Here is a 144,179-nt window from a genome sequence, read left to right as displayed (position 1 = left end):
CCAGGAGAGTTGTGAGGCTTAACTCAGTGTCTCCTGTTCACATGGCCTTGTGATACCAGAGGGGCACCCTCAGTCCACAGAGACAGACCCAGGAGCCGACCCAGAAGCTCAGCTTGCAGGAACAGTGATATCAGAATCCTGATGAGTCATGGTGGGCAGGGCAGGGTGGAGCTGGCACTGCTCTCGGGTGACGCTCTTTTCACATCATTCCCCTATTTTCCCCCCCTTTCCCGACCTCTTTGACTTATTTGCCTCCCCAGGTTTAATCCTTCCTTATTCTCTGCCTTGGCATGTTTTTATTTTTCCCATTATCGGACTAGTCCCACACTGCCATTTAGCCTATTAACTAACTAACTTGTATGTCTAATTCTACCTGGTTCTCCTTAATTGTTTTTTAATGTGACTACTTAGGAGATTTACAATGATCTGAGTGGTTTACAAGCATGGCGTGTTCTATTCCTATTGACAGCCCATCTCTGGGCTTTTGCTGCACAGCTCTGATTACTAGGAGGAGCCAAGAGAGTTCCTTTATGTTCTTGGGAGACTGTGATGTGGAAGCTGAAACCTGGTGTGATCCCACCTCAGTCAGCTTTCTGACCCTGGCCATGACTTTGTGCCTCAGTTTCCTTATTTAGAAAAGTGAAAGGTGGGGGCCTCCCTGGTGGCGCATAGGGTTAAGATGCAACCTATGAAGCTATCTGCAACCACTGCAGCATGAGTTCGAGCCCCGGCCAGAGAACTGCCCACATGGCGCAGCAGACCTCTCCTGTCTCGCCCGCTGCTCCCCTCAGCAGTGCATTTCAGTCAGGCTGCCTGCTCTGCTCCCCACTTTGTCTCTGGTGGATCTTCTCACCCCCTGCACCTCTGGCCTATACTCCAGTTCTTGTATGCATAAATAAATAAATCTTTAAAAAAAAGAAGAAGAAGAGGGAAAAAAGTGAAAGGTGTGGCTAGGGGAGGTGATGGTAAACTCTCTCCCAACTCTAAATTTTGGGGACATTTTTGTGATGCTTCTCACCCCACCTAAAATGCATCTAGTTCCGCTAGGGTTTCATGGCTTAGATACAGAACCATCTTACAGAGAAGACTATCTTCTCAGGATATGGAGGAAATTATAACATGCTTGTCGTTCCTTTAAAGCCAGAAAGACAGAGTTCCGTGCTGTGCGTATATTTGGAGGACACTTGTGGCCAAAGGAATCTCAGCCACTTTAAAAATATTGTTCCTCTTACACTCTTTATTTCTTTCTGTGGTTTATTTCATCAACAGAGGACCTCGATGTAATCACTTCCCTGTAATTTATAGATAACATCGCTCACTAAAGACAGAATGCCACCTCTGTCAACGCATTTTTTACAGACAAGCCCTATCATGTGTGCAAATTAAGCAAGAAATTGGGATAATGAATGACATAACAGTGTGCAGATATGCAGTTGAATTTAAAATGTTGAAATGGGGACCTCCCTGGTGGCGCAAGGGTTAAGCACCGCACTATGAAGCAATCCACAACCTCTGCAGCATGAGTTCAATCCCCAGCTGGCCAGGGAGAAACCCACATGGCGCAGCAGAACCGCTCCTGTCTCCCCAGTTACTCCCCTCAGCAGTGTATTTCAGTTAATCTGCCTTTTCTGCTCCCCACTCTGTCTCTGGTGAATCCTCTCACCCCCTGCATCTCTGACCTGTACTCCAGCTCTTGTATGCATAAATAAATAAATCTAAAAAAAATAAAATAAAATATTGAAACGAAGAGACATAGAAAACCAAAGTCTACCCATCTCTACACTTTCCATTTGATTCTAGATATAACTTCTGAAGCAGGCACTGGTTCTTTGCATGTTATTTTGGCCAGCACAGTAGAATGATGGTGCCTAGCACAAGCAAAGTGACACCCTCCCTGTTCTGTGGGCCTCAGTTAATATCTGGAGAATCAAGCTTGATGCTTGATGCTGCAGGAACGGGGTACGGCAGAGCACACAGAAGCTGGTTCCTGCAGGCCATGCACGATGCCCGCTCCAAGGTGGTGGGGCTTCTCTTGGGGCAAAAGACAAGGGTCTGAGACGATCGTTACTCTAGACAGTTATGTCCCTCCATGGACATCTTCCCTTCTGGTGTCTTCCATGGCATTAAAGGGATTTTTCTCCAGCCTGGGTGGCATACCTGAGAAAGAGAATTAATAGATGACATATTTCAGTAGATGCCAAGGGGTTCGAGGACTATGGTAGAATAACAAGGGGCAGAGGTGGAGGGAGCACCCCATTCCGCAGAGAGGGAAGGACCCACCCTGCATTCCCAAACCTTGCAGGCGTCTCCCTCTACGGGGCGTGCCCACCGCTACCTGTGGTCAGCGGTGCTGCCTACCATTCTGCCAAGGCAGGGCCATGCTGCTGCCTTCCATGAAAGCACCTCAACTGTGAACCCACTCATCTGCAGGGTGCCAAGGTGCTGCTATTTGCTGTCACTTTGCCAAGGCCAACAGTTGCCCACAGGCAAAAGAAATCTGAAAATGACTCAGGGGTCAGAGCCCCTCTCAGACCCACAGATACCTGCCCTGGCCTCTGCATCCCCTTTCCTGCCTTGTTGGGGCAGGTGGCTGGGAGCAGAGGGAGCCAGAGATCCTCCCAGCAGGGAGTAGCCCGTGGGCCTTGGGGACGGTGCTGTGGGCTTCCCCTGGTCCTCCCCCAGGCAGAGTGGGGTGTGCTACCTCCTCCACCACAGTCAAATGAGGGGTGTTCCAAGATGCACGGGCAGGGCTGCTGCAGGAGGGAGAGGGGCCTGACTCATGTCTTTGCTGCTGAGATGTGGCCAGGTCCAGCGTAGCCTCTGTGGAAACCACGGAAGCAGCCAGGCTCGGCTGAAGAGGCCCTTCTAAGAGTAGAGCCTGGGGCCCAGGCTGCAGGTCCTGGTGCTCCAGGGCTCTCCCCTTATCCCTGCAAACCAAGGGTTTGAGACACTCCTCCAGGTTGCAGTGAGAAGCAGTTTCCTGTACCTCCTGCCAGCCAGCAATTGCCAGGCGAGGGCTACCCCGGAGAAGCAAGACTCCCGGGGTTCCATTCCATCTCTGCTCTCCTTCCTCTTCTCCCCAGCACCCACCCCCCCCCATCCTTGGCAAGGCAGCAAAACAAGAAGTGGGAGTAAATGAGCCAACCAAACTCCACCCAGCTTGCTGGGTGCACTGGTGAGTGTTGCACAGCAGCCGGGAGGAGGCAGCGGGGAAGCCCTGAGTTGTAAGCTTAGGATTCTTGTGGTGTAAATACTCCCACCAAGGCCAGTTTCAAGCTGCCGACATGATACCAGCACAGCAGAGCTGGGGAAATGTGCCCAGAGGAGCCCGTGGTTACGCAGCATCTCAGCCAAACAGATTCAGGGCAGAGAGACAGAAGCAGAGATGACAGAGAAGTGCTGTCAAATAATCAGGAAGCGGTGCCTGTTTTGAGAACGTGTTGCTGTGTGGGAACTTGGCTTTGGAAAGCCAGTTGGGACACAGTTGGGCCCCCAGGATGGAAGGCGTGTCCGCCATGCCCAGCATGTGATAAGAGGCGCCCCACGGGGCAGCCTCCCGAGCCCCAACTTGGAGTGCAATCCCTGGACGTGTCTCATGGAGACAAAGCACCAGGCCTCTGACTCACAGGAAACCCCATTCGCAGTCATTTCTCCCTCCTCCTGCGGTGCCTGATGGCAGACACCAGGAGACATGCAAGGACGCACCTGAGGAAGCAGATCTGGGAGTTTCCTGATTGCTGTTCAGGCTCGTTGGCTGCAAAAGCTTCCACCTTCGGCTTCCACTTGTGGCTCTAAATGTCCAGCTCTGCCCAGGCCACCGCCTCTCAGCTCTGGCTCCAGCTCTGGCTCCGGCCTTGGCTCCTCTCTTGGGTCCTGCTTGGGCCCTGTCCCTCTCCCAGGCAGGTGGCACCTCCCTCAGGCCAGCTGCCCACACAGCCTCCCAGCCTTTCATCTCTGGGCTTCCTGCCCAGGTACAGATGCCCCGCCATGATGGTGACTCACACAGCCCGAGAGCCAGCTGAGTCCAGTAACCCCCAAAGCCCCCTCTGAGGAGGAGGCCTGACCAACAGACACCTGGAGGAGGCCCAGAGCAGGGTAAGCAGCAGGAGGGGAAATCAAGAGCTCCCTGAACTGGGGATACAAGTCAAGCAGCAAGGAGGGGCCGGCTCCCGCCCAGCCAGGGCTTACTGCAGCAGGCCCCTGGCAGCCCCAGAAGCCACAGGGACCCAGGGGAGCCCCCAGAGCTTGGTTGTCAGATGAGTTAAGGATTGTTTTTCCCCTGACCGAGGTTTTGTTGCTGTGGCCTTCTAATTGCAAAGCAGTTATTCATCATTCTGGACTAGTGGGGACTTTTGCTGGGCTTACCAGGAGCCAGTAGCTGGGGTGTTTGCTCAGATGCCAGTAGCACATGGGCTGGGCTCCTGTGTCCAGAAGGTAAGAAAATGGCCCCTTCCAAATGCACTCGCACTAGTCCGGACTGTTGGCAAAGAGGGGTCAATGTGTGGGGACAGCAGCTGGTATGTGGTGGGGCATGCAGGGTCTTAACCACGCCCCTCTCTCCAACCTGAGTCAGTGGAAGAAGGCCAGACATTCCTCAGAGCTGGGTATGCAAATATGGGGGAAGGAGCCCTTTGCCTTTGAGGTTTCCTCCCCAAACCTTGCCCAGGATGTCCCTCCATTTCAAGTCCACCCTCTCTTTCCCTTCGGCCAACATGTCCCAGACAGAAACTTCTGTCCAGAATGCTGAGATCTACTCAATTTTCATTCACATTTGTTGCTGCCACGAGTCTCTGCTCTCCACTGCTGCTGTGCCAAATGGCTGCATTTTCCTCCTGCACTTCCAAGGGGACTTTTCCTCCTGCACTTTGAGCAGGTTCCTCACATTCACTCCACAGAGCAGTGCCACCTGGGCTGCCTCACGAAGGGATCTGGAATTAGGGAATGGAAGGGCATGAGGACGCGGGTTCCTCACCCTTGGGGTTTCAGGCCTGGTTTGAGGACAGCAACAGGTGTGAAGAGAGTGACCAGCAAGTTAGCGGCCCTGCCCAAGTCCTCCCCTGATGCCCAAGTCCTCCCCTGATGCCCAAAGTCCTCTCCCTCTGCCCAAGTCCGCCCCTTCTGCTCAAGTCCCCCCTCTCTGGCCAAGTCCTCCCCTGCTACTTACACCCTCCCCTGCTGCCCAGTGCCCTCCTCTCCTTCTGCCTAAGTGCCCCCTCTCTGCCCAAGTCCTCCTGTTATCCAGCAACAGTGTATCTAGCAGGTGAGCAGAGAACAGATCATGACATCCAGTATTTAAAGAGGGAAATCAACTTTACTTTCCAATCGATTAGCAAGGAGGTAGGGGATAAGCTCAAATCTGTCTCTCTGAAGTAAGACAGGAAATGAGGTGATGTGGGTTTGGGGAACCAGGCTGGAAAACAAAGCAGTTAAATTTTTTTCACTGAAAAGTGAATTAGGGGCAAAGGAATGTGGGCATGGCTGAAGCTCCGGGGGCAGTTCAGACCTGGAGGGTAAGGGGCTGAGTTTGGAGTTCTTGGGGGTGCTCCCTGGCTTCTGGGGAGCCCCTCATCTGTGTTCTGTCTGCAGCGACCTTGGAGCTCAGCTCCATGTGGTCTGCTTCTCCTTGCTCGGGTTGCCACAGATCAACTGTGTCTGTAAATATGAGCCCAGGGGAGAAAGTTGGATATGTTTTTATTTCCTCTCTTGCATCTTCGGGTCTGAGATCAATTTAAACATTTAGCCAAATCCCAGCCCCGCTCCTCTAGTGCCTCAAGTAGGAAAGCGCTCTCCTCAGAAATGTTCTGCCCGGTTAGTCTGCTTTGGTCCAGGGGTGCGGGCAGTGGACAGCTGGAGTTGTCCTCCAGAAAGGCAGACCCCAGAGGAGACTGAGAAGAGAGGACTGAGGGCCTCCCAGCCTGGAGGCCCAGCGGAGGCCAAGTCCACGCAGATCAAGGACGCTCACTCGGCTTCCTCTCCAACTCCCTTCTTCCAAAATAGATAAAGAAAAATTCACCTAACCCCAAACTTTTCTTTCACTTTAATGTTAACTATGATGACTGGACTCTTAAGTGTCAGGAAACTGAATTTGGGCCTCACTGCTGTTCCTGAATAGCGTGGAAGGCAGAACACTCAGCAGCATTACCAGAACCAGAAAGCCCTGGGCTGGAGTGAAGTGATAACAAAATCATACTGTGGTGAGCAGACCCAGGGGTGACAGGAATGACTAAAACGTGTGCATGCCTCTTAATTCAATGTCTCAGCTTTGGTGTTTGCATTTCTTGGTCTTTTTGCCAGGAAAAGGCTCTAGCGTGTAATCATTTATAGAGAAAACTAACAGTGTCTTAGTAACATGAAAACAACATACGACAGTGGTCTAGAGGCTGGCAGAGGGCTGTTCTCGTATGTTCCTTGTTGGGAAGGAAGACTGGTTTGAAGCCCTGGTTGCCCCAGGTCTGCTCCCCTCTCAGAAAGGCAGGAAGGAACCAGTTGCTGGGGGTCCAAGAGGGAATTGCTTAATTGCTTGAGATTTATAACTGGTTGGAAAAGTGTTTCCCAAGAAGAAAACCTCTGCTTCTGGTTGATATAAACTGACTTCTCAGTGACCGCCTGACAAGGGAGGTGGGGGGAATGAACAGTGGCTATTCCGGGGGTCACAGGGTACTTGGTCATCAGGGAGGGGAGGTTCTCTTTAGGAACTGCATGGCTTATTTTTGCAAATTTAATCTTAAATCCTTCTTAAAAGATTTCATCTTAAAAAAAATCAACTTCTTAAATGGATGGCATTTTTATTATATTATTGCTGATAAAGCTACAGGTAAACCATGGAAAATGTCTCCATGGAGTCAATCATATACCGAGAAAGTGTTTCTTTAGTCACTTTTGCATTCATTTGCCAGATGCCATGCTCAATCCCTAGGGGGACAGAGGGACAGAGGAACTGGGTGTTTCCCCAAGGAGTTGTGTGCTTTATAAAGGGGGCAAGTGATGGGCTTTGTATTTTAGTCATTGCTAATTTAAATGGATTTTGGAAACTAGATCCAAAGCAGGCACATCAGCTTTGGGTCTTTTGCCAGTGTTTTTGTTTACAAAGAGACAAATGTAGACATTTAAATTTGAAAATTGAGTCCACCTGAAGATTTTAAGAAAATACCAACTTTAAACCTATTTTAGGAAGTCACACTTAAGTAAATAATAACATATTGGATAAATAATATTTGTAATCACAACCAAACACAGAATTTTGAAGGTCGAATGTATGTCATTTAAATTTAGGGAATACTGAAACGAGGTGTTTCCCTACCCTCAAAGGAGGTCATACTAAATACCCAGCTTATGATAATAATGGTCAACATTTCTGTAGCATTTGGCACTTTCCCAGCAATCCTGGCACCAACCTGTGAGGTAGGGTCCAGTTTCACAGAAAGAGCTTAAACCCCAGAGCTTTATAGCAGGAAGGCGGAGCATCTGGAGTAGGAGGAGCTGGGGGTGGGACCTCACCCTGGCACCTGCTAGCAGGGCAACCTATCACAAGGCGCTAACCTTCCCAACCCCATTTCTCCATTTTTAACATGGGAAGTATAATGCCTGTCCCCTGGGAGGACTTCAAGGATCCCCTAAACTGATGCATGTCAGAACAGTTCACACTCAACAAATCTTAACTTAAAGGGAATCTCAGTGAGGGGTGCAATCCCAAATCCTCAGTCCTTCTATCTTTCTGGAAGAGTTGCTGCTCTCTCTGCTTCTCCTTCCCCATCTGACTGGGTGAGCTCCCGTCTGTGGGGTGCCTCTTGGTGAAGAGATCCAACAACTTAGGAAGTGTGGGCTCAGTGCTGGTGGGGCTGGGGGTTTCTCAGCCTGTGGGTTAGGCATGCTGGTTACCTCAGAATAAGAGGTGATGCTCTGATTTAGTGCAACCTAAAAAGCACTAGGTTGGAATCCTGGCTCCCTCCTGACTCATGTTTCAACATCAGGTGAGTAAATTCAGGTTTCTGAGCCTTGGTTTCTTCATCTTAAAAGGGGATGAAAATAACTACTCCCTGAGGCCCTCAGGGGTGTCCCTCCTGACAGGTGGAGCCCCTGCTTAGCCAGCATGGCCTGCCGCACAGCTGCAGTCCTCTTAGGCTGAGACCTTGTCCTGTTGAAGTCGTCCATCCCTGGCAACCAGCAGAAGGCCAGGAACATGGTTGGTAGCTGTTCAGATGTTTATTGAATGAATATATTTTAAAACGTGTTCTCCAGAAAACAAATATGGTGGAGAAGGTGGGGGAAGGGGAACTCAGCTCATTATCAGGGGGAGTGTAAAATGTGCAGTTGCTGTTGTAAACAGCAGGGAGGGGGCCTCAGAGATTTACCGATTTACCATGTGCTTTAGCAAATCCATATACTGCCAAAATAATTGCAAGCAGGCTCTCAGAAAGACATTATACTCGCAAGTTCACAAGAGCCCCAAGGTGGAAGCAGCCTGTATGCCCAGCCATGGCCATGGCGGGCTCCACCTTGCAAAAGAAGGAGATTCTGACACGGAGGGGTGACCCTGGAGGAGGGTGGAGGCTCCTGCGCTAAGCCAGGCACAAGAGGGCAAAGACTTCGCAACTGCTCTTAAATCAGGTCCCTGGAGCAATCAGCTTCACAGGGACAGAGAGCAGAAGGGAGGTTTCCAGGGCCGAGGGAGGAGGTGGGTCAGTCTTCAATGGGGACAGAGTTTCAGTTTTGCAGGATGAAGGGTTCTGAAGAAGATGTGCCTGTGGCTGCGGGCATTAGGTCAGGTGCTGAGACACCACCGAACTGTGCACCTAAAAGCGACGCGTTTGACCTTTTGTGAATTTTGCCACAATTAAAAAGTTGATCATGATTTCTTCTTCAGATTCATTGATTGTGTATAGGAAGGCTACTGATTTTTGTGTGTTGATTTTGTATCCTGCTACTTTATTAAATTGGTTGATTATTCTGAGTAGTTTTTCTGTAGAGTTGTTAGGGTTCTCTATGTATATTATCATATCGTCTTAAAATTCCTTGTGTGTTTTTCTCTTGTCTTATTGTTATGGCTAGGACATCCAGTATTATATTGAAGAGCAGTCGTGAGAGAGGACATCCTTGTCTTGTTTCTGATCAGCTTTTCACCATTGAGAATAATATGGCTTTTATCATGTTAAGGTATGTTCCTTCTATCCTGAGAATTTCAAGGGCCTTCATCATAAATGGATGTTGGACTTTGTTGCATGCTTTCTCAGCATCTATTGATGTTATCATGTGTTTTTTCTTTTTCTTTTTGTTGATGTGTTGGATTACACTGATCGATTTCCATATGTTGAACCATCCTTGTGCCCCTAGGATGAATCCCGCTTGATGATGGTGTATTAATCTTTGATGCATTGTTGGATTCTGTTGGCAAGGATTTTGTTGAGGATTTTTGCATCAGTGTTCATTAGGGAGATTGGCCTGTAATTGTCTTTTTGTGTGTTGTCTTTGTTTGGTTTTGGTGTTAGTGTAATGTTGGCTTCGTAGAACGGATTTGGTAGTATTCCTTCTTTTTCAATTTTTTGAAAGAGTTTGTGTAGGATAGACACTAATTCACTGCTAAATATTTGTTAGAATTCATTTGTGAAGCCGTCTGGGCCTTGGCTTTTGTTTTTGGGGAGTGTTTTGATTACTGCTTCAATTTCGCTGCTTGAAATTGGTCTGTTTAGATGTTCTATTTCTTCTTTATCTAGCTTTGTATGATTATATCATTCTAGGAATTTGTCCATCTCTTCTAGATTGTTGAATAGTTTGCATATAAGTGCCCATAGTAATCTCTGATTATTCTTTGGATTTCTTCAAAAGAACACCTGTACCCCCTGTGATTATTGCAGCACTATTTACAAGAGGTAAAACCTGGAAACGACCCAAAAGCCCAAAAATAGGTGACTGGATCAAGAAGATGTGGTATATATGCACAATGGAATGTTACTCAGCAATCAAAAAAGATAAATTCATGCCATTTGTAGCAATGTGGATGGAGCTAGAAGGAATTATGCTCAGTGAAATAAGCCAGAAGAAAAAAGAAAAATATCGGATGGTTTCACTTATAGCAGGAATATAGGGGAACCAAGAAAGAAATCAGTGTAAAAAAACTAATAACAATATAAAACATAACAAAACAAAAACAGACAATTATAAATCAGAGATATTCTGCAGGGGAGGAGGAGGGTGAGGGATCAGAGGGAGGGAGGGGGGACCACAGGGGACTGGCGATGGTGCACAGGTACATTGGTGAAGGAAATTGGGGACTACAGCTGAGGTGTAGCAAATTTTGTTTAAAAATGAACAATGATGTAAAAAAGAAATAAAAAGTTGATCAGTGTTCCTCTCCTCCCTGCTTTCAAGCACCCACAAGTGCTGCCATTCACAGGAAGGTGACCAAGGTGGTCAAAGGCAAAATGTGAGCCTGGGGGAGCAAGGAGGTTAAGGGAGGACCAGGATGGGGGGATGGAAGGCTGCCCTGGAAGGGGATATAGGGGTGGGGAAGTGCCCAGGAGGGGACCACACTCCAGAGGGCTCATGTACAATCTAACAGCTCAGCAAACAGAGCCTTCCTCTGGGAGTAAACGTGGCTGGGAGCAGAAGGGTGTCCACGGGCAGGGAAAGACTGGGCCCCCCGTGTGGTGAAGGGGGCAGGAAGGGAGTTTCCCTCAGCCAAGACCCAAGGTGCTCTGTGAGCTGTGTCCCCTGCGAACCAACCAGGTTGGCGGGTCTGCTGGGGACTGCACAGCAACCCAAGAAAGGAAACCACACACACACACACACACACACACACACACACACACACACACATGCACAGGCACACACACGTGTGCACCCTCTTAAAGGGACACACCCATGTAGATGGCTTACATTTTGTGCTTTTTAATCCCCCCTTCCGGGAACAAAATATGTGGTCATGGGAGAAATTTGGGAAAATACAGAAAAGCACATGAGAAAATTAAAAATCCTCTTCATCCTACCATCAGAAACTTTTCATACTTTTCACAATGCTCTTTTTTTTTTTAAAGTTAGGCTTGAATACCCTAAGATTTTTTTTTTTAAGAGCAAAAGATCAAATTTGATAACATAAATATGAAGAATTTGCATGGTTGCAAATTTTATAAAGTAAATGAGACAAATTGGGCTTGAACATCCCGTGCTACGGAGCCTGGGGCATCAAAGAGAGAGAAGAATGCTTTACACGACAAGTGTAAACCTTATTTTCTATCCAGTTTCCCAGTGACACAATTACCAGAGAAGGTAGCCATCATTAGTACATGTTAGATGTTTGAACCAGTCATGTAAAATAAAATAATTGAAATGTATGACATAGGATTTTGCATTCTTATTTAATACTTGCATAAAGATGCACTAAAACTAGGTAAGATATGAAAGTTCTTTTCCTTGAAGGTTCTTTCTCTTCTAGAGGGAGATGCATTTACACCTGTATATTTTTCTCTGAGCTTCCTTGTCTCAGTCTTAATTCTTTTTTTTTAAAATAAATTTTATTTTTATATTCCCCGTACAATTGCAACCCCCTTATTTTGACCCCAACCCCTCCCCTCTCCACCCCCCACCCCCCATAGAGTGTCTCTGGTTCATAGTTGTTTGTTGATTTTGATTTTCACTTTCTTATAGTTAGTCATTTTCCTGGTCCCTTATTTAAGTTTTCTAGATTCCTGCTATGAGTGAGACCATCTGGTATTTTTCTTTTTCTTTCTGGCTTATTTCGCTGAGCATGATCCCTCCCAGCACCATCCATGTTGATTGCCATAAGATTTAAGACATGGCATCACCTTGACTTGAAACCTGCTTTCTTTTCAGTTAAGCAGGTAACATGCAATTCTCCATGTCCTAAGACACTTCCGTGCCACCCACTCTCCTACATGGCTCCACAGCATTTCAATCTAACCCTGGGCAGTTGGTCAGCTCCAGCCCCAATGGATGCTGGAAGACAAACTAGACAGACCCCCCTGAGTTCACACATTTGGTGCCTGTTGGGGCTCAAGCATTAATTTAGGCCCCCGCCTCCTTCCTCAAGGACTTTACATTGCAGGAGAGAAACCAACAGGCAACTAGGCCTGTTCTAGAATGACAAAGGCCACTCTTACACCACAGAAATAGCAGGTGCACCTCTACGTCTACAGTAAAGTTTTCAAGAAATACAAGTCACATTTTCTTTCCCACCCTAATTTTCATTTTATTCTTTTTTTTTAAAAAAAAGATTTATTTATTTATGCATAGAAGAACTGGGGTACAGACCAGAGGTACGGGGTGGGGGGGTGGTGAGAGGATTCACCAGGGACAGAGTGGGGAACAGAACAGGCAGACTGACTGAAATCCACTGCTGAGGGGAGCAGTGGGTGAGACAGGAGAGGTCTGCTGTGCCATGTGGGTAGCGCCCTGGCTGGGGATCAAACTCATGCTGCAGTGGCTGCGGATGGCTTCATAGGTTGTGTCTTAACCCCTTGCACCACCAGGGAGGCCCTCATTTTATTCTTATTTCACTAGGGTAACAGAAACTCAATTTCATTTCTCTTTGGATTGTTCCCTTTTCCTAGAGTTGACACTTAATCTGGCACTGTTTCTAAAACGCCCAGGCGTGTGGTGGGGAGAGAGCAGGGAAAGGGCCTGGTTCTCAGTGGTCTCTACTCAGACACAGATGGGGATGCCCACCACCCAGTCACCCCGGAATCTCCCTTCAGACCCGCCCACCTACCTGCCCCTCTGTGGTCTTGCAAAACCTGTACTCGTATGTACTATCCCCCCCAACCCAAGGCTCTCTCCATGAGGCAGAAGATATTTCTCCTTTATGGGGACTGGCTGAGGTCTATACACTCATTTCTTCTCAATCTCTTTCTTTTTTCTCAACTTCAAGCATCTTTCCCTAGCCTAGGGTGGAAGGCTAGAAAGGGTGATGATCTTTCTTAAATTCTTAGTTTCTTTGAAACTTGTATTATTTCCCCAAGAGCCAGTGTCTTTGGGAGACATAAGCCAGGAGCAGGGAGTTGGGATCTTTACATCCCTGAGCTACGAGGCCCAGATTTCTGGGAGTCAGCCCTGGAGAAAGTGTGCATACTGCAGGGCAACGATTTTTCAGTCATTCAAAACCACTATCCCTCACTGATCCAAACAGAGGGTACAGATAAGAAAGCCTCAGACCTGGCCATGGAGGTGAAGAAAGGCTTCCAGAAAGACAAGATATCATAGCTAAGACCCAGCAGAGAGAGGAGCTTAGCCAGATGAGCAGGTGACATCAGGAGAAATCTTCCAGGAATGAGAAGAAAGGGAGCTGGGCACAGCAAGTCTTGTGCGGGACTAGAGAGTGAACTCAGACAAGAAATAAAAGTAGTGGTATTAGACTCATTGCTGGTTCTCCTCCAGATAGATTGCCATGGGGACCTGGGCAGGAGAGGAAGCAAGGGGCAAAGGATGTTACATTTGCTGGATGATGCTCCTTAAAGCTCCAGCCATGCCCAAGGCTATGGGAAAGGAGGCATCACGAAAAATTGCAACTGACCCAAAGAAGCCGCAGCTTTCGATAAATAAAATGACCACAGATCCCAAAGCTTGGCTCATTCGTTCAAGGAATGGGACAAAAGGAACTTTATGATAGATTATCCCAGAGTATCAGGGCCAAAGCGGCACCCTGCTGGCCCCAGCAAACAAGGTCCTTGCCTTCCAAGAGGTCACTTAGGTTAGATACCTGCCAACATGTGGCCAGCCTGCGGGAGCAGGAATGAGTGAAGGGAGTACCTGACTTCCGGGTCCCTACAATGTGCTGTAATTTCTCTCTTCACTCACTGGGAAGACATCTGTCTACCTGTGTCAGTTAAGAAATAGCTTGTCAGAGGGAAAAAAATAAGATAAGTGTTCTACATCCAGAGAGTTGATGTAAACTCGGTGGTATTATGTTTGGCACCCATAAGCATTGCCAGTGCACTGGATAGAAAAGAATTTATATGTCAAGGCAATACCTGCTTTTAGAAAATGGAATCTAATACAGTCAAACTTGTGCCGCTTATAAAAATAATTTTAAGAAAGGTCAGAGGAGAGGGAGGAGGGGGTGGGACAGGGAAGCAAAGGGGTGTGGGCTCCGGTGGTTTGGCGGAGGGTCAGTGGAACAAAAAAATACTAACCAAGAAAGCTGTAAAATCACTTAAGAATTAATCTGAAAGGCTCAACATTCCCTTGCAACTCCCAGAAATAAATAGTTGGTATGTTACTTGACAAGAACTTGCTCATGTGCACCAACTCAAGTCCACCCAGACTCGCTGGGCCGACAAGTTCCCAAAAGCAGTATAATAATTTGATTTCTCATTCATTTCTATTTGGTTACCATTTAGCAATTTCAAAATTAGTTTCACCTAATGTCTCAGGGTTCCTTGTGCAAACTGCTGACATTTCCTACAGTCACACAATCTTCAGCTGCAAGAACACTACCTCCACCAGACACCCGTGTTCCTGTGACACTAGTAAGTACAGCAAGGTCTCATTTAACATTGTCTAGAGGCTCTTGGAAACTTCGACTTGAAGCAAAACACATCTGAGAAACCGACTCCTTGACTAAAGCTGTTTTGTTCAGCATCGGCTGGGATTGTATTTTTTCATCAATGTTACTATGAGATGGCACTGAAGAAAATGAGGTTATTCAAAGAGCCGCTGTCATTGATAGAATAAAAATAATGGAGTCACAGGACAAGGGAGGAAGGAGGAGCCCTCATCGGGCAGCAGAAAGGTGGGTCGACAGCAGATGGGAGATCCCAAAGGCTGCAGAGAACCCCGTCTGTCCTGTGCTCCTTCCAGAGTGTTCACGAAATTTCTCATTTGGGATGCTGGTTAATCTCCCCTCTAACTGACATGGCAAAAATCAGAGGGGCTGTTATGTGAGAGAAAACATTAAAAGCAATTTCCATGTTTCCACTAGAGCTTATAAAACTAGAGCTTGTAAAACAAGGGTGAGGAGGGATGGTGTCTTGGTCTTATTTCCGTGTTCTAGAGGAAATTGCCCCACATTGGGGCAAATTTTGCAGTTTTGTTTTGTTGTTTTTTTTTTTTTTTTTTAACAAGCTAAACACTCTGAGATCTGATTTCAGGGACACATATGACAACCAGGAAGGAAGCAGGCTGCTTAAGCAGGCTTGCTAAAAGAACCGACAGGAGGAGGAAGTATTGAAAAAGTCAAGTAGACGAGTGTTGAATGACACACGGCTTAGAACAGAGCACTTAAAAAAAAAAAGTTTTTATTTATCCACTAAAAATAACATGATCACAACCATCATTGTGTCCAGGAAAGGCACGTACAAAAAAATTCACAATTACAATTACGTAGAGAATTCACGCAAGTTCAAACTGGGTTTTGAGATACCCTTGCTTGGGAGGCTAGACCACAAGGAGGGACCAGCACAGCACAATTGAAGCGGAACCCCAGAACAATAAAGTCCATTCTTCTTAGAGTCTAAGGAAAAATGTGCTTTGATCTTGGAGGAGGATTGGCCTGTTGGCCTCTTGTCCCTTCCTTGTCCTCTTTTCTCCTCCATTTCAGCTACTTAATGAACAAGTTCCCCTCAAAGCAGTAACTATGTAAGGAGGCAGCCGTGGAAGCAGATCCATAGTGAAAAAGTAGGTTGTAGGATCATCCACAGAACAGCCCTATGGCAACATTCATGAAGATATGAGTCAGTTACAAAATATATCACAAAAATATAAACCTTAAAAAATCATGTCACAATTATCAGAGAAACACTCATGGCGGGGAGGGGGAGAAATGTGATTAAAAAGGAATGAAAGGGGTTTAGAGCTTTGGAACTATTTTTGGATTTTTCCTATGTAATAAAAGGTTCCCTCCCCCCTCCCACCCCCCTCCCAAAAAAAGTAAAAGTTGACCTTATCTAAATATTCCTGATCCCTGATGACCCAACCCATTGTCTGGCACCTGAACACCTGTTAACAATGCTGGGACCTGCGGGCAGGGACACAGGAAGCAAACCTAGCTCTCATCTTTGCTCAAAGAACACCTTTTTTGAAGCAGAACCCGATGCATATGTGTGCTGAAATAATTCTCTTTCTGCTGCAGTATTTAAGATGTCCCCTGTCTCTTGGAACTTTTTACAAAAACACAATCCTCTTGCTGGGTTCTGTAGAGGGTCACTGACTAGTCCCACTTTGCACGAGGATGAAGTATTTCCAAACTTGTGTGCCCTAAAGTGTTCCAGAAAGCATACATTTCTGACGAAGTTTTACTAAATCCCACGAAAAAGAAATCAGCCAAGAACACACATCAGTCAGACTTGTGCCTTCTCATCCCACCCCACCCACCTGCTATGCAAGACTTATTAGCAAAACAAGTACCTAAAGTGTTCTACAGTGTCTTCCATGGAGAACATACTAAACTTGGTTTGCTCCTCTTCTTTCATTAAGTCAAGGAATGAGGTGGCTACTCCTTCTCAAAATCCTAAGCCAAAATCTGGGATCCTTCACCCAGATCACTCCAGAGCGAGTTCATTCACTAACGCACACTCTGGCTCCCTCAAAACTAAAAATCAATAGACATGACTGTAAAGAAGAGAAAGTGGGAGACAGTCTCAAGCCAAAAGCTTTTCCAGAAAATATAACTCCAGTGTTAAATCCACTATATATTTAAAAAAGAAAAAAAAAATTCTTGAGTCATAGAACTCAAGAATCGAGAATTGAGAAGACACAAATTCCCTGGGACAGACACCACAGAGACCCTCCCTACAGGCCTGGGTGGGATTAGGTACCAACAGCAAAGGGGGCCATACTGCATGGCCCCATCAGAGCAGCTCCTAATTTCATTAACAGTCGACTCTTAGGATAATATACCCCAAAAATACTTTGCATCTATAAGATGTATAATTGATTGCAGCTCACAAAATATAATGTGCTGCTCATTCTGGCGGCTCACAAGGGACTACTGACTACAAGAACACCTCTACAAAGAATGAGGTAAATCTGTATTGTCAGGTTAAAATAAACACTTCATAAAAACAGGTGCAGATGATTCCATGAGTTTTTTTTTTTTTCAGTTTCTATAATATTTATAGTGATGGAAGAATAAGTCAAATTCTTAGGATGGAGGATTTGGGCTGGGAAAAAAAGGCGAATAGTCCTTTTATCCCTCTATGCTGTTTAGATTTTCTGTAATTTATATGCATTATTTTATCCCTACAAACTCCTTTTAAAAGTAATTAAAAAAGAAACGATATCTGCCATGTTTCATTGCTTGCTACACTAGAGGAAGACCTTAACTTAACATGCAATCCCATTTATTGAATGAATTTTAAAATACAGATTTGAGAACTATCAAGTTTTTGCTGAGTCTAAAACTAACAGCAATTTTGGAAGGTGACAAAAACATCAGCACTGGCACCACTGCCTAAATATCTGCACTTTTCCAACACCACTTAAGCAAGTAGAGGCCTGCGTGATTCTATAAAAAAGATGTCTTAATTAACATTGTTAATTAAGACAGCCATCCTGCCAAAGCAATGTAGCGATTCAATGGAATGCCTATCAAGTTCCAATGGCATTCTTCAAGAAAATAGAACAACTGATAATAAAGTTCATATGGAACCACAAAAACCCTGAATAATCAAAATGATCCTGATGAAGAGTACAGTTTCATGCTTCCCTATTTCAAACTATTATAACACTATTATATAGACCAAAATCAGATACACAGACAAATAGGTTAATCTAGGACAAGGGACCAAGAATATAAACTGGAAAAAGGGTAGTCTCTTCAACAATTGGTGTTGGGAAAAATGGAACACCATATGCAAAAAAACTAGAGTGCCATCTTCCATGTTACATAAAAAGTAACTCAAACTAGAAAAAGACATGGCTAATTAAAAAAAAAAAAAAAACTTCAAGCTATAAAATACATTGAAAAAAAATTAGCCAAACACTCCATGACATTAGCTTTATCGATGTCTTTAGAGATGGGGATTTGTCTTAATAGCAAAAGAAGCAAAACCAAACATGATTATATAAAACTAAAAGGTTTCCCTGATCCCTTATTTTGTCCCCCTATAATCCTCCTGTAAGTGAAACCATCTGATATTTTTCTTTTTCCTTTTGACTTATTTAACTGAGCATAAACCCCCTCTAGCTCCATCCTTGTTGCTGTGAATGGCATTAAATTATCTTTTTTTTTTTTTTTTTTCTGAATAGTATTCCACTGTGTATATGTACCACATCTTTTTGATCCAGTCATCTATTTTGGGCATTTGGGTTTTTTCCCAAGTTTTACATATTATAACTTGTGCGGCAATAAACATAAAACATGACAAAGCTAAACAAAAAAATAATCAGGCAACTATAAATCAGAGACACTGGGCAGGGGAGGGGGAGGGAGAGGGTGAGAGCGCACAAGGACTATGGTAATGGTGCATGGGTGAATTGATGGTGGAAATTTTATGGGAACTATACCTGATGTAAAATATATACAAATACAGAAATTAAAATTAATTATATAAAAATCTAAAAGGTTTCTGCAGCAAAAGAAAATACCACTAAAAAAAAAAAAAAGACAACCTAATGAATGGGAGAAAATACTTGCACATCTGACAAAGGGCTGATGTCCAAAATATATAATGAATTCATTCAACTCAACAAAAGAAATAGTGAGCCCAATCAAAAGAGTGGGCAGAGAGCTAAATAGACCCCTGTCCTAAGAAGAAGTACTTATCATAATTTATCACCATGGAAATGGAAATGAAAACCACAATGAGATACCATATCACACCGGAGAATGGTCCATATCAAAAAGACCAGAAACAAGTATTGCTGAAGATGTGGAGAAAAAGGAACACTTGTGTTGAGTACATGTGTGCATATACATACACAAACACAATGAACTACTGTCAGATATAAATAGATGAATTCTTGTCATTTGTGACAACGTGGATGGAACTAGAGGTGATAATTTGAGTAAAGTAAGTCAAAAGGAGAAAAACAAATACTTCATGGTTTCACTTATATGGGGAATATAGAGAAATAAAACAAAGGGTCAGATAAAACCAAACCAATAACAAACCTTTGACATCTGAAGCCAAATAGACAAGAAGGGGAGAGTAGGAGGGTGGGATCAAGAGAGGGAGGGGCCCCAATAGAGCATCTTGTTGGATAATGGGGATTTGCTGGTGGGCATGGTGTGTTGAAAATATGCATTTATAGAGATTTGAATCTATAACCCCTAAAGCCAACACAATGATATATAAGAACTTCACCTCAGTAAAAAAAATTTGGAGAGAAAAGCAAAAAAAAAAAAAAAAAAAAAGATGTCTTTGGAAAAAGCTCAGTAATTTTAAGGCTCTGTCCACCCATTATTGGCATGAGGAAGCAAGTAATATACAAAATAAGCAAAAACAGTCCACTGAGTCTGCAGTTACGCAATTTGTGAAATCCTGTCATCATCTCTGCTAACAGGGTTCACTAGTTTGAAAAACACTGGCCCCTCCTCGTTAGTGTTGTCATGGGTAACTAATCCATAGCCAAGGAAAACACACAGGATAAGAGGGGAAATGTCACCACCGCTTCAAAATCTATCTTTCTAGCTGGGATTGCTGATCTTTTTTCCTTCTTCAAGACCAAAGTATCAGCCATAATGTTTGATAGGAGAGACAAAGAAGACAAAAGCTATCTTAACCAATCACGACTAGTTTAGAAACAGATGAAAATGCTATAAGGGTGGCCCTAATGCTTTTGGCTCAAGAAAATAGCAATGGGCTATATGAAAGGGCTTCAAAGAGGTCCCCAAGGAGACAGAGAGAAGGGGAGGCAGTGTGAGGCAGGAAAGGGGAGCCCGCCCCGGGTGAGAGCTTGGCCACAGAAGGAAAGGAGCCACCAAAGCAGCTGGAGACACCAAGACCCAACCTCAGTCAAAGATTCTCTTTCTTTTTTATCAGCAAGCAATTTCCTACCAAAGCAGTAACTACTACATGTATTAAAACATTTCTTCCGAGTGCAGATTAACTTAGCTTTTCATCATGTCCCTGAGAGAGAGTACAGCTCTGGCATGCTCTCATTGGATCTGTAAAGGGTTAATACTGAAACACAGGTTTTCTCAGTGTTCATACCAGCAAGAATCCATGTCAAGTTAAAGAAAGCATTTGAATAAATGTAAACGCACCCGTTGGTCAATTTTCACAGTTAACATCAAGGACAGCAGGCCACAGCCGACCCTGAAGATCATCCTGCTTGGGGGATCAGCACAACTGTTCATGTCCTAGCTATTGCCCAGAGATATTCTTGATGAGATTCTGCTCAACAGTTGAACCAAAGCCCTAATTTCCAAGTTCCTCAAAAGAAAAAAAGGGGTTCAGTTGGTTGTTCTCCTCAGTCAGATATTTACAAGGAAGCAAAAGTACTTGTCTTTTTACGTTCATGGCTGGAAGGCTGCTGAGTGTGTGGCTATGCCACCACAGTGAAATTTTCATTCTTGAATAGAGGAGTGGCGAATAGATCTGTGATAATCCTCAGGACTGCTAATGTGTTCAGGTAAATCATAGCCCCTTGAGAAATGTCCGCTGTTTTGTTGAGCAAAATAATACAGCTGTCTGGCCAGAAGAGGTTCAACCTTTAAGAACAGATTGAAGAAAGACATTACTAAGACAGTCTTGATAACATCCTGCGACTGTTTCCTTCGATCAGCAAGCAATTCATTGACTCTTCATAGACTAATTATTCTCTGTAAGTCAGGATGCCGTAAAGTGACATCCAATGACAGGTCTCTTAACACACAAAAGCATTTCCTGTTTGCCATCCTCTACAGCACTTTCTGTTATTCCATAACATCCCCAATCTATAGACAGAATCCATTTGACTTGCGGTTTCAATTGCAGTTAAAGAGGATACATTTAAATTAATGGCCCCTTGAATTTTGTGTTTTACTAAGTCTGAAACAGAGCAGGTAAAATCAAGAAAGCTTGAGGCAATATTCAAGGAAATATTGGCCAGTGGATTTATTTTCCACCAGGGCAGCTTGACAGGGATGAGGTAAGTCATTCCCAATGAGTGATGACCCCTAAAATTACCCAGATGTTGTATAGATTCTAAACCAAAAACAGGCGAAGAAAACCATACCAAATAATAACAAAACTGCCATCGTGGGAAAAAAGATGTTAACTGACCCCAAATTCATCTAGTTTGATGGATCACATTCACCCTAAAAACTTCACTTTAAGCTTTTCCTGAATTTATAGTATATGAGAAAACTGAATGCTTTCATGAATGGTGCGATTAAATTGACCATTTATATTATTTGCATATAACTTGTAGGAAGGATCTAATTAATTAAGTGTATGATAAAAGGGAGTAGGAACTCTCGGAGGGACACACTATATAAACAGGTTTCCTGGATGGACTTAAGAGAATCTTCCAGAAGGAAATTTATTATCAACTGTTGATATGTTATTTATCCATGCTAGGTTTATTATGACATCTCACAATACTAGTTGTTAATACACCATCAATTATCATATCGATAGTTGTATCAATCTTGGGAGAGAATTCATGAGAAAGACTATAAAGTCTCTGAGATTCTATTTTGGTTGGTTGGTTGGTTTTTGGTTTTCTAATCAAGAGAGGTAGGTTGCATGGTTTGAGATGAGATAGTGTTTTATTTCACTTTTCAATAAGAAACCTTCTCTCAGCTAAAAACTGATCTGGCTTTTAGTACTGTTCCTACTCTTTATCTGGGCCCTTGAATGAAGGAAAGGAGCAATGCAAAATTTTCAAATTCAAAAACAGCTTAGGTATTCAAAACTCTTGTTTTCTGGGGCAAATTAATGCTATATGTCATTTATGTAAGACTTTTAGTTTTTTTCCTCCAGAAAAAGATGTTTGCCTCCCTGGTAGAACCTATCTTAAACTCTACTAGAGGACATGACAATAGTCTGATTTATTTGAATTCCTTGTAAGATTTCCCTACCTCCAAATAACACCTGGCCATTAATCTTCAATAATTAAATCATTTCTATAATTCCAGAAGCCAAAGAGAGGCTGGGAAATGTTTGCAGGGAACCTACAACATACAAGTCGACACATCCGCTTCCCATTTAGGAAAAGCTTCCCTATCAAGTATCAATTTTCTGCATTTTTAAAGCAATATTAAACATAGAGAACATAAATGGCAACTTTTAGCATGAATCCTTTTGAATCCCTATGAAATGGAAACATGGCTATTTCTTGGAACAATTAAAATGATGGAACCCACGAGTCCCGCGGCTGGGGATCACCTCCCACAGTGTGCAAGTTCATCTCTGGGGTGGGGACTCTGTTCACTGAGCCATGCTTCCTCCCTCATGATTTAACCAGGTCACCTGACATGTGCTTTTCATCTGCAACTTGTCTACATGGGCTCTTGCCCTTGATGAAGAACGGGGAAATTTGATCACTGGGATGCAACTGAATACTCACATGAGCAGTGATGAGCTTCCTCTGCCTCTGAGGGTCTGGAAACTCCTCCCCGAAGCACAGAGTGATCTGGAATCTTGGCAGGGACCGGCCATGGTGAGCAAATGCTTGCAGCTCTGGAAGAAGCCCACAAGAAGAGACAATATGCTCAAAACCCCTCATCCTTGAACACAACATGGTAAAGCAAAAAGCAAGAGCTCACTGTGGATTTCAACAACTGAAATAGGGATGGGTCCTGCTTTTACTTTTCTCCATCTGAGGTTCTTGACTTTCCAGCTGCAGGGCAGAGGTTGTGCCTCCACATCCTACCGTGTGCCTTTCCCAGGGGGCTCTAGGCTTCGCTCAATTAAAGGGAATAAATTCTGTAGAATAAGAATCTTGCTTTGCAGTATTGGCCCCACTGGATGCAAAAGGTAGCAGAAAGGAGTAAATGAGGAAAAGAAACAGCCATAATGAGGCCAAAGCACAAATTCTACCAAGAAGAAATTAAAAAAAAAATCAGAATTTTGAGACTTGTCCCAGGACAACTGACAAACCTCATCTCAAAACCGCTTAGTCTTCAAAATCCAAACTCTGTGCGGCCCAGCCCCCTACATAACTCAGGCTCCCCAGAATACTCTTTCAGTTATGCTAGAGACTGAGCAACAGTTCCAGGCTCCACGACCCTCAAGCCCAAATTGTGTGACTCTAAGCTGACTGTTCTCAGTCTTCTGGGACAGCAGATGATTCAATAAGGGTAGGGGACAGCACGAGGCCCCTGCTTTGTGGATATGTCCATACCACACCACCACTCCCAATGCAAGGATGCAAGACAGCTGGGAGCACAGCTGGAAGACTGTTCAAGCCCTGACCTGGCCCAGGCTCCTCCCTCGTCCACATTCAGGATGACTCCTCCGCCTCTAGCTGCTCCTGTTCCGCCAGAGTGAAACATCAAGTCCTCCAAAGCAACAGGGCTTCACCTTAGCTGCTACAACTTCTGCAGAAAAGCCTGCAGATGCAGATACATCTTTATCAGATAGCACCTTGGCTGTGCCTTTGGGACTGTCCCTAAGAGTTTGCAAATCCTGAATGAGTAGATATCAAAGATTTCCACCGTTCTCGTCAACGGAAGAGATGTTTCTAGCTAACTCACTGGACGATTTGACTTCCTGCTCTTTCTTTTTTTTTTCTTCTACAATTCAAATCAAACCTAACCCCTAACCGACTTAGTCAGACTGTGTAAAAGGCTTCCAGACCACCGAGGTTTGAGACTACACCTACACAAGTTGATCAGAGTGGCGAGTTGGCACAATTTTCTGAAAAAGTCAAGCCTCAGAGGCTTGATAACAGCACCAGGTTCTGTGGGAATCCTAGTTAAGCAGAAGCAGGGGGGAACACAGCTGCTGTTTGTATTCACTTGCACCTCAGGGTACACTTCGAGATAAGAGGTACAAAGCAAAGCCCTTGGTCACAGATGAAGAAAAAAAAAAAAAAAACAACTTCTGCTCACAGATAAATAGTCACTTTCAGGGGAGTACATCCCCTGCCTGAGTAGCGTGCCTGCTGGCTGCTGCCTGGACCTCCTGGGTGCTCCGTGACCCAAGCGCAGCTTATGGTCCCTTCCAAAGGGAGGGATCTATCTTCCTGAAACATGCATGGCCAGAGAAAGCCACAGGGGCAAGAGCCACCTCCCCGGGGCACCTTCATTCAAGCCCTGGGGTGTCTTCCGAAGCCAAAAAGACCGAAATGCACAATCTCCTAGGAAATCGGACCCAGGGGACTGTTACAGACTCCACTACAGACATGGGGGTGCAGACGGGGTGCCCTCCCTTGCCCCCCTCTTGTGATGACCCTGTTGGACCCCAGGAGGGACAGAACAGTCCCTCTGAGGCTTAGAGGGGCTTATGAAGTTCAGGTGGAGGAAGGAGGGGTACAGACTCACCTGCCTTTCTCACCAGGGTGAGGTATGGGGGGAGAAGAAGAAACTCAATGCCCCCTCTTGTCACACCTCTCTGTCCTACCTAGGGACTTGTTTGAGGCACCAAAAGGGAATCTGGATGAGCTGAAGCAATACTGGGAAACTGAAACACGAAAGGCTGAGCTTATGTCAATGGTGTGAGAATGCTGGATGGTTCTATTTTCGTTTGAAATGAATCAAGAATCACCTGCAGGGAAAGGTGCTTCCGAAGAGAACATTTATCAAAAGTAAGGCACAAGATAAGTTAGTTAGAGGTCAGTTAGCTGGCAGGGAGTTTTCTCCCCCCAAAAGAGGCACTGCAAAAGAGATTCTCTGGTGAAACCAGCACTGGAGGAAACTTCGAGAAAACATGGCCAACAGATTCACACCTCTGGACTAACCTAACTGTCATGAAATCAAAACTAGGAAAACAAACTTTGACTGGTTCTGAAAATTCTTTAGAAATCTGCACATCACAGAGATCACTCAAAACCTTCTCATCACTTGCTAAATCAGCTGGGCACACACTACCCTTGGTCCTACCAGCCAGAGGGCATGTGTCTAGAAAACATAGTTCGCCACTGAGAAGGCCATTAGGTGTCTAATCTTTAGGACTGTCCTAGGAACCTTGAAAGAGCTGAAACATCAACAGATATTTCTGCTAAACCTATACCGCTGATGAAACAACCTTATGAATAGGTGACTGCCTGTCGAAATTTGGAATTTTGAAGCATCAGCCAGAATTGCAGCCCCTGAGCAATCTCTGTTCTCTTGCCCCATTGACAATGGGCAGGAGCAGGCGGTAGAAGCAGAGGTGACCCCGCCAGGACACCCACTCTGGGATCAGGCCCAGGGGGTGCAGGGATGAAGGAAGGAAGCCCACTACCCAGGAGAGACCTGCTGTTTTGACCCTGTGGGGCACACCCCATCACCCGCTCATCCTCTCCATGACTCGTAGGCACAGGGCCTTCCATTCCAGCAGGCTTTTAGGTGTGTTACCTGATAGGAACTGCTGCGTGTCAAAGAGCTTGCAGGTCTGGTCTCTCTCCAGTTTGTTGGGTCTGTCGCTGCACAGGGCCAGGGGCCCGTCCCAGTAGATACGGCTCTGGCATAGTCTTTTGGCGTAAAGTCCGTCGGGGGCCATCCAGAGGACCACACCCCTCTCCAGGTGGCTCAGCAGTTTCTCAATGTTTTTCCTCTGGCCATTGTCCTCTGGGTAGGGGAAGAGGACCTGGTCCAGGTTACTGACGTCATAGGTGTGGCCGTGGGAGATCCGACAGCCTTCCGGGCTGGCCGTGGTCACCTCCTTCACCAGGACCTCCCGGTAGTACAAGCAGATGTGGAGTCGGCAGTCTGCAAACACAGAGCTCTCAGGTCAGGGCTAGGGGACCAAGGACAGCTGGCTGCCCACCAGGCCAAGCCACTCAACCAGAACAAAGTGTTCTGATGGGACAATGGTGTCCCAAGGTGGACAAAGTAGAAAGTTCCAGGTCTCAAGGAAGTTAGGCAATGTTGCATGCTTTTATCTCTTTCCTAGAGAGTCACAGACAGAGAGTTATTAGAGAACCCCCACCAAAAAAGAAACCTATTTAATGTCTGACTCAACATTTTCCAACTTTAGATGACTATGGAACTTTGGGGTGGGGCTGGGGTGAGCATAAGATTCATGGGTTTCTGCAAAATCTGTGTTAGAAAGCACCCCAGTTAAGACCGTCCTATGCCATTTTTTTTTTCTTTTTGGTGATGATGATAACACTGATGACAACATTTACATAAAAAATATTGCTATGGGCCACTGAATGAAAATTCATCTTTAAGTACAGCCATCAATTTTGACTGTGGAGGAAGTAAACCCTAAGTTTAACCAACAAAGAGAATATAATGGCGTTTCATAAAGATATGCCCACACATCTGAAACAGGCCTAAAATATCACCATGAAGTCATCTAGATAAAAAAATAACTATGCATAAGCATGTACCCATTGAGAAGAGAAAAGCACTGACACTCTATCCATGGTAGTCTCTGGGGGTTGGGTACATGATGTTTTCATTTTCTATCTTTGCTTTTCTTATTTTTAAATTGATTTTCTATAGTGCAGATGTATCGCACATTACACGCTTGTGTGAGGAAACTAGTTTGTGTGGAAAGAAAGGAATCACTGAGGAAAAAGTGTTTTAAGAGTTGAGAGAAATCTCACTAGACTCTGTGGTGAGTTTGACAGTAACGATGTACAACCACGTCTTCTAAGACATGAAATGAGGTGAATTCATGTATGAAATGCTGCTGACTTCAGAATCCTTTTTAAAATAGGACCACAGACTGAATGGACCAAGTTAGGTTTGTAATGGACCCCTTTCCAGAAGTGCAAAGGACTTCGTCGATAGGCCTTGCTATGGGCAACGGCCTGGGGTTTAATGGGAAGTGGAGTTAGCTGGGAAATGCAGTCATGGTGGAAAATCAATCTATACCATATATATATAAGAAACCCACAAAACCCTCAATTCGTCCATGCCAGGCGCTGAGGTTCTAACAACCCACATCGCTGTCCTAATTCTCCAGCTCAATTTCAGCCACGTGGAGACACTTTTCAGATGGTGAACCCTGAAGAGAGTGGGTGTTGGCTATTTGAGGTGACTGGCAAGGCAGGTTTCATTTCACTCAATGTCATCAGAAATCACAAGATCACCGTGATATAAATAGCTGTTTATTTCCTACGCATCAGGCACCCACACAAACCTTAGGTGCTCAAGAAAAGGAGTTGAAGTTTCTAAAAACAAACCCCAGCCTTTCTGCTCGGAAACGCCTTGTCCTCAACTTCAGTCTAAGAAGCACTGAGAAGAGAGGCAACCGGGTCCACTGAGAACCTCGACATGCAAAGAAGTCAAGGGAAAAACCAGCTCCCCTGGGACTGAGTGAGCTGCCTGTCACGTGTATCTCCCCAAAAACTTAAGAGTTTATGTTCTATCACTGATTTTCAGAGAAGCCGGGGGCAATCTGAGAATTCTGAAGCTATTCTTTTTTAATATGACTTTTTAACAGAAATATTCTGAAGCAATTCATTTTAAAACAATCCAAAACATGATATAAAGAAACAAATGTGTGGACACTTTGTATGCTCAAAAAAGGCTTTCTTAAAATGGGCACCGTCTTTGAGGTATGGGGATTGTAGGGATTATTCTAGAAATGCACCTATAAAGTCATATCTGGATTAGTTATTTGCTTGTAAGACTTATCAAAACTCAGAGGAAGATCACAAGTGCGTGTTGCCTTTTAGCCATTAGAAAGTCCCAAAGAGAAAGGAGCTGGAATTCACGTCCTGGAGAAGACTTATTTTGGCTAAACCTAGAAGGTCACTCAGCTTTTCAAAATGAGAGGCCCTTGCCTTTTTTTTTTTTTTTTTTTTTTTTTTTTAAGAAATTATACTACAGCATGAGAATGTTGACTGAAGAGGGGCCTGGGTAAAGGGGACTGGGGTGTCAGCCTGTTCCTGGACATTCAGAGAGATGCCAACAGAGAACTTATAATAACTCAAGTCAGAGCATTAGCACAGCTGCCTTCTAATGCATCTCTGACACAGCTTAGGAGTCTTGTGCTCATGCCCACTCCAGGCCCTGGAGGGAAGAGAGTGGCCGTGGGCTGTGCTCACTGCCCCCCAGCTTATCTACCCCAAGGCGGGCGTTCTGGGGGGGCCGCGCCTCACTCACCTGAGAGAGCCAAGGCTTCAGCAGACCTTATGCTTGGCTCTATTGGGATCCCGGGAGCCTGGGACTCAGGCGGGGCACAAGCATAAAAGGTTCCTGTCACCTGGCAACCTGCATTTGCAAATAAAAAGCAGATGATGTCTAAACAGAGTCTGTCCATCCCATGGGGAGGCCACCTCTCCCTGAGGTGCTTGGGGGTGTACCGCCCGGGAGGGAAGGGTCCAGGATCCTTTAGAGTGGACAGCTGGCCTTCTCCAGAGGCAAGGTTAAAGCTTGTCATAGCTTTTGAAGGGAGTTGGGAGTTCTTTCTCTGCAACTTCCTTCCTTCCTTTCTCCCTCCCTTCCTTCCTTCCTTGTCCCATTTCTTTCCCTTCCTTTCAAGGTTTGCTAACACCACTATCATTTCACATAATTACCATTGTGTGTCTGTGTCGTGAGAACATCGGAGCTCTACTCTCTTAGCAGCTTTTGACTAAATTTTGTTAAAACTCATCATGTTATAATGACCGTGCTGGCCCTCAGATTCCCAGAACTTACTAATCTTATCATTAAAAGCTTCTACCCTTTGACGCCTCCATAATTCAGAAGCAGGAAAGCTGAACAAGGGGAAGCAGTTCACCCCTAATCACACCGCAAGTTCCCAGTGGGTCTATGTGAGTTCTAACGCCAAAGAACCTGCATTGATTAAAAACCCACATTGCTGAGCCCATTCTACTTAGATAGTTACATCTGGGTTTGGGAGAAGAATGTCTCTTAGCAGCAGAGAAGCTGTGACTGGCGATAAACACACATAAAGACCACATGACAGAATGGGCACTCCATCACGCGCAAAACATGTTGAGCTGTTCCATCCATTCACACAGTTCTAGACATTATTAGCTTCATAGAGCCTGGAGCACTGGACACAGGTGTGATTCTCAGACCCCCCTTCAATGCTAGCTAATTCCTCCACTTCCCTATGGAAAACCAGCTTTTGCTGCCAACCACACTTGCAAAGTGAACAAAGCTAGATTCCGAGCTTTTGAGGAGCAGTGCCACTCAATGCAGAATTAAATAACATCACATTTCACCAACACCACAAGCCAGGAGTGACCTGAGCTTCACTAGGAAAGTAGGGGACAGGCCAAACTGTGAATGAACAAATCTTCCTAGAACTTACCAAAGGACCTGAGCATTTGACCCATCTCAGTATTTCTAATTAAATAATGAAGTCAAAGCTCGTGTTTTGTTCTGCTGAACGCAATGTGCAAATTTTTCTCTGCATTTAGCTACTTAGCACTTCTGCTGGGATTTCATCTTGACACCTGGGGACTCCTGCCAGCCTGGGGCCATGTCATCTAGAATGAGCAAAGCTCTCTGAGGCCCAATCTCTTCTTACCATCATGTCTAACCCCAAGAATAACTGCAGTGGGCTCACCACTGTTAATGGAAATCTGCTGGCTCAGTGATCTCCTGTCTCCAGAAGGAGAGTTTGGGTACAGCTGGGTACCCATTTCACACAGGTGTAGACAGAAATAGCCCAGAGAGATTGGGTGACCCCGGGTTCAACATTTCAGGACAACCCAAGAGAGAAGACAACCAAAACCTATTACTTTTTGCCCAAGATAAAAAATAAAGCTTAAGCTTAAGATCACTGTTAATCTATTAAACAAATGATCAAAAAGAGCGAGCCAAGTCAATAGATAAGTCAAGATTTTAAAATGAAAGAGACAAGCGACTTGACAGCTGGCATCCCTGTCTTACGCAGAAGGCTGGGCTTTAGATCTGAGAAGATGGACAACTGGACCCCCACATCCTCACTGTCCCTGCGTGACTTGGGAACTGTGAGCTGACCTCTCCAAAAAGCAGTGTAGTTTCTAGCAGCCTAGAAAGAGAGGTTTAAACTAGATCCCACATAGGGAAGGGCTGGGATGGGTTCTGGCCCTTAGCAGGCTGTGGTGTCCTTCGGACACCTGACCATCCCAAAGAGTAGAGAAAATGGTCTCTCCTTGGCTGCAGGGAGAAGAGGAAGAAGCAGTGGGATTGGCCAGAAGGACAGAGCAAGACATTACTAGGTCATCAGACACCCCTGGACCAGCCTCTCAGCACCCTTCTTACCATTTTCACATGCTGGGCCTTGCCAGTGATGGCTTCGGGGTCCAAATGTCACAGGACATTGATAGGAGATTTCAGGGTGCGACTGATCAGGGACATATTCCCTCCAGCTTCGATCATGGGGAGGCATCATGTAGTTATGAACCTGCTAAAGGAGCATGAGGGTGGCGGTCAGGTGACCCACAAGGTCAGGCTCAGCGAAGCAAACTGGCTGGGCCTTGGAGAAAAGGGGGTGACTCAGCCTCTGACACTTCTTGGGGAATCTCTTCTTTGGCTGGCAGCCAAATCAATCATCTCATCATCCAAAAAGACTTTTGGGAGCTGACCGTCCATCACACTAGGTGGAGACTGGCTGTAAAGACTAACACAGCACAATGGGGACAGTGTTGTAAAACTTCTATAAAGTTTCATCATATGGTTAAACCTGGCACCAAAACTACTGCAGGGAAGTTTGCGCTTTTTTACCCACCAAAGGGAATCAGACAGAGCCGTCATTCATAGTAGGAAAGCCTGAAGAGGTCAGCTGCCCTGTGGTTTCACATGATAAAGCCCTACTTCCAAAAACCTTCCACTTCCACAAAAGGTCTGTTTCCCAGAAGATTCCAGACTCAATAGTGACAGGCGTGCCACTAAAACCCATGCAGACAGGGCCACCAGGTAGAAAGTCATTCATTCAAGGACCAGCCATTTGGCTTGGTGGTTTGACAACAACAAAAAAAATTAAAGTTCTGCTCTTTGGGATGGTGTAGCTTTTCGTGCTGAGTGCAACGACCTGGCCCCCCTCAGCCCCAGCCTCTTCTGGCCCCTCCACGGTACCTGCGCTGGGAGGGAGGTGTAAGGAGTGGTCATAGTGTAGGGGTGGCTCATGGTCATCTGCGGGTCTTCCAGGTTCATCTGCTTTGCTCCTGTGTGATTGGGCAAAAGGGAAATAGCACAACGTGAAAAAAGGAACTGATAGAAGTAAATGTCAAAACTTAGAAAAATACCTGAGGGTTTAATTCCTAGAATGCATAACACAGTGTGGACAAATAAGGCATTTCTCAGCCTTGTTATTCCCTGGGGTGAGTACTTGTTCAGGCCATTAAACTGATGTCTACAAGGTCTCAGTACTCAGGACAGATAGAGAAATGAGCAAGATGCTGTGTGCACAGCACCTGTGACCTCAGGCCCCCAGCAAACAGAGGTCCACAAGGGGGTGGCCTGGAGGCTCTATTTAAAATTCAGATTCCTGGTCCTACTCTGACACACTGGTCAGAATTTTTGAAAGAGGGAATCTGCATTTAAGAAGCATCCCGGCCAATGTAGAACACTCTAAAATCTCACGTTTATATGACTTTACATAGTAACAATACATGGGTGGATGACCCCTGTGGGTCTCCCAATGGTCAATCACGAGCAGGGGTTTGATAAGCGAAAGCCTCTCGCAAGTTTTCCCCTTTTTGGTGGAAATTTGGCCTGCATGTTAATAAAATAGCTGGAAAACACTCAAGCACGTCCATGCACACATGCGCAAACAGGGGAGACTTGGACTCTAAGCAACGACCCTTCATTAATTCACATAAACTTCAACTTCAGGGCACCTGGGCAATGAGCCTTCTGAGACAGAAGGCAGGCAGGCTATAAAAATCAAATTTGGAAAAAAGGGGCCCAGAAAGAGAATGAAAGGTATTCCAAGCTGCCATAGATTGGCACCGAGTCAGGAGGCCCCACCTTTTTTGGCCCCCTCAGGAACAATCCTGTAGACTTTGTAGGGGTCGGAGATGTCCAGCTGGCTCCTCTCCACCAGCTCCTCGAAGTCATTGCTCTTGTTCAAGGCACATCGCAGACGTGTCTTCCAGGTAGGAGGGTCAGGTTTATCTATGCCTTCTCGAAACTTGCCTTTGAATAGTGCCCACGCCTGTGAGTGAAGAGGAAAAAAATGTTAAAATACAGGTCTTCAAAGAAATCTGAGGATTGTGTTTCTGAAGGACATAGCCGGGCTTAGGTGCTTCAGATGCTCACCAGGTGAAACACCTTTCACCTTGGACTTTGTCCTGGCTGAGCTGGAAATGAGTGGCTTGAACACTTTCCAGGTCGTTATTAAAAGTGGTGTGGAAAGGTGGTGCGGAGTGACGGACTCCTGGACAGGACGCCCCCACTCAGTGTCTGAGGCAGTGTGAGTGGAACTGGGGGCAGAGCTGATACCCACAGAGCACAGCTGGATGGTCAGACACCAGGAGGTATTCTGAGAGCAAATTCCCTGAGGAAGTCCCCTGATGTAGCTCTGCCCCCATGCACAGTTGACCGGGTAAAGTGCTCTGGGGAAACCAGTGGTGGGAGAACACGCGCCCGCATGTGCACGCACACACACACACACACACACACACACAGGGCAAGAGAGAACAGATCCAGAGAGAGGCCCAAGAGGAGATCCTGAGAGGGAAGGGAGGAGGGGAGAGAAAAGGGGAGAGGAGGAGAGAGGGCACTTCCAGAGAGGGACCTGTAAAAAGTGAAATCGAGAAACAGACATGGAAGGACCCAGAAAGAACCAGAACGAAAGATCCAAACAGACTGAACCAAAGAAAAAGTATCCAGAGAGACAGAGACCCCAGAGAAGAACAGAAATAAAGGCAGAAAGACATAGTGAAAGAAGGGAGCACCCATAGGTGCTCACAGACAGGCAAACAGAGCCACCAGTTGAGTAAGGGAGGCAGGGAGGGATTCAGAAGACAGAAAAAGGTTCCGATGGAAACAGGAACCCACAGAAATGCGACCAAAAACACGCAGACAAGCATCCTCGCTCCAGAGCCCTCTCCCAGCTGAGGTCCCAGGGATTTCCCGGGGCGGAGCCCTCAACTTCTGGGTATTGCTCCTGCACAAAACTCAGGACTGGACCCGATCCCTCCCCCTTCCCACTTTGTGAAACCGCTGGAGGAGTTGAAAACGCGGTACTTCTCCCTGGTTCCCCATTAGCCACCTGCTGCTCCCAGGCCTTGCTGGCTCACCCCACGTCCTCTGTCCTGGGTGGTCCTGCTTCTCTCAAAGAACCGCCCCAGGCGCCCACTCGGCTGGGCGCAGAGCCGCAGCGAGGGGTCCCCTCCCCAACCCGACCGCGGGGCGCCCGCGGACTTGTGACCTTGAAGAGCGCTGCGTCCTCCTCGCGGTTGTAGTCCTGCTTGCCGGCGTGCTTCCAGGGGATGCGGAAGATGCTCTTCTCGTCGTTCTCCCACACCAGGCCCGGGTACTTGCCGCTGTCGATCTGGTCGATCAGCCACTGGCGGAGTTTCCCGTTCCCGCAGCTCACCGAGCTCATGCCGAACTCTCCGCCTCGGCCTCCGCCTTCCAGGTTCATGCCCAGCGCGCCCACGGTGGTCGCCCTCACGCGCCCGGGATCTGCTTCGTGCGCTGGGTGGCTCTGCGCTGCAGGGGAGAGGGGCTCGCGCTTCAGACCCGCACCCACCCCAGCACGGCGCCAAGACGGTCTGTCCCACCACACGTCTGTGGCCACAACCACGAGGCACCCAGAGCCTGCGAGGCAGCCAGGCGCGCGCGGCAGAGTGGCCCCTTGAGGGCCCCTTCTCAGCCAGTGCCCGGACTTACCCTGGGCACGCACAGTCCTGCCGCCTCGCCAGCGCGCTCTCCGCGGGGTCCATGCTCCTACCCAACTTTTGGAACTTTCCATTCCAGTACGCGCTGCGCAGCCCAAGGGCTGCGCTCCCGGGACACGCAAGCCGCCGGGGCGCACACTCCCAAACCCCGAATTTGGGGAATAAGCGGCTGTTCCCTGCGGGAAAGCCTGCCGCCCAGGGTGGGCCCCTTCGACACCCGTCCCGGGCCTTTCCTGGGGCTGACTGTAGTTAACCCTTGCGATGCGGCGCGTGGTCCCCCTCACCCCGACCCGCGCGCTGCCTTAGCATACTCACTAGCAGCTCCCGCTCCTCCGCCCATTCCCAGGCCGCTGCCAGTCCGCCTCCCGGTTCACTGTCAGTTTCCACTCTTGCACACTCCCCGATACTCACTCCCTTCGTGGTCCCCAACCCCCGAGGATCCCCACGCGCGCTCGCCTGTGGTCGGGGGTTGCAGGTGTGCGGCAGCCTGCAACTCTCCCCCGGCCCGCCCCTCCCGCACGCGCACACGTCGCCCCCAGAATATCCCCTTAAACCTCTCCAGAGAGCGGGGATTAGTGGGCCCTGGGGGCAACAAGCGGCAGAGACTCAGCCCTAGGCGAGGAGCCGGGGATTCCCGCCGAGCTTCAACTGAACCCTGGGGGCAGGTGAGGCCCAGCGGAGGTGGTGAGGAGCCGGCAAGGCGAGGAGCGCAGAGGGTAGGACAGCAGAGCGCAGGACCGGAGTGGCCCAAATTTGGAGCTCCTCCTCCGGCACCGCCAGTCGAGGAGCAGCGCGCCACAGGCCGCGGTGAGTTTGAACCCCTTAAGAACTAGGAGCGAGAGGAGTCTCAGATCCGAATTTGGGGAGCAAGCGGCTGTTCCCCGCGGGAAAGCCTGCCGCCCAGGGTGGGCCCCTTCGACACCCGTCCCGGGCCTTTCCTGGGGCTGACTGTAGTTAACCCTTGCGATCCAGCGCGTGGTCCCCCTCACCAACCAGGGCTGGGCCCACCCAGTGCGGCGGGGCCGCGGAGCGGGGAGATCCGGCAGGGATGCTCCTCCGGCATCCCCCGGGCGGTCCTCCACCGCGCCCTCACGGAGGCCCCCGGCACCGAGCAGACGGGGTAGGAGTCGGGGCTCCCTGGAGGGGCGTGCTCCTTCCCGGACCCGAGGCTGGGGTCTCCTGCGTGCGCTCGAGGTGGCACCCGGGACCTCCCATCTCGCGCTCCCCTGACTCTGTCCAGCCAGCCGCAGACCCTGGCTCCGGTCCGACCCCAGATCTTACCTCGCCCCGGATTAGGAGCTGGGGGCAGCGGTGAGTCCCAAGTTCGAGTGGTGAAACTAAGACTCCGAGGTGCGCGAAAGAGGAACTTTATAGAGCTTAAAAGCCGCGCTGGGGGGCGGAGCCTGGGCGGGGCGGGGCCCGCGGCGCCTTTGGGGTGGGGCGGGCGGGAGAGCGCGAGCGCCCCGGGCTAGTCCCCGGCTGGCGCACTCGGGGTGGCGCGCGCGCGGCCCCCGGGGGGACCCTCACTCAGCGGTTTCCTGAGAAGGGCAAGGCGCGAAACCCGGACCTCGCCTCCGCGCCTAGACCCGCGGGAGGCCGGTCGATAACTAATAACAGCTAACCTGCAGCGGTGTGGTTAGGGCGGGAAGTGGGGGGGCGAGTAGAAGCGGGAATCTGGTGCGAAGGGACTTCACTTGCAGATTAATAGAAGGAGGAGGAATCGTCCTTAACGAAAAACTGGGGACTGGGGGCAGGGAGGGGGCACTCTTGGCACTCCCAGTGTCACCTACAGCGCTGCCCCTCTGCGGTTTTTAGAGAACGTCTTACTCGCTGAAAAGAAAAAAAGGAAACGGCCCATCTCCCTTGAACTATAAACGTGGCTCAGTTACAGGCTACACGTTTGAAATGCTTACTCTCAGCGCTTGTGCGTCTGTTAAACTAGTGAGCTGAGGTAACTCAATGCATAGACCCCAAAGTTTCAATACAGCTACATGAAAGGGAGGGGGGCGGGCGGCGGAGAGGTCCCCAAGTACCTAGTGCTTAATTGCTTCTGGATTTCAGTTCACCTTAAAATGCCATAGTTTTAGCCTCCCTCTGGCATACACATAACCAGGTCGAAATGAATATTTTCGCACACCTGCAATTTTGGCTTAATCTCTCCTGGATATCAGAATGAACTGCCTGCTACCTGCCCACGAAACTTTCACCAGAGCATCTTGGATGCTCAGACTATGTTTATTAGCAATTTCAGGTAAAACCATCAGGTCACAGTTTCTATATGATTTAAGATCACCACCTCCGAGGTCAACATGCAAGTTTTGAAAAGCTTTTGATTTCACTTATTTCTCAGTTTTTCTTTGAATCTTATCTATTGGGTCAGTGTCTCCCCAATGAAAAAAATTAAGTTTAGGCTAGAGGAAAAACAGGCAGTGAGGCACCGATAACTAACAGACTTTTCCTAAAACTAACAGAATTTCTCAGAAATTAACAGGATGCCATGCCTTTATTTCTACCCAAGTGAAGTTTTCCATGATGAGGGGCTGGGGAATAAACAGCAGGGTTTTGCTCAAAGAAAATTCTGCATCACCTGTTTTTCTTCCTTTCTTAGATTCCTTCATTCAGATATTTTTGAGCACCTACTACTTATCAGGAACTATTCTGAGAGCGCTTTGTTGCTTTGAAGCAAAACAAAGATTGCCACCTTCAAGTTGCAGTGCATGTCTATCGGTGAATTCCTCTCGCCTAAGTGCTCACAAACAGCACGCAAGGGGGTTGCTGTTGCTAAGAACCAAAATGGCAAAACTAGAGCTTCTCACACTTTCGTACACGTGTCCTCTGCAGCGGGCTTAGCTGGTTTCAACATTTTCCTCACCCTGCTACTTTTAGAAGTTCAAAACAACAGTCATTGTATGAAAGCGGCTGAGACTTTACAACTATGTTGTGGAGGGTTTGAAGAGGGATTGCTAATCTTCAACGCCATCTTCTGGTTCACTCATTTGTCCCGTTCACCTACTAGAAGTGATTTTTAAAATAATGAGGTGAATATAAAGAATTTCCTAGCTTAACATATTTGAACCAAGAAAACTCTTGATGCCCTCCTCCCCCTGGGAAGGGGAAGAGGGCATGAACAGGGGACAGGTAGGCAGGTGCTGTCAGTTCTTTACCTGAGACTTTTATACCTCTTAGTCATAGTTGAAACAGAAAAACGACAAAAGTTTGGTCCTCCCCACACACACTTGAGAAAATCAAAGAATTTCCCAGCGAAAGACTAGGCATCTGTCCTCAAAGGTCACAACTTGTTCAAAAAGTAAAAACAAATAGGAAGTCAGTTAATTAAATATCTATTCAAGTCAAACGCTGACCATCCTATTCTGGGAGAGTATATATTTCAGTGAATTATCCAGATGTTGAATTGTTGAGTGACACCTGGTCTGAACAGAGTACATCAATTTTTTAATTCGCATGTGTTGTAAAGAGATTGTAAGAAAAGTGGAATTTACCTAAATTTGATATGCTAAAAATCAACCTCATAACATTATACAACCACATGCAGGAAAATATTTTTGAAAATCCCATATTAGACACAAGTGTCTAACTTAACAAAACCTCTTTTTGGGTGAAGCTAATTTCTCACTAAGTCATTCTTTAAAGGGGTGGGCACCATAATTTGTTTAAAATGCTGCAACTGTGTTCTTGGGAACATTTAAAGGGTAATCATTTTCAGTTACTTGTAAAAAATAGGAAAATACTAAACTTGTTTTGTTGTTATGATGTAGCACATATAAATATCTCCACTGATGCTCTTTGCCTAATATGCATGCAATGTTAATTATTTCTCGGGACCATGAAATCTTAAATGACAGTATTATTATACTTTTATTGCATTATTATATAATTATATAAACAGAAATATATACTATGATGTATATACTATGTAGTACTATAATGTACTACAATATTGTATAGCAATATATACTACAGTATTGTAGTATAGGATTATTTTTGTATGCTATCATTGATCAAGCACTCAAGTGTGAGGGTCAGCTGAATCTGGTTCAAATCTGTGAGGTCTTGGTGAACTACGTAACCAAAGTCTTTACCTTCGCATGTACAAAAACACTGGCTTTCTTGCCTCTTAGCATGGATGATGATAAAATGAGCTGAGCAGATACCTGGCTCATTCCAAGTATTCCACATATTGGGACTATACTCCTTTATGCTATACTTCTTCAACTCTGGGGAATGATTCATAGACTTTCTCTCATTTATCTTCCAGCCAATCCTGCCTGGAGGACAGAGCAGGCAATATTCACCCAAAGAGGTCCAGATGTCTCCTCCAAGGACACTCAAATCAATGCTCTTTCCCCTGAAGTACAGGGGAGTGCCTGCTCCTTGTGCCATCACTTCAGAGTCAGCCTCCCAGGGCCTCCGAGGGCCTGTCAGTCTGGTGGTGTCTGCGAACCCCAGTGTGTCATTCACTGGCTAAGTCAACCTGGGTAAGGCATTGGAGTGTCATCTGTCTGCCCTTCTGCTGAAATGGAGACTGGCAGCAAACCACACTGAACACTGAACATTCTCCCAATGCTAAAAAAATGTTTTCTTTTTTTTTCTTCTGACTTAGAACCATTCATGGCAGCCTCTGACCACTTGAGTGACAGTAAATTAGAGTAAGAAAAATGACTTTTTTTTAAAGCCGCGGACCTAACCATTAGGCTTCACTTCATTCTTCTTCACGGTGTTATAAGCATTTTGAGGAAATCAAAGGAAACAGGGCTGCTTCGTGGCCACCACTCTTGAATATTTAATTCTCTGAAAATATTGCAACTTTATAAGCTGCTAATACAGGAGAGGAATTGGGATAGAATATTCTAGAAGTAAACTTACGTGGCTCGCACATTCACTGCCACCTTGCCTAAAGAAATGGACTTTATTTGTAAAGTGATATATTCTTTGATAATACCAATGCAGCACAAAAACCTGGGCTGTTTTTGCGCCGACCTGTGTACACTTTCTAATTTAATTTGCAAAGGGCTCTGAGTTTCTTCAAGGAAAGAACTTTGCAAGCTGCAGCGGCAAACATTCCCAGAACCCAAGCTGTTTATGAGGCCACAGAGCTAATATGTGTGGCTTTTTCCTGGGCACAGAATGTAACCCACTTTCTGGGTTACACAGAATGTAACCCATTTGAAAGAAATGGACTTGTCATCGTGATCAATTATGTAATAAAACGTCCCTATGTGGAAGTATTTACGACACGGTTGACTCCAACCCCCTTGTTTACAAACATTGCTCCCTTTTTGTCTCCTCCTCTTGCCAGCATTCTAAGAAGTCTCCTTGTAACCTTTTCTTTCTGTCTGGCTTGTTATTCTCTCAGCACAAGTAGTGACGTGACTTTTAACAAGGGGCCACTCGATCCTGCCAACTGCTTTCACTAAGCCAACAGAGATGCACGTGGTTTGCAATACTTTAGGCAATTTTCTGAAATTTGAAGCAAGAGGTGAAAAGCCAATAGCTTTGTCTGATTCCACCCACTTCATGCTGGGTCATTCTAAAGTTTCTTGCCAGCCTTTCAGCTGCCCACTGTGAGACCATGGACCAGGCCTGGCCACCCATGAAATGTCACTCCTGAGACCCCAGGAATGGAGTGTATTCTTCAGTCGAAGTCAGATTGTGCTCTGGTGAGTAGCCTTCCAAATCTCAGGGTCTTGCAACCACCAGGGGCTTCATGCTCACATGAGTTATTTATGGTTCTGGTCATCACCTCTCTCAGAGTCCAGGCCAACAAAGCAGCATCTATCTAGAACATTCTCAGTCACATGGTATAGAGGAGGGTGTAGGGGGATGGAGTGGAAGAGCCACAAGCTGATTCTTCAGTCTCCCATCTTCACGACATAAGGTAAGAATCTCACTGAAGAAACATTTGCCTGGTGGTGGCACTTGGGGAAAGTAAGAGAGAGAAGAAAGGCCAAGAATCAGAGGAGGTCTCTTGCGAGAGGCAAGGAGTCCACAGATAGGGTGGTAGCAGGGTCACTGGAGGAAGATGGGAGTAGGTACAAGGGCTGGGTGGATGTGGGTGACGAGGTAGGAGTTGAAGATTACTGGAGGGATTCCATGCTCAGGGTGGGAGGAAGCTGGGTATGACCAAGAACCTAAATAAAGACATCTGAGGAAGAATAGATTTATGGGGGACTGGGAAGGGGCAGATGGAGAGGACATCTCACCCTCCATGTGATGCCATGTGTGGTGCTGTGGTTCCTTCTGGACATTGTTACTTGGGTCCCTAAGTTTTTGGAATACAGAATTGCCTCCTGGTCTTATATGTTTTGCTTTTCTGTACACAGATTTCTTTTTTTTTTAATCAAAGTAGACTTTATTTTTTTTTTCCTCACCACCAAATATCTCTGTTGTCCCTTTCTCCCCGTCCCCCAGCCTCAGAACTCGCTTTACTATGTACAGTTCCCTCAAACTCCATCCATTTTTGCTGTATATGGCTGCATTTCATCTTTCTTCGTAGCTGTGTAGTATTCCACAGTGTGGCTAGACTACATCTTCTGGATCAAACCTTCTATTAACGGGCATTTTGATTACTGCTACTTGCAATAGGCTGCTATTTTATTTATTTATGTATTTATTTGTTTGTTTATTTATTTAAAGATTTATTTATTTATGCATACAAGAGCTGGGGTACAGGCCAGAGTTGTGGGGGGTGAGAGGATTCACCAGAGACAGAGTGGGGAACAGAACAGGCAGACTGACTGAAATACACTGCTGAGGGGAGCAGCGAGCAAGACAGGAGAGGTCTGCTGTGACATGTGGGTATCTCCCTTGCTGGCCAGGGATCAAATTTGTGATGCAGTGGCTGCAGATAGCTTAACCCCTTGCTCCAGTGCTATGCTTAACCCCTTGCTCCATCAGGGAGGCCCGGCTACCATTTTAAACAGTGATGCAATATACGTGGTCTCTTAATCATCTTTTAACTAGGGGATTTTTCTGAAAATGCTCAGTGACTCCTGGTAGAGAGCTCCAGAAATGGTTTAGCCTCTCAGACCATGCTTTTGGTGACAAGAGTAAATGTAATTCTAGTCCTCCCTCAGTCTCTAACTCAGGGGCAGCAGCCGACCTTGAGATAAAATTAGTTTGGGGATCATTTATTAGGGAGTATTTGTGCTGAATCCCTGTAGAAGTTTGGGGATGGAAGCAGGGTCCAGCAGGAAGGGAAAATGAGCTGCAGTGCCCCACTCACAAGGTCCCAGTAAAGACTTCAGGGAACTCTGGAGCCACCTCCAAGTCAGGGAGGAAGGGAAGGGCCCTGACACCTGGACTAATCAGCCAAGGGTCCACTTCCCCTAAGGAAGCATGAATTGGGCAATGCAGTTTTGTTCCCTTGCAGCACCCTCCCAGGAGGGCTGTCTGCTGACTCCATCTCTGGGAGCAGCCCAGTAGCCCGGGAGTGACAAATCTCTCACTGGAGACCAGGGATCTGGGCTGTGCATGAAGGCATGGGCCAGTCCACACCCCACTCTCCTTAGATCCACTTCCTCTTTCAGGTCCTGGGAGCAGCTGTTTCAGGTTCCGGCTGTTTCTCTTCCTGGAGTAGACTTACTAGGTTTAGCAAACAAAAACATAAACCTCTTGATGTCATGGTCCCTAACGCTACAGCTGAGTTAATGGCCACATTATTCCCCTCCACCCCCACCTCCTTGTGTGAGTCAGGTTCTGGTCTCTGGGCACCTCCTTTCCAGTCTTTCTATTCTTGTCCTCCATCAAGCCCAGAGAAACTGGCATTTTAGGTAAACCTTGAGGGGTGTGTGTGTGTGTGTGTGTGTGTGTGTGTGTGTGTGTGTGTGGTGTTTGTTTAGGGTATTGTTCCAAGAGGTGTTTGAGACGCTACTGGAAAAACTATTCATTGTGTTTTTGAAATTCAAATTTCACCAGTCATCCTATGCTTTGTCTGGCAGCCCTGGCCTGGAGGGAACTTCAAGGGTAAGGTGATTGGAGCAGTAGCCAGCCCCACCCCTGAGCTGGTCAGGAAGTGTTGGACCTGCCTCCTGCTCCACCCTGCCCAGCCCCCCACCCTCAGTTGGCAACTCTGCTGGGCCAGTGATTGACTGACTTGGTAGCAGAATCTAAACTTTCGTCTGTGAGGGTTTTGAAACTCTGGTCCATTTGCCATTAAAACTGACCCACGGAGCAGAAAAGGACCCAGATGGGTGGCTTGGGCTCACTCTATTATATTTGAGGGTCAAAACGCTCTTACCTGCTAATCCTAGCCTGAAGAGCCCCTATACAAAAGGTTGCAGAGGCTTAGGGCTCAGTGGTATTCTCCCTGTATCTCCTGCAGTGGAAACAGAACTACTAACCTTGTAGAGATGAGACACCCCGTCCCCAAGTGCTCAGTGGGAGTGTAACAGGGTGGTCCCCAGGAAAGGCGGAGGTTCCAGGTTTCCTGCCCCACCCAAGGGAGGGTGGAGCTGAGCAGGGAGAAAAGAAGCTGCAGAGGAGACTGAGGAAGGAAGGAAGCAGGATGGAGCCAGAAGGAGACCTGGAGGAGGCACATGGAGCCGAGAGACACGTGAAGAAACTGCGCTTGCCTTTTGGCCGTGGACTGGGTGACACAGATGTGGGTGAGACCCGTGGGGAGGTGACAATGGTGGTTTTTGTCTTAATTTTGATTTTGCTCTTTTCCTTCCAGACTTGTCATTTTCTCTCTCTCTCTCTTTCTTTCTTGATTTATTTATACAAGCACTGGGTATAGTCAGATGTGCGGGAGGGTGAGAGAATTCACCAGAGCGGGGAACAGAACAGGTAGACTGACGAAATACACTGCTGAGGGGAGCAGCAGGCGGCAGGAGAGGTCTGTCGCGCCATGTGGGACTCTCGCCAGCGGCCAGGGATCGAACCACGCTGCAGAGTCTGTGGGCAGCTTCTTAGCCCAGCGCTCAACTGCTGCACCACCAGGGGAGGCCCATGGGGTTGTTTCTGATCCTTTTCTGTGGATCTCCACTGGAAGATGCTTTAGACTTGTGACAGGCTTTGGGGCCTTGTTCTGGGCCAATCCTGCTTGGATGGACTTTTACCCTTGAAGGGATGGGTAACTTTGGGTACTTGATTTAGAAACTATATTCTTTGCCTTTCATGTATTGTTTCCAAATTGTATTAAAGTTCCTTCCCATTAAAGTCTCACATGTTTTGTGTTAATACGGTGAATGGCAGAACCTATTTAGAGCAGGCAGGTTTGGAGTGTCTGGGGTGCCCCTCTCCCTGCCCTGTAACAGATTGACAATAGTGGGGAGCTCCCTTAGCTGCCTGGCTCTTCTGTCCACTGAAGACAAGCTTGGATGAATGGCTCTGATCAGGGTGGACCCAACATCCATCGCTTCCTCCCTCTCCACCACCACCAGTTCAGGTCTCTGCCTGACTTGATTTGGGTCATGCTTTTTCATGCTTCCAGGCCCCATCCTACCTGTAAGTTTCCAGTAGCCCTGGGACCCTTGCAGGATGATGGAGTCCATCTGTCTTACCTGGAAAGAACCCCCACCCTGTGGCCCAGAGCCTTCAGAACCCAGTCTCACCAGTGCCTCCCTGGATCCTCCTGGGACCTAGAGATAGGTGCTGTGGTTCTTCTGAGAGCACATTCTGCACTTGCCCAGGGTCTAGTGACTTGACCTTGGTAATTGGCCTTGTGGCCTTGTGGCCAGCCAGGAGGGTCCATATACCAGACTCTGAGGCTGGGTTGGGGGGTAGGGAGGAGGCACATGCATCTTGCAGAAGAGAAGCCTCTGCATTGTTTCTGAATAAGGGGAGCACTAGTCTTTGGTAGGGAAGAGCCACTTCTGCTGAGTCAGACCATCCAAGGAATCCTGGGGACTCAGTTCCAGCAGCCCCAGGAATAAAGCCTCTCCTTAATGTGACGTGGGTGGTACCTCCCTGCCTCCCTGGGACTCAGTGCCTGTAAGTCTCTTCCAGGTGCAAGCAGGAGATGGCTTGTTCTGGTCTGTGCAATTCACTGACTTGCTCTTTGCAACCACGATGCTGTAGGCAAGTTCCCTCCAGTCTGATGGAGGGGACAGCCACCCTAGTGGTCACCTTTTGATGAGATAAGGGCAGCAGAGACCACACGCATTGCTCATAGGACCAAGCTCTATGCAGTGAGGTTGCTGGGAATTTGTAAGAAGACTTCTCAGGAGAAGTGATATTAGAACAGAACGTTGATGTGAGAGCTGGGCTTTTCCAAGCAGGGCAGAGCGGAGGAGTATTCCAGGTAGGGGAAACATGGACAGGGACACCAAGCCTGCCTGGGCAGAGGGGGAGCTGGCTGCTTGGGAGGGTTCAGTCAGTATTTTAGAGTGGAAATTTTTGGTTCCTCCTTTACTCTGTGCTTTAGCTATCAGAACAACCTCTGGCACACAGTGGTTCAAGTGTTTTATAGGGATTAACTGATTTTAGCAACAAAGTGGCTAAACTTATTTTAACTTTAATATGAAGCAACCAAAAGAAAAAAAAAATTCTCTTTCAACTCCCCTCCACAGATGTGTAGCTTGAAAAACCTGAACATGTTTTCTTCATAATGTTGGAAGACTATCATTTATGAATGCAGCTGGATTTTCTGATCTGAGAATTCTGACAGGGCTGCCTAGACCCAGGAAGGAGGCAATTTAGTTTGCACAGGGCCTTAGGTGTGTCTGTTCTCCACCTGTCCTGCAAAGTCACCAGCAGTCATGGAAATGACACCTTTGCAGGTTAGACATGGGATTTCGGCTTTGGCTCCCAGAACTAGAATGAAAGGCTGGCTCTCCACCAGTGTTCTGTTTCTGTCTAGGGGTCCCCAAAGGCAATGTGGCCTGGCACTGCCTACATCTACCCAGCTGTCCAGGTCTAGTTTTTCCTCTTGGGCCATAGAGGGCAACACACAGCGGGAGGCCTAGCCTGTTCTCCAAACATGTTCTCACTGCAGATAAGAATTTCTGCCCTTTCTGAACTGGCGCCATGTCAGCCCCCTCAGCTCTGATCCGCATGCTGTGCTCTGATGGCCACACTGGGCGTGGGGTCTGATCCTTCAGAAGAGCTCCATGCCCCACTGGTTGATCATCCCCCCATCACTTTTCGTTATAACCTGGTGGACTATAAGCAGGCATTAGGACTCCATTTTGGAGGTGAGCACATTGGGATGGAGCACTCTATTAGAGGGGCCCAATGTTGTGAGGACAGCCCTCCAGTCCTCCTCCCTGAAGGCTCCTGTGACCTGTGTGGGTCATCAGTTTAACCAAAGTTTCTGCTTTGAAACTTTCTTCAGAAGTTCCCTATCTCTTCCAAACATTGTGCTTTTTCTTCCAACTCTTTGTCGAGAGTTCATCATTCCAAGTTAGGAGGCAGAGCCTCTTGAAAAGACCCGGGCACTTTGTCTGTTTCTGTTGCCACTGGATATCATGTGATAGGTATGCATAGGAACCAACTTACATGTGAGATCAGGTCTCAGAGGTTCTGCGCTATGAATTCTAGATTCTGATAGTTTTCCTCCACTATATCTTGAAATACATTTTCTCTTCTCTTTATTTCTACTCCCTCTGGTATTGTGAACATTTTAGTTGAGCTTCAATGGCAAATGCATTTACTTTTATTTTCAACAATCCATGTTCAAGACAACATGAGTGGCAACATCATCATGGTTTGTACATAAGAGAATTCCTATGGGTTGCACTTAGCTTTGGGGAGGCCTAAAGTATTGCATTTTGCTAATTTGTGATTTATATGAACTTCTTATTTTGTAAATAAACATACTGTCACTATTTTCACTACTCTTGGCTTCTTTTCTAGCAACTAGCAAAATCCCCCCTATTAATTCTGCCTTGCCTCAATTTTTTAAAATTAGAAACCAACATTCCTTCTTATTCCCTCCAGAACCTTCCCAATTCCTGCAATAGTTCTCCTTTTCAGAAATCAAGCTGAAGGCCCCAAAAAAATCAAGCCGAGGGAGCAAAGCCAAGTTGGTTTTCATGTTAAAACTCCCAACGAGTGGCTGTATATTGAGTGGGTGTTGATTTTTAGCCTATTAACTTCACCTGTTAAATTTGCCTACTGAATCATTGTCAGAGGAAAAAAAAAAATGTGTATTCTTGAAATACTGAATAATGATTCTCACATCTCAGCAACATTGACTTTCTGTTCAGCATGAGATTTGTGGACACAGGCTCCCATTTCTGTGATGAGGCCCTATGCCCCCTGGGAGTCCCCTCCCCACCCCAAGGAGAAGGTGTGTCAGCCTGCAAATCTGACCTGAGAGGCCTTCTCCAGCGTCATGGATTCCATGACCTTTTGGAGAGATTCAGGCAGGTGCCTGGATGCGAGCACCCCCACACCCTCCCCGCCCTCTTCAGTGGTGGTGTGGGCCCTTCTCCCCAGGCAGCAGCAAGCACCCCTCCCCACCCTGTGGGAAGAGCCAGATGGGCTGTGGGGGCTCAGTGAGTGGGGTTCCTAGGAGTTCTGCTGCTACCCACTTCCTTTGAGGGGCGGGGCTTGCTGAAACAGGGCCTGAAATGAACCCATAAGGCCAGCACATTACTTTCTCGTGGCTTCCAGCAGGAATAACATCTGCGGTCTGGACGAAATCTCGCCTGTCTTTGCAGATCCTGCCATTCATTTCAAGTCAATGACTTTATTCCCTTTTTAATTTGCTTTTTTAATTTATTGAGGTATCATTGGATTGCAGCCCTGAGTGTGATCCAGGGAAAGGGGTTCCCATCTCCTCTCATGTGTAACCCCAACCTCCCCCGCCACCAGAGCACCCACATTCCTCTACCCTAGATCACGGGCCCTCACCCTCACACCCTGGCACTTCAGTAAGGCCCCAGATACCAGGGAGACCAAGATGGAGCACAGGCCACGTGGTGCCTGAAACGGGGAGCCTCCGTGGTTATGGACCTGGGGGAATGTTCTTTGCCAGGGAGGAACGGCAAAGCGGAAGGAAATCTAATGATGGCGAGGTGGACAGAGAGAGGGCAACTGAGGTGCAAGAGAGAGCATCCTGGAAACAGAAACTGAAGCCCCAGGTTCCAACACCTGAGACCAGCCCGCCAAAGCCCTGAGGTCTGGGTGGCAGCGAGGGGCCATGGGGGACCCTCTCGCTCAGTGGGGAAGATCATGGTGGGCCTGGAACAATTCAGGGACTCCTCCTTTACTGGGGGACATCAGTTCTTGAACATCCCTGGCGTCAGGATCCCCCGGGGCCGACCCCAACCCTGAGATTCAAACTCAGTCTGTGGGCCCTGGAATTTGCACCCATCTGGTGGGGTAGGGGCATTTGATTGAGAGGCCTGAGGACCTTGGAACACAGCTGGGAAGCGGGGGAGGTAGGAAGTGGCTCTGCTGTGGCTCTGAAGTGGAGGGAGGACAGAGAGCACGGTGAAGGGTCAGGCGTTGCCAGACCTGGGACCTCAGAGGGCCAGAGAGAGAGGCAGGGGACACAGGGGCACTGAGCACCAGGAGAGGAAGTGAAGACAGAGTGACGCTCCCCGGAGAACTTGGCTTTCGGTGAGCTGCATGTTAAAAGCAGCAGGGAATTCACTTGGGAAGCAGGTTGGGTGGAGGGCCGGCTGGGCGCACGCACTCAGGTCGCACGGCAGACCCGGCACTGGCCGGGAATCGCTACTGTCTTACGGGTGGACGGTGCGGTTAGCAGCAGGCTTCTCTATTTGCCGGCCCCAAACTGGTGAGCCTGGGGGCAGAGGGAGGTCAGGAGGAACTAGGTTTCTTCTGACCACGGATGCTGGTCACTTCCCCCCCGGGGAGGTTTCACTCCGCGCAGCTTTGGAGTGGCCCCGGTGGGAACGACCGGAGGTGGCTTCTTTGACGTCGCTGCAAATTCCAGTGTCTGCCTGCCCTGCACACTCGCTGGGGAGGGCCAGCATCGGAGCAGTCTCCCCAGGGCCAGGTGTGAGCAGGTGTAGGTGGGAACACACCTGGGAGCTTCCTGTGAAGGCAGCCTTGCTTTGGAGGATCCTTCTCTCCAACTAGTTTTGAAACATGAAACTGGTTTGACCTCAAATTGGAAGGAGGGAGCCTGGGGGCCAGGCACCAGCAGGGGTGGGAAATGGTTCCCAGGGCCCACGTGGGCTGTGGGGGAGTCAGAGGTCTCCCTAAAAGCACCGCTGTGGACCAGCCTTGAGTGGCAAGCTGCAGAGGGGCCTGTATTCCCTGATGTCCCGGTCATTTTTCTATAACCTGATAGGGAGGTGAAGTGGACATTATGATTCCATTTTGGAGATGAGCTCGCTGAGATTCAGGGGTAGGAGAGGGCTGATGGCAGCAAGGTGAGCCAGGTGGAGCAGATATGTCACTGAGCAGATGTGTCCTTCCAGCCAGGGAGCCAAATACCATCAACATTGGAAATGATTACTCTGCCTCCTTAATAGCCCTTTGAATGGAGGACTCCTCACAGACACCCCTGTCTGTACCCCACCGCCTCTCGGCCTTAACTCAAAGACCACATGGAGGGGAACTTCCACAGCCCCAGCAATGGCACATCTGTCCTTCTGCACACTTGAAATGTGCACACTCACAACTCACAGCTGCACACGTACACACTCACCTCTTGCACACTCACCCATACACTCACATTCACACTGGCCTTTGTCCTTCCACATGGCTCTTAGCTCCTCACCATTGTGTCTGTTTGTTTGCACGTTGATGTCCCACCTCTGCTCACTATCGTGTGAACCCCCAAGGGCAGGGGTTTCGATGCTCTTGCTCACCACATTACTGGTGCCCAGAACAGTGTCCACAGATATTAGGTCCTCATTAAATTCTTTTTGAATAAATGAGTGACTGGCCGTTCACAAAAGAAAGCAAACCCACACCAATCTAAACAAGCCCAGAGGAGGCAATAGCTGTGCCCTGAACACACGCTTTCTAGAAAATAACTGGACATTTTCCAAAAATGTGTAATGTCCACATTTGTTGCTGTGAAACTTGGAATTCATTGACATATCTTCTCAGTGAGGAGGGTAAATACATGCTGTGTGTTCAGAGTTGGGAATTGTATTTATGAAAATATTTGTTAATTTGGGGTAAATGCTCGTGGGTGAAATTAAGGGAAAAGAGCAGAATGCAAAGTGGCATATGCAATCTTTACTGAGAAAAATGTGTAAAAGGAGGGAAAACCCCAACATGTGTGTGGTGAGGTCACACATTATTTATATAAATTGTCCTTACCGCCACTTGTTTCTGAATTTTTATACTTTGGGGGGAATGAAAATACATTGTAATTGGGGATCACCTAAATTAAAAAGAAAAAAAGAATATCTTATAATCAAAACCATAGAGACATTTTCTTAAAAACAGAAAGTAAACACACATTAAAATTTACTAATTATGTTGATATATGTCAAGTACTTTTTATTTTTTTAACATAGAAGATCTAGGGTGTAGACTAGAGGTGTGTGTATGGCGGTGGGAGGGGGGGCTAAGAGGATTCACTAGAGACAGAGTGGGGAGTAGAATAAGCATGTCTACTGAAATACACTGCTGAGGGGAGCAGCAGGCGAGACAGGAGAGGTCTGCTGCTCCATATGTGGGTCAGTTCCCTGGCCTGGGATCGATCTCAGGCCGGAGTGGTAATAGTGCTGAGACTTAACCCCGTAGCCACCAGGGAGGCCCTAAGACTATCTCTTGACCTTCACATTTACACAATCTCCCATCCATGCCAGCTGCCATTCTCCTCACTGTGTAATTCCTTGTCTTTGAGACAAGTTACCCCTCTTTTCGCATATGTGCCTTTTTCTGGTTTGAAGTCTGGCGTGGGTTGAACCTGGGAAGGAAACAGAACTCCATTGTCAAAATTTGAAGATGGTATCCTGGGCTCAGTATTTTGGGGAAATACAAAGCTATATTGGAGCGTGTTTCCTGTCCTTCATAAATTTTCAGTTGAGTAGCTCTAGTTCTCTGGTCTTTACCTTGGAGGAACTACATTTATTAAAACCACCAAGGACATTCTTCTGGCAAAACCCCAACGGCCTCATCCCTTTTCTGAGCCTCTGGGCCTCTCAGCTCCCCTGCTGCGGCTCACCCACCCCCTTCTCCATGACACCCCATCCTGGCCTGGCCTTTGGGGAGCCCTCTGCTACCTTCCTCACACTGCTCTTAGTCCCTTGGGTGTCGAACTGAATAACTTCCTCCATCTCAGAAGTTCTAGTACCCATGGCGTTCTCTAATCAACTCTAGTAATCTTAATTTCACTACACCGATTACCCTCATCATCTTGGAGCCCATGGTCTGTGCACTGCCCTTGTCAAGCAAATAAATAAATACATAAATAAGTCTCACTGCTGCTTCTCCCTGCTACTATGCCCCCAGCTCTTGAGAAGAAAAGGCAGCTCTCTCTCCATCCCAGAATACTCTCTCAGCAACCCTAATTCAACCACAGCTTTCAACTTCCCCTTCCTGGATGGATCACGTATGTCTCCTGCATCTTTGATGGGCTGTCAGACTCTCCTTCATATAAGGTGAATATGTGTGATACTCAGAGTATGTGTGATATCTATGGGGATGGCTTCTTAATTACTTAGCCCTCTATTTTTAAAGCACTAGATTGAGGTGTGATGGGCACTTAATGGCTACAACTTGGATTTGGGGATAAGCATATATTTGTGAAACCATCACCACCATTAAGGCTGTAAGCATATCCATCACTTCACAGTCTCCTGTCATCCCTTGTGTTGTTGTTGTTATTATTATTATTATTTTGTGGTTAAGACCCAGTGTAAGATCTACCATCTTAGCAAAGTCTTAAGTGTGCCATATAAGGTTATTAGCAATATGTGTGCACACTGCTGTATAGTGGGTCCCCAGAATTTATTCTTTCTGTGAAACTGGAATTTTGCAGGCTTTGTTCATTACCTCCCTCTTTCCCCACCCTACCCCCCGCCCCCGGCAATCACAGTTCTACTCTCTGCTTCTATGAATTTCACTATTTTAGATCCTACATATAAGTGAGATCATCACACAGCGTTTGTCCTTCTTTGTTTGGCTTATCTCATTGAGTGTAATGTCTTCTGCGTTCATCCATCTTGTTGAAACTGGCAGGATTTCCTTCTTTTTTAAGGCGAGTAATATTCCACTGCCTGTCTGGACCACATTTTATTTATCCATTCATTAAAGGCATGCCTCTAATCTTTGACTTGTGTATTTCTCTTGTAACACAAATCTCTCGCGTGCTTTTCTTGTAATTTGTGTATTTCTACTGTGGTATCTATTCCCTCCTAATACATTCTAAGGACCCCTTTTTCCATTTTTTTGTTATTTTTTACAGGATGTAAAAGTCATGTTCTGTATCAAGTAAGCTACCTGATAGGCAAAGTTAAATAGAAAATTCAGGCAATATTTCAAATTAGGCTCACTTTCTAGACAGGTGGTTGAGAAAAACAAGAAATTTCAGATTGCACGTTCTAACTACCCCAAACATTGGCCCAAATCAAATGCTTTTTTTCTCTCTTTTCACTTGTTCCCTACAGAGACCTCAGTAGCATAGTTCACTCAACTCTCAAGGTTTATGGATGAGTCCCAGCTCCTGTCAGAGAATGTCTTTATCCCAACATCTACCTTTTTTTTTTTTTTTTTGCTGTACTCCAGTCTTTCCATTTTTGATAGTATGTCTTCAATTTTGGGTTTGTCTGACTTTTTCTCATTATTTAATTCATGGAGGTGGGATATTTTATCAGGAATCCCATGGGACAGAGCTGGCATCCTCGTTGTATCACATCTGGGGTGATCTATGCCACACATCTTGCCAGTGGTGTTCCCTGGATCACTTGGAAAGGTGACTGCAGGCTTTCTCTACCGTGAGATAACAATTTTTCTAATTTCTCAAAGTCATGGGGGAGATAAATCGAGACTGTGAGCATATCCTGTTTTTTTCACAGCTTTGGCCAGTGACTGTATTAGCCACCAGCAGCTCTCACCTGGAACAATGATTACTGTTGTGTCTGCCTGTTGGGGATTTTGAGTGTTCCTTAATCCTTTCACACTGTCTACTTGAATTCTTTTATAAAGAAGAATGGCCTTTTCATCACTCTCCCAGATTTCAAACTGTACTACAAAGCCATAATAATCAAAACTGCATGGTATTAGAACCAGAACAGACACATGGATCAATGGAACCAAATAGAAAAGTCAGAAATAAACCCACAGATCTATGGTCAACTAATCTTTGACAAAGGAGCAAAGAATATGCACTGGAGTGAAGACAGTTTGTTCAATAAATGGTGCTGGTAAAACTGGGTCACTACATGCAAAAGAATGAAGCTTGACTACTATCTCACACCATTCACAAAAACCAACTCAAAATGGATTAAAGAACTAGACATAAGACCTGAAACCATAAAATATATAGAAGGAAATATAGGCAAAACACTACATGACATGCACATCAAAGACATCTTTACAGACGCATCACCCAAAGCAGTGATAGTGAAGGCAAAGATAAACAGCTGGGACTACATCAAATTAAAGAGCTTCTGCACAGCAAAAGAAACAATAACCAAAACAAAGAGAAACCCCACCGACTGGGAGAAAATTTGTGCACCCAACGCTAACGATAAAGGACTGATCACAAAAATCTACAAAGAGCTGATGAGACTCAACAAAAACAAAGAAAATGATCCAGTCAAAAAATGGGCAGAAGAGCTTCTCCAAAGAAACTTCTCCAAAGAGGAAATACAAATGGCTACCAGACATATGAAAAAATGTTCAACGTCACTTGCAATCAGGGAAATGCAAATCAAAACTACAATGAGATACCATCTTACACCAGTGAAAATGGCACATATTAAAAAAACTAGCAACAACAAATGTTGACGAGGATGTGGAGAAAAAGGAACTCTCCTGCACTGTTGTTGGGAGTGCAAACTGGTCCAACCACTATGGAAAGCTGTGTGGAGTTTCCTCAACCTACTAAAGATAGAGCTTCCATATGATCCAGCAATTCCACTCCTAGGTATTTACCCAAAGGACACAGAAACATTAATTCCAAAGAGCATCTGCACCCCTATGTTTATAGCAGCACAATTTACAATAGCTAAGTTTTGGAAACAACCCAAATGCCCAAATATAGATGACTGGATCAAGAAGACGTGGTACATATACACAATGGAATATTACTCAGCATTCAAAAAAGATAAACGCATGCAATTTGCAGCAACATGAATGGAGCTGGAAGGGATCATGCTCATGCTCAGCAAAACAAGCCAGAAAGAAAAAGAAAAATACCGGATGGTCTCACTCATAGCTGGAATCCAGAAAACCTAAATAAGGGACCAGGAAAACTGGTCCCTTAACTATGAACCAGAGACATACTTTGGGGGGGCATGGGGAAAGGAGGGATTGGGGTCAAAATCAGGGGGTTGCAATTGTATGGGGAATATAAAAATAATAAATAAATAAATAAATAAATAAATAAATAAATATTGTCCAAGGGAAAAAAACAAACAAACCAAAAAAAGTAGAATGGCCTCTTATATGCCATTTATTTACTTATTTATACCCCTAGGGGCATAGCTTCCTGGACATTACGAAATTCTACTATAACTTTTCACTCTCCCAAACTTAACTACAACCATCCCTTTGTATCCTCAGGGGATTGGCTTCAGGAACCCCCACACCTATGGATGGATATCCAAACCCTAATATGCTCAATTTCCCTAGAGCAGGTCCTTTCCAACTGCAGGTCCATGTTCCAGACTCAGCCACCCAGCAACCACACTGTTGGCATTCATGAATCCATAAATGAAGAAGCCATGGATATGGAGGACCAACTTTATTTATTTATTTTTTAAATCCCACATAATTCAAAGCCAAGTTTTATAAGAGTCAACTGTATTATTTTATTCTGGGGATTTGAATCCAGTCATTTTTTTTTTAAAGATTTATTTATTTATTTATACAAGCACTGGGTACAGTCAGAAGTGCAGGAGGGTGAGAGAATTCACCAGAGCCAGAGTGGGGAGCAGAGCAGGCAGAAGGGCGAAGTACACTGCTGAGGGGAGCAGCGGGCGGCAGGAGAGGTCTACGCGCCATGTGGGACCCTCCCCCGGTGGCCAGGGAGCAGCCGGGGATAGAACTGGCGCTGCAGAGGCTTCGGGCAGCTTCGCAACCCAGCGCTCAACTGCTGCGCCACTAGGGAGGCCCTGAATCCAGTCATTTTAACTCAGGTTTCAGAATCCATTATTTATCTTGTTGCTCAAATTTCCAGTTTTAGCTATTCCAGCACCTTCTGGTTGACCCTGTGCATATCCCTTGCTTTTTCAAATATTTCCTTATTTTCCAACCCATGGGTGCTTTCCTTATGCCATCCCTGGAAGCAATCACTTTTCCATAAAATCCATAAGAATCTGGGCCTCTCCAGTGGCGCAGCGGTTGAGCGCTGGGTTGCGAAGCTGCCCGCAGCCTCTGCAGCGCCAGTTCGATCCCCGGCTGCTCCCCGGCCACTGGAGGAGGGTCCCACATGGCGCGCAGACCTCTCCTGCCGCCCCCTGCTCCCCCTGCTCAGCAGCGTGCTTCGGTCCTTCTGCCTGCTCTGCTGGCCGCTCTGGCTCTGGTGAATTCTCTCACCCTCCCGCGCTTCTGACTATACCCAGTGCTTGTATAAATAAATAAATAAATAAATAAATAAATAAATGAATGAATGAATGAATGAATCTTAAAAAAAAAAATCCATCCGAATCCCACCTTTGTGGATCCCTGTTTTACAATCACAACTGTATTCCAATTACTACATTTTGGTGGAGGGGTGGTGGCCCTGGAGGACAGGGGTCTTGCTCATGCCACTTGCTGGAACCATCCACAGCAGCGCCTGCCTTAGCCTAGGCCCTCCAGGCATGCTGAGTGGGATGAGGGATAAAGGGCTCATCTCTGTCATCTTTGGCGACTTATCCCTTAGCAGAGTTCTGGTGCATAACCACAAAAGGAATGGGTGGCTTTGAAGCAATTCCAGCTTTGGCCAGCCTGGGGAGCCTGGAACTACGAATCAAATCTCTGTCCTCGTTTTCCTAAAAATAGTTCTTAAGGAAGCAGGATCCAGGAGCTCATCAGTCACTCCACAGAAGTGGAGGCTACTTCCTGCAAATCATTAAGTTTGGTATTTTATGTGCAAATCAATGAATTCATTGGCACACACAAACGTCAAACTTAGGAACAATGGAGGGTTGGGCAGCAATCAGCTCAGTCGGCAACGGGCAAGAGTATTTGAAGTGGGTTTGGCTTCAGGGAACAAGGTGTGAAACAGGAGAACTGCTGATAAATACTGTTATGAAACTCATCAAAATTAAAGTGCTAAAAATTCTATTTAGTTAGCTCATCATTGGCAAAACATACAACCAATGGAACTTGGCAAAAATAAAATTTTGAATGACATAGGAAGGTCATGACAAGCTCCCATTTGCCATCATTGCCTTGTTAAGCAAAGGAAGTCACTGTGTAGACTCACAGATTTGTGAAGTGGGGAGTGCTAGAGACTAATAATTAGCAGTTCTTCATGCCTTCCAGGGAAGAGCCGATTTGTTAGCTGTCAGTGCTGGCTCCAAGCTCACCCTGGGTGATGACAATTAGGAAGACAATTGAGTCTGGAAAAATTGCCTGGAGACCTGTGATTTCTGGTGAGCACCCTGTCCCTCGGGCCACGAGGGCTGAATGAATGTGCCCACACTTTGGGAGCCCCTAAAAGGTGATCCCCTAAAAGGCCTCCCTAACGCTCCCTAGAAGTGATGGAGGTCCACAATCCTACCAATTTAAGCAATCACTTAAAATTGTATTGTGAGCAATAGGTGATATTATTGTTTGCTTTTTTAAAACGTCTGTAGACCTTGCACTTTAATGTTTTATTATTTTTACAGAACAAAGTGAACATGACAAAATATCAAATGAACAAGTCTTTCTTTGAAATTATTTTTATTGGCTCACAATGGACTCCCAAAACTGTACATTTCTGGAAACAATGCCACCTCTAAATATAAGGCTTCCCTCACCCACCACCCAAGTCTGAGAGCTGGTTCCAAGTCTTCTAGGAGGACCCGCTCTTTGCCACTTAGTACTGTGTATATTTTGCAGTTCTTTTCTGGATTTATCTGGGTATGTATATGGGAGAGTTGCCTATTTTTATTTTGCTTGGTAGGAACATTAAAGACACAATAAAAGAGGCCTCCCTGGTGGTGCAAGGGGTTGAATGCAGCCCTGTGAAGCTGTCCATAGCCACTGCAGCATGAGTTCAATCCCCAGTCAGCCAGGAGCTACCCACATGACCCAGCAGACTCCTCTCTTGCCCACTGCTCCTCTCGGCAATGTGTTTCAGCTGGTCTGCCTGTTCTGTTCCCCACTCTGTCTCGGGTGAATCCTCTCACCCCCTATACCTCTGGCCTGTACCCCAGTTCTTGTTTGCCTAAATAAATAAATCTTTTAAAAAAGGCACGATAAAAGAAACACAAACACCAACATCGTCTATCACACTGACCCTAGGAGGCCCACAGCCCTGCCCCCAAGTCCCAGCCCATTCATGTTTCTAAGTTCAGAACTTTTTTCATCCTCTGCCCTGGAGGGAGCTGCCCCGGACCTCATGCCCAGTCTGGGTGCTGCTCTTGAATCTGCCCTTGGGATCCTGTCTGCAGAGGCCATGTCCAGGTGGCCTTGGGGACTGGGTACACATCTCTAGGGGATAGAGTGATTATTTTTTCTTCTTTATATTCCACACGCATACATGCGATTTTAGTAATAAGCATATGCCAATTTTATTTTCAGAAAAAAGACAACCATGCTTTTAAGAGTGAAACAGATAGTTTATGACATTCCTAAGCTTCAAGTCCAGGGAGGACATTGGATCAACCAAGTTGAATCACCTGTGACCAGTGTTGGAGTGATTGAGCTGGAGCCCTTCCATGTGAGTTTGTATCTTTTTTTTTTTTAACAGACTTAATTTTTATGGAGCAGTTTTAGTTTCATAACAAAATTGAGAGGAAGGTACAGAGATTTCCCCTATACCTCCTGCCTCCTGCCCAGCCTCCTGCTCTCTCAATATCCCCCACCAAAGTGGTGCATTTGTCACAACTGATAAACCTACTTCAACACCTAATCACCCAAAGCCCCCAGTGGGCATTAGGTTTCATCTAATTAGGATTTAGCAGAGGGTTGAACGTTCTGTGGGTTTGGACCAATGTGTAATGATGCATACCATAGCACTGTCATTGCCCTAAAAATCCTCTGTGCCCTGTTTTCCATGCCCTCTTCTGAGCACCACCACCCCCCACACACTGAAACTGCTGATCTTTTTATTGTTGGAGTTACCTCTTTTTAAAGTCAAAACTTTCTTTCATACTGCTCTTCTCCTCAGAATTTGGACTTACAGAAAATCTGGTTTTGGTTCAGACTCTACTACTTACTAGCTGTGTGGCCTTTGGCAAATTACTGAACAGAAGTGTTTTCAACTGTAACACAGACATGTACTGTCTCAAATGCTATTCCTCTGGCAGTGATGAATACAAGTGTGAAAGGTGCTTACAGCAATCCTGAGACGTGTTTGCACACACGCCTGCTGTATGCACCCACTATTTATCTGTATTATATAGTCATATACATGTGCTGTATATGTGTATGTGTTGCAGAGCAACCTGATATAAAACAGGTTGTCTGACTGTGGGTCTTCACCCACGTGCTTAAAGGGGACTTATTAATGCTAAACTGCATGCACACACAAAAGGTTGATAAAAGGTTTATTTACAAGGGAAGGGGAAATGGAGAAATGAATAACTCAGGGAGAAAAAGAGGGAGATAAGTTCATAAATGCATCCTACCCATTCTGTTGACCTGGAATCCCAATGACCCACCGAGCTGGCAAAAACCACGTGCTGTCTGGCCAAGAGAGTGACCTCCTCGGCCACATGGCTGGTTAAATACTCACACAGAGAACATGGGTGCTTAACTCTGCCTCAGGTCCTCACAACCCTCCCTTTGGTGATCATGGGATTTGTAGTTCCCAATGACTTGATGGAGTGGGGTTGGAGTCCCTGTATGGGATTTGCTCAGGACATCCTTTCCCCCTAACGTGTACCTACATGTGCATGCATTGTATGGGTAGCAAGTGTGTGCACATGTGTGTACGATACTTTTTACCTTCTGTTTACTTCTACGATATATTTCCAATGTGGTTTATTGTTAGTTGAATAGGGGGTACCCATGAAGTTCAGGGGTGATGAAAGGACATTAAAATGCAGATGAGCAGCCAGTACACCCTCTTCAACCCACTCTGTCCTCCCAGCAACACCCTTCCCTCCTCTCGTCCTTGTCATTCATTGCCCATCTGTCCCAGGGCTGAGGCTGAGCTGCCCAGAGGAACAAAAAGAAGGGTCAGAGTGAGGGGAAGTTGCCACTGTTTATTTTTCAAATTCCCAAAGGTGCTCTCTGCCAAGTATGGTTACCAACTCGCATGCCATCAGTCTCCTCTGACATTAGGACACTGCAAACACAATCCTTGTTTCTAATTCATTGTCACACACAACGCAAAAGAATGAAGAGATAGAATTACACTTCTTGGCATCTCCATCACCCCAGAGAAAAACCCAGCAGTCAGTGTGTCCCTGGTCTCAGATAATACAAAGTATTTTCATCCTGTCTGACTGCTTATTCCCAAGAGGGGTTTATTTTACACCAAATGCTGGGTGATGCCTTTTTTTAGCTTTTTTTTTTTAGCTTTTTTTTTTAAACCTCTTCCCCCAAGTAAACCCTCTTCACTAATGTTAAGAATAACATAGCAGATTCAAAATTCTGGCGCTGAACTGACAAAAACGTAACTAGAGTAACACCCTCTCACCCCAAGATGATGGTGCAATTTGTTGCAAAATACACTTGTACCTTATTAAATGCTTTCATTATAAGCCCTCTCCTCACTCCCCCCAGGTGTTCCTGAAGCTTCCTAGGAATGTCACCTGTAGCTATTCAGTTTGCTACTAAATTTTCAAAACCAGGTTATGTTGACATCTTAACTAGGGGACAAGAGTTGTATAGTCTTCCTTCCCTCACTTTTCTCTCTGGTGGAAAGTGCAACCTGCTGAACAATAGTTTAAGAGATCTCAGATTTTACCCAAATGGTTAAAAAAAGAGATCAGCTTCACAAGAGAGTTTGTAAGTTGAATATTCATAAAAACTGGGGAAACAGAACTCCCGTGCAATGCCATGGGGCATACTCAAAGGGAGATTCCCAGCATGCAATACTTGGTTTGCACAATGTATCCAGACCATAGGTGGAAATTCTGTGAAGTCAAGCCTATGTTCTCAATTTCAGCCCCACTGACATTTTGAACCAGATCATTCTTTGTTGTGGGGCTGTCCTATCCATCAGAGAATGGTTAGGGGCATCTTGGTGTCTGTCTGTCTGAAGCTTGTAGCAACCTCATGTCAGTTCTCCAGCTGTGGTCATCAAATGTGCCTGCAAGTCTTTGACAATCAACCCAGTAGGCCGGGCTGGCTCAATCCACGGACAAAGAGCACTTCTCTCCAACAACAAAGGCAGAATGAAATCCCTGCTGCCCGCTTGGCCACAGATAAGGCTGTTCCCCACAGCCCGGAGTTGTCTTTTAATTCCAAAGACCATGGTTTTCTGCTTTCTCATCTTAAAGTTTTAAACACATAGACACTGAAGGGAAGTGGGTATGATTCAGTGTCTTTAAAAAATTATTGTATTGGTTTGTAAAATTCTCAAAATTGTTGAGCATACCTTCACACCTCAGTATGTGTCTGTGCCTTGTCAAGCTTCAACATCTTGATGAGGTTTATTCTAACTATTCAGGAAATGTAGCTAGCCCATACAAAGGAAAGAAACACCGATACCTGTCATACAGGTGACTGTCCAGAAATTTATGCTGGGTGAAGGGGGCAGATACAAAAGCCTTCACATCACTGATCCCTTTTATAGGAAATGTCTGGCAACAATGAATTTACAGGGACAGAAAACAGCCACACAGTTGTCAGAGCTGGAGATGGGGATGGAAACTGACTGCCAGTGGGCACGAGGGCCCTGTGGGGCTGGAGATGATGTTCTGAATCTGGATTATGGGAAGACTCACCTCAGTCGGTGCACTGCAAATCATTACATTCACTTGCAATGGGTGAATGCATATGGAATATGCATTAGACCTCCAGGAAGCTGTTTCAAAAGAAAGAAGGAAAGAACAAGAAACAGGAGGGAAATGTGTTGCAGAGGAAGAGAATGAAGACAGGAGCAAACCTAAGCCCGTGTTAGTGATTTCCCTTAACCATGGGGCACATCTCCTAAAGACAAAGAGATCAGATTCCCCCCATTCGATCAACTCAAATGACCGTTAGAACAAGCCCACAATAGTTTTGCTGGCCAGACAGCTGCAATGTCTGTTAGCACCAGATGCAACTCAACGGGCTGTTGACTGAGATCTGGGGGTATCTTTCTATGGAAAATAACGTGTATGCATGGCCACCCATGTTCAACATGGCCAGGAAGAAGACGGAGGGTGAACAAGGTCTGTCTGGCCAGACGTTCGAGGCTTTCTGCCAGCCTATGAAATAATTCCCATTCCTGATGAAGAATGCTTTCTGTAAAAATACTCTCTAAAGGCAAAAAAGGTTTGAATCCCTCTAGAATGTTCCATTGCCCACTTAAACCTAGCAGTAAAAAAAAAAAAAAAAAATCCTCTCTTTAGGTATGCACAACACAGCAGCTGCCGTTGCTATTCAAAGAAATTCTGGGGACTCTTTTATTATAAGTGGGTCAGCCCATGTCTTGTTGGAGAATGTTCCACTGCTGTTAATTTACTTACTGTGAAAAAAATTTACTTAGAGGCCTCCTCTTTTCAGGGGGGGCAATGTCATGGTCTGTTTGGGACTGTTAGCAAGTGGAGTGAAGAGGTTTTCCCCAGTCAAATTATAAACACTAAATTGGCTGGATACTTAACACCAAGTGAGGTGATGTTAGAAATTTCTTGAATTTTTAATTCTGCCAGAGCTAAGACAAACAAGAGATGGGTTAGAAATTGGGGTTTGTGGGTAAGTTATCCAAGACTCCAACCTGGCAGTTTTGGGTAAAGGAAGGAGATGAGAGTCAGCTTATCACCCCCACTCCCAATTTAGTTGCAACCTGTGGAGACATGGAAGAGAAGTGATCATTTCAATCACTTAAATTTCCCCTAATGGCCACACAGAAAAAACACTTTCTTCTTTGAATGACTCTGTGTCTGATAGGTTACAGAACCTTGAAATTCTGAGAAATTCTGTCCCTATTTTGAGACCAGAACTGAAGACTGGAGAAATCATACTGGACCACGATAGTTGCAGGAACATTTGTCTCAGGACAAATAATTGAAATCATAAACAATTCTAATTAGGTCCAATTTGCACACCAGGGGAGGGGAACAGAAAGGAAGCTGATCCACCTGATAAAATCCCACCAGCTTCCTAGAAAATACCACTTCCCATGTTGCCTCTGATTTATCCTCATTGGCTGTAACAGCAGGCACTGAACTGCCAGCAGTTCAAAGAGGTTTGTCCTACGTTATTCTGTGAAATGAATACACCATAATATTACAGTAAACTTTCTCTGAGTGGGATTCAAACAACACAGATAGTAAAAGCCAGCAACTCTTCACCCATGGAAATAAGTAAAAGGTGACATAGCTAGAGACGATCAAAGGTATTTTGTAGTTGTTGACTTAGTGTTTGCTTCTTTTGGCAAATAAATTAAACATCAGAGAAGGTCTGTGGGGAAATCAAGTGAAAGGAGTGAATTATACAGTAAAGGATACAATTAGACTTCAGTGGTGAATGAGATGTTGGTTTTAAGAGACAAATACTGGAAATATATGTAATGTCACTTGAATTTAAGAAAAGTAATTTTGAACAGTTTTCTTTCCACATTCTGACAGTTGTCAATGGTTGCCACCAAGTAGAGAACACAGGGTGAAATCCCCACTGTCTGCATGGGCCAAGTGAGGCTGTTTCCCACAGCCCTGAGATTTTTTTTTTCCTTAATTGATTTTTTGCATAAAACTGGGGTGTAAGCCAGAAGTGCAGAGGGTGAGGGATTCAGCAGAGACAGAGTGGGGAACAGAACAGGCAGATCTACTGAAATATACTGCTGAGGGGAGCAGCGGGTGAGACAGGAGAGGTCTGCTGCACCATGTGGGTCACCTCCCTGGCCGGGGTTCAAACTCGTGCTGCAGTGGCTGGTGACAGCTTGATAGCTCTGAGACTGAATCCCTAGGACACAAGGAGTTGTCTTTTAATTCCAAACAACACCGTGTTTTTCTGCTTTCTCACTTTTACTTTTTAAACTCGTGGAAACGAAAAGAGGTGGCACTGATGTAATAGCTTTAAAAAAAAAATATTGATTGACTGTTGGTTTACAGGACTGTAAATTTCAGGAGCACAGCTTCACACCTTGGATGTGTCTATGCCTCATCTAATCTCACCTCCTGACTCGGTTTATTCTAAGAAAGTCAGATGGATGGCCAGGTACACTTAACCACCATACCTGATATTGCTCATCATCGCTTTAGAATGATTGGCATTACTGTTTTTCAACCACCTGATTGCTTCATTTTCTACTCAAACTCTTCTTCAGAAAAAATCCATTACTTTCCATAATCTTGAGGGGTTTTTAATGGGAAAAGTTTTGGTGGGGAAACAATTCTTACCACTGGGTCTTAAATCTGTACTAACTCTAGTCCGATGATTTGATATAGACTGAACAGGTGTCACTGGTCCAGAACATTCTTTGAAAGCATAACCTGCCACTTGCCCTGTTTAAGTATAGATGGAGCAGCCCTTGGTTCTGCCTCTGAGATCCCCACAAGCACAGGGGCTCCTGCTCTCCGGCACCTGCTCCTGGATAATCCACCTAGACCCAAACCAAATTCCCTCCAGTTCTGGCCCCAACCTCTTTCCTGTTTTTGTGCCATGTCTGCCTTCTCTTTCCTCTTTCTATCTTTTTACACCTTTGCTCTCTTTGCTCTCTCTTTTTTTTTTAAAGATTTATTTATTTATGCATACAAGAACTGGGATTTAGGCCAGAGGTGCGGGGGGTGAGAGGATTCACCAGAGACAGAGCAGGGAACAGAACAAGCAGACTGACTGAAAAATACTGCTGAGAGGAGCAGCAGGCAAGACAGGAGAGGTCTGCTGCACCATGTGGGTAGCTCCCTGGCCAGCTGAGGATTGAACTTGTGCTGCAGAGGCTGCGGACAGCCTCACAGTGCTAAACTCAATCCCATGCACCACCAGGGAGGCCCTGCTCTCCTTGGTTCTTCTTAGCTCTCCCAGTACTGTTCTCCCATACAGTCCCCCACCTCTACCTTCTGCCTCTCCCAATCCAGATGCCACCCACCAGCTCATCCCTGACATGACTACTTCAAGCCTATAAGCCACAAACATAGCTTCTGATTCAAAGTCCTTGAGGAAAGCTGTTCCCTGCAGGAATGTGTCATGTGGCAACGCATTCTCTGAGACTGGCTAACTGGGGCCTCCTGGGACATTCCTTTTTGTTATAAGTGACTCCTTTGAGAACCAACTATATCATATGATGGAGTCACCTCACCTCTGTTTCTGAATTATTTTTTTAAAGATTTATTTATTTATGCATACAAGAGCTGGGGTACAGGCCAGAGTTGTGGGGGTGGGGGCGGTGAGCAGATTCACCAGAGACAGAGTAGAGAACAGAACAGGCAGATCGACTGAAATACACTGCTGAGGGGAGCAGTGGGTGAGTCAGGAGAGGTCTGCTGAGCCATGTGGGCAGCTCCCTGGCTTGGGATCGAACTCATGCTGTGGTGGCTGCGGATAGCTTTATAGGTTGCGTCTTAACCCCTTGTGCCACCAGGGAGGCCCTCTGAATTATTTTGGCAGGTGTCTTTGTTGGCTCACATGATGCGCCCTTTTCCAATGTGGTGTGGTGCAGAGAGCACTGGTCTAACGTCAGTCCTGAGTCCTAGATTGGTTCTGCCAGGCAGCCACCCGGGGTGGGGGGGATGCTAGGAGCTCATAGATTTGTTGGGAAAATGAATCAAAATATGGAATCTATGTGCAAGTGGTGTACACAGAAAACACCCGATAGAGCAGTAGAGAAGTGACGACGTAGAAGTAATTTTCTGAATTCTGCTGTAGACTTTGCTTAAGTTGGGGGGAGAAGATGAATTTTCATTGTCTCAGAAAGAAACTATTGGCAGAGAATCTAGTCTGACCTTTGCTCCCAAGAAACCTGAAGAACAGACATGGTAAAATAAAGGGAAACACATGTATGTAATTGTGTACATGCACATACATGTACATACAAACCCACACATGCATTTCATATACACCAGTGCACATAACACATACTTGTACACAACACATGAGCATACTATGCACCCAGACACATGTGTGTACATGCACACACACACATAAACCTAGATGCCATTTGCACACTGGCTTCCATCAAAGGACCTGGGGTCTGCTGGCTGAGCATTCATCATTCAAGTTGGCCCAAGTTACTGCACATTTCTGGTCAAGAGATGTGCGATTCCAATATCAGAAGCTGAGTATCTCTTAACCTTAATGTTGCTTGAAGGAACTGTTTCAACTGGTACCGTGAACTTTGTCCACAGCAAGTTTCACAGCAAACAGTCAACATCAAACTATTCTGAGAAATGAGTGTCAATGATGAGAAAGGCAGTGAATGAAGAAGTCCAGGAAATAGAGCAAGGCTATCAGATAGTATGTGCATGGATTTGAGTGAAAGGTGATAAGGTCAGTGATAGAATAAGAAAACTGTAACAGTTGAAAAATCCCAGCCACGGGAAGCTGTATGAGGCCAGAAAATTTGGGCAGTGGGGTGCAGAAGTCAAAGGGGCCCTGACCCCTCCAATGGGCTTGATTGGTAGGGGTCAAATTACAGCGTGTACTGGTGGGGCCACCAATAATTTGATTAATTCACTTAAACCTTCATTCAGCCCAAACAATTTTGCTTTATTTTAATCTGGAAATATTTCTTTCACATTAAAGGACACACACATGCATAGTTAAAAAAGTGTTAAACAGAAAGATGAAATTGGGAGAGATTTATAAAAATCCCATTACACATCCAATTCCACAAATAACGTGTCTGCTTCTTTGCAACCAATCTCAGTGGCTTTCAAATATCTCTGCAGCCAAAACATTTAAAGGCAGGTAAACATCCGTGTTCTAGAGCTTTTAGTTACAAGCAAATGCCAGCCAAGTACATGTCAGCATCAAAGGGGCCGAAGGCACCACCCTCGGTTAGTCCAAATCCACTTCGCAAGGCGGGAGTGTAATATTGCAGGGGTTGGAGATCAAATTGCCCCCAAGATGACTGAATTTCAAATTATTCTGCATTTACTGAAAATGGCAAAAAAAAAAAAAAAAAAAAGAGAGAGAAAAAGCAGCTAGCTGATGCCTTCCCCTCTTGTGCCAGTTCTGTCCGTTATGTGGGAATTTCCATGGTAATGTCCATTTGGAATATATTATCAAATAAAGGGTCTGTGATTTTTAAAAAGTGCACATTTGAAGTTGATGGATATACTAAAAACTCAGCAGCCATCACTGTGCTTGTGTCGACTTAGAGCAACAAAAAATTTGGGGGGCAGGGAGGAATAGTTTATCACTGGCAGAGCTAGGGATCGCTGGCTCTTGGTGGTAATAAAAACAGACCAACTTGTATTGCTTTATTAAAACTGGCTTTATAAATAACCAATGTGTCCCCCCATCTCCTGCACGGGGGGTGGGAGTGGGGGTGAAGGAACCCTGTTGGATTTGCACTGAGGCTGCGTTTATTCAAGTCCCTGCAGGACTTGAGTCACCCCATTGGAAGGTGAGCAGCAGAGCCCTGGACCTGGGCAGCCCTGCCCTGTGAGATGTTTGTGAGATGCCTGTCTAGAAGGTTCCCTCCCCGAGCCCTGACAGCTAGTGCAGCCCCAGGCTGAGAGGGAAAGGGAAAACCCTGGTTCAGTTGAAAAGTCTTTGAAGGCAGAGACCACTTAGCCCCTCGCCTTGCTCATTTGGTCTCTTCTTTCTGGTTTAAGGCGTCTCCAGCAACTGCACCCTCCAGGTTCTCTGTCAGACCAAGAAGCATCTGAGCTTGACCCCCCCCACCCCTTGTGTTTATTGGAGCTGGAGGGACTGGAGCAAAGCTGTGGTCACACACCTGGTGCTGAGGCAGCAAGAATAGCCCAGAACCCTGTTGCAAACTGGGTTCCAGTAACAACTCCTCCTCAGTGACTGTCGATGAGGGCAAGCCCAAGAAAGCAGGTGCAGACTCCTGGAAGAATGTCTCACTGTAAAGCTGCTGACAGTGAAGGCCTTCCAGAAGCCATCCACACAGTGTTCCACTTAACCAGGAAGATTTCCCTCTAAATGCACAGAACCACATCAGTGTGCTGTGTTGGGGTTTGCACTGATTACTAAATATCTGAAACTTGAAAGAAAGAAGTCCTAGAAGATAGGGCTGCCTGGACCGATTTCGTGGGCAGTGCTGAAGTGGTTTGCACAGTGAGCCGCAGGCACAGTGGCTTGACCGAGACCCAGCAGACCATCCTCTCTGCTCTCCGGAGGTGGGCAAGGGTCCTCTTCTGAGGTCACAGCTTCTAGGAGGGTGCCTGCTGACCTCATTACCTTCCCTCTGAGGATGTCATTGCTCCACATCAGCCACGGGAAAGCACAGATCAGTGGGGGCACATTGGCAGGCATGGATGCTTCTAGATGCTTTCTAAAGATGAAAGCAGTGAGTCACAGGCAAGCTCTACATAGCACAGTCCTGGGGCCAAGTGTGGGGAGAGCCCAGACGCCCCACTCAGACCCACTTTCAGTGTCAGCTTGTTCACACTTTGATTCTTCTTGGAAACTGGTGGCACTTCCTCCATCCTCTCTCTGACTTTGCCCCACCCCTGGCTCAAGGCCAGTCTGCCCGTGTAAGGCAGTCACCGTCCTATTTCCTCCATGGACTCAGCAGGCAGGCTCCCTGCTGGCCAGGCCCCACCAAGGGGACACAGAGCAGGAAGACACAAGAAGGAACATCTGGTCGCAGCCACCCCTCAGCTGCCCAGCTCTTATTGCGCTCTGGGAACCCCATATCCAGCCTGGACCTTCCATCCTGGGGTGGGAAGGAGGGCCTGCCTGGCTCTGATTGCTTCCACACCCCCTGCTGCCACCCCGGCCTTGTCTTTGGTGTGTGTTCAAACTCTGTTTGGGTTATTGGACTTGAATCACTGCAAGTTCCTGAGCTTCTTGCAAAAATCTCACCAGAATCAGAGCTTCTCATGTACAGGACAATGGCTCAGCAGAGCCAGGAAACCTTCATCTTCATGGCGCCATCACCCACTGGCCCTCAGGCACAGAGGAAACTCCATATTCCTGAAAGAGGGGGGGCCTGGGCACAGGGTGCACTGGCACCTTGCCCATCTCTAGGCCATCAGAAATGCCCAATGTGGGGGAGGGAGGTGTGTCAGGAACTCAGTGTGCAAACTAGTGGCTAGTCTCGGGGGTAAGAAGCAAAAGCTGACTTCTCCCTGGGCCACGACGAACCTTCCACCTAATCTCCCCATGAGGCCTCTGATCTGATGTTCAGTCACCTTCAGAAAAGGACTGGGTGGCATTTGGTGAGCTTTCCCTCCCCTCCCCAGGCATTGGCATCTGGGAAGGACCATTGACTTTAAGTCAGGGACAAATCAAGGGCATGGATTCCTGTCCTCACTTGGCTGTATTCTGGTCCCAAGTCTGGGCAAAGCTCACATTCCATAGAACTCAGTTTCTTCATCTGAAAAATGGGGATAATAGTCAAACCCAGCTCATGTGATGGTGGTGAATATGTGATTCCAAGACAAGTTCTACTTCCCACCGGCACCTCTCCACACGAGTGCTCTGTGGCCTCTGACCCTGGGAAGTTAGAGGTCTTGCCATCCAGCAGGGAGGTCTTCGGCATGAGAGAGGCCTTTCGAGACATGGAAAATGCCGTCTGGGAAGATCGTGAGTGAGGATGGCCACCTGGCACCCAGGCTTGAGAGAAGTTCCCCAAGAGACTGTCTTGCCCTCTTTGGGATTTCCCCAAGGTATTCCAGAGAACTGGATGGACCTGGGCCTCAGAGGCCTGTCTGGTAAGGGCCTGTGTCTCTGGTCCAGGCCCACTGAGCCTCTCTCTGCTTGGAAACACCCCTGCATACAACCTGCACCTTCAGGACCTGTATCTTGGTGCTCCCGGCAGCGGGAGGCTGAGGGGTCAACACTGTGCCTAGAAAAGGCCTCCCCTGTGGGACACTGAGTGTGGAGGCCCGAGGCCTGATTTGGGGAGGATCCAGAGGCTGTTGTGAATAGCCGAGAAATGATCCTCTCCTCTTGCACCTTCCTGCCTGTGTCTCTGCTGCCACCGGGTGTGGCTTCACACAGACTCAGGAGGATCCAACTCCTGCGCCCTGCACAAGACCAGCCTCTCCAGAGACTCGCCTTCTAAGGAAGCTGAGCTCTGCCGCGAAGGGCACACCCTTTGTAAAGCAGAAGGTGACATTTCTGCAGGGCACATGGAGGGGCCTTTTGATTTTTATTTTCCAAAAAGGCTTCCCATCAGACCCTTGGGGAAACCCAGAGCTGACCCACAAAAGGCAAAACTGCTCACTAGAAAGGGCAGTTCCTGCTTGGGCTGGCTTGGTCACTCTGGGGGTGGTCTTTGCATGAGGCTGAGGGGCACAGATGGCCAGGGGACTTGAAGGGCAGAGAGGGGCCAAGGCCACATGGACAGTGATGTTCTAGTGTCCACCATCACTGACATGTGTCCTGGAGGCAAGCTAATGTGGCCTGTTTGAGTCAAGCTGGGCAAACATTTCTAGCAATAATCAGCATCGTTTCTAAAAATGCCCTGGACTACATTATTCCTAGAAGGAATTGTTCACCATCCCAAAGAATACAAGGTCCCTGGCCTTCCTCCACTGCTACCTCATCTCCTTCAATAGGCTTTTGTGTAGAGGATGTGCTGTCCATCCACTCAACCGACCATTGACCACTAATCAACAGCCTGCCCTACACTCAACTAGAATACTGAACACTTTCTGTCACCTGCTCAAATATGTCTTTTCACACCAGACACTAATAACTGAACTAGAAGCTTCAGGAAAATGAACTGCAAATGACTAACTCTTTATGATCAGAGTTTGCATAGATATCTATCTAGAGCCATGCTAAGCCTCACAGATGTTCAGGTGCCTACTTGTAGCGCTCCCTCCCCCCGATGGAACGAGATGGGCCAGCACTTGCCACCTTCAGGCAGGTGTTTATTGAGGTGGTTGAGCCCAAGCTGCAAACTCGAATACTAATTTTGATACTGGGTGAAATAATGGTGTCCTGTTATGGCAGTCACAGGTCTTAAAAAACCAAATGTTAAGATTTCTTTGCATGATGGGTTGCAACAGGCATCTGAACACTTGAGGGTCCCCAAGAGCTTGGGGTCTGGGAAGCCCCCCACCAAATCCTAAGAAAGGAATGAATCATGGACAAGCTCAAGCCTCCAGGCCCAAGTTAAAGGCAGTTTTTTATCTTTTGTTTCTCCCTTTCTTTGGGCAATGACAAGGAAAGGGAAGAGGAACTTCCCTCTGAAGTCTTGGTGATTTCTTGCTAAGTACATATATAAATACAAGCGTGTTGAAAGCACATTCTTAATAAAATTATTAATAACTCAGGGTCAGGATGGGAGGGGTCATTTAGTGTGGGATCACAGGGTTTTGGTGCTTAGCGTGTTCCCTATTTTGATGACTCCATGCGTGTGTGCAGAGCAGCCCTTGGTTGTGCAATAGGGGCTTGGCCTCCCTGGGTGTCCCCAGGTACCCGGACTCAGCATGCCCCTGGAAATTGCATACGTGACTTAGCTGAAGGCTGAGGATGTCTCTAACATAAATCAAAAGCTTTGCAGGCGTGCGTCATGTATACCAATCACCAGAATTGACGGTTTTTCTTTATGCGTGAGTGACGGGGACAGAACCCCCAAAGATGGAAGTGGGGATCCCTGTTGAGATAGAAACTAGAAAGAGTCAGCATGCAATTGAGAAAAGCTGCCATTGGCAGGAACCCATTTTCAGCAAAAAGCAGAAATGCTATGGAGGACATGTATGGACACCCACGGTTAATGAATTGCTCTGGAAATCATGACTTAAGTCAAAACAATGTATAAATAGGGTCATCTGCCCCGCATCCAAGTAAGGTGACCTCAGGCACAAGCCCTGCTCAGAGCTCAGGTGAGACTGGAGCTTGGCTGAGCTCTGGCACAGGCCACCGACCCTGCACAGCCCTCTAGGCTCTCAGCCACATGTCCATGTCCACAGGACAAGCTTAATGACCAACTTGACCTCCTTCAAATCTTAATAATGAAAGAGAGAGTCTAGCCAAGGGATAAAGTTAGCCTTCATAAGTGTTTTATCTTTCACAATTCATGCCATTTGAATGCTACATTCATTATTCTGAGTCTGGTTTCTGGGAGTCTATTCTGGGTGCATGGATGAACTTGACACCTATTCTGTGACGCTGGGCCAAGAAGGTAGAGACCTGCATACCGCAGTCTCCCTTAATGCTGACACTATGGGACTCATGCACTGTCATGGGCCTGGAAGATACCAGTGCCACGAGCTGCATGGCCACAAGAGATCAGAGCACGCAAGGTCACTAAGCCCTCACTCCCCCACATTTGATGGTGCACCAAGAGGATTTTCTTCTCCTTCCCAGTCTCTCTTGGGCCCATTTATTTACCTCCTTGGCCCCTCCACATCCTCACCTCCAGGATCCTATTCAGGTGCCATCTTCTCTCTCCTGGATTTCTGCCTGGCTGGCCCCTCAGGGACACCCCCATTCTCCACCAGCATCCTGATCATGGTGTCTGCATATCTGGAATCTTCACAGACCCCATCTCCAGTGACCACAGAATGGGGTCTATTCTTACGGGAGTTCCAGGCTCAGGAATCCCACCTGAGAAGTGGGCAGGGCACCTGAGCTCTGAGTTAGCACCACACAAATAGAAAAAGGCTTTGGTGATAATACCTGGCTGACCAATGTTCTCTGGTGCCTGCAGATTTGTTGGTATCACCCACTTTTGCTGCCCACACCACCCCCACCATGCTCTCCTGTGTCCTGCCAGCTGACACACATGTTGGATACCTTCCTGGACCCTCCTGCTTCCCTCTATGCCCAGCCACTTCTCATACACATGCTGCAGGTCTTTCCTGAACATTCCCTCCTCAATCCTAAACTGGGAGGGCCTTTCTCCGTCTCCTGCCCACACAGCACACCCAGATTACCCTCATGAGTCCCCATCAGCTGCTCTGTGGTCACCAGCTTTCCTAACTGCCAACCCCACCAAGCTGCAGTCCGAGGCCCAGGGGTACATCTGTAAGTCCTGACTGAACTCCAGCGTCTGTGTGATGACTGAGCATGCGTTAAGCCAGGAGTCAAGCACTGAGCGGAGAGGCATGTACAGCAGCCAAGAAGGTCTCCCCCGAGTTGCAGAAAGAACGACCATGTTCAGAGAGAAGCACACACAGGAAGAGAGCTTGAGACAACCGTCCCGGGCGGAGAACACCTCAACTGACAAGCCAAGGCCCCCCTGGCAGCTCCTCACCTCTGTGTGCCCGCACACAGCTGGTTTGGTCAAAGACTGAGGGGGGCCTTGGTTTCAAACATCTAAGCTGGGTCATCTTACCAGAGCAGAGACATCTGTGAACTAAGGGGGTTCTGGAATTGTTGCACCCCACCCCCTCCACCACCACAAGGGCACCAACCACCCAGAGAAGGTGTGAGTGTGTGTGTGTGTGTGAGAGAGAGAGAGAGAGAGAGAGAGAGAGAGAGATGTGGGGGAGCAGCTCCCCTCCCCCTCTCCAGGCCCCTACTGCAGCCTCAGTGACTCTCTATGCAGAGCCCAGGACAACTGGGGTGAGAAGATGCAGGTTCAGGGAAAGCAGCACCAACATTTCCAGTTTCACAGTTTCCTGGCCCCTCTGAGCCTCTGTGAGTGACTGGGGCATCTGTGTGGACATCTGGTTGGGACGTGTGTGTCTCGGTGGCATCTGCACAGCCTACCTGTGTATCCGCAGCAGCCTTTTGAGTCAGAACAGGTATTTCAATGCCTGAAACTTGTCAGTGTGTATCATCTCATGACCCTCAGGGCCACTGCCAGCAGGAAGGGTCCTCTTCATCCCAACGCACAGCCCCAGTCCTTCCCCGGGACCCCACGCCAGGAGCTTCTAGGTACTGGATGGAGAGACTAGGCAGGCACGTCAGGCTCACCCCGACGGTCAAGGCCCACGGGGATCAGCTCCAGCATTCATGTCCTCTAGCTCAAGCTAAACCACCTTGGAGTGGAAATTTCCCTTCCCCCGCCCCCGGATTTGTTAGAGGCGGTCCCCTCTTCCCCCTACTTGAGGAGTGGTCAAACTGTGCAACCAGGTGAAGCTGTGCAAGATGGAAGGCAGAGGGTTCAAGAGGACACATGTGGAAGAGAAAGGCTCACTTGCTTCTCAGCTTTGGACTTGCACCAGGGCCTTGCGGGGCTTGGAGGAGGCATGTGGGTGAGAGACACGTGGGGAGGCTGACAGTGGTAATCATTCACTTGATCTGTACTTTGATTTTGTTCCTTTCATCCCAGACTTGCATGGTCCCTTCTGCCCCTTTCCTACAGTTCCTCACCAGAAGATTCTTTAGATTTGTAGCAAATTTTTGGGCCTCAGTGGCCCTGCTTTGCATTTCACTGGGCATTTATTCACAAGGGGAGGGTAACTTTGGGTGATTCTTCACACCAAGAGTCTGCATTGCCTTTGTGTGAAGGGTGGCCAGACCCCTTTAGAGCATGCAAAAGGTGGTGTGGGAATATCCAGGAATGCCTGATATTCTGTCCCCATGCTTTCAGGTAAAACATAATTCAGATATCCTGATTTCTGTCTGCTCACCATGAAGATCAAGTTTTCTCTCATGGACAAGTGAATTCACTGAGACTGCCATCTGTTGCGTTCCCTCCTAGAGGAAAACAACAGCCTCTAAAATCAAACCAGCATCATCATGGGAGGGGCCACGTCCAGTGATCTTGCTCTCCAAGGCAGAAACACATGGGTTCACACTTGTGCTAAGGAAGTGTTACAGAGCAACCCTGATGTGAAACGGGGTGCCTGACTGTGGGTCCTCACCCGTGCACTTAAAGGGGACTTATTGATGCTAAACTGCAGGCACACACAAAAGGTTAATACAGGGTTTATTTACAAGGGAAGGGGAAATGAGGAAATGAATAACTCAAGGAGATAAATTCGTAAATGTGTCCTACCTGTTCCGCTGACCTGGAATCCCAATGACCCTCCAAGAGCTGGCGAAAAGCCAAGCACAGTAGGGCCAAGAGGGCGACCCCAGCCATATGGCTGGTTATATACCTAAACAAAAACTATGGCTACTTAACTCCACCCTCAGGTTCTTGCAACACTCCGTTTGCTGATGATGGGATTTGTAGTTTCCAGTATCTAGATGGCTCCAGTTTGGAGTGGGGATGGAGTCCACAAAACCTGTATGGAGTTTGCTCAGGACATCCTTTCCCCCTAACAGAAGCACGCATGGCACAGGACATTAGATGTGGCTAATTTGTCCTTTATTAACCAAACATGTGTAGCTGTTGGTGCATTCCAAGGGGGGACACAAACCAGGGATAAAACACACATCAGGGCTCTTTCCCAAGCTGGGGAATTTTAAGAACACGTGAGCAGAGTTTGGGCAGTGGAGACCTAGGAGGAGCGATCGAGATGATTGGAAAGGATAGCAAAACAGGGCTGCAGGCTCGTGAGATTGCTTTACAGGCATCAGAGTCAAAGAAACAGGCACACAGGTGAAAATCTTTCCCCTAGCTAAAGAGTACCCTCTGTCCCCAACAAATAACACCATGATGACATAGGTATTCAGTTTCAAATGAAAAACAAGTTGACACATCCCTTCTGAGACTTAAAAATAAACCCTGGGTTGCTTATCTTTTGGGGGAGCACCAGCCTAAATGCTGTGGCTTTTCGATATTTCAGAAACGTCAGATGCATTACAGTCTTCTGAGCAAAGCCCAGTACTTCAGAATTCCCGGGGTGGCTGTGGAGAAAGAACGTTACTGGCAACAAATATTCAAACAGCATTTCAAGCCCTACAGGAATATTGAGAGTTCAGAAATGTACGCACATTGTTAAGTATCTCTCCCAGATAACCTTTCTGTTCACACATTTACATATCTTTTTTTTTGGCTTAAGCAAAGAGAAAATGTACTTGATAGGCTGAATTATTTCAGTTGTCAATGGATAATTCAAGGGTCAGTTTCCCTTCTCACTGTGTATCTGCCTACCTGGAGAGATCAGTCAGGACAGACCCTTGCGCGGCAGGAAGACCGCTCTTATTCAGGGGTTCTTTTTGTGGTGGAATTTGGAAAAACGGGGTTACATCTTTTCAGGGAATAGTGGAGCATGATTTTTCATTCACGGGACTCCCCGTGCTTAAACAATGTGAGTTGAGTATCAAGAACTGCCCACAGCATCCCAGACACCTGCCCCCCGACCAAGCTGCCACCGGGAAGCATTATTGGAGCTCAGGGCAGAAAGTTTCAGTAGCTCAACCATATGGATAGTTTTCCCTTTGGCTTCCAAAGCAATCCCGGCTGAATGTTTTCCAAACTGATGAAACAGAGTGGATTGGAATAACAAAAAACACCTTTTGCAAAAACATTTAATGAGGTAGCTGAGATCAAATATCAAATCCACAGCATACACAAAGGTGCTTCGCCCCCAGGCATTTGTCAGTGTATTTTTAAAAGCAAACAGTGAAGGCGCCGAAGAAATGCTCTTTCCGCCCGATTCCTGAAGGTGCATGCAAACCTTGAGAAGAGGCCCCTGCGGAGGGAGACCAGCAGCGACAGGTTGGGAGGATGTGAGGCTGGGCAGCAGGACAGGAAGGCACCCAGAGCACCAGCTTTGGCTGAAATGGCAGCGCTCCCCACCTGAGATGCAGGCAGTGCCACCAAGAGCAAACACCAAGTAGAACTCTAGGATTGATGGGCTGGTCACAGCCTTGACCTGAGGCAGCAAGGAGCCACCCCTGGGGGCACTTGTATTAAGACTAAGGCAATGCTCAGCACGCCACCTCAGCCCCCAACCCTTCCAGGGCCCTGGAACTCAGTTCAAGGGGAATTCAGTCTGCTGCTGCCCTAGCCATGACCATCCTGGGTTCTGGGGAGGTTGCTGCCCTCAGCCATGTGGCTTCCCGAGTTCTCCTTGCTCTCTGCTCTGAGGCACGACTGCTTCTGAGCAGTGTTTCAGGTGTCATTTTCAAACGCCTTCGCCTTCCACGTGGAGTCTTGGACAAAGGGAAAGGTGGCGACACCATCCAGCAGCCTGGACCTGACTGCTCCAGCAGGAGGGAACATTCGTGTTCACATGCATACTCAGAGACACAGCCACGCTCCTGCAGACGTGCCCCTGGCCCACACACCACGCAAGTGCAGCAGCACGGCCGCTCAGCAGCCTCCCGGGTCAGCGCAGCAAGCTGGGCAGGGCAGGCGCGTGAGGAGGGGCCGAGGCTGGGCTGGGCGTGGTAGTGGGGAAGGAGCTGGGCCCACCTTTGCCACCCTAACCCTTCCTGTACTCCACGGCAGCAGCCAGCACACCAGGGCGTCGGGCAGGAACCCACGAAGACGAGCGGAAAGGCGGGCGCCCGCTGGTCCGCGCTAGGTCTCCGTCGTGTAGTTGCCATAGGCCAGAGCGGGCAGCGCCTGCAGGCTGCTCCACCGCCTGGCACCAGCCTGGGGCTCGGCGCGCCCTTGCTCTTTATATTTACCCAGAATGTTTTTGGCTTCTTCTGCATCCTGCAAAGGGCTCTCTCCATATTCTTCCTTTAGCCACTGTCGGTACTAGAGGAGTTGGAAATAAAACCATGTTGCCACACACGCACACATGCACGTACATACACACACCTGCACCCTCACACTTTAAAAAAGCTGGTCTTTAGTGGTACAGATTTTGCCACATATAAGAGGAAATAAATGGACATCGGGCAATCAAAGCTCTGTAGTTGGCCCACCAATGTGAAACAAGAGAAATAACCACTTCTCCCTGGGTTTGGGCAAGCCTGGACAGCAAGCCAAATAAGAAAATGACACTTGGCTCAAAGGGAGGGAAACAGAAGCTCCTACAGGGCCTAGGCAAGGCAGTCAAGGTAATGTCCTATAGCTGAGCTGGTGAGCCAGGGGCCAGAGATGGCCTCCCTGGAGATTAGGTGCGGTGTCTCTGACCCAGGCCTGTCTATGGGTTTTTGCAACTCCAACCTCTAGGGTCCTAGACTATGGGTTTTTGCAACTCCAACCTCTAGGCTGTCTCCCAGGGGCAGCAGCCTAAGTGGCCAGCGTCTCGAGCAGGGTTACCTGGTGGACTTCGTGCTTCTCAAACTCTTGGAGCTGTCTCTGGAAGCCCAGGTTGGGGTTGGCACAGGATCTCCCGGCACGGACAGTGTGAAGGGCATCTTCCCAGCCAAAGTCAGTGACAGTCATGATGTACGCGATGACCAGGGTCACGCTCCTGGACACTCCAGCCAGGCTGAGGGCCGAGAGGACACCACCCCAACCCAGGCAGGAAGGCTCAGGATCCACACGTCCATCTCCCGACCCATTTAGAGCTGGGAGGGGATTCTGCAGAGCCCATTCTAGAAAGTCTTCCTGCTTTTGGATTAGTACTGGGCCCCAAGCCAGTCACTTACTAGGAAATTCCTCAGAAGCATGTAAACTTCTAGTAACACTAGAATCTCCAACATTCTTTATTGGCATGAGCCTCATCTGAAAATTGATTTTCTCTCTTTTTTTTTTTTTTGTGGGACCCTCGCCGGCGGCTGGGGAATGAACCAGCGCTGCAGAGGCTGTGGGCAGCTTCGCAGCCCAGCGCTCAACCACTGCGCCACCAGGGGAGGCCCTGAAAATTGATTTTCTATTGGTTACAGCTCTAGACACATACTTATTTACTTAACTTACCTACTAATTTAATGACTGAAGTATTATTGATTTATAACATTTTTTAGTTTCAAAAACACATCAGTTTTATAATTTTCTGTTATTCCCAAACCCTTCTTTATATCTCCCCAACCTCCTAGACAGATAAAATAACTAAGGCACATCAAGGGTGCTTGAGTTCAGGATCTAAGCAATACATCCATTTATAACCTGCAGTAGATGAGCAAGTTTCATGCTTTTTAAAAGTCTGATTTTCTTAAATATCTGAGGGCTAAATCTATAATTTAAAAAGCCCATTAAATATAGACGTTCTTGCTGAACCCTTCCTGTTCTTGATATAACTAAGCAGACCACCAAGATGGGCACATTCCACGTGTCTGAGGTCTCAGACACAGGGCCTAGGTGAACGGTCTGCAGACAGTAACGGTTGTCTCTAGCAGACTGAGTAAGGGGTCAATTTTACACGTACAATGTACAATTTTAAATGTACAATGTACAATTTTAAATGTACATGCAAATTAATGCGGTCACGAAAAGGTGGTGCTGTGTCAGACGTAGAGTGTGTTGGCAACGGAAGTTTAGCAAATTTCTCATTTTTAGAAAAGAGTACCTTTAGATTTATACAACTGTCTGAAATCCTAGAACATCAGGCCTACACCCATGAAAGTATAAATAATAATAGTAATAATAATGAAATCACGATAGTGGTGATTCTTCCCTAGGGCTTTATGTGAGAAATACTGAGTTTTTAATAAAAATACATCCTTTTGAGCTATATCCTTGGAGATTCTAAATTGCCAGATTTTAGAACTCCCTTTTAAAAGTGGCTAACTGCCCAAAAGTGCTTTAAAGAAAATATAAATGAATCTTAGCAAACCTATAATTTGTGTTTCTTACCTGTCTTCCTCTTTTTAGGAGTGAAATGAAAAGTCACCCTATCTCAAGCACGATATAAAATCTGCAGAGCACCATTTGGGAAGTAAACTATCGAGTGTTCCTGCCCCCGATCATGAGTTACTGGCCCGAGATCCAGACACAACTGAGGGCCACCAACCGGCATCAAGGCTTCCCAGGAGCCGAGAAATTGCAAGGTATGTTTCTTTGGGGAAACTCAAAAAGATGTTAAGCTTTCAGTTCATTAATATCAAGCCTCACTCAGGAGAGAGTTCAGGGGCAGGTTCAACATGCACTTCACAAGACAGCCGAGCTCTGGCACCAGAACTCTGGCTGGCTGCTGGCTCCCTAGGCAGATCAGTGATGCTATTAGTGTGATATAAGCAATGATCAAAATGAGAGTTATATTCAGGGAGAGCTGACATGTTCCAGGCATGGTGCCAGAGCTTGCATCCTTGGGTGGTGTGTATTTGAGCAGTTTTCTTTTCATGGGGTGTGTATGTATCTGTTGGGTGCATTACCCACAAAGCAGAGCTGGATGTAGGTGAGCAGCTGTGTACAAACTGCTGAATGCTAAGAGTCTCTTAAGAGTTTTGCAAAGCAAGGTCAAAGCCAAAGACACACAAAAGCCCCACTGGTAAATGGAGAAGAAATGGTCTTTTGGTCAGATACTAATACAATGCTAGCCACCCACATTTAAAGGCTACTGGGATTTCAGGGAACTACAAGCTCTGGCACATCCTGAGAGGCTGCTTTGATGGCATGTTAGCAGGAGGCTAAGTCTTCTTGTTGTCCAGGAACTCTAATAGTCCCTACAGAAACTCTAAGTGTGAAAAGAAAGAAAAAATTTAGGGTCCTCTTTCAACAAAGAGGCTAACAGGTCACAGGGCTCAAGTGGTGAGTGGGGGTGGGGTGCCCTATGGTGGTGATACCTGATGGGATATCCAAATACCACCTCCATTAAAAATACATATAAATTATTTTAAAAATTAAAAAAAAAAAAACTAATAGGAGAGGAAATAATCACATTTAAAATGATGAGGAACCAAGCTGAGTAGAACATTCTAGGCTTTTCTGAGGAAAGGGGTTGACTACTTACCAGTGCACAAGACAGCCTTCACCCCGGAGTCGGCACTCATGAATGAACTTAATACTTTCTTTGAAATGTCTTGTCCTGGGGTGGGGGGCGGGGGAGAAAAAGAGAGAAGTGACATCTCTCTACTTTACTCAACACATGATGAAAAGAAAAATCCATCTGAGGTTTCTTGAAAGGTCTCAGAGTCCCATGGCTTCAAATCCCAGGTCACCGTCTGGGACAAGCTGCCTTGCCTTTGGATGCTGTCTCACTCAGCACTGAGGCCAGGGGAGGCCAACCTTCTACAAATTTCAGAATTTCTTTGCAACACATGGTTGCCACGGTCTGGGGGAGGGGGGCTCCTCCCATCCCCTTAATCAGTCTGAGCCCCTCAGAGCTCAGAAGGACCCCACATCTGGGTATCCACAGCCAGCCAGGAGAGGCAGGTTCCCTGTCATTACTTCTGACACTCAGAGTAATTGAGTCATTCTCTTCTATCCCAGACTTGGGTAGGTCTTGTCCGACGGTCATCAGAGAGAGTTGGGGAAAGAAGAAGGCAGCTGACTCCTGCTCAGCCATTTACTGAGATGTGATTTAGGGAAAGGCAGGAGTTCTCTTAACCTCACTGCAAGGTGGGAATAATGTCTTACTGGGTGGGGGCAGGGAACACTGGCCAATGTGCTTTGCAAACTGGAAAGTCCTCTTTGATCATGAAGCCATGTTCCTTGCTTCTGCCAGCTCTCAACTTTTTAATACGGCTCCTGTCTCCTGCCAGATGTTCATGCCATACGTGGACAGCAGCACTATTGGGGCAGGTTCTGCATCAGGTGGTGGATAAAATACAAATCAAATACAAACACAAATACCCTGAGGGGACCTACAAGTGTGCTTCCACGTCTTCTGCCTTTGACTTAGAAAGCAGCGAAACACCTAAAGTTGCCCAGGACTAAATTCACCTCCTTCTGTTTAACCAACCAGGGACTTTGCTATGCTGCTGCCGATTCAGAGATGAGTAAGAAGTGGTTCCTGACCACACAGACTAGGAACTCTGCCTTGTGAAGGATGACAGCTCAAATGAATTTAATAAGACTGGAAAATTCGGGTGTGACCTAACGAAATCAGCCAGGTATGGATGGCAGAGGAAAGTCCACACTGAATTGCAGGTGCCCGGCTGGATTAGGACAGGCCGGGGACAGAGAAAATTATCAGAGTGCACCCACATATCCAGTAAGCCACTTCAAGGCCTGGTGGAGCCACATGAGGGTCTTGAGGGGACCAACCTGAGGTCTCTGCATCCTGGCCTGAGATCTCCAACCACCAGGATGCAGATATGCTCCTGCCGACTTTCCCAGGGCAAACACTCCCTTTGGTAAAGGTCAGGGTATTACAGCTGTGCTCCCAAACATGGACAAAGCAGGCAAGGGCAGATTCCCACTGCAGTGCTGGCGTCCTGGCGCTAAAGGAAACCGCAGAGCAGAAGCACGGAAGCCAGGGCACGGAGCCCAGGGCACTGGGGGTGCAGGCACAGGTGATGTTGTGGACAGAAGCTTGACCCAGGCTGCGGTGTGGGCAGGTGTGATGGCTCCACTGCCTGTCTCTCAAGCGAAACTAGCCACATGGTATGTGAGGTTCTGGGACTGAGGCAGGCATCTTTAGTTGCGCTGATTGTGTTTGGGGGAACCAAGTGCCCAGTCCCTGGGAATATGCCATCTCCTCTTCAGACAGTGTGGTGGGATGGCTGGATAAGATTTCCCTTCCTGGTCAAAGGCAAGCTGTCTGTCTCTACCCCAGGGGCTAGAAATGCTTCCAGCTACACTGGTTGCCCTGGGACCATGGGTGACAAGCCCCCAGGGTGGAAGGGCGGCAGTGTGGGAGGGGACACGCCAGGGAGCTGCTGTCCAAGCCCAGCAGCACTCACCTCCAGGCTTTGTGGTAAGAGAATTCAGTACACATCTTGTCACTGGAAACACAGTCAGGTAATCTGCTACTCAGCATTCCAAGTGCTCTCAGCCACTAATTCAAATTCTAAGAGCACAGCCTAGCCTGTGTTCTCAGGTAATCTGGCTGAGGATTGGCTCCAGGCTGCCCATCTGCAGCCTGCTCGTGTGGCCTCCTCCTCCCTCAGCAGTGCAGACAGCAGATGGGCCAGAGAGTGGGATGGAGTTTGACAGCGGAGCCCAGGCCCCCCATTGGTGACCATAACCAGGGCTCACCCCTGACTATAGGCTGATTCAGCTGCTGAGCATAGGCTGCGGGGTGCCGGGCTTGGTCTACCAGGTCGGCACCCTGGGGCATCTGGGGATTCCTTTCCATGCCTGTAGCCCAGGCTCTTGCCTGTCCTCTATGTGTGTCTCTTTCTGGTCTGAGACAAGACAGTCTGGGAAGAACATGGCTGCCAGGAAAGGGAAAGCAAATCCAGAAATGCATGCCTGAGTGAATAAACCTGAAAGTGGCCCAGAACACACCCTGACAGGGAAGAACACCCAGCGACGTGCACGTTAAGGGTGACCCTTGGGGTTCTGAGGGACACGGTGAGTGGCGTGGAGCCCGCCGGGACCTTGTAGAGATGAACCAAATCCCTGTACTGAAACCTCAGAATGGAGGCGACTTCTTGTCAATTTTACACCTACACATCCTGAACCGCATGCATGATGGAACCGGGCCTTAAATACTGTGGGGAGTACCTGGGTCTAAGAGGCAACCTCCCTGCATCTCAGAATAAGAAAGCCAGATGGGGTGGGTTGCGGTGTGGCTGGCATGGCAACAGGTATATTTGCCAGAGACAGGGTGAGGGTGTAAAGGAGATGAGGGGTCAGGGGGAGGCGCCCCTTCACTCCCCACTGTCCCTCTGCTCTTTCAGTGCTGTCTGCACAGAAATCCACACTGACAGCTCCTGACCCCCACTGTGCTGGGGTGTGGACCCCAGGGCAGGATCTGTGATAGGACCACTTAGCCCCACCCCATCCTCAGAGCATAAGACACCACCTCCATCTCAAACTTGACTCATGGGCATGGTTGGGCACGAGGCCAAACCAGGAAGATGTTCCTAGAAGTGCATTTTCCAAGAAAAGCTGGGAGCCAGGCGGCTTGGGACGGCTTCGGTGTGCTGTAGGGAGGGGGGGTTATTTCCAGGGAAGCTAATGACATAAGCTGGGCCTGGTCTTCACCCGCCTCCTCCACAGTGGGAAATACCCGCATGCTGCTCCTGCTGTTGCTCAATCCTCCAGTGAGAAGCAGAAGCACCATCTGAAGCCCCAGCCCCACCACAAGCTGTTTCAATGAATGCAGGTTCCCTATTCCTGCCCTGTATCTTGTTTCTCCTCATTTTGGATCTTTACTTCCATACAAAGTCACGTGGAACAAGTGTCTGAGGCAGGCCAGCCCAGCTCATTCAGAAGCAAGTTGGGGCTACAGCCTTGTCACAAACCTACCTAACAGCACCTGGTGCCAATAATCCAGAGAGAACAGCCAGAAGGGAACCCAGACAAGCTCTGTCCTCTGTGGGGCTCAGCAAGCCCCCAGGCATCAGCCTCTGTCTCCATCCTCCTAATCATGATCACCATGCTCCGCCCCTCCCCACCTCCTGTCAGGATCAGCCAGGACTTTCTGACCCATAGGGGGTGATCATGGAAAGGATGGTGGGGCTCTGGCAAGACCATGCCACACAATGCTCATTTTGTGGGGCCAAATGATGGCTTTTTTCCCCAGATTGCAGGATGTAGGGGCTGGGATCCCCATGGCCTCTGTCCAGCCTGTATTGCTGTGAAGCACTCTGCTCATCTGGCCACACCCGGACAGTGGCAGCTGCCTCAGGCCACAGCCAGCAGGACCAGGCGTACTGACAGCCGAAGCCACTAGGTCTGGAATACCCTGGGGCTTCACCCTCAACAGGGTGTGAAAGCCTGTGCACATGTGCACACAATTGTGTGTGCATATGTGAGAAGAAAGGAAAGAAAATACCAGGAAAGGCAAGCCCCCTTCAATTTTTTTCCTGCAGGAAAGAGTTTTTTCAAAAAAAAAAAAATAAATAAAGCCAATGGATGCACTAATCCACCTGGGCCCCTGCTCCTGCGGTGGGCTCAGATCACAGAAACAATTCTCCTCAGGCAGAATCAGTCCAGGCCCGTCAGCTGGAACACAGACTGGAAAGCTCTTGCCCTGCATGAGCAGGAAGGAACATTCCTTACCTCTGCAGAGGAGGGTAGTTTTACTAGCAAGTACCATTAAACATACAGAAATCAGCTTGACATCAGTGACCCCCAATTTTACATTTCCTGTTTTGTCAATACTTGAAAATGCTACCAGATTGGGTCATTTTAAAAGCAAGCTTAAAAAACAAACAAAAAAACCTTTATCCTCTACTGCCTCATCTCACAAAGATTAGTTCAACAGAAAGAAAGAAACTTAAAAAACCAGGAGGCCATTGTTCAAGACTAGCAGATAGTTTTTCTAAGATGAATAAGCAAGGTCATGAAAACACAGTACATTTTCCGAATGTTTCTCATTTTGCCTTGGCTAGGGAGAAGTCACTTTGGGTGTGCATGTGTGTTCATGTGTGCATGCAAATGTGTGTGTCAGGGAGCAGGACTACAAGCCTTCAAGGACCCACATTCCTCTGATCTTGCAAAACTGCTCTTTAATAACGAAAGTAAAGAAAAATGGAAATGAGAGAAAAAAATAGAAGAGATCAGTTACACTAAAGAAAACCTACACAAGAAGACCAGGGAGGTCAATGAAGGCTAGGAAGTTTTACTGATATTTTGAATATAAGCTCTCTGTGTTGTTAATGCCTTTTCTCCCCACAAAAACCTCAAGAATTTAGAGACCTACTTGATTCTCAAGCCACTATAGGTCACAAAGACTCTATACTAATCAGGCAATGTCACCAGCTCTATCACTCAGACCAAACGCTCCTGGATGTGATAGAAGTAGGAAGAAAAGGTAACAGTTCTATTAATGACATTTGAATACACAAAACCAATTTGATATAGATTAAAATAAGAAACAATAAGATAAATTATGAGACAGCCAACCATTCTTTCTCAAGACAAATTAACACTCCTTACCTGAATAGACAGATATTATTCATGATAATATATAAAATCCATTATATTAACTTTATAATATGTACTATAGCATCTTGGAAAATGCTAAGTGTTCATAAAAACACTTTCACTGATGTTACCTAATGCTATAAAAATCGATGAGCTAGGCATTTAACATATGAGAGTTCAAAGGAAGGTTAAAACGACTTGTTGAAGAGAAAGTAAAAGCAAAAAATATTTCCAGAGCCTTTCCTCCCACCCCCATGGACCAGTGGCTGATGGGCATTTGATGCAAACTCCGGGATACTTCTAATTGGAACTAATCATGCATCATGCACCAGCCTTGGTCTGTGGGGTTGTGACGACTCTGAGAACTTGAACTTTCACATTTCCTGACTTTGCAGGGCAAGGTGGTTGGGGGAAATGAGCTAAAATTTTACTGTGTTAATGTTATCTCAAACCAAGTCTGCACTTTAAGTTCCTGGAAGATGACAGGGGAGGTTTGTGAGGATCATCGACCTTTCTGGACAGTTCATAGCAGTTGAATGTCAACTGAAAGCAGTCTCAAAAGGTTGAAGACTTTATTTGCTAAGCATAATTAGCCAGGAAAATAACTGTTGGTGTAGGGAGTTGTGGGGTAAGATTGAGGATATAAAACCTTCAATCATACCTGAAGTTGGAAATAAATTTTAAAATCAGTTGGTAAGTTTAAGACAGTAAGCTGTTTTCTATTTTGTCATCAAATACAAAAACTTTTAGGCTTCAGGAATTAAGTGTCTAGATGAAAGAAATGACTATTTCTAATCATTTGGGTTAGCCAGAGCACATTTTCCAAGTGATGGACATGATTTCTCTTATCTTTGCTAAGCAGTCCACCCAGAGTGTATGTCTCTGCACCTCAGTTTGGCTAATACAGTCCTTGAAGGCTCCATATCTTGGTATGCTGCTAGGGTTTGGTGAGTAACAGACACAGGTCACCGGAGGGAGGAAGTCATCCAAACAGAGCCAAATGTTCTGCCTGCCAACTTTAGGTGAAGAGTCTGGCTGTGGCACTAAGCCTGCTCACTCCTCAAAGGTGTGCTGTCTTCCAAAGCAACATTTGGAACAGCTAAGGAGAACCTCAAGCTATCTCAAGGCTGTCCCGACACACCAAGCACACTCAGACTCCAAACTTAGCAGCACCATGTCCCTAGAACTCCATAGAACCAGAACTATTTAGAGATTCATGGACATGTATGTGCCCAAATCCCTACTTATGCCTAAGCTTGGCTCTTATAATAGATAGTAGGTCTAGAACAGACCTCAAAAGTAATCAAAAAAATAAGTTTCCCCACAGAGTCACCCATGTGGCTATGAGCAAGATTCCTAGAGCAGGGTGCCAGCTTTTCTGCCTTTGGATTGATGATAGCCTCGACTTCCTTTTTCCAAGTGGACCAGAGGCTGTGCTCTCACAGAAGAGCTGGGCTGGAGGTCACAATAACACACAGTGTGCACACAGCTCCTCCTGCCATTAGCCCGAAACAGGGAGCTGCAATTACTACCCTTTGGAACTGGGGCCCCACCCCCACTTTTCTTTTTAAAGATTTATTTTTTATTTATTTATACAAACAAGAACTAGGGTGCAGGCCAGAGGTGTAGGGGGTGAGAGGAGTCACCAGAAATATAGTGGGGAGCAGAACAGGCAGATCTACTGAAATACACTGCCAAGGGGAGCGGCAAGCGAGACAGGAGAGGTCTGCTGCACCATGTGGGTCAGTGGGTCAGCTCCCTGGACGGGGATCAAATTCATACCACAGTGGCTGGCGATAACTTGATATCATGAGACTTAAACCCTGTACAGGGAGGCCCCCACCCATCCCTTCCTCCAGATGCAGGGAGAGGGTCAGAAAGACAGGCCACGCTGCTCTACAAGGTTTTGTAGGAGTCGGTACATATTCAGCACAGGGGAGAACCGACTCAAATCATGTGGCATAGACTCTGATGTCCAGGAGACTGTGTTAAAGCAGGTTTGCCAGGAGAGCTGAATGACCCCGGGGACACGGGAGCTCAGAGAAGTAGTGCTACACCCTCTGTTGCCTGGTCTTTCCATGTAAACACATTCTCCAAGACAAAAGTGGGCCTCTGGAGCACCCAGATTTGTTTCAACTCCGTTTCCTGTATGTCTCAAGCTACATTAATATGCTTGGACTAGATAGAAAATACACACATGTTCACAAAAGGCTAGAGTTCATTGGGGACACCTCGACACATGATGGCAGGCATTTTACAGATGCAAGAAGTGAGGTTCAGGTGGGTTAAAACAACTTGCTCATGGTCGACGGAACTGATTACTATTTGAAATATCTAACATGTAGATCTGGTGCCCAATGCTCAACCTGCAATAACTCAGGGTCAGGGTTCTGGATCAAGCATAGGTCAGGGTTCCCGGGAAATCTGGGGGGTAGCTCAAGCATGGGGGCCCTCTGTCCTGACAGCAGGTGCCCAGATTGTGTTATTACAATCTGATTTTCCAAAGAGTCACATAGCCAATCAGGTATGGACAAATTCAACAGTATGCTAGAATTTCAGTTTGAGATAAGAGCAAGCTACCATTCTAAAAATAGCTACCAAAACATGGGCAGAAGATTGTTGTGGTCTTCAGAGAAAGGCAGTGGTTCCTTTCCTTCCATACACACTATGTCCTTCCAACCACTTCTGTTTCTTGACACGACTGGTAACCAAGGAAGTTCTCTATTGCTTCTTCCCCTCCTTCCAAAGCTAGCTACTACTATTTCCCTCCTGATCCTAGCGAAATCCTTTCTCACAGTACTGAGTCTTAAAGACCGACTTCTGTAAAATACAGGTAGTTGGTGTGGGACCATAGGCAAGGGTAGAATGGACCTGCCCCTGTTTCCACTCCCCCTGCCCCTTCCTCCTTTACCTCTAGCCAACTAGCCCGTTCTCCCACCTCACTGTTCCCCACATCAGTCTATTGTCTCTAGCCCCATTTTTTGGTTGTTTTTGTTGTTGTACCAAACAGGCAGATCTCACAAAATGATCACATGATGTCTGATTTCTTAGCTTTTCAATGGTGAAGACTCAACTGACATGCCAGGATTCCACAACTTTCCTAAGGTTGACCCCAGGGTTGTAACCCTAAGGCGATGTGGTCTGTGATTTGTTATGCAGGATTTGTAGGCCGCAGAGCTGAAGAATCACAAAGGTTGGATCCAGACAAGCCCAAGGACTTCCAAAGTCACAAACGCCACCACGGCTCATTGTTCCCCCATGGCATGAAGTGACGTGTAAGGCAAGAAGGCTCCCCTGGCCCCCAGTGCGCAGTGGAAGAGCAGTCTGAGAAGCAGAGGTTGGGTGAGCTGGAAACAGAAGTAGCTGGGTACTTTTGCCCCCCAGCTCTTAGCTTGCAAGGTTCAGGTCCACGTTTCAGTAAAACTATAATCAACTTCACATCAGGATCTTTCTGAGTCACTTCTGGACACTGCAGGGTGTGAAAGTTCAAGCCCTGATTGTGTGGGTCTCCAGAGCCCTGCCCCCTGCCAAAGTCCCATCCCATGGGTCCCCTCAGATTGCTGTGATCTAGAAGGGAGAACAATTCTGAATTTCTCTTTGTAGGGACAGAATTAAAATAACATCAAAGATATAGTCAGCTTCTAGGAAACTGAAGACTGGACTTTCCTAAGCCAGAAAGATCTGTTTACTCAACTCAAGCAGGCTTTAGAAGTCTTAGATGGTGTTCCCCAGCCACGTGTGGCTGTCAGGCACATGAAACAAAGTCCATCGAACTGAGGCTTGCTGTATTAAAAAGCACCCCAGATTTTGAAGACTTTAGTATGAAAAAAAGGATGTCAAATATCCTAACTCTTGTTTACACTGAACATAGGTTGAAATGATCCTATTTTGGATATACTGGATTAAATAAAATACACTCTTCAAATGATTGTCACCTGCTTCTTTACTTACTTTGACTCCTAAACAATTTAAAATTAACACTTGTGGTTATTTTTTTGTGGTTCTTAATCTATTTCTATGGGCCAGTGTTGACGTGGACAAAATCCAGCAGCTTCCAAAAGGGTCTGCTGTAAGGGGAAGGATGAACATTTGAAGGTTTGGTTTATTAAAAGGAGGTTCTTCTTATAGATATTCTATCACTCCATGCTGCAGGGGGTGGGACCCCAAACACAAAAGGTGTGTCCAGCTATATCTGGCATCAAGAGTCCTATTGGCTCCAATGATATCATGGTTCTTATTTGACTAGACAGTCCATTTATATTTTTAGTATCACCAAATAACAGAAAGAAAAAAAAAAACCCACCATGAACTTACAGGTTTTGAGATGGTGAATCCGCTGCCGGGATGCACAGATATTTAACTCCCTGTAAAATGATAAAAATAAAATAAAATAAAAAGATGATACTCAGTAGAGAAAAATATTTCAAGGAACTCTTTACTCAGGTCAAAAAGTAAAAAAATAAAAAGGAGAAGTTTTCTCATCCCTCTCTTGTTGCCAAGGAACTGCGGAAAAACTCTTTCATTAAGGTTCCTGATTATTTTCTGTGACCCCGCATACACATCCCATGCTTCAGTGTGCAAACAGCTTGTCAGGTTAGACTGGCTACGTCGAAAAGTGAAAAAAGTCAAGAACTTTCCAGTTAAGTGTCAACAAGTTTCAAAACGACCATCACAGATGCTTGTTTACATATTCCACATTTTTTTTTTCATCTCATGAAGATCCTGAATGGCCCCAAAAGGAAGTACTGTTAGTAAAAATCTTACCATGATGACTAAAAATTAAAATGTTAGGTTACAGTTTTTTGTATCAAATTTTAGTATGAGGAGAGTTGCAATTTCACTGCTGCATTGAGAGAGCAGTTATACACATTGGAAACTTAACAAATTGTTTTGGGTTGGCTTTTTTGTTGTTGGTTGTTCAAAAGAGTACAAGTTTGTGTACCAAACTAAGATTTTTTAAAAGAATAGTCCAATTTAGAAAAAAAAGTTCTCTATAAAAATCTGTAAAAAATGTGTACCAGTGAGAATGGCACACATTTTTTATAGATTTTGCAACTCTTCTCATACTAAAATTTGATACAGAAAACTGTAGTCTAACATTTTAATTTTTAGTCATCATGGTAAGATTTTTACTAACAGTTGGCAAGGATGTGGAGAAAAAGGAACTCTTCTGCACTGTTGGTGGGAGTGCAAACTGGTCCAACCACTATAGAGAGCTGTGTGGAGATTTCTGGACCTACTAAACATAGAGCTTCCATAGGATCCAGCAATTCCACTCCTAGGTATTTACCCAAAGGACACAGAAACATCAACTCCAAAGAGCACCTGCACCCCTATGTTTATCGCAGCACTGTTTACAATAGCTAAGCTTTGGAAACAACCCAAATGCCCAAAAATAGATGACTGGATCAAGAAGATGTGGTACATATACACCATGGAATATTACTCAGCATTCAAAAAAGATAAACACATGCAATTTGCAGCAACATGGATGGCGCTGGAAGGGATCATGCTCAGCGAAATAAGCCAGAAAGAAAAAGAAAAATACCGGATGGTCTCACTCATAGCAGGAATCTAGAAAACTTAAATAAGGGACCAGGAAAATGAATAACTATAAGAAAGTGAAAATCAAAATCAACAAAAAACTATGAACCAGAGACACTCTATGGGGGGTAGGGGGCAGGGAGGGGAGGGATTGGGGTCAAAATAAGGGGGTTGCAATTGTATGGGGAATATAAAAATAAAATTTATTTAAAAAAAAATAAAAGACATGTATCAACATCAGTTTGAAAAGATAAAAAAAATCTATAAAAAATGTTTGTGTAAACTAATGCTTCATTTGAGTTTTATTAAAACCCTGCCTATTTTTTTCTCTGGAGGGGCATAATGTATAGTTTTCAAAAAGTCTTCTCAAAATCTAGACATCTCAGTAACTTGGTGAAGACTTGATGAGTCCTTTTTATACCTTTCCCCTGCTTTACAGCTTAATGTCATTAAAGCTTGCCACCATGTCATGGGTAAGAAATGGGGGGAGGGTGGAAAAATACATCCCAAACCAGAAAAATCACCAACCTCAGAGAGTAAATGAAGGACAACGGAACACACGACCCCCCTCCCTCAGAACATAAAGTCACTAACCAGTCTTCTAGAACTCCTTCAGAGTTTTTCATCTGATCATTAAAACCTGACTGTTAACTCCCACAGGGACTTCTGTAGACTTATCAGGAACTTGCAAACGTGGGGCTGCCCCAAGCCCTTCCACGCCTCCAACATTTTGATATAGCCCCACATTGTGAACCCACTTTTTCAATACGGAATCCACATAAACTACGTTTCTCAAGCTCCTGTGCTCTGGGTGCAGGCTCAGTTCCTGGTTTCATCATCTGACACACCTACGTGAGGCAGATTTGGAAACAGGACACGCAGAGGCAGATGGGTACAGCGCACCTGCGCAGCGAGTGCAGGTGGAGGCCGAGGATGGACGTGGCAGCCCGGCAGTGTGCGGTGTGGTTTGGGTGGTGTTCTTGGCACATCAGCTGAAAGACTGTTTCTCCAGCTCATCTGAGATCATAAACTCTCAACAATCTCTTAACAAACTCTTTCCTGTTGGAACAAATCCACAGTGGAATGTACACACACACACATATATACACATATGTATGTATGTATGCATGTGTGTATGTATACACACACATATATATTCCTGTTCATGTATATTTATAATCACATATATATTTTTTCCCAGTTTGGAGTCAATCATTATATTTTCTAACAAAGACTCCTTTGGGTCTTGAAAAAGATGCTTTTGTTCACCACAACTTATCCATATGGAAACACTTCACATGAGTCAAACAGGCCTTAACATGCCAAGGTAAAATTTAAGAATCAGCAGCTAAAAGAGAATAGCAAAGCAGCAGATTTCCCTTCATTCAAGCTATACTTTCTCATCCCAATCACCTTCTGTATCTGTCCTCATTTTTCCTGGAATCTGGGTGATTTTGTCCACTGCTAAGGCTGAGGAAGCTGTCTGAAGTATAAAAGCATCTCTGAATGGAGAGGCTTTATTAGCTCAATGGTTTAAAGGCAAAGAAAATGGAAAAGGAAATGATACTATTTTAAAAAAATGTCACTTCACTCTGCCCTGCATCCAGGACATGCAGGCTTGCCAGGCACATACATACTCTGGTCATTTCATCATCCTCCATTGAAATGACTCATTTACTTTTTTTTTTTTCTGTATTCTTAAGTGAGAGTTGGCCGTGGATCAGATTCAGGAAGCTTGTGAAATTCTCTCCTCCCACATACTTCCTCCGACCTCTTTCAGACCAATACTTTCAGAAGACTGGAAAGAGTCTCAGTGTTTCTGCCCCCCCTTCCACCGTGAATGTCAGAAGGAGTAATTTCAGTGCAGGGTGCCACAGTGGGTCCCGGCTAAGAGGATCAGCATGTTTCCCCACGCGCTGGTGGACAGACTCTTAGTACAGGCAGAATCTAAAATCAGCCCAGCCCAGAAGTTGGGAGGAAAAACCCAAAATGAAGAAAGGAAAGAGATTGGCCAGAACGAAGGCCAAATGCTCTTAGCTTATTAAGTGCTGTAGGGGCCGTCCTCATAAGGCAGAGGCAGACAGCAGGGAGGTGGCAGAGGGCATCTCTCCCTCTGGCCCTCCATGAGCTACTGGACAAGGAGGCAATTTTGACCATGTTGGGTCCCTCCCCTCACTAGCCTGGGTAGGTGTATGGCAGCTACAGCTTCCCATCTAAGAAACTTTGAAGAAGAAACAAAGTAGCCATAAGTTGGGGGAACCCCTACTGTTAGGGCAGACAGAGAAAATAGACAATTTTGCTAGAATGACAATGGAACACTAAATTCCTGGAAGGGGATGCCTGGCACATAGCAGACACTAAGCAAGTGCTGACTGCCAGAATGCTGACTGTATCAGAATAGTTCGAAGGAAGAAGACTATTGTCAAGTGCTCTGGGAACCCTGGAAACAAAAAAGCTGGACCTTCAGCCACACCGTGGGAAGGGCAAGCCCCCCACACGTGTCAGATGTGTGTCTCTGCCTGTCGGGTCCATGGGGATGCGGCTGAGAAGCAAAAAGGGGTCAAACTATGCAAATACAGCTTCAAGAAAAAGGAGTCAAAACTCGAAAAGGTTCAGCTGCTCGCAGCCCAAGAACATCTATTTATCTTGGCTTAGTCATTAACAAAGCACAAAAAGTATCTCTCTTTGGAGGTCACAGACTGCAGAACTCCAGCTGCCTGAAAAAAAGGCTTCAGAAGCCTGCACATGTGTACTCACATGGCAGTTAATTACTAATTCAGAAAGAAGCAAAGGGCCAAGAGCATGAAGGACCTTGATGTTACAAGAAAGCAGGGTGGACTTTAACGATCCCAGTACTAATGGACCCTGCAATCCATCAGTGTTTTGCAAAAATATTTAATATGATGTAGATTAGATTTTTTCATCTGATTGGACCTAACAAAAGGTGATTCTCTAGTGTTGAGGTTCAGAGAGACAAAGGGCCTCAGTGTGTTAAGTTAAATGATGGAAAATATAGCAAGTTTCAAGGAAAAAATATAAAAATATAAAAATTGCTGAACTGTCTGAAAAATTGAGAAGTAATATTAGTGGCAGCCATGTTTCCACCAGCATAGCATTTCTTATGTGGTAGTTACTCCTTCCTATTACCTCTAATAGTCAAAGAAAATAAAACAAAATAAATAATTATCTTCTTTGAAATAAGATTCTTATAACTAAATGAAAAATTCAGTAGTTTTCACAATGTTTAAAAAGTGTGACTGGTAGAAAGTCAACTGAGATTAAAATTTGTGGAGCTTATCCATTACAAATTTTGACTTTAGAGAACGGCCAAGAATTTATTGAAATATAAAAGCAGGCGCAAGGGTTAAGACACAACCTATGAAGCTGTCTGCAGCCACTGCAACACAAGTTCGATTCCCAGCCAGCCAGGGAGCAACCCACATGGTGCAGCAGACCTCTTCTGACTTGCCCGCTGCTCCCCTCAGCAGTGTTTTTCAGTCAATCTGCCTGTTATGCTCCCCACTCTGTGTCTGAATCCTCTCATCCCCCATATCTCTGGCCTGTACCCCAGCTCTTGTATGCATAAATAAATAAATTTAAAAAAGAAATATAAAAATAAGTTTAGTTAAGAGAAAGGGGTTCAGTCTATGCTTTAAGATTGTTAAAGAATAGCTAATTTCTTTTGGTATTTTGAATGGCTGGGCATACCCAGAGAATGGCACTGATATTGGTGAGAGGATATTGATGATGAAAAGGCAAAGAATTAAAAACAAAAAAGTCCTGCTATATACACTGGCCACATAGATTTATAGAATATTCATAATGACAAGTGACACATCAATTAGAATGATGTAACATGGGGGGAAATGAAAAAAAATACAAGAAAGAAGGAGAGCTACAGTCCACTAAGGAAAGTTTTATGGGAGAAATTTTTGTGTTGGGTTTTGAAACAAAGAGGAGACATATCACTTGAGAAGAAAGTTTAGAAAGTATTCCAGAGGCTCCACCGTGAACAAAAGGTTAAAAGCTTTCTAGGTCCATATTCTCAAAAGTTCTAATATTTTTCAGTTTTCTGTTTCAACAAGCAGAGTAACCACCAAAAGTAAGGTTCTTACCTTTCTTTGGGCCTGAAACTAAAGATTACACTTAAAACGATACATAGTCAAGGACTTGAAAAGCAGGACCAAGGTTCTGATTTCAGGAGTAGTAAAGAGATCAAACTCTCGCTTGTTTCAAGTACAATTTCTAAAATTCACTGTTGTTTTCTTTCTGAAACATTGTAAGTAAGAGTCTTTTGAAGAACCTGGTTCATCTTCTGCCCATCAGAAGGGTGATCAGGCACTTCAGAATCATTCTCTGTCCCTAGGAAGCTAACAAAAGCCAGGCATAGAAAATGACTCTATTCTCTCCTTAACTGATAGGACCACATGCAGTTTGCAGCAACATGGGTGGAGCTAGACGGGATCATGCTCAGCGAAATAAGTCAGAAAGAAAAAGAAAAATACTGGATGGTCTCACTCATAGCAGGAATTTAGAAAACCTAAATAAGGGACAAGGAAAAAGACTAATTAATACAAAGTAAAAATCAAAATCAACAAGCAACTATAAATCAGAGACACACTGAGGGGGTGGCAGGGAGAGGAAGGATTAGGGTCAAAATAAGGGGTGGGCGGTGCAATTATAACCAAAATGAAAATGCATACATTGTGCAAAGATGAAAAATGATGTAAGAATTATATAAAATAAAATATTAAAAAAAAAACCTGATAGAACCCATTCCAAACCTAAGACGAAGGAGAGGGACCTCACCAAGGGGCCATGATCAGAAATCTGTGCAATAGAGAGGTGAACGCAGCTGCTTTAAAAAAAAAAAAAATGATACTATTAAGAAACCTTAATTTCTCCTTTTCTCCAATCCAGCTGGTGTAGCAACATGGCTGACCCAGGAGAGAGTCTTCCTAAAGAGATGATTTTTTTTTTTTTGACAATCACATTTATGAGGTGCAGGGTGTCCCCTTGAGGGTGTAGGACTTTGTAGCTTCTATACACATAATTCTAGTAACACTCAGCCTCTGATACCCATTTTCAAGTTGAGAAAAATATGCTGGGGACCCTCTTAAGAGTTCATCTCACAATATCCCCCCCGCCCCCTGTTATCTAACTGTCCCCAAAACACAAAATTAAAAAAAAAAAAAAAAAAACTTAAATTCAGTCTCACATCTGATCAGTCAAAAATCTTTCTCACGTGAGAAACCACTCTGCAATTTTTATTGCAGTAAAATATACATCAGATTTGCTAATTTAACTACTTGAAGCATACACATCATGTAAGTATATTCACATCACCCATCATCGCCAGGGCTCTTATCTTCCCAAGTGGAAACTTCGAGTCCATTAAGCACTAACACCCCATTCCCATCTCCTTCCAGAACACCAACCACTGTTTTACTTTCTGTCTTGATGAACTTGAGACTTGGGCACTTAAATATGCACGTAAGTGTAAGGCAACTTGGAAAAAAATCAGCCTAGTTATGCCCTGGAAGGTCACAGACTCCAAAGATGGATGTGCTGATTTGACATTGACTGTGGAAACTCACGCTGGGCTGGACAACCTGAGACTCCTTTATAAAAGTCCCCTCTTAGGCCTCCCCTGGTGGCACAGGCGGTTGAGTGGCACACTGTGAAGCTGTTCGCAGCCTCTGCAGCACGGGTTTGATCCCGGCCGGCCAGCGAGAATCCCACACGGTGCAGCAGACCTCTCCTGTCACGCCCACTGCTCTCCTCAACAGTGTATTTCTGTCGTCTGCCTGCTCCCGCTCTGGCTCTGGTGAATTCTCTCACCCACCTGAGCATCTGGCCTGTACCCCAGTTCTTGCATAAAAATAAATAAATCTTTTTTAAAAAACGTCCCCTCTTGACAGTGTCTCACTGGTGAGAAAGCAGATGAAGATATCCACTGGTTTTGGTATGTGGAAGCACATGGTAAAAAGCAGAATACCAAAGCACACCCATAGGGAGATTACAGCTGAAAAAATTGCCTGTATGTCTGTTGACTAAGAGCTGTGCCAGCAAAAGGCAAAAGCAGAGAAATTCCAGGCAAAAAGATTCTCAGCCATCGCTCTTATTTCCTGTTTGTTCCATAACAAAAATTTCCAAGAAATTACTGTACACCATCGGCACTAACGATAAATCTAGTCCCTAAAGTATACATGTACATAACTCACAGTTCAGGTTTATTATTTCAGGTTTTATGTTTAGGGTTTATCTCTGAAAATGGAGATGCATTTTCTCAAGCTCCCCATTTGACACTGATTCTTCCTCCCCAGCTAAATTTAGGAAATTCTACTGCGAAGAACAACTTCCAAGAATTCTGTAGGGCCGGGTGGGCTGGGGAGGGGTGGGACGGTCAGAGTGGAGAAACAAGATTTAGCCCTTGGTTTGATTTTGTGGAAAAAAAAAAAAAAGATGCAAATGAGAGACCTTGAACACCTGTTGGCTTCTTTCAGGTTAGTCAAAAGATGACAGACATTTGACTGGGCAGATCAACAGATGAGGCCCAAACTTATTTTTGCTCCAGCTATTTCAATGAAGGGCTAAAGTGGGCATGACGAGCACATCGGATTTCCTTAAGCCAACATGGGTGGGTTATGGGAAGCGGGGAGGGAGCCTCACACCAGCGCCAACACACCACCGAAAGCCTCCTCTGTGATTTCGGTTCTGTCTGGGGGCCCGCTGATGTGGGTGACCGAGGAAAAGAGGACCGGTTTCAGCAATCACTCCATGGCAAGTCACTGTAGTTATATCTCAAATGTTCATGCTGAGAGGCTGGATCAAAAATGACCACGAGTGGCACATTTCGAGAGGCTTTTTCTGCTACAGATGCCACTTGGGAAAGGTAGTGTTATTTTTACCTGATCTTGGGTTTCAGCTGTTAAAACCTTTGCAAAGGGTCCTTCCTGTCTGCAATGGAAGGAAGACCCTCTTCAAAGGCCTTCAGTCTTGTCCATGACTTGTCTGCTCCCCTCACTTCCCCTAGCTTGCAAACTCCAGGCACCCTGGACTGCTTGAGAGTCTCCCCAAATGCCCTGTCCTTTCCTGCCCATCCTACTCAGGATCCTGTGGTGTCCTCTCCCTAGGACACCCTTCTCCTTCGATACTCCCACCAGGGGTACTTCCTGGCCAGACTTACCATGTCTGTGAAGCCCCCCAGGGCTCATCGCCCTTCACTCCAGGCCACCCCAGCTCCCTGTTCTAAAGTCCTACACAACATGATTGGACCCCAGGTGCTAGGACCTTAGGGGGGCCAGAATTGCTTGCAAGTGCTCCATCTCTCCCAGGAGACCCTCAAATCCCTGCAGCGCCCCATCTGTTCATCATCTTTCTTTCAGTACCCAAGCATCTCTCATTCAAAGATCGCCAATAAATGGTTGCTAAGTGAAGGAGGGAATGCAAGGGAAGGGACACTTTGAGAATTTAAACATCTGTCTTGGGTCCCCTGTGCCTGAATGCCCCTGCCGGAGCTACTGTGGTCAGCGCCAAACTCCTGCCCACGCTGCCATGATTGGGTAGGCGCCCACTTTGTCCGACTCCCTCCTCTGCGTGGTCTCAGCAGAATGTTGTGACCAGTCCACCAACAATGGAAAATTATAATCGAGAAGCTGGCAGGCAAAATGCTCAGAAAATTCCTGGATTGCATTTAATTGGGGGCCAGGAGGGCCCAAGCCTCAGAGCCCACACAGACTCCTGGCAGTGGCTGGCAGGGCACTGAGGTCCGTCCTAATGGTGCTTGCTGCCACCTGGCTGGGCAGAGCTGGGCTGGAGGCCATGTTATTGGGACACAGCCATGCTGTTCCCTAGCCTATCACCTACTGCTCCTATGGGGCCAGGAGGAGGAGTTAAGCACCATCACTGAGGCCTGAGGACCCACAGAGCCCCAAACAGTTACTGTCTGGCCCTTGGTAGAAAAAGTGCTGCAAGTCCTGTTCTGGACAGTGAGATTTCACCAAGTCACTTTGATGACTTGGGGTTCATTGGACATATCACATTTTTCTTCTACATGCAAATGATATCTGAATCCTCTCAGCACCTTCTTGGTATATTCTTGATCATTAGTTGCATTGGTCTCTGCCTTACTCTGCAAGAGAGTGGCCCGGGAATGTCCCTCTAGGGCAGGACCTTGTAAACATGGACGCTGGACGCAACACAGGAAACATGCTCCAGGCAGCTGGGAGACTGTCATGCTGTCATGTACCACCTCCCAAGACCCTGTAGACAGAGCCCTGCTCACTCTTCAGTTTGTCCTACACAACCTCGCCTGTCTGAGCCGGTGTCACCTTCTGGCAAGAAGGTGAAGGTGTCCTTCTTCCAGTGCAGCAGTGTCTGGAATATTATTAGTGGCCCCTTTGGCTGATGGCAGGACAGATGAGTCCTCAGTCTCCCTCACTGATGACAGGAGGATAAATCCACCACAGGGTGGGCTCTGGACTTGGTGGGATGCCACCTTGTGCCAGGACACAACTGTAGCTTTGGAAGTTTTCCTTAAATAGTATTCACAGCATGAATCTGGTCACATCCTCTAAATGGGATCAGACCCTAGCAGTATTTTGTTTGGAGAAGGGAGCAAACATTGATCCAGAGCAGGGCTCTGACCCAGAGCTCTGGCCAATTCATGGAGAAGGCCTATGACATACAGAGTTGGACATGGGGAAGACCATGCTGCTGCCCAGGAAGGGCCACAGAGCTCAGAGAGCAAGAAAGTGCCATGTGCTAGGAGGCTGGTGGATACAGCAGGGGATTGCAGCCCCAGAGAATGATGAGGGGCATCTCTCTAAAGCAGGGGAATGTGGAGTGTCAGATAGCACCAATGTCTAGATTTCAGGGTAATTGACACACAGCAGGTGTGGGGCATCTTATTTCTTAAACACAATGGAGAATGGGGAAGTTGGGGGGACATTTTCCTGGCTATGCCCTCAGGAGTCGGTGGCCAGTGTTCCAGGCCCCCTCCTTCCAAGGGGCAGCACCTCACCAAAACCCTGTCTGCCTAAGGCTGCCAGAAAACACCATCTGATGGGTTATTTTTATTTTGACAGCTGCATCCTCTTGCACTGGCACAGAGGGAAGTCCCAGCCACCTTGGTTAGAGCCCCTGTGGAGGGAGAGAAGAAGAAGAGAACCAGCCACCATGGAGACCAGAGGTCCCTCATGAGGTCACCTGGACCACGAGATGAGGGGCTGAAACCATTCAAACTTCAACCACTGCCAAAGCAGAGGAAGCGGTAGGAGAGGTACCCATTAGAAATGCTGGAAGTTTCACTGTAAAGGAACCTTAAAAACACTTGGAAATGTTATTCTGACCTTGTCAGCTGAGATTGTTTTTTCCTTAAGGCAGAGAGTCAGGGCATACCATAGAGGTTAAATGAGCATTCAGAGTAGATCTGCAACTGTCCTCTGCCTGGCTGCTGTGGACATGGCCTACTTGACGGGGCACTTCATTAAATAGGTACATTTAAATTGAACCCTCTGAAATGTTCTTAAACTTATCTGCTTGGGAATGGGTACCGAGACCAGCTCTGTTTGTGGGAGACGCCTCACCCCATAAGCATACATTTCAGGGGATGCCTGTTCCTTTACAGCCATTTCAATGATAGAGAAACGGCCCCAAGTCTTTGTCCAGTGTCCTCTCCTTTCCCAGGCAGCTGGTTGTGTTCCTCACCCAGGAGGGTCATCTCCCTTTAGGTGGGGAAACACCTGAGAATTAGACAAGCATGTCCACTTGGGTCAAGAGAAGGAGGTGTGCAGACTGGGAGATGCTGACTGGCTTTACCACCCCCGCTGTGGTGAGGCTCAGCCAGCCCTCACACTTCACATGCCCCCATCCTCCCACTAGCCACAGGGCAAGACCTCCCTGCGATGCCTCTGCTCAGTAATGATGCTACAACTTAATATCTGTACGGGTTGTGGTGATAACTGAGAGAAGTAACTTCTCAACTCAGACTCCAGGTTTGACACCAACCTCTGGCCCAGCACACACACAGCGGCCTCTGGAACTTCCCAGGAGTCTGGCCGCAGAGGGGGGAGGGCATGCCAGGCAGTAGCCAGGCAGAGCTGAGCGTGACAAGGAGGGTGGCCCTGGCTCAGCCAGGGCTTCACCCTCGGGCTTGAAGTTGGGTCGGATCACTTCCCTTGCAGGTGTGAGGGGTGCAAGGTACACCTGCAGGACCTAGCAGGCAATGGCTCCTTAGGAACACCTGAAAATGGCGAATTTGCTTAAACCCATCTTCACAAACCAAACTGCACTTAATTGTTATATCTGTTATGGCTAAAAACAATAACAGCAACCGTAGAGTTGTTTAACCCTACTTTGTACCCAACCAGCCAACCAACCAGCCGGCTCAGGCCTTTCACCCAAGGAACCTGCAATCCATCCAATCCATTCTCCTGGACCCGCCATCACCACCACGTGCTGGGCCTCCCATGTCTACAACCACATATTGTGCTGTCCTGATCTGAACAGAGATACACTTCCCTCCAGGGACACTCTCGATGGTTTCCCCCAACTAATCTGTTCTTCCCTTGGAAACCCCTTTACAAAATCGCACCCCCTGCTAAAGCTTACTAGATTTGTTCCCAGATCACTTACCTATTACTCATCTCCCTCTTCTGGTGCCCAGCATCAAACACAGCCACAGCCTTGTTGGTGGACACCCAACCCAGGACCTCCTCTCCAACCCCTTTGCACGCTGGGGTGCTCCTGCACTAATTAGAAACCACCATGAGGGGTGGGCTTTGGAATGATAATCAAGATGTACCCTTACTACAGACATGTGGTACCAGAATGGATCATGTGTTTACACACCAGATGCTCCCCTGCTTCCCGGAACCTGCTTCTCCCCAGTTCTAGAAAAAATATGGGAAGGGATATCTGTACTCCTCTGCTCACTGTAGCACTATTACAACAGCCAAGTATGGAAACAACCTAAGTGCCCAAGGACAGAGGAGTGGATTAGGAAGATGTAGTCTTTATACACAATGGAATATTACTCAGCTATACAAAAGATGAACTCTTGCCTTTTACAACAACATGGAGGGAACTAGAGCAGATGATACTAAGTGAAATAAGTCAGAAGGAGAAAAATACCAGATGGTTTCACTTATATGTGGAATATAGAGAAACAAAACAAAAGGTCAGATAAAACCAAACCAGTAACAAACCCTAGAAATCTGGCTGTAGAATTGAGGCTACCAGAGGGAGAGGAAGGACAGCAAACTGGGGTGGGGCCCAGTAGACTACGGTGGAGGACAATGGGTGGCGGGTGTGGTAACATACACCTGAAGGGCGTGATCCTATACTTCTGAATCATATAAGTGTTGTAAACCATTGTTGCTCAATTTAAAAAAAAGAAAAAGAAAAAAATCCCACTCCCACGTGTCCCAGTTCAAGTCCCCCTCCCCCAATTTCTAGCCAGGACTTCTATACAAAGAGCTTTCCAACAACTTCCTGAATGCCTATCTCTTTCACTCCTTTCCATCCCCAAGAGTCAACATTCCGGAAAAGAAGTCCTAATGTGTCACTTGACGTTGTTCATAAATCTTTGTTGTGTCTAGTTGACATAACATAAAGCTCAGGCTCCTCAGCTTGATGGCTTTCTCAATCTGCTGGGAACTTGCTTTTCCACCCTGCAGACCTGCTCCTCTGAGCCCTGGAGTTCTGGTGCACGCCCAGGGCCTTTGCACATGCTGCTTTCTCACCTGCAATCCCACCCACTCCCACCGGCCCTTCTCACCATCACTGCAGAGCCGATCTCTGTTCTTTAGGCTCAACCACAGTGTTAGCTGCTTGCTGCAGCCTGGCTGACCTGGCAGCCTTAGTCGTTTTCTCCCAGGAAGAGGGCCATGGGGACCGTCACCCCAGGTTTGCATTCACAACTCTATGCTGTTGCGAGGCTTTCCATGCCTGTCTCTTCTTAATACTGGGCCACATCTTCTCTTTGTCTATTCCCAATTCCTGCTATAAGGCAGGCCCTTGGGAAACATTTGCAGAATCTAAAGGAATAACCAATTTAACCAAAAGGAGAACTGAAGGCGGCACCACCCTCACCCACCATGCTGACCACCTTTTCCACTCTGCAACCAGCAGACCTCCACAACTCCTAGGATCCAGGGCTTATTTCCCTCTTATCAGCAGCAGGAAGGGCTGTCCCTATCCGGGACACACCCCTCTCCCCCTCCCCCTCCACTGAACCAAACCGTACCAGCCCCACCAGCCTGCCTCCACTCCCTCTTCACAAAGTCTTCCCAAAACCTCCAGTCCATGGGCATGAGGATCTTGTATAAATAAGATCCTTGTGTGCTTTGACACCCAAGGACCACCTAGCTCAAGTTCATCCATGCTCTGTGGCTCCAGCCAGAGCAGAGGGAGAACATGTAGCATCTGCTTCTCCTCAGACCTTGGCTTGCAGATCTTGGCAGACCTTGCCCAAGCCCCACTGAGGGTGGGATGGCTATGAACCAGACAGGTCCACGCCAGGAGCCAGCAATCAGCACACAATATGTTTGCTACTTGACTGTGCAAGGAAATCAGAAGAGAGACAGGGGAGGGGACGAAGCAGGAAATGCTCAGGAAACTGGGACCTGACCAGAGGAAACGTCTAGGAAGAGTGTTTTACAAAGAGTCTTGAGTTATGTGGAGAGGCTGGGCAGTATGTGTGCGCCCTAAGGAGGCAGTCCACAGCAGAAACAGAGGGAACTCTAGAAAGACAAGTGCAAGGGAGATTAGCATAGATCTCATTCTTGTAGAGACTGAAAAAACACCACTTCCTCTTCATACATAAGCCAGTGAATTCTAGAAGATCCAGCCCCTTCTGGTCCTTTCATGATGGAATTCTGGTTTCAGGCCTCCACTGCAAGGGGCTCTGTCACAGAAGGATCAGAGACAGAGGCGCTGCCTCTCTGCACTTGACTGCCCACACAAGGAACTCAGCTACAGCTCAGCTAAAGGCAAAGCAATTACTAGACAGTTTTCGATACCTACCATAATTATTTCTATTTGAGTCATTTCTATTTAAGGCTGGGTTGGCTTCAAACAAATTTACCTCAACACATGAAAGCTGCTGCAATCCTTTGGTATAAGGTATCACTGATACTTGGGCAGCATCAAAGAGACTTTCCTAGAGAGGTGAGAGCAACTGAGGCTCCTGGAAACAACTGTCAACCTGAAAACCATCCAGATGATTCGTTTGTAGGGGCCCTGGACCTCGCAATTTGATAGCGATGTGTTTCTTTCTTTCCATGTGCAATATGATTAGATAACAGATCATCCACACTGGAATGTCCAGTGCAAACAGGAAGCTTTCCTGAGGCTTCAAGCTGCATCTCCAGGGAATCTGCGAATCTTAAAAAAGGACATGAATCCATTGAAATGAATCAATCCAGGAGAGGTAGTATGTAAGTGAGACTGAAAATGAAATCCATAGAGTTGAAAGGTGGTCAGACTATCCTTCCCATTGGAGAATAAAGACTGGAATGAAGCAAAGAAGGTGCCTGGTTTGGACCCACTGACCAGGGACAACAAAGATGGAAAGTCCAAGGCATCTACCTGTGAATCTACAGCAAACATCAATACTAAGCGCAGAACCCAATCTGGCCAAGTCTGAACCTCAGAACGCATTCTACCCATCACACTTACAGACGCTTGGGGACCGGCCATTACCTGCCCACCTCCCTTCTATTCATTCAAAAGGACACTTTGAAGATACTCCTACTGTAAAAATGAAATAAAAATCTAGAAGAAAGGGGTATGGTGGGGTCTTTTCAAACCCTTATCTGTATATTTGCACACTTAAATGTGTACCTACAGAAATACATAAGTGATCATTTAAAGTTTACATAAATAGGATGATCTTGGGGATACTTGTTTCTTTTGCTTCATAATTAACCTTTTCCTGGGCACACCTGTAAACCTTCCTTTTGAATGGCTGCAGAGTCTGTCTTAATATGTATGTATCACAATTGACCATGACCTTTCTTCTGAATAGTTGGATGGGATCCAACTTTATTGCCATTGCAAAGAGAGTGGCAATGAATACCAGTGCCCGCCTCTCTGTGTGTACAAGACAAATGTGTGATTTTCAGCAATTATCCTCCCTGAGCTGGGGGAAATATGGCCGATGGCTCCTGGACTTGAAGGTCATGGACAAGACAGGTTCCTGGGGTCCTAAGAGCTGAGGATTGATGCCGTCACCAGGTAGAAAGACAGAGTGGGGAGTGGTTCCCTGCAGGCATGGGTGTGAGGCTGCAGAGAAGCACAGGCAACAGAGAATCTCCCTTATGAACAAAGCACCAGCCCCTATTCAGTACCAATCACCTTGAATGTTCATTCAGCTTTATAGGATCTTACTAGAAGCCCCCTAAAATCTGAGACAAAGTCTCTACCACCTCTGCCCCCACCTGGCCTTGGTCTTGGCTAACCCTTTCGTTGGTCTGCTATGTATTTGTCTTCCATGTGCTGTCACCCTTGCAGGACCAAGCTTCAAACTTAAGGGCTCTGAAGGAACGTCATAGAGGGTCACAGGGGGTTCTTGGTTGTAAAAACTCAGCCACAGGTAATTCTGAGCTGGAGGCCATGTGGCTCCATAAAGCGACATTGTCACTGCCACAGCTAGTGACTGGAGAAGAGCTACAGGGACAGGCTACATAAATGAGGCAGCAGGCAGCAGCAGCCCCTCTGGCTTCCCAGATTATTCATGATTAATAAATCACTCTCAGTATCTCTTCTTTCACACACCTCCAAAGAGCCACAAATGACCAAAGATATGATATCTCACTCTGGAGTGGAGCTGAACACCCTGTCAGCTCTCAGTTATCAGTAACCACCTGGAAGAGGGGCCCCGGGTGAATGCAGGGGGAAGTGGGACCCAAGATATCCTGGTGTCACCTGCCTGGTCTTGGGATGAGCTCAGGAGCCAGGACACAGGCATGAAGAACTGAATCGTGAAACAGATGTCAAGAAGTCATTCAACAAACTCTCCCAGGGCATGTGTGATACACGTTGCCACTAAGAACAATCACAGTCTACAAATGCTATAGAAGAAAGGGAAGGAGGCTGAGGTTAAGGAGCACTGGGGCTGAATTTGAAGGTGGGCAAGATTTGGGCGGGCAAAAGAAAGATGGAAGAAAGAGGAGCAGACTGTCTTAGATTTTCAGTGCCTTTTAACAAATTGGTTCTTGTTCGCTTTCCATTCTGGTAACCAACAAAAGTTGCCAGGGGAGAAAGGAGATGGGTCACCAATGGACATGCAGGGGCCAGAAGTCTGTCGGTATCGCCTTCCAAGTTGAATGGACAGCCTGCCTTGGGGGGCTTTCTCATAAATACATAGGGACACCAAGGAGAGACACAGGGCCAACAGCAAGAATCAGAACCAAGGGAAGGGGCCAATTACAAACCAAGTTAAGACAATTAAAATTTGAGCCCAGATACTTCCAGAAAATGATTTTAGCATTAAAGGAAATATAAAACAGAAGCATCAGGAATTAATGCCTGCCTATGAAAATCTCCTATCCACCCCCTCCCCCCTAAAAGACTCCTAAACTTAAATGGTTCAAACTACAATAGTTACGGCTTAAAAAGAGAACAAAAATCCCAGCTAAACTCAGCTCGCTTGCTAAACATTATAATCTGGTGTGAATCTGTGTGTAGAAACTGTATTTATCTATTTAATCTTATATTAAACATCATTAAAAAATTAAAATTCTTTGTGTCACCACCCCAGGGAAGGAATGAGACTCCTTTTTTAAAGCATTTTTGTTAATAGTGAAAAAATAGCTGGGTTTCTGCAGGTGTGCTGGTTAAAAACCCAGAATGAAAAATGAAACAGATTCTGAAATCTTTGCACTAGAAAGACAGAGCTCTGTTTCTTTTCTCGGGGGAAGAGAGAAGCCTTTCATTGCTCAATATGACTTCCTCAGCACCTACAAACAATATGGGGTTTCTGAATTGAAGAAGCACTGCCTCTGTTGCAGTTCTCACCATCTCTCAAATCTGTAGTAACTGGCCTAAGACATTGATTACAATGGAGGAGAGCCTTGTGAGCAAATGAAGCAGCATCCAGCCAAGTTCTAAAAATAGAAACAAAAGAAATCCCCTCTCTATGCAGTAATTACTGATCTCACTTGGTTCCTATTGGGAGTTAACATTTATGTCCCTCCCGGCTCTGCCACTTAGTGCTGGGTGACGTGTGCAAGGCGTCAGACCTGGTGATGCTGGGAAGACTCGGGATAATACCATCTGCCTCGCTGGCTCAGAGCTCTTGGAGGACTGGATGAGCTGGATGCCAGCGGCAAAGTTAGCACAGCACTAGAAGTGGGCCTCTCTCGGTGCCCTCTGACAGTCCCCTCCTGGTTGAATGCCAGCAGCCAGATTTTCCAAAATCTCAGGCATCCCCCCAAGGTCCCTGCACAAGCCTCCAGAGTCACACAACAGAGAAGGGACCTTGTCCTGAGTTTCCACAGACCTGTTCCTCCTTGATTCCTGGCCCTGAGGTCCTGCCCTGAGTCAGAATTCTCCTCCTGCCAGACCGTAATTGCTATTAAGAGTTATAAAGTAGCCAGACCATGGATCTTTTCATACACTAAGGGCAGATGTCAGAATTGATTCACTTCTGTTATCCCGGGCCACGGGCCCAGGTCCTGGCATGTATTAGGTGGGTCATTAACTCCCTGTCATCAGTGGGAAGGGCTGTCTGAAACTCTCAGAAACTCAACAGTGGGAGGCAGGCACTCAAAGCCTTACAACCCGAGCAGGCCCTGCCATCCTCGTCCACTGAGAACACATAGGGGACAACCCTATCCAAAGCTGAGTTGGAAACCTCTACTAATGCTGCTAAAAAAAATCAGAAGCTTCAGTCAGGCCAGAAGGGGACCAGGGCGCAGAGGCCCACTGGAGAAATCTCTGGCCTGGAATAAAGCTCCAGGTTCCCACCAGGATCCCTGGACCAACTGTGGGGTTGGGAGCAAATCCTTCATGACTCTGAACTTTAGCTTCCTCGTCCACACAGGATGGAGTCAGGTAGATGAGCTCTAGGTCCCGGCTCAGCTGAGATTTCTATGTCAAACCAGAAGAGAAGCCATGTTTCTGCATCTCAGGGGCCAGTTTGGAGTGTATGCGAGTGACTATGAAGGACCTGAAGTTTCTACCATGGGTCTGAGAGTCTTTACTCTGCAGATCCACTCGTCACTCTTCTGAAGAGTTAGTACTTGGTGCCTCAGACCTCTCCCCTTTGGCTGACACCTCACCCCATGGGTCACCCTTGTCTTGGCTCGTCTACCTGCTCTATTCACTGACCGGAGGTGAAGCCCAGCCCCCTCAGAATCCTGAGAACACACCTTCCATTTTCTCTTCCTACTGAGTTTCTAGGAAGAAAATCTACTAACATTTTATTGGGACACCCGCCTCCCCCAGTCACCCAGATAGTGGAGAATGACATCTAAGCTAGCCAGAGGCGACCAAGTCACAAGCTCCTTGAAGTTCTTCCTCTAAGTGACGTGCCCAGCAGTTAACAACATCTTCCACATGTTCACATGCCTCTCAAGCAGGTGATCTCACAGCACTGCCTTTGGTCAGATGTCCCAACAGTCACAATCGCTACATCCAGAGACAACACAATGGGCACAGAAACAAGGTCACCTCCATTCTGCCTAGGCCAGGTGCTGGCCACAGACTATCCTGGAGGTCAGTGGGTAAGAGGACAAGTTGACACCATGCTGACCTGCTGTACAAGCAACTGTCTCAACACACGGACCCAGAGGTTCACCCTGGACTCCAAGGGGCAGCAGGCCCCTGCGTGGGGTCCCCTTGACCAGGATTCCCAGAAGAGAAGTCAACAGGACGTAGTGCATACACATCACCACACACCATACACATAACACACACACACACCTTACATACCATACACACAACACACATGTACACAGCACGCAGCACACACATGCCACACACAGACATGCCACATACATAACACCACACACAGAGACACCATATACCATACACACAAACATACCACACATAGATACACTCACATATTACACACAGACACACCACATATATATACACCACACACTACATACCTCACACACAAATATACACCACATGCATGTATTCTACACATATACATCACACAGATGAGCACACAATAAACACATACACACCATATACACACCACACACACATACACACACACTGGCTCCCTGCTCAGAAAGACTGATAAAAGTGGGTCTTCAGAGCACAACTTGAAAGCCTTTATTTTGGCAACACAACTGTCTGCCTTCCAGGGGGACTGATGTGTGCTAAATTCCCTCATTTATTTTCCACAAAGCATTACATTCCAGGCCTATGCGTTCAAGAAACCACACTGAACAATATGGCTGCCTTGCTCATGCAGCCGCCATTGTAAAAAGAGCAGGCCTAACGACTCTAAAAGCCCTGGAAAATTGATGTTGAGCACCCAGCACTTTCAAACGCATTCAAATGTTTGTTGGAAAGGACCAACCACCCACTCACAGTGTTGTGTCCGACATGAATACACAGTAGCAGGCCCCGATGTCATACAGTAACTCCTCCCACTTCCAGCACAAACTAAGGCTTCCCAAATTAAGTGAGGGGTCACTCAATGAACAAGTCTCATTTTGAAGATCTCAGAAAATCAGGAAGGCGCCTCTGCTCTCCTCACTGATCCCTCATCACGCACCCTGCATTATACTCCCTCCCCAGGCAGGGAGCAGCTCACAGCAGTTGCTGGGCCAACCACACACCTACCCTCTGGCTTTCATCCCTCTCTATGCCCTTCAAGCCAAACATGGAGCTGTTGTCCAACAAAGTCCATTAATTTCCAACTGACTCCAAACAAAGAATTTCCCTGACTCATCCCACGCTGGTGAGATCATGGCTTCTGGAGCTGAATTTGAAAGTTAAGGCAGAAGGCAGATTTTATGCATCAGCAGAGGGGGAGACTGAGGCCTGAGATTTCTGGGGCTCTGGCAAATCCCTTGTGTACCAGGAACCGAATGTGAGCGTTCAGGATCAATTAACTCTGCACCCCCAGTTTTCTTCTCCTAGGCAATCAGAGAGGCTCCATTCAAACTTTGAAATAATGTATTCATGGGCTAGGTGTGACATTAACAGAGAATACATAAGAGGTACAACGTTAAACTACTTTGTTACATGATGATGGTCTAGTCCTTTCTAAGGACGCAGTCATGGGGCAAAACTGATCATCAAACTGGAGAAAGAATAATGCCATATAACAGGATGCCAGCAAATAAAATCCGTCTCTGAAGAAAAAGGCAAAGAATTTTGCTTTCTTTTGTGCCAAGGTATAATTTGTCCTTAGAGAATGAGATTCCTAGCAGGAGTATATCCTTACAGTCTTAGAATAAAAAAGACATCATTTGCCCACAACTCTGAGGATTTTACACAAACAGTGGTCTCCCCGTGCTAAATGACAATGACACCTGCTTTTCTCTTCAGGGTGTAACTGAAGAGGTTGAAGAGATAAATCTGGAGGTCTTTTATTTCTAACACTCAAAGATCTTGTATCTCGACAGAAGCACAATGTGAACAGTCTTGGGGGCCAGGCGCACTGGTGACAATGAGCTCCATTAAATGAGCACAAAGCAGCGAGGCGGGCCTGGAGGGGGAGGGTGGGAAGGGCAGCTATGTAATGTATTAAAATAAAGGAAACCTCAAGCCTCATCTTGTGATTTAAGAGGAAGTCAGTCATGACCAGCATGCACTTTAACTTATCATCATAGCCATAGCTTGGCTATATTTTTAATATAAACTATCATGCTAGATGGAAAAATGAAACAGCTTCTTACCAGGGAATAATCAGGCCCCCTAAATGATGTACTGCTGTTGTTGCTTTCAATGAAATTGGGTTATACCCCAAATCCTAGCACCTTAGAAAAAACCTTGCCCTCCAACAACAGAAGGAAGTATGAACTCAGACCTGGAGAAGTGAATGGGGGTCTGTTCTCCAGCAGGGTCTCTGGTAGACCACGCTTAATAGAATCACGTATCATTCCATGATCTGCTTTTACACTAACTGAAACCTGCTTGTTCTAATGGCTGAGAAAAAATAGGTAGACTTAAAAAAAAAAACAAACCTGTATCACCTACTCTTGCATAATATGAATTTAAATGAAAATAGCTTGATCTGGGATTTTTTTCTTTCAGAACAAATTGCCCCTCCCTCTCCAACACCCCACCCAAAATAGAAAAACACAGACACATCACAACCACACAGGCATTATTTTTCTAAAAACAGGTAACGTGGGCTTTGTTAGGGCTAATAAACAGAAAGATTTTACTCCCGACCAACAGTTCAAACCGTCCATCAGGGTCAAATTGAGAATGTTTGTGGAATTACTGTACAGACAGGACACACCCTATTTACCCGAAAATCTAAAACACCACAACAGCTTCTGCTCTGAGAGCCTCTCCACCAGAGAAGCCCTGGAAAACCTCCAGTGACAATTTATCTTCCATTGTCTTTAAAGTCTAAATGCAAATGGTAGATAATTGAGCTTAAATGGAAAAAGAAATCAGGAAATGAGCAGCCTGAATTCTTGGGAATTCTAAAACCGGAGATACTTTTGAAAAGCATGAAAATGGGTTTTAAATGTCTTTAAAATCCACAAGGAAATGCAGCATTAACTTATTCTCTGGCATTTGGCCAACAAAGCCAAACTGCTGAAGTACCAGGGGTGCCCTCAGGAGGGGTCCCTTCAGAAAAAGAGGCACCCTTTCTACCCCCCACCCCCCACGGCCTGGACAAGGTGCAGGGCTGAGTCACAAGTGCTCTGGAGTCAAAAGACATGGTGGCCTTCATTAATGGCTGGCACATTCCTGCAGAACACGTAAAGTCACACACATGCACTCCCACCGAACACGTGAAGTCACACATGTACACTGAGTGTCTTACCTCCAACATCGGCCTGGCGCTGTCATGGACAGACAGGATGTGTGTCACCTTGTTCTTGCTTAGTTGCTCTGCATCTCTGGCATCTGTCAGAGAAGGAAGAGGACGGGCATTTTAATATTCTCTGCAAGGGAACTACTCCTAAAGTTTAGCAGGCAATTGCACCAGTGCGGGAGCAAGCTGGAAAATGGGCACAGGAGGTCAGTGAGGAACAGGGGGCTCCAAGCCCTAAGTCCAATTATCAGCCTGATGGAGAAACAATCACAGACCTGGAGGAGGGAGCCCCCCCATCTCGCCCCCGCTGCCCCATTCAGTTAAAAGTGGAATGTCCAGAACATCAACATAATAGCACAACAGCATCGGATCAAAGCTGGTATCAGAAAAGTAGGCTGGGAAACTCAGTGGGCCTTGGAGATTCCACAGGCCCAGCTAATCAGCAAGAGACACATCACAGAGACACCGACAGCCAAACCCCCACTCCTTGCCCACTATACCCATATAAATACCTGCTGCTCATCACTTCAGTGGCCACCCACTCAGGACCCCTCTCCCCTGGAGAGCAGTCCTGTTCTTCCTACCTGCCTACCAATAAATCTGCTTTTCTGTAACTTTGGGTCTCTATGTTGGACTTTCCTCTGCGAAGACCAGAACTGAGAAGCCTGCCTGGGGTTCTGGGACTCTGGTCCTGCTCTCCCAAAACCCCAGTTCAGTAGCACACACGTTTCTTGAACTTCATAATTAACTGTACCCAGAAAAATCTAGACCTAGAGAATTTAGGATGATTGCTTTTAAATATTTTGCAGATAACTGAGTTCACTTCTGGCTGTACAACTTTTGCTACAAAGTGATTGTCAAAAACTTGGAAGGCTCTGACATGAATAAACATTGTAGTGATGACTGCTGCTGTTTAAAGGCAGTGAAAAAAGTGACCTGTGAGATCATTTTGCAGTTGACATTTGTTAAGTTGTAGACAATTAGGTTATTCTTTTATGTGGTGTATATAACAATAAAGATGCTTAACACACTTTAAAATTTTACCTCTTAATGATTAGTAATCTTGTTACAAGGCAGGGTATGGGGCACCCCAGAACCCCAAGCCTGTTTGTTCTAAATAGGTTCTGCCATCCACTACATCAAGACAAAACATACTGTAGTGCATAAGACCTTCAATGCAAAGGAACTTTAAGATAATTAGTGTGCAATATGGAAAAGGGGAAGAAAAAAGTTTCCAAATCAAGCACCCGAAGTTACCCATCTCCTCGTGGGTAAATGCCCATCCAAACAGGGTTGGCCCAAAGTAGGGCCACTGAGGCCCGAAAGCCTGCCACAAATCTAAGGCACCTCCTGGAGGGGACCCACAGGAAAGGAGCAGAAGGGGGCCCAGCACATGCGAGACAGAAGGAGCAAAATCAAAATCAAGATAAAAGCTGCCATTGTTAACCTCCCCACAGATCTTTTGCCCACGTCTGTTTCAACCGGTCCAAGACCAAGAAGCAAGTGCAGCTTCTTCACATGTCTCTGCAACACGAGCCTCCTCCAGGTCTCCTTCGGGCTCCCATCCAGCTTCCTTCCTTCTCCTAGTCTCCTCTCCACCTCTTCTCCTTGCTGCTCAGCCCCATCCTTCCTTGGGTAGGGCAGGGAACTTGAAACCTCCCCTTTCCCTTGGGACCTCCCTGTTACAATCTTAGTTAAAGTCAAATACAAAGAACCCTGTCTATAGAAAATAGAGGAAGCTGCCAAAGACCTTCTTTCCCCTGATGTCAAAAGCAGTGACGGATAGGTCCAGACGCAGATTGTGGTTTATAGCATCTACATTCAGTTTAGGGCAAAGGTAAAAAATAGATCATTTTCTGGAAATTCCATAAAGAACTATCCATACATTGGTTGGTTATTAAATTATCTATCTATGAATCTAAAGAGATGCCAAACACATTCCCTCCAACGCCACTACCTGTAGGAGAAAGACTCAATGAACATTCCTTCTGCTAATCTGCAAAGCAGGGACCAACAAGCATTAGGGGATCAGATCCAAGATGCCCTGGCCTGGCCTGGTATGAGCTTTTAAATGATATGGGGAGAGTGGGGGGGAACAGACTGACAGTCAAATGTTTAATGGTTGTGTTTCTCTGGGACGATGCTCAGTATGTAATGCTAAGCCCAGGGCAAAACCAGTTACCAAATTATAAATGCAACAGCTATTCAATTTGTAAACATACACACACACACACACACACAAAGTTGTGGGGGCCAGGAGGAAGTGGAACTGCTCTAAGGAATTGTCCCAAACAGTGGTACTCTTTCAGGGGTGGAATGACAAGTATTTACATTTTTCTTTTTTATAGATTTTTTTTTTTTTAGTGAATTCAATAGGAATAGTTCTAAAAGATTGGCATGTCTGTGACATACCTAATGAGCTTGTTAAAAAGACAGATTCCTTCCACTTAGTTCAAAATCTAAGGCAGGGCTGAGGAATCTGCATTTCTAATAAATCTTCATGATGGGCTGGAAACTAAGAAACGCTTTTCTAAACATCTGACAGGAAGCTGGCACTTATTTTCAGGTCAGGAAAAGTCTTTAAATGGAATATTAAAAGGATGGTTGTATTGTAAGACTCTCTTCATCGCTGCAATCATCTCAAGCTTCAAATTCAGATGTGAACCACACTTGCCTGCATCACATACCTGGGGTTCAATTCCACCCCACCCATCCCCAAATTATATAAGATGCCTTATTGGTGAGCTTTGAATTAGGCAGGAACTGGAATCACTGAGGACTGCCACAAGCAGTTAACCTCCAGAGTCTCGTCAAGATATTTTCCAATTGCTAACTGCATGCACGTTTTAGACGAGTTAAACAAGACAAAGCTGGAGCTTTCCAAGCTGGAGGAGAGGGAGCCTCCAAAGTGGACTCTTAATAATTTCGTATAGTATCTTCCAGATTCTGGTTCTGCCCAGGATTGGAATTTGAAAGAGCAATATACTTTTTTAAAAAATCATTTCTTCTCTTGACAACAGCTTTATTGAGCTAATTCATGTGCCAGAAAATGTACCCCGTTAAACTATATGATTCAATAGTCTTCAGTATATAGAACTTTTGACCATTGCAGTGATTTAACTTGAGAACATTTTCAACAGCCCCCAAATATGCATTTATAATGTGGATTAAAAAAAGTGGTTGGGGGGGGGTCTCCCTGGTGGCACAAAGGGTTAAGAAGCAGCACTGTGAAGCTATTCGCAGCCCCCGCAGCACAAGTTCAATAGCCGGCCAGGGAGGTGACCCACATGGCGCAGCAGACCTCTCCCATCTCACCTGCTGCTCCCCTCAGCAGTGTATTTCAGTAGATCCACCTGTCCTGCTCCCCACTCTGTTTCTAGTGAATCCTCTCACCTTTGCACCTCTGGCCTGTACCCCAGTTCTTGCATGCATAAATAAATAAATCTTTTTTAAAAATTTAAAAAGTGGTTTGGGATAAAATTAGACATTTTGGGAGACAGAAGACCACCTGATATTGCAAATGATACAAATGACCCTTAGACTTCAAGGAAAAGGAAACCATGCTCTGGCTCTGCACTCCTTTCTGTAGTATCACGTGCTATCTGCACTGAAGTGTCACTTTGGATTGACTCCTTCCAGGCTGTCCACCATTAAGTGTACAGAACACTTCAGCAGTGCCACTGGATAAAGACTTTGAGGCATTACTTCATGACTTCAAGTGACTGTGCTTCTGGACGGTGGCCAACAAGTGTCAGCACTGCTGAGGAGCTCTGGGGGCAGCTGTGACTCCTGGCCTTGGGGACCCAGCTTGTTCACATGTGCATGCCCAGGCTGGAAGGCTCTCCCTGAATACCACATCGCAGGGCCAGAACTTAGTCCTTCATGTCTGACAGTGGGGTCTGCCAAGCAGCAGCACAGTATCATTGGGGGTACACCAGAAATGCAGACCCCCAGGCCCACCCATACCTACAAAATTTGGAATATGAATCCCAGAAGGTCATGCGCTCTGTACACAGGGGAACCCTATGTATGACCTGTGAATGATCTTGACCTGGTGCAAGGGTGCCCCGCCCCCACTGAGGCATGTGAATGCCATTTCTAAGTCAAAAACCAACTCACAGTTACTTGCAGTAACAAATGCGACAAGTCAGTATTAATACAACTATTACAGGCTTGAATTCACGTGGAAAAAATCTAGAGGAACATATGTTGACCACGGTTATCTTGGGATGTGAGATTTTTACGAAGTTTTCACTCTCATTAACCTATTTTTATAACATCGGAATTTTTTAATTATTTTCTTTTTACTGGTGAACCCACATTTCTTCTAGAATCAGGAAATGCAAAAATTAAAAAAATACTTTGAGCCAAATTTAACATAAACTGAATTAATAAGTCAAACGGTCAGTCCTCCTTGGTAGAAACAGCTTAACCATGTTCTTTTCCTTTCTCTACCAATCTCTCTCCTTGGGCCTTGACTCTTTTTTGCCCATTCATGCTTCCTTTTGCTCCCTTCTCCCTGTTTCTAAAGGAGCCAACCCTCACACAGTGGGGCTCTGAACTGGAAATGCCCACTTACTTCATCCTGCTCCTCTCCTACTGGACATCAGGTGTGTGGCTCAGAGGAAGATCCCAGCCATCATTGAAGCAACAGCTAGGTTTCTAGAAGATGCTACACTCCGAGGGCAAAATGACAGTCACATGCTTTCTTAAAAAGGGGAACAAGGGGTCTAGAACTTATGCTAATACAGAAGATAAACAGTAGTGACAAGTCCTACATTTTGAGAAATGCCAAGTTGGCCCCGGAAAACCAGGCATTCCAAAAAGTCAAGCTGAATTGCCTCTGAATAAAATTAACCAGAAAATATTGGAAGGAGCATGGCCAGCAGGATGACACAGGGAGGGAAGAGAGAAGGAAGGTCTCTGTTATGAAGGCACCTAACTCGCTCTGCTCTTACTTCGAGCCCCAAGCCATGTTCTGAGTTATTTTCCCATGTTCTGAGTTATTCTCCCACAAAAATGGGAGGATGTAAATGTGTTTCTGTACATTGCACACACACACACACACACACACACACACGGGGCCTGAGCTCACTTCCCACTTTTCTAGATCTCTGTGGCCATCTTCAAACAATGAGGGCTTCCTCTGTCCCAAGTTGAGAATGTGCTGAGTGGTGAACAAGACATGCCAGTCTGTTCTGCTGCTAGCTTTCTTGAAATACTGAACATGGATTGAGAACTGGGCTGTGTGACCAACATCTGGTGGTAGAACAAGAGCTGGGAAACAAGTGTCTTGGGACACATGCAGAGGTGACAGGGATGGAGGCCCTGCCACGCAGCTGGGGCGGGGGCAGGGAGGGGCTTTATCCAGTTCTAATGGTAATAATGATGGCAACAGAACAGCTACTCTCATTTAATCCCTCCAGCAAACCTCGAGGTAGATACTCTGATCTTTGTCCCATTTACAGGAATGAAAAGTGAGGCTCAGGAACACCTCCCTAAGTCAGCACCAATAAATGTCAGATTTGGTGGCAAGAACAGGTAGGAAGTACCCCATTTTGATCCCAGCCCAGATAGGAAATGGACCCACTGAAAGGATGAGCCCATGAGCCACTAATTATGTCTCCAGATGGTTATTATAATATAAAACAATGTATAACTTTAGAAGGCAGCAAATTAATTTTTGTTGATGCCAGGTCAGCCTGGTGTGAATCACTGGGGAACCACCCCTGGGCACCAGTCCCATGAGCAGACACAGAACAAAAATGGGAGACTGTGACTGTGTTTCTGTACATGACATGCGCGTGCGCACAAGCACACACATGCACTCCCACTTTTCTAGATCTCTTTTCCATCTTCAAACAATGAGGGCTTCCTCTGTCAGCTGACATCTGCTTTTGCAAGTGCTAAGTTGGGAGGAAGCAGTAAGAGCTCCCTTACCTGCCTCCCTCCCTGCTACCTGACCCCTCCCACTGCCAGGGAGGGGCCTCTTTGTGCCCCTCTGGCGGCCTTCCTCCTAGCTCTGAGCAGTGAGCTCCCAATCCCCACCGCTCTGCTGAGAGCCCCTCATCAGATACCAGGCTCCAGGAGCTAGTCTGTTTGTGGGTTTCTCTCTTGGTGGAAAATCATAAGGTGATGGAAAACTGTTTGTGATCAGTGCAGAGTTAAAAAGAAAAAAAAAGGACTATCATCCTTTCACACTGGCATCCAAGGTGATCAGCATCTTGCTTGCGGATTAGGGTTGTGGGCTGTGGGTAAGCAGATTCTAGAGAGGCCAGCCTCACGGCTTCTCTCCACTCTGCAGAGTGCTCCCTGGCTCCTACCCACTCCCCTGAAGCTGAACCTTGAGGACTGGGACATGCATCCACAGGGGACCCCAGCTCAACAACCACACGTGGGCCCTCAGGACATGTGTGTGGAACTACATGGATGCATCCCTTCCTTCAGCTTACTGTGGACTCACCACACCACTGTCCTGCATTTAACAGGAGCCTGACATCTGGTGATTATTCAATAAACATTTAGTGAATTAATGAGTGAATAAAATCTGACCACATACTGATGTCAGAGTAAGTGAAGACAAGGACACATATGGACCATTTGAACAAAGAGGCATGTGGGGCCTCTTTTCACTGGGTGAAATCACAAAGCAATAATCCAGACCTGAGGGATTCTGTGACCAGCAAGTTAGAAAATAGGCATTGATTTTAGAATAAAACGAATTTGAAATATTTTTTGAAAACTGGGTGGGTCCATACATCCTTCTGAAAGAAATTCACCTCCCAAGAGTAGGAATAAAGTTCTCAGAAACTACTGGCAGAAATACTAAATCTGTTGGAAGTGAGTACCATTTTTAATTTGTATATCTTTTCCCTAGCCATTTTTTACTTCTAAGAATTTACCCTAAACTCTGTCCTCCAACTTAGACTCTGCTTCCCCATGAAAACGGTACTAACTCAGTAAATAAACCATTGAAGATATTTTGCTCCCTAACATATCCAGAGCCCCTTGACAATCTACCACAAAGCACTAGCTGCTTTTTCAGAACTACAAAGCTTACTAATTTGGGAACTCCGGTCCTATTTTTAACATGTTCTAGTAGCAATTAGCAGCTGTCAGCTCCCTGGGCTGGATTAGTTCTGAGGCCAATTAGCAGTACTAGAGGGGGAGAAGAGGAAATAAACCGTATGCAGAGAAATCATAAAAAATGGATTGTTTTCTTCATAATCAAAAGGAGGCTGAACTCGCAAATGGAACCAACAACTGGAAAACAGATGGGAGTGAGTTCTGACTTGTTCAGGGTGGGGAGGAGCCTGGATGCCTATTACAGGCTGTACAACCCAGTAGGGGCAGACTTGTTTCTGCAGGTTTCCTAGACCCTGCCCTCCCTATTAAATGCATCCTGTCTCCGACACAAGGAAAGCAGTGGTTCTTTTTTTTTTTTTTTTTTTTTTTACACAAACTCAAATGTCACTGGACATGGGACCAGGATCCCTCCTTGGAAAACAAGCAAAGCCTGATGGACACTACATGCTTTGCTCCAAGGGTTTCTTCTCACCTCTGTGACTATGGAGCCTTTTGGGACAGATGAGCTAAAAATAAACAGTCAATAGCTGACAGCAGATCAATCAATATTGAACAAGCCCCAGAAAAATGTATGAGGAAATCCATACATGATGAGAATCATCTGCTAGAGCTGAAAATGCCACCTATTCTCTCCAGGTGTTAAAAAAAAAAAGGTTCCTGAAAGTTTATTGATAAAAATGTATTGATTTATTGATATTAATTTAATGAGAAAACAAAAAAAAAAAAAGCGAAGAGATGATAAGTAAGCTTACTGGTTGCTAAATGTGCCTTTTAGCTCTCTTTTTTGCATAATTGTGTTCCATCAAGGATGCAGTGTTATGGTGAAAAGCAGATGTCAAGTTGGCCCCAAACCACTGTCAGCCATTGACCCAAGGGTTAGAGCTCATGAGCAAGGCATCTGGGCACATACTGTAGCCACTTCCAGACCACACTCAGCATAAACTGAGTGTTCACCTTCACTCATTCATGCAGGAGAAGACTAAAGCTGGTCTTTTAAAAGGTGAGCACACCTATAGTGGAAGCAATCCAACTATCCATCTATAGATAAATAGATCAGCAAAAATGGTGTCTCCGTATAGTGGAATAGTATGCAACCCTCAAAAGGAAGGCACTTCTGCCACAGCTACAACATGGATGTACCTTGAGGATGTGATGCTCAGTGAAATAAGCTAGAGAAATCCTGTTGTTTCCATTTACACAAGGAACATAGAGTAGTCAAATTACATGGAGAGAGATGGCAGGAAGGTGGTTGCCACAGGCTGGAAGCAGAGGGGAACAGGGATTTAGTGTTGAAAAGGGCACAGAGTTTCAGTTGGGGAAGATGAAAAAGTTCTGGAGAGGATGGTGGTGATGGTTGCACAGCCATGTGAGTGTACATAATGCCACTGAAAACTTAAAAATGGTTAAATGGGCCTATTTTCGGTTATGTCTGTTTCACCACAATAACAACAACAAAAAGAGAACCTCACCTTTGAAGTTGCCGATGTACAGCCCAGGCAGGATCTAGGGGAGAGAGAGAGAGAGACACGAGTGAGCATCACAGACTGGCAGCGACAGAATTCTCCACCCACAGGCCGGGCTCTCACCTGGACTGTGGGAACCAATCCAGGTCTGCCACTTGCCACACCCCTTCCCAGCACCTCCAGGGATGGACATCAGGCATCCTCATCTCCAGGGCTCTCATCTGCCCTCCACCACTGGGAAATGAGCTGAAACACCCACAAACGACTGCTTGTTGGAGCCTGTCAGCTCACAGAACTTAAAGGCCAGAATCCCGTATGGGTCCTTCCAGATTCAGGTGTCCTCCCTCACTCAATCACCCCAGAGCTCCCTGGGAGAGTCCAGCCCAAACCCAAGCATCTCTGGCACCCCCTTCACCCTTCCCATTCCTCTTTTTCTCACTGCATCCTGATTTCATTGGCAGCTTCAGCAAACCATTGTGGGCGCCCTCTGCTTAGGCTGGTCCCTCTGCCAGGAAGCTAGACCCCAGTTCTGAGTCACACCTTGGGGTGGCCTATCCCGAGTCCCAGTCTGGCTTCATTTCCCAAGGCCCTCTGCTCCCGCTGTACAGACGCCGTCCCAGGGGCATCGCTTAACAAAGGTCTGTCCCATCCACTGGCCTGGAAAGCTCTTTGGGCAACACGCAACACATCCTGTCTGTCAGTGTCCCAGGGCGCAGCCCATGATTTCCATTCAATAGACAATTGTTATAATAATGTGCATATGCTCTAAATGCCCATTTTCAATCCATCAGAATCACCAGAAAGTGGTAAAAATTCAGATTTCTGTACAAGCCCCAGCATCAGACCCCATACAGAATGGATCATTAGTTCTAAGATGAGAACGGGGGACTGTATTTTTCACAAGCAACACCCTCCTTTTTGCAAAATACGGAGCTAAGTCTTGTCCCACCAATACTTTGTAAGATACACTGGAATTCAAATATGGACACTGCTCTGGAAGCTACACCCCCAAGGTGATTTCCAAGTACACGTGGCAAGTCAGCCTTGGGGACACTTCACCGCACGCCCAAGATCCCTGACAATAGCCTCCTGCAGGCATCACTGGCATCGCCACCCTGAGCCCCTAGCAGCTCTGTCAGTTTCACACTCCCTATTTTTATCCACTGCTGAATGCAAGGTTAAAGGGTTAAATTGTTCTCAGACTCCTGGGCGTGCGCGCACACACACACAAACTGATCCAAACTTTTCTATGATACTTGTTTTCACAAACTCCAGCGCCTGAAAGCTTATCAGCAAATGACCCAGCCTGAGCACACACTAGGTGTGATGACCTTGAGTTGAGCCTCAAGTCTATAGCTGCAGGGGAGGAGAGCTACCTCCCAAAATCTAAAACTCCAGTAATTTCAGACAAAGTCTCTTCATATTTCTCCATGTATTGACTACATTGGAACTGGCCAATGAGCTCCAGCCAGGTACAAATTTCTTTACCCTTCACCCCAAATGAATACAAATCCCTCCCCCTACCTAGATAAGGAGGCAAATCTGAATTTTTCTCTTGTCTCCCTGCTCATCAGCCTGCAGTAACCTTATTTTTCTCTCCAACCAGAGTCATGTTACGGACCTCAATGCATGTTGGGTAGTGAGCAGGTTGCCACCAAGAAAGCAGGGTATAGTGATTACATGCATTTCTGTACGCATCTTCCCGACAGCCAGCTCCTTTGCTAAAAAACCGAAGGTGTGTGTGAGTCACTGCCAGGGGCATCTATTGTGCTAGGTCCAGAGTCAGCCTATGGGCTGAAGAGGAGGGCTGAGTTGAAGGGTCATAGGTTATAGTGACCAAATGGGACACATGCGTGAATAGAAAGTGCTATTAATAATTATCCAGGACAATAGGTGAAACCTGGAAGTGGCCTGGGCAGGGAGAATACAAGTCACACTGATTGAATCAACACCCAGGGAGGCAAAATTAGCTCAGAGAGTGCCCCGTGAACAGAGAGGTCACTTATGTCAGTGCTGTGGTCATGGCACTGAGGCAGGCTGGTTAGCTCTGTGATTAGGAACATGTGAGATGGGATCTCACAGGAAAAGCACCAGCATCCACTGCCAAGGAGCTAAAATACTTGACAGGTCTTTCTTGAGACATGATCAGTCTCTGAGAGTCTCCTGGGAGGAAGGGTGGAGCAGATACTTCATTCCTGTTTTAAAACATCAGAACAATGCAAGCTCATCTTGGAGATGGACCAAACTGATGTTCTCTGGCAGTTCTTGCCTGTAAGGAGGTTTTCATGTGGAGTCTCCCATTCTCCAGGGTCTCTCTTATCTCCATTAGAATGTGTCATTAGATACTAACAGGCATAGTCATCATATGGCTGATGGTGATGAGGATTCCCTCCTTGAACAAACTTCACTCAGGCTCCTTCAAGTCTTCCTCCTTCTTGGCCAGATAGTTTTAGCAAAGAATCCTGCAAAGCCGGTTGATCAAGAATGTTTGCACTTTTGAAATCCAATCAAGCTCCTCTTCCTCCAGATTTGATATCTAATCAAGTTCCAATCAATTTTTCATCCTGTCCCTTATCCTGCCTGGGAGTTAAGTTACTGGGAATTAAGTTCAATTTCTTAGTTGCAATAGTTTCTCTCCCCTATTGCAACAGTCTTGAACAAAGTCTTCCTTGCATTTTTAGTAACTTTCAGAATAACCTTTTTTTTTTTTTTTAATAACATTGAGCATAGATGACTCTGGATTTATAAAGTTTACGGTTGTGATGCACTATGATGTGAGAGTGTTGGGTGACCCTGAGAGTCAGAATGTCACTACGATGTCAGGTTGGGTGGGCCCGAGTGTCAGTGGCTGCAGGTGAGCTCTCTGCACTCATGGGCTCCATGCTGAGCACTCAGGACACAGATGTGAATGAGAGAAAGACAGTCCTGCCAATGTTCTGCTTCCCTAGGGAAGAAGAAACTGACGCCACCACTCTGAAACCCCCGAAGACTAACAGGAGGCAGTGACACTCAGGCTGGAGGAGTGGGCCAGGAGAGAGGGAGGTGGGCAGGGAGCAGGAGAAACAGTCAGTCTGAGAAAGAAGACTGCTCTCTACTGGGAGGGAGCAGCAGGGAGTGGAGTGGAGATAGAGGGGGGCGAGGACAGTGGCTATAGTCCAGCTCAGTGGACATGGGCAACTCTAGATTAAGTGCCACTAAGACAGTTAAGAAAGAAGAAAGTAGTTTGCTGTACTTTTATTTAATAACAAATAAATAAAACTCTTGGATATAATAAAAACAAAGGAACAGCAAAGTCGTGTGTATGTATAATACAACATTTTCATCCCATGTTCACCCCTGAGAAGCAGACACTGGGTCTTGGGAGGCTAGAGAGGATCACTCTTGTATTTCTGTTTGCACTTTTCTATGTGGCTTGAATGTTCTCATTGTAGGCATGCACCACTTCAATTCATTTTCTTAAAAAGTTAAGGGGGGGGCATTATTTGGAGAAAAGCTTAGGGCCCTATTGTGCTTTTCTTCTGTGTACTTTTACTACCTTTCTAGCATTCCTAACCAACGGTGTTCATCTCAGTTTATAAATAAAAGCAAACTAGGGCAAGAGATAAGTCACCTCTGGACTCTGCTGCTCTTGAAATTTGCTTTTGATTCATAAACCCACCTTTGGAAGCCAGCATCAGTCCAGCTTCCATTCCCTGCCCAACCATTCCTGTCCCACCCCCATTATCAGCTCCTCCTGTGGCCTGACTGTGTCTCCTATCACCCAGAATGAAAAAGCGGGAGTTCCCCCCATGGCACCCTCCCTGCTGAGGGAGGTGGGTCCCACCACAGACCTTGCTCCTTGACCCACACCACCACTCCTTGCAGAGCCTCAGCTCGCCCCAAGTTAATTTTCTGAAGTCAGGTCCTCACCAGGTCACTCTCCAGATCAAAGTGTTCGGTGGCATACCCCATTCCAAGAAAATTAAGGCCACAACTAGAATTCAGCAGAAAATCTCAACCCAGTTTCCCACCTCCAAAGACTTTCCCCCACTCTCCCATTTCCATCGAATGTCAGTTAACCTCTGTGCTCTCAACACCTCTTGCCGCTCCTCTGACTGACAATGTCACTTCTCTTCGCTCTCAAAGTCTCTCTCCACAGAGAAGGAATCTTTGCTGTTTGGGGAACCTTATCCCATGGGTCCACCCCAAAATTATAAATCCTGTAATAGATAATTTATTTTCTTGATTTCCTAGCCTCTGAAGTACTTCCCTAAGTTTGGGGGAATCTTCACTCCCTAACTCTGGGGTCTTGGTGGGAAATACAAGCCAGAAGCTGTAGAAGGCAGATGTTGGCTTGCATTTGCCTTTGCTGCTGTGACTCAGACATGTGACTTGGGGGTGGCAGGTCTCCACTGCTGCTCCAGTGAGAAGCCAGAGCACCCTGTCTTGTATCCCATCCCATGGCAGCAGGACTGGCGGCTCACCTAGGGCCCCTGGAGCAGCAGCAGCAGCAGCATCTTAGGCAGCCCCAGACATGCTCCCCTGACCAGTTCTCGATTTACTCCTGGCAGTGCCCTCATCACCATGTGACCTATTGCCCAAAGCCTCCACATTTGGATTCCACTGTTTGTAACCACAGCCCTTGATTTAGGTCTTCAACCCAGAAAAAAACACACACATGCAAATGAGCTGCACAGACCTCTAGGCAAGCCACGGACTCACAGAGTCCTACCCACCTGCTAAAGCAGCCCCAACAACATCCCTAGAACCAGCTAGAGATCACCCAGATGAAGAGGCCACCCTCCTTTGGACTCTACTTGCACCTCATTTTGCACATACTTCTATTTCTCAGGAGCTCCACAATTTGTTTGCAACTCATGGAACTAAAGTGCCTCGGTTCAGTACCTGGTTCACTGCATCAGCCTAGAGCTCTCCCTACCTCCAGAGTCATTCCTTCCCCTGTCTCCAAGGTACAAAGTTGATCCTGTGACTCCAGTGAAAATCTCAGGGCTCCAGATAGCTAGCTATCACCAAGCCACCCAGAGTCAATAGTCAGCAGACACCTTTGGGATTCAGGCTGCCCCGGCCTCACATCTTTCCCACATTCCTGGAGGTACAAAGCAGAGACACAGTTCAGTCAGGCCTCTACATCCCAGCATCCATGCTTAGGAGGCACTAACCTATTGTCAATTACTGTTGACTACATTAAAAAAGCACCCTTAATGTTGCAATTAAAAAAAACACACCTGCAAGCTGACGAGGCATACGGATATCCAGTGCACGCCTCTGGCTACCTGAATCATATCTGTGGATATGTTGTCTCCACACTCAATTGGTTCTTCCTTGATTGGGAGGAACTCAAGTCAATGTTTCTTCAATAAATGAATGAACAATGGACAGTGTGAATTGGGGAATGGGGTGAAGGATGAGCAAGGAGAGATGAAAAACAATGATGAATGACACCTGACAGGTGTCACTTTTTGCCCTAGGCTGGTTTCCATGGGGGTGAAGGGCGATCAGTGACCCAGTGACATGGGTATCACAAGCAGCAGCACCCCAAGAGATGCCAGGGCTGAGTGCTGGCAATAGAGATACTTGAACTGACTAAAATCAAGGATACAACTGGGCCTCCCCTGGTGGCGCAACAGTTGAGCGCTGGGCTGCGAGCCTGCCCGCGGCCTCTGCAGCACTGGTCGTTCCCTGGCCGCCAGCGAGGGTCCCACCAAAAAAAAAAAAAAAAAAAATCAAGGATATGACTTACTAAAAATCACTTAATTTGCATATTGAATGCATTCCAATATTTTAAAGAAATATACAATAAGGAAAGAGCCTTAGCAAACTTTTAACTCCCTTTTCTAGAGCAGGAGGGTTAAGCTAGACATTTAAGTACTAGAAATAGAAAGCAAATTGCTCAATCCCAGTTTCTGCACTTTCTTCCATACAGAATTACAAAACAAGGTCGATGGCTGGTGGGCCAGCCATGGGCAGGGAGAGGTATTCCATCTTTGTTTTCAAGAAGAAAAATCCCATGAGTAAGTATTAAAACTTCCACATGACTCAAACGTAAAGCTTTCAAAATGGAACCTGTTGACTTTTTGGTTATTGTTGTTGGCGATTCCTAAGTATAGAGAAAAAGAAAATGAAATGAAGTGATTTTCCAGAAGAGAGACAGCCTATCAAGGAGCCAGGGAAGAGTAGAGTGTTCATTTGGGACAAAGAGGGTGACAGGTGAATTCACAGGAGTCTGACCTTGGGCCAGAAGCAAGAACACAACGGGGGTGAAATCAACTCCTGGATAGCTCAAGGGGAAGGTTTCTATATGCAGCTTGGGAATATCCTATAACTCTAACAGAAAACATGCAGAATTGTTCCTAATCCTCTTTGGGTCAACCCAGTTGGCTCTTTGTCCATTATGTCTCTCTGGTGATGATGCTCCTAAGGAAGTCCTTGCTGGACACCAAACTCCCCGACCTTCCCTCACGTCACGCTGTTACAGAGCAACCCCAATATAAAATGGGTTGCCTGACTGTGGTTCCTCACCCGTGTGCTTAAAGGGGACTTATTAATGCTAAACTGCAGACACACACAAAATGTTGATAAAAGGTTTATTTACAAGGGAAGGGGAAATGGAGAAATGAATAACTCAGGGAGAAAAAGAGGAAGTTCGTAAATGTGTCCTACCCGTTCCACTGACCTGGAATCCCAATGACCTGCGAGCTGGTGAAAAACCAAGCACACCACGTGGCCAAGAGAGAGACCCCCGGCCACATGGCCAGTTAAATACTCAGAGAACAAAGTTGCTTAACTCCACCCTCAGATGCTCACAACCTCCCTTTGGCGATCATGGGATTTGTAGTTCCCAGTGTCTTGCTGGAGTGGGGGTGAAGTCCACAAAGCCTGTATGGAGTTTGCTCAGGACATCCTTTCCCCCTTACAACCCTACTTCATTGTCTTCATTGCATGCATCGGTTCCAAACATCATTTTATTTTCTTACATTTTTATTGACCTTGAGGGGGCATGCCTGCCTTGTTCCTTACTGTTTCCCCAAAACCTGCCTAGGAGTCCGTCATATGGAAAGATAATTATTGAATAAAAGGTAATAAAGCACACACCAAAGCACATGGGAAGATAGTACCTAATACTCTGCCAAGATAGATTGTTTTCTGTTAAAAGACTGACACCTGCAGAAATATTCTGGGACTATAGGGCTCTCCATGCTATTGGCTCTTCGTGATCAGTTCCCCTCACTCCCACACCATACTAATACTGACCACTGCCCGCCTCCCTGCCATACACACACAGGGCATTGCATTCTTAGCCACACACCAGCACTTGAACACAAAAGAATGCTGCTTCTAAGGCAGGAAATATTTTGAGGTTTTTTTTTTTTTTTGAACATTCCTCTTAGTACTTCAGGATGCCCCAGCATCTCAGAACACCACCCAAATAGATGGAAGAGATAACATTCCTGATCAAGCAGCAGTACAAGATCATGTACTTAATTCCTCCAAGGTGAGAGATGACTTTCTGGGATTCAAAGTCAGGGATGAGGTGAGAAAAATGCTGGTAGATTCCATGAAGGGTTAAATGTTAGTCATTCTTAAAGCCATTTGGTCATGGACTTAACCAGTTTGCATTTATAAAGGGAAGAATCTTCGAGTACTCTTTTGTGCACTCAGAACAATGCCTTAAGCACTTGTTCCTTCAATATGAAATAAAGCTGTAATAATTCAGAGGTGGGGGTGTAGAGATGACAGGGACAGCCAAGCTGAGCTGTCTGGCCTTTAGCCTCTAGCTATGCCACTCACGATGGGTGTGCCCACCACCCATAGAAGGACTCCTCTGGAAGCTGCCCGGGACCAACTTGGGTGTTGGGATTTTCTTGGCTTTCACATTTATTTTCCACTACAGGATCTACCACAGACAAGGGACAAAGCAGGTGTTACAACATCATTTGGTGAATAGATACATGAATGAATGACGCTGGCAACCATGTCAGCTGATCGCAGCATCCAGCAGTACAACGATGCCCAGCCTTTCGGCCCCTTCCCACACTAAAACAGGGCTTTCCAAGTCTCTTGGTAATTATCAATAGCAGATCACACAGGCCTTAGGAGATCCTGAGATGGAGAACTGTAGGTCAGTGGGCCGTGACCTACTGGGTCATGATTCTGACCTCCAAAGGACACCTGGCAATGCCTGGGGACATCTGTCACAATGGACGGTGAGTGCAATTGGCATCCAGTGCATGGAGGATGTTGCTAGTCCTCCCACAAAGTGATGACTCCCCACAACAAAGAAGGAGCGAGCCCACGGTGACGGAGGGGCAGTGGTGTACACACCAGGGGGCATAGGCCCATGCCCTTTTCACTTGAACAAGACTCCATTCTCAACTACACCCCCTGAACTTCCTCAGGAGAAAGCAACCATCCTAAACCAGCTGTCAGCCATATACAAGCATATGTCATCACAGTGACCACTGATAGGACACAGCCAAGAACACAAGCAGGGTTGAATATTTGTTCTTTACAGTTTGCAAGAATGACTCCTAATAAATTCTCATGTTCTTCTCCCAAGAGACTAAGTCGTTACTGGAGAAGGTGCATTGGACTCATTTTAGAGCAAATAAAGATGCCAGAGGAGGAAAGTAGCACCTATGAGTTCGGGGAGATAAAGCACTTGAAGCTCCAATATATTAGGTGACTTGTTCAAGGTCACAGTCAGGAAGCAGTAGAGCGGCAGAGAACAACCCCCCCCCCCACCAACTCCAAGCAAGCTTCCTGATAGACATAGCTCTTTTGCTTTCCGAATGATGTGCATCCAGGGGAAATGTTTGCCTCTCATGCCATGGGCAAATTCTTCATGAAATACTGGCTCAGAATCCATTTCCACCAGGCAGGATGCTTTTGGAGGACACAGAACAGCAAAGAAAGAAGAGACCACCAGACTGGGCAGGTGGATTTTGGATGGTCTGAACCAACTCTGACAGTGAGTAGGGAAAGATACAAGAGCCAGAGGGGCCTCAAATCCTTCTCTAGAATGACAAAGTCATTCGTTCAGGTTGATTGAGATGAAAAGGGGCACATGGAGAAACATTTGGAGCAGATTTCTCTGACAATGTTTGTCTGGAGAGACTGTATGCTTGTTCTTGATGGGAGTATTGTAGTAAAGACTAAAAAGATAAGCATTTTCTTTATAGGTCATTCCCCCGAAGATTTGAGGGTTCAGACCCTTGAGAAAACTTTGAGTCAACTAGGAGTTTTCAAAGACCCACTGAAACATGACATTTGCATGCAATAGCTTGGCTCGCATAATCTTAAGCCTACTAGAGACATTTACTAGACTGAGTTGCAGCAGCCTCGTGAGGCACTTCTGTATTGTGGCTCCGAGACAGACCACCTGGCTGTGAGTCCCGCCTCTGCCACTCACCAGCAGGGCGCTGAGGACAGGTCACTGAACTTTTGCACAGAATCTGCAAAATGGGGCTGAAGCTAACAGAACCTAGTAGTGCAAGCGGCTGTGAGGAGGATGAAACCAGTGACTTTATGTGGTCAAGTCTCAAAAAAGGTCCTGGCACGCCAAGGCTCATTGATGATTATAGTTTTGAACAGTTTATAGGATCTATTTGGGAACTGCACAAAGAACAATGAAAAGAGTTTCAGTGGCCTGCCTTCCTCTCCTCTTTATCAATGTGAAAAAGGAAGGCAGACAGGATGGTGCTTTTCCCATTTTGCAATTAATATGGAACTCTGGCAAGTTTTTTTGGCATCTTTAGAATTCAAAGGATAGACTTCTACTGTCTTCAAAATCAATAGGGCCTGGGTTCCAAACCCAGTTCTGCCACTTCCTAGCACTAGAGCCTTCGTTGTGCTACTTAACCTTTCCAAGTCTCCCATTTCTCAACCTGCAAAGAGAGTAAGACTGATATCCTAGGGCTAGAGCGAGGCTTCAGGAATAGACGCAAGGTAGGAGGTTCAAAAACTAACAGATCACAAGCACTGTGTTCTCTTTCCTCTTCATTTGGGTTGGCCAGAATCTGAGTCTGTTTCCCTTGCACTATTACCTAACATGCTGGGTATCACCTCGCTGAGATGGTAGGATATTTTGCCACATAGCAGACTGGACCATATGTGAACACCCTCCATAAGAACATGAAATATGAATAAAAACTGCTGTATTCAAAGCAGTCAGAGCAGAAATCTGCATAATTTTCTTTTGCCAAAGATGACTGGAAAGCAGTTATCTCAGGGCACACACAGCACAACTTAGGCTTTTGTTTTCAGGGGCATTCGGCATATGTTTTTATTTACAGAAAAGCTTTTCTATGGTTAGTACCTTATAATAATCCCACTGATGGCGCATATCAACCATTCCCTCTTTTTTTTTTTTACAGATAAATATGAAACCTAGTTCCAACTCACACAATATACATGAAAAAATTCTAGGTAAGGTTTTTTTATTTTGAATTTCCAGCAATCTACATGGTCACTAACTAATCTTGTAACTTTGGGCAATTCTTTTCATCTTAAACATTTTCACTCCAGCAGGATCCTTTCCCTGAACTGAATGTCAGTCTTAAATTCTTCTCATCACACCTACTTTCCCCATTCCTACCGTGTGTCCTTTCTCTCTCTCCTCTCTCTCTCTCTCTCTCTCTCTCTCACACACACACACCTGTGTTGTGCAATATAGCATCCATTAGCCACAACTGCTATTGAGGCTCAAAATGTGACTAATGCCAAGTGAGATGTGATTTAAATATAAAATACACACCAAACTTTGAAAATATTGTACAAAAAAGTTAACCATTTATGTAGTGGTTACATGTTGCAATGACAATCTTCTAAATATATCTACTAAATAAAATATATTATTAAATACATTAAAATTAATGTTGCCTAATATTAATAGGACTACCGGAAGATTTCACTTACATATACAGCTCACAGATATTGGCCTATACTAAAGGTTCTTGTCATGTACCATTGTAACCTCCACTTCCTCAACTAGGACGGCAGTTGGTTAATAGTAAGTACACAACAAATATTTGTAGAATTAATGAGGTATGTATATTTGTCTGTATGCATGTTTTTCCATCTCTACTCTGGCAATAGCAGCTCTGTTTACAATACAAGATAGTCATGATACCAGCATGGTCAAGAAAGTCATTATTTTTGTTGAAAGGTCAAAATCATCACATGTATAGCACTGCTTTTGCTGAAAAGCCTGAAATTCATTGATATTTCTAAATATGTTCTTTGAGTTATAATATAAAAAATATAAGTTAAATGCTGGAAGAGGTGGCAAGTGAAAAACTCAAGTGGAAAAACTTGAAAAAAAGACAAATGAAAGCTGCAGTATGACCACATTTAATGGGAAGGCAAAGAGAACCCATAAACTTGTTAAAGCACCTTTATTGTTCTGTTTTCATTTTAATGGCAGAAGACTCAGGATGTGGATGAATTCCTGGGCTAACGGGACATAATGAAAAGTATTTATCCAAGAAAGAAAGAGTCTCTAAATTTGACTGGTACCAAAGCAAAAACAAAAACAACAAGCAATACCCTCTGCTCCCAACACACACACACACACACACACACACACACACTCACACACGCGGAATATAATTCTGAACCAGATGTTCCAAACACACAGTAGTTCTTTGATAACCTGCATCTCCAGGACACAATAAACACCACATGAGCATTGGAAAGAGTTAAGCAGGCACACAGGATGCAACTATTCTGTCCCTGTCCCTACCTTACCTCCTAATGTTCCCTATCCCGCATCTAATTCTCCAGCTTACAGAACCAAAAACCTCTCCTGACCCAAGTGGTGAGAAAAGTCAAAAAAGAATGAAAGCCCCGTTGTGTCACCAACTATGAAAGCGCACTGCTTGTGGGGATGTGAATGAGTGAATCTAATACAGTTACGAAAGCGAATCAGAAGACCAGAAACTAATCTCTGAACCAGGACCATTTCAAAGACCTGTGAAGAAGCGATTGTATTTGCTGAGGGTTTTTTAGAAGTTTGTGACTCCTTTCTTTAAATGAGTAGTACAAGATCACAAAACCCTTAACCTCATAGGTGACAGGAATATACCACAGGCAATTTTCAACTTCAAGAGCTGGTACTTGGTACCTTCCACAGATAAAAGAGGCAGACGATCCCATAGTCTAGGAAGGGGGAGTCCAGCCAAACTGGAGAACAGAGGAGGACCACAACAGAGACAAAGAGAAGAGTAACAGATTTTTCTAGAAGGCATGATCAGCACAAGCAGGCACCTCCCAAGTTGTCCGTGCAGCTCAAGCAACATAACCACGATAAGTCAGCTCTGAATCTGTTCTCTCACCCCCTCCCTTCCCCAGATCTTTAAAAACATCTCAAGACTTAGGCCTCTGTCAACTTCTCCGTGCACAAGAAAAACTTCTCTGTGCACACGAAAAAAAAAAAAAAAAAAACAAATCTGGGGAGAAAGAGGAAATTACAGCATAGAAGACACTTATCTATTCCAGTTTACTGATGATGTGGGTGGCGAAGCTTCAAGAGCCGAGTTTGGGACTGAAGGGGAGGGGAGAAAAAGAAGAAACCGCAACCCTTCTGAGCTCAGCTGAGGTCGGGGCAGAACAAGTGTCAACGCTTAAAGGGCGCAGCTCGCTTCTCAGCCGCAGGGCTCGCCGGCTGGCAGGGCAAGGCTGACAGGCGGTGGGGGGCTGCTTCCCCGGAAGGCAGCAGCAGGGGCGCGCAGAGGGCACCTCAAAAACACAGACATACCGATCAGCGCCCCAGCCTCGCGGCCCCTCCCTCCTCCCGCAGCCCGGGTTCCGCCGCAGAGGACCCGGCCGCGCGCGGCGAGAGGCAAGTGGGGGGCGAGGCCACGGCGCCACGGGGGCTTTCCCCGCGCGCGCGGCGAGCAGCCGGAGGAGGGACGGCTGGACGGTGGCGGCACCCCAGCACAAACGAGAAAAAGACACGTTACCTTGTTCATCCCATTCCCCATGGTGGCCGAGTGCGCGCGCTCACCCGCGGCAGTGAGGCCGCAGCGCCCCGCCGCGCGCGTTGCCACAGGAGAGGGAGGAGCGCGCGGGGCGGGCGGGACGGCGCGGGGAGGAATGTCGGGCCGCGCTAGAAACAACAACAACAACAACAACACCCCAGATCCGGGACGTCCCGGCGAGGCTTTACTTCAGGGGTCCGCAGGGGCCGGCGGGCTTTCCGAGGCTCCGGGGCGGACTTCCCGGCCCCTCAGGCAGAGGCACCCCAGCGCCCTTGCCGGGAAACGGTCTCGCGCCGCGGCGCCCGCCCCGAGAGCCCGCGCCCCTCCCGGCGGCGCCCCGGGGCTGGCCACCGGCTCGGGGTGGCCGCGCCCCCCTCCGCCCCGGTGGGCCCGCGGGAGCCGCCACGCTCCCCAGCCGGGCGGGAGTCACTGGGGGCGCAGCGCCGGCCCGGGAGTCGCCCCGACCGCGGCCCGGCGCGCAGGGACGGGCCTGGAGCGCATGCGCGCGGGAGCTGGGGTTCCGGGGTCCCCGAGCGGGGCCGGGGGTCGCCCAGCGCCGCCCCAGCTCTGCGGCCGCGCCCCGAGGGCCCGCTCCTGGGCTCCGGGACCTCAAAACTTCCTCAGGCCTTTTCCCCTGAGGTGGCTGGGGGTGGGGGAGGGGAGGGGCCTGTTCCTGGCAGTCGCCACCCTGCCCCGACTGTCTGGATGAATCAGTCAGGTGCTAAGCGGAGCCGGGGTCTTCGCTGCTCTCCAGTGGGTTTTCTTAGTGGACAGATTTAGGACAGTTGGGGGGATTTCTATGGCCCTGCCCCACCCACGAGGCCGAGAAGGCTCACCCAGTAGGGGAAAGGTGGGCTTGGTGACTCATCTCCGGGACGATGTGACCTCCCTACCCTGGGGGAGCAGATGGCCAGATCGCAGACCTCATATTGTGCCTTGAACCTCTGGTGTGACCCCCTTCTTCGGGCTATATACTGGTTCTAGTAGGTGCCTATTTGTGTTGATATAATTGCTTCTGGAAAGCCCCTAACCTCGTTAAACAGCACAGTAATGTCTGCATTATGATTCTTACTGTAGTGGAACACATTCTAACCTATAGCAGAATTGTTTGGGGGTATTGTCACCCTTACTAAACGCTGAACTTCTAGGCACAGAATCCTTGAACCAGGATTTTGATACTCGCAGCAATGCCCTGTACATAGTAGGTGCTTCATGGATATTTGTTGAGTAAACTCCTACATCAGTCTGCAAGAGCCAGGCTTACCTCATGACCTCATTTCATCTGCTCCTCCCTGCTCACTCAGCTCCAGCCACATTGATTTTCTGTGTTTCTTAAAACCTGCCACACACCATCCTGTGCATGAGCCTTTACGCAGGCAGTGCTCTTCACCCAGACACCTCTACCACTAGCTCTATGCTTGACTGGCTCTTGTCTTTGAGGTCTCAGTCAAATGTCAGCTCCTTTAAGAGGCCTTTCCTAACCCCCAACCAAAAGTTGATCTTCCAATCACGATTGTATTCTTTGGCCAACCTGGTTAGATATTATCGTATTTATTTGCTTACTTTTTATCTGTCTCACTAAACAACAACCTACAGAAAAAAAGGACCTCATCTGCCTTGTTCATTACTATAATCACATGGTCTGGGACAGTATCTGGCACCAAATAGTAGTTCAGTCAATATTTGTTGAATAAATTAATTCTTGGAGGGCTGAGAAAATACTGATGAGGTTCTAAGGATGTTGACTATTTGAAAAGAACTCCCAGACTCCACCGGCAGTCATTTCTACCTTTGTACTCCATATCCTTGGGGCAACAACAGGTGCCAGAATCCAAAATATAATGTGCCCCTATCCTCAGCTCACACTATTTTTACACTTCAGAAGGTAGAGTGGACCCCAGACCACCCAATGCCCTTCTCTTTCTGGTGCTACCACAGTGTTCTTTCCCTGTCACTTTGTTTACTCTTCTCACTCCTGTTTGCCCGTAACCTGGACAGCATCCCTCTTATGCCTCTACTCCTAACCATCATTTTTTTTTGCTGGCTTTATGCTTAGAGACAGTTTAGCATGGTTAGTGGACTGCTGAGAAATTCCAAGCTCAACTTCTGTCAAGATGATCAACTCCTCTGAACCTATTTCTTCCTCCTTAAAATGAGAGCACTGAGCTGTGAATTTGTGAAGATTCTATCCAGCAATGATAAGCTACTTTGATTTCCTTCTGCTCTACTCATGTACTTGCTTCCAGAAGTCAGATGAACTTTTGAGAACACAGCCTGGTCCCTAAGTTGGTACTGGCCCATGAACGAAAGGTCCATACTCAGTTTTCCTTCTGTCATCCATTTGGAACATTTCCTTTCTTTTACTGATTTCTTACAATTTTATTTCTATAGCTTAGATTATGTGCTTTATGATCTCTCCTGTATTCAGACCTGCCATAGCCATCTCCTAACAGGTAAATCAACACCCTGACCGTAAAGATCCACATGCCCAGGGCTCATTTCAAATTCTCACATTTTTCCTTTTGGTTAAATGGGAAAAGAGGAAACCATTAATAATAGAAATCAGGAAAGTCAGATTTTTAAAATGTGTGTGTGTGTGTGTGTGTGTGTGTACATGTGTGTAGGGGAGAGTTATCCAAAAGAGAACCTAGCCTTAGCTCTTTCCATCTTAGCACAATAATATCAATTTGTTATGTCTTAAAATCTGTTTTATGGTTATCTCTTCATTTTCATAGCACAATCCAGAGATTTTCAGGTTCAGCGTTCATGCTGAGCAGTTGACTTGTCCATGTCCAAATTCCCAAATTTCCTACCTTCCTTCTTTTTCTCTATGGTTCTTGATATGGAAAGAAGGAAAGGAAGGAGACTCCTGTACAGAACTGGCATGCTTCATCTCTAAAGTAGAATCAGTCTATTCATCTGCATTCTTTCTCACTCATAACGTTTTTAAAACAACGTAAGCCTAGTAGAATTTTACTCCAGGTAAGATTTTTACTTTTACTTTCCTTTCTGCCCTTTTCCTGTTTCTCAGCACAGACAATAACTCCCAAACCAGCTTCAAGCACGCAGAATGAGGAATGGTCTGCATATCACACGGTCAGCCCGATCCACACACTTGTGGTTAAGAGTAACCAGCTGGTGGTGTAGTATTTAGTGAGCAATAACTTTGAACTTTAAGGTGGGGGTGTGTAAAATCCCACAAACATAAACTCAACTGTAACACTCAGTCAAACCATTTTGGGTGTTACTGATAATTTCAGAGAATTGAGATAAACGTCTGCCCAAGTGAGAAGTTATGTAATCTTCCTTGGCCTTTTGAATATAACTGCAATCCAGAGTTACTCAACCTCAGCATTGCTGCTATCTGGGGCTGGATAATTTTTTGTTGTTACCAGCTATCATGTACATTGCAGGATGTCTAACAGCATTTCTGGTCTCTCCTACTATATGAAAGTAGCTCCTTCTCAGTCTTGATAATCAGAACTGTCTCCACTCCTAAGAGCAAAATGTACTTCAGTCATTCTATTCTGTATGATGGACTATGAAGACAAGCTCTCTTAGGGGTGAAATTCTCTCTCTCTCTCTTCTTTCAAGTCAAATCTATACTAGTTAATGTTAGTCTTCTCCTATATTAAGCTACACTATCAAACAAAACAAATTAAGAACAAGAATTTAAAACGAAGTGTTAATCTAGTCAGGGCATGACTGCAAGTCAAAGAAAGGCAGAACCCAATGAATTATGGAAAGAAGAAAAAAGATGGAGTCTAGCAATATCAAAGCAAAAGCACAAACCATTTTTTCTATTTCTCTAGTACTTTCCATTAAAAGAATACCCAGGGAACAAGTTGGGGACTTGCAGAACAACCTGGCTATAGGACGGTCTCCTGCTGTTTATCATGGCTCAGTGAACTCAGCCTTTCAAAGACCAAGTCCCAGACTGTCTTCTACTTAGAAGATTGGTCTCCTCCTTCCATTTAAGAGGTTTGGGGAACTCATATCTCAAACTTCAAGCACCTAGAGGCTCCAGGTACGTGAGCAGGGCAGAGGAAACATTAGTGAATCTGGGAGGAGGGAAATGTGCACTTGATTACAGGCTTGAAGGTGGGAGTCAAGAAAGCCTGTGAGCGTGTGGAATTCCTGGGAAGGTGGAGAGGCCAGGCTGTTGATGGTCATGAAGGAAGATAAGAAATTGTGTCAGGCAGAGAGTAAAATAAAACAAAGCCCCAGTTTCTAAAACTTGGGTGGAAGGTGACACTTTTGTCAGCCTACAGGTCATGACATCTATCCCTGTGCATTGTCAATAGGCCTACTTTGCAAAATTAGAAGATTCATGTGGGCAGGAACCTATTGTCACCAATTTCTCTCTTGCACCTAAAATAGTTCCTAGTATGTGGCAACTTTAAGGTACTTGTTGACTAAGGATAGAAAATAGCAGTGAGGTTGTTGAATTTGTGAGGTTCACATAATTCATTTTTTCATAAGGAGGCTTGCCTTTCCTTGAGCAATGCAGTTTTTATGCAAGATGACAGTGAAGTGGAATGACCACAGTGCCATTGTCCTTTGTCTTGAAATTGATGCTGAGCACAATGGCTGTATTTATCAGAGCTCAGGACTTTCTTTCTTTTTAGCATACAAGAGAAGAGGGGGTGAGAGGAGTCACCAGAGACAGCAGGGAGAAAACAGGAGGACTGACTGAGATACACTGCTGAGGGGAGCTGCAGGCGAGACAGGAGAGGCTGCTGTGCCATGTGGGTCAGCTCCCTGGCTGGGGATCAGACTCAGGCTATAGGTGATAACATTGAGCCTTAACCCCTATGTCACCAGGAAGGCCCTAGCACAGTACTTTCTGTAGCCCTGTCCTTGATACTGTGCTGTTCTTCAGCTTTGGTTAAGAGCCCATTCCTAGTTTGGAAATGTGCACCATGCATGCTGCAAATGTGGTTCTTTCCCTTATCTGGAGTGGTTTCACTTGACCCATGCACTTCCCTGTCTCCACCAAGCAAAGTCTACTTTAGACACAAGTCCTTTAAAACTGGTGATGTTTTCACAAAGCTAAAACACAGACAACTTTTCATGGTTGAAGAACCCAGCTACTGCAAATGTGAACAACTGCTGCCTCTTTCGACTCAGTAGCCTAACTGTCTCTCCCATCTGTTGTCTGACAGGCCTGGTATAGGATATGTGACACTAACTTTATCTTAACTCACTTGGGCACAAAGAGATACACCCAGGAGCCCTTTCCAGATGCCTAATCTGTAGTACAATATTCATGGCCTCCAAAGCTCCATAAAACCATATTCAAAGTGGCCTGCAATCTGTTGGGAGTGCGGTGGTCCCTAAGTGTCCCTGGCTGGAGGCGCCCATCCACCAACCTTTACCATACCTGCATGGCCGGCCCCCTCGGGGGACCACTTCTGCTTCTTCAAGAGCCTGCAGGGCCAAGGGGACAGCCCAGAGGCAAAGCCCAAAGGGAATTTGGCAAGGGGAGCCCTGCCTCTGAGAAACAGTTCCGCAAGGCTGACCCTCCTTTGAGAACTCAATCCCATTTGAATGCGTCTTTAGTGTTTCTTCTTTGTGAGTAGCTCTGTTTTGGTTAGTTTTTATTTGTTTGTTTATTCACCCTTTTGTGTGCCAAAGAAATTGAAGTAGCTCTGAGGACATGTACCATGTCTGCTAGGGGGCTAGAGGGAGAAAGGGGTTTTCCTCAGAAAATGGAATGTCCCAAGAGAAACTTCACTTATCAGAGAGGGGAAGTCCATTGCGTCCACCAGCATGGTGTCATTATTTAGCACTCTGTTGGATTTTACGTTTGTTAATATACATGGTTATTTTGATTAGTCATTCATCATTAAAATGCTGTGAATTATGAGAAAACCACTGGACATAAAGTGTTGCTTAGGCTACAGACCAAGATCATTTCCTTTCGTGTCCTCACCAAGGTGCATGTATTTTCTCAATGAAACCCCTTGGTCTGCAGAAGAGCATCTGCCCCCAGCACCTGAACCAGATGTTGTACAGAGCCTGCCACGATGTCCGAAGACCCATGGTCCACCAGCCCCTGCACGTGCAGGTTGACCTGAACGTTTTGCTGCTCTCCCACCTGTGTGGGTTTCTCTGCAGGGTACAACTTCAGATGCCTGCAAACAGCAAATAACACAAGAACCACCATGCAGAGAATCAAGCGATTGCAGCCTGAGGTACATTCGTTTCACAGGAAGTTAGGGTAAATTTCACCTCTTGTACATCCAGTAACCCCCAAAGAAGGGTGAGAAAGTTTGAGGCAAAGCCCTCCCTGATTTATCAATGCACAATTGACGAACTGGATGGACTGGAACAATATCACAATCTAAAATCATTTAGGTTTGACTTTATCATCATAGCCATTTCTGAAATACTAGGGAATGATTACACAGCCTCTCTTGTCAAGAAAGAATTCATGTGTCTTCCTCATCAAAGGCACAATGTGTCTTGAAGGTGACGGGAGATCTCTATCTATTTCCACGACAGAAAACTTTCTGACTTCTACAAGGCAGGTCCCCCATCCACTTGTCAAGGTTTGTAGGGCAGCCTGACAGGTGGGCAAGGCTAGAGGGTAGGCAGAAAGCTGGTAGTTGAGTAGTAGATAATAAGACAGGGTGACATGTGGACATCTTTCCTCACTGCAATGCTTTGAAAAATATGGACAATTTAAAATAAACTTTTGCTTTTAAAATCTCACTCTATTTTTGCAGTCATAACAACCCAGCCAAAGGGACAGGAAGCTCTCTGCATTGTGGTTATTTTATTCAACTATGGTCTGAAACTTTTTTTTGGGGTATAAAGGGGTGTGTGTGTGTGTGTGTGTGTGTGTGTGTGTGTATGGTGTTTCATGTAATAGTAACTCTAAAACTTCAGAGTCAGAATAAGTGTGGATTTGATTGATTGCTGAATGACATATCTGACTATCACAGGGCTGCAAGGGCAAGTGTTTGATCACCTGGTTGGCAGGTCTATTTTGAAACTGACTATCATCTCTAGTTGTCACTCAGTTTCACAGAGTAAAGATAGACAATCATGAGCTCTCTTTACCTATTTCCTAAAGAAATGCGAGGTTTTCAGTTGCATCAGTCACTTCCTGTTCTTTTCAACCTTGTAGAATTTCAGATTTCTAAGATATTTCATCATCACATAGAAAAAGGAGACAAAATGTTTTACTGAGTTGGTACAAAGGGCCTCATATGTGAAGTAACCAACTTGTTCTGCTTTGCTTGGTATTTTCCTGGCTTGCAAACTGAGTCTTGTCTCCCAGGAAGCCCTTTGGGTCTAGGCAACCCAGCACGGCTGTTACCTTCCAGAGATGGAGTCATTTGGAAGAAATGTACATTGGTTTTGAATGAGAAAAAAGCACTCAGTTATCACTGGAGTGGCTTCCTCTCTGTTTACAAATAGTTCCATGTGTGAAATGTTGAAAAAGAAGCAGTTCTTTCTCCTCTTCAGGGGAAGCAGGCTGTTTTTCGGGTGCTTTATATGAGGCAGAAACCTGCCCAGCCTCAAAGTTTTTCCAAGCAATTGAAACTCTGCAGAAGGGAAATATTGACTGAAGAAAAGTCAATATCAGTATTTCTCCCTGGAGGAAAATACATCTTGATCTTTCCCCCAACCAGTCAATAGTTGTGTCAGGTTCCATTTGAATATTTTCTCTAAAAACTATCTCAGAGTAACCACAAGAACCTAACAGATTTCCCTCTTGATATTCAATTGAAGAGATTGCAATGCTTGGCAGAATATTTGTACTGAAGGAGATGGACAGCCTTCTAAGTGTAATTATATTTTCATAAATTGGAGGGTTTGGGTAATTTAACTATTCATCACCTTCAGAAATCCCCTTGCTGTCCCTCTGTCCAGTTAATGCTCCCCATGTAACATTCCCCATCTCCAAGCAATTTTATTTATTTATTTTTTAATTTCATTCATTCATTTATTTATGTATGTATGTATGTATGTATGTATGTATGTATGTATGTAAGCACTGGGTACAGTCAGAAGCGCAGGAGGGTGAGGGAATTCACCAGAGCCAGAGCAGGGAGCAGAGCAGGCAGAAGGACTGAAGTACACTGCTGAGGGGAGGAGCGGGCGGCAGAAGAGGTCTGTGCACCATGTGGGACCCTCCTCTGGTGGCCAGGGAGCAGTGGGGGATCGAACCGGCGCTGCAGAGGCTGCGGGCAGCTTCACAACCCAGTGCTCAACCACTGCGCCACTGGGGAGGCCCTCCAAGCAATTTTATTCATTCAACCAACATTGATTGAAAACCTATTATGTTCTACTATGTTCTGGTTTTGTCTCTGAGAATACAGAGGTAAAAACAAAACTATTTCCATGCTTAACTCATATTTATTTATAAGTTTGTTAACTCATTTATTTATAAGTGTGTGGGACTCACATGTAAATAATTTCCTTGTAATGCATACTCTGAGGCTGGGAAACTTTTTTAGGCACTTAGAGGAAGGCCATTTAGAACTGCTCCAATGTCTTCCCTCCATTTCCACGTGGCAGGCATGCAAGTTCTTTACCAGGGTCCACACAACTGTGTATTTCAAGCCCAGGAACTCTGGGTATTTAGCCAGGAATGTAAGATGAGTCTGCTTAGTGCCGCATCTTGGAATTCTCAGCTCATAAAATATCATTTCCAAAAGTGTGGTAATGTAGAACATGATGCATATGTTATACCTAGAAATACTGAGAGCTCTACCAGATGGTGCTCTTGCTATGAGCCAAAACTGCCTTTAGTGGCTTCCCACCTGCCCTTACCTCCTCCTCCTGTCCTCTATGGGATTCTTACTGGTACCATTTTCAAGGGAAGCTTCTGTACTTTCGAGGTGCTATAGATAAATAAAGACAGCATCTATATGTCTATGGATCGACATAGCAATAATAGATACTATAGATATACAATATATCATAAATTGTGTATATATTTAGTTATGTATGTCATAAAATATGTAATTATATAACTACAATTATATAAATATACACAGTATAATACACATAAATTGTATATGATATGTATATAATATATTGTATGTGATTATAACATAATGTGTATATGATGCAATAGAGAGAACATCAATAATATAAACACACACCTATGTATTTACACGCATGTACATGTTTGGGAAATATTCAGCCTTGTGAAGGGAAACTTTTCTGCTGTATTTCTGGAGGAAAATGTCGCCTCAAGAGTTAGATCATTGGTAATGAACCAGTTCAGCAAACCACAGTTGGCAGATATGGAAGAACATGAGCTTGAAGGCCTTTGAAGATCATCAGATTCTACCCTAAGCCACCAGAGAAGTGAGATACCAAGGCAGTAAGCAATTTTCTTAGAGCCACACAAAGAGCTAATATCAGAATATTCCAGTTTCCTTTCATCCCATTTCCCAGCACCCTCTGGGATTACCCACCTCTCCACGATCAAGCAATTACAAGTTTAGCCCCTGGCCGAGCTCAGAGACTTCAGTACTTTCAGTACCCTGCCCCTATTCTGAACAGCTGCTTTGTTGGGGTGAGTCAGTCCCCATGACATAGTGACGTTCTGAACATCCACTCCTAGAAGGCTGAACTATGAGGGGGGCAACAGTGACTTTGGGGGAAGGGAGGTACATGAGACTGGAAGCAGAGATCTATTCTGGTCTGGAAAGTGGGTGGTGGTGATGGGCATAGCGAGAGCATAAAAAAAATCAAAGATACTCTAAAACCACATATGGAGGCCTGGAATGCCACGTCTCTCTGAAGCGCTGATTAGAAAGATTAATCTGTCATTTGCACTGAAGGTGGAAGTGACAAGCAACAGCAGACCCACTGGGAAGCTGTTTTCCCTAGTCTATAGGTAGTCACCCAGCATCTGAAGAGCAAGGCTGGGAAGAAGATGGGGACTGGGGGACATGGGGCTAGGAGAACCTTAACTGGTGGTTAAATTGTTCAACATACGTTGAGTGCCTTCTTTTCTTTAGATAGCAGGTGAGGCCCCACAGATACAAAAATTAAAAGGTGTGATTTTTACCCCCAAGGAACTTGAAGCTGCCCAGTTCCGCGGGCAAGGAGTCAGAGAGCTGCTGAGTGTTCGAGGCAGGAGAGGGGGTAGCTGAGGGGTCACACAAAGAAGGTGCCACATCTCGTCTCAGCAGGAAACTTGACGTAGTTCAAGTAACTTCGATGAGGAATTATTTCATGAAAGGAGTGTCAGGATTGAAAGAATCCAAAGTAAACATTGAGGTAATAGGGGGACTGATACAGTGGGAACAGCTACACCCCCAAGCCTGAAGGGGAATGAGGAAGTCAAGACTGGCTGGAGCCCAGTACAACTGGCAGCAGGCCACATGATGGGAAATTTTCTGGGCAGAACTGTGTTCCCCAAAGCCCTCACGTTGAGTTCTTAACCCCCAGAACCTGAGCATGTGGCTGTCCTTGGGGACAGGGTCATTACAGAGGTAGGTACGTCAGTTAAAAGGATGTCATCAGGGGGTGGGCTCTAATCCAGTGTGACTGGCCTCCTATGACAAGAGGAGATTAGGGTGCAGATGTCCGTCTAAGGAAGACCACATGAGAAGGCAGCAGCCACAAGCCAAGAAGGGAGGTCTTGGAAGGAATCAACACTGCTCACACTTGGTCTTAAACTTCCAGCTTCCAGAACTGTGAGATGGTGTTTTTCTCTTGTTAAGGATTAACAAATGTCATAGACCCCATCTGTAGTTCTATATGAAAGTAGCCACAGGAGCAATATAGCATGAAGAGGGAGGTAGTCACTGCCAGAAATGAGGTTCACCAGGAAGGCCATGGAGAGGGACCCCTTCCGCAGCTGGCCTCTCTTGCTCACTGCTCTCTAGTCTTGCTCAAAAGCCAAATCCACCTGGAAGTTAGCAGAAGAGCCCAGGTAATGTGGTCTGTATGTGCAATCTCCCGGGCTCTTTGTCAGACAAAGAAAGGTAAGCATGACTCCAAGGGATACAATTTTTTTAAAAAAGACATCTAATCGAGACTTAAGCCCTCAAGTAAGGCTGCATGGAGGAGGTGACTTGAGTCTGAAATAAAAAATGAGTTAATATGAATGAAGCACCAAAAATCCATCCTAAGAACTATGTATGTTGCTATGTTATTAAACCACCAGACCACTTCATTTGATCTTTCTAGTTCCTCCGAGCAAGCCTGGAAGGTTGGCGATGAATTCTGAATTCTACCCCTTACTCTCCTTTTTCTAGATTAAAAAAAATTAGGCTCAAATAGGTTTGAGAAATGGCTGAGACAGCTTTGGCATTCACTGTCTGCCTCAAATACAGGCAGTTGAGGTTACATCAGACAGATGATGAAGTCTGAATAAAGCCAGTTCTGAAGGAGGACAGCTCAGGTTGATGCGAGAGACTGTGGTGCCTTCAGGGACCTTTGGGGACCTGAGGTGGTTTACCAAGGTGTGAGAACAGAGTGAGGAGAGGGGAGAGGTAAGATGCGGATGGAAGGGAGGAAAGGCAGTGTCAAATGCATTCTTTTCTGCCATGCCAAGAAGTTGGGGGTCTTTGGATATTGTGGAGTGCCTCAGGAGGATCTGAGTTTCAAGAGAGCAATTCAAGAGCTTTGTGGAGGGTGTCATCTTCTACTGGTGAAACCGTGAGTCTAATTCTTCTAAAAGTATATCTGCTAAACATTTGTCTTTGCTTGACTGAATTCTTCTAAGTTGGTGGAGGAAGCAACAAAGAGGAACTTCACGTCCTGATCTAATTCTGAAGAACAGATAGCAGCAGAGAAGTGTCCTCATCTTCTTAGAATAGGGACTGAAAGAGGATAGCAGTGGGCACGGGTGGGCACATCTCCAAGAGTTTGGTGGAAACATCTTTTCTTTTAAATTCAGAGAATCTATGGGTTTAATTTTACAAACATAAATTCTTCAGTTACTTCATTCGAGGGGAGAAAAACTCAATTTACTAGGAAGATATTAGGTGGACATACTGATTTTCTTCTGCTGCTTTAACAAATTACCATAAGTTTGGGGACTTAAAGCAACAGAAACATGAATATAGAGTTGTACAGGTTAGAGAGCTAACGTGGTTTCACTGACTAAAATTAAGGTGTTGACAGGCGGGATTTCTTTGTGGAGATTGTAGGGGAGAATCTGTTTCCTGTTTATTGGTTTCTTGGCAGAATTCAGTTCCTGTGGTTGTTGGTCATAAGTCCATAATTTCTCTCTAGCTATAAGCTGAGGGCAGGTCCTAGCTTCCAGAGATTGCTGGATTTCTTCCTCCATCTTCAAGACATTAACAACTTGAATCTTTTGTGCATTACATCTCTCTGACCCACGCTTCTTTCAGGCTTCCACATAT

At 46.2% G+C, this 144,179-nt stretch overlaps 2 protein-coding genes across 3 annotated transcripts; both read right to left on the bottom strand.

The window, feature by feature from the left end:
• Positions 1-18,692: 18,692 nt before the first annotated feature.
• Positions 18,693-35,082, bottom strand: IRF4 (interferon regulatory factor 4). 2 transcript variants are annotated; one of them, XM_037519160.2, is made up of 9 exons: positions 35,041-35,082; positions 33,288-33,571; positions 31,883-32,069; positions 30,989-31,077; positions 30,176-30,320; positions 28,082-28,189; positions 25,376-25,729; positions 22,444-22,556; positions 18,693-20,602 (listed from the first exon to the last, which is right to left on the bottom strand). In XM_037519160.2, the coding sequence occupies exons 2-9, from the start codon at positions 33,501-33,503 to the stop codon at positions 20,459-20,461; spliced, it is 1,356 nt and encodes a 451-aa protein (XP_037375057.1). In that variant the 5' UTR covers positions 33,504-33,571; positions 35,041-35,082; the 3' UTR covers positions 18,693-20,458. The 2 variants fall into 2 exon arrangements, with proteins under 2 accessions (XP_037375057.1, XP_037375058.1); XM_037519161.2 differs by lacking the exon at positions 35,041-35,082 and having other exon boundaries at positions 30,176-30,317; positions 33,288-33,550.
• A 38,309-nt stretch (positions 35,083-73,391) lies between these two features.
• DUSP22 (dual specificity phosphatase 22) lies at positions 73,392-131,878 on the bottom strand. Its single transcript, XM_037519159.2, has 7 exons — positions 131,815-131,878; positions 118,862-118,895; positions 110,316-110,398; positions 88,112-88,161; positions 78,768-78,842; positions 76,196-76,367; positions 73,392-75,685 (listed from the first exon to the last, which is right to left on the bottom strand). The coding sequence occupies exons 1-7, from the start codon at positions 131,833-131,835 to the stop codon at positions 75,503-75,505; spliced, it is 618 nt and encodes a 205-aa protein (XP_037375056.1). The 5' UTR covers positions 131,836-131,878; the 3' UTR covers positions 73,392-75,502.
• Between the last annotated feature and the right edge of the window lie 12,301 nt (positions 131,879-144,179).

This window comes from Talpa occidentalis, unplaced genomic scaffold (assembly GCF_014898055.3).
Source record: "Talpa occidentalis isolate TD23 unplaced genomic scaffold, MPIMG_talOcc4v2.1 talOcc4.2, whole genome shotgun sequence".
NCBI classification, from domain to species: Eukaryota; Metazoa; Chordata; class Mammalia; order Eulipotyphla; family Talpidae; genus Talpa; species Talpa occidentalis.
The sequence above is the reverse complement of the archived record's forward strand: the minus strand, read 5'-3'. Positions and strand labels throughout refer to the sequence as shown.

Bases quoted from the DNA above. Each gene is read 5' to 3' on its own strand.
- IRF4 (XM_037519160.2), bottom strand. From the start codon at position 33,503: ATGAACCTGGAAGGCGGAGGCCGAGGCGGAGAGTTCGGCATGAGCTCG. The intron at 30,321-30,988 runs GTACCGTGGAGG...ATGCTCCTTTAG, and splicing joins ACACCTCCCTCCCAGCGCAG to CAGGTTCATAACTACATGAT. The intron at 22,557-25,375 runs GTAACACACCTA...GGCTTCTTCCAG, and splicing joins CACGCAGCAGTTCCTATCAG to AGCTGCAAGCATTTGCTCAC.
- DUSP22 (XM_037519159.2), bottom strand. From the start codon at position 131,835: ATGGGGAATGGGATGAACAAG. The intron at 78,843-88,111 runs GTAAGTTCATGG...CCCCCACCCCAG, and splicing joins GATTCACCATCTCAAAACCT to GACAAGACATTTCAAAGAAA. The intron at 76,368-78,767 runs GTAAGTAGTCAA...CTCGGCCCTCAG, and splicing joins GAAGGCTGTCTTGTGCACTG to CCTGGCTGGAGTGTCCAGGA.